The 127,244-nt window shown below is 38.4% G+C and overlaps 7 protein-coding genes, 1 long non-coding RNA gene and 1 other non-coding gene across 11 annotated transcripts; 3 read left to right on the forward strand and 6 right to left on the reverse strand.

Annotated features, from left to right (window-relative positions):
- The first annotated feature begins 14,112 nt into the window (after positions 1-14,112).
- Positions 14,113-25,613, forward strand: LOC117596116 (uncharacterized). The gene is made up of 3 exons (XR_008301061.1): positions 14,113-14,128; positions 21,586-21,792; positions 22,763-25,613. It is a non-coding gene; the product is annotated as an uncharacterized LOC117596116 (long non-coding RNA).
- Positions 25,614-26,152: 539 nt separating this feature from the next.
- LOC113537292 (coiled-coil domain-containing protein 81) lies at positions 26,153-49,117 on the reverse strand. Of its 2 annotated transcripts, none has more exons than XM_026931710.3 (14): positions 47,418-49,117; positions 45,349-45,410; positions 44,294-44,447; positions 42,243-42,502; positions 41,358-41,535; positions 41,018-41,126; positions 38,401-38,509; positions 37,678-37,824; positions 37,393-37,500; positions 36,073-36,242; positions 33,336-33,414; positions 32,591-32,817; positions 30,506-30,631; positions 26,153-29,886 (listed from the first exon to the last, which is right to left on the reverse strand). In XM_026931710.3, exons 1-14 carry the CDS (start codon positions 47,494-47,496, stop codon positions 29,748-29,750), a joined length of 1,947 nt encoding a protein of 648 aa, XP_026787511.2. In that variant the 5' UTR covers positions 47,497-49,117; the 3' UTR covers positions 26,153-29,747. The 2 variants fall into 2 exon arrangements, with proteins under 2 accessions (XP_026787511.2, XP_053086081.1); XM_053230106.1 differs by having other exon boundaries at positions 46,046-49,117.
- A 338-nt stretch (positions 49,118-49,455) lies between these two features.
- On the reverse strand, positions 49,456-54,517 carry hikeshi (heat shock protein nuclear import factor hikeshi). The gene is made up of 5 exons (XM_026932035.3): positions 54,214-54,517; positions 53,777-54,014; positions 51,302-51,453; positions 51,049-51,167; positions 49,456-49,799 (listed from the first exon to the last, which is right to left on the reverse strand). The coding sequence occupies exons 1-5, from the start codon at positions 54,241-54,243 to the stop codon at positions 49,745-49,747; spliced, it is 594 nt and encodes a 197-aa protein (XP_026787836.1). The 5' UTR covers positions 54,244-54,517; the 3' UTR covers positions 49,456-49,744.
- A 2,128-nt stretch (positions 54,518-56,645) lies between these two features.
- Positions 56,646-64,266, reverse strand: eed (embryonic ectoderm development). Of its 2 annotated transcripts, none has more exons than XM_034299930.2 (12): positions 63,889-64,266; positions 62,252-62,404; positions 61,939-62,031; positions 61,427-61,492; positions 59,935-60,060; positions 59,706-59,787; positions 59,540-59,631; positions 59,148-59,281; positions 58,584-58,689; positions 58,260-58,418; positions 57,084-57,157; positions 56,646-56,971 (listed from the first exon to the last, which is right to left on the reverse strand). In XM_034299930.2, the coding sequence occupies exons 1-12, from the start codon at positions 64,000-64,002 to the stop codon at positions 56,845-56,847; spliced, it is 1,326 nt and encodes a 441-aa protein (XP_034155821.1). In that variant the 5' UTR covers positions 64,003-64,266; the 3' UTR covers positions 56,646-56,844. The 2 variants fall into 2 exon arrangements, with proteins under 2 accessions (XP_034155821.1, XP_026787462.1); XM_026931661.3 differs by having other exon boundaries at positions 63,898-64,265.
- A 15,677-nt stretch (positions 64,267-79,943) lies between these two features.
- Positions 79,944-87,182, reverse strand: nfkbiz (nuclear factor of kappa light polypeptide gene enhancer in B-cells inhibitor, zeta). Its single transcript, XM_026932045.3, has 12 exons — positions 86,886-87,182; positions 86,142-86,248; positions 85,983-86,016; positions 85,779-85,876; positions 85,233-85,627; positions 84,621-84,726; positions 84,295-84,441; positions 82,835-82,898; positions 82,165-82,334; positions 81,971-82,081; positions 81,276-81,443; positions 79,944-81,103 (listed from the first exon to the last, which is right to left on the reverse strand). Exons 1-12 carry the CDS (start codon positions 87,103-87,105, stop codon positions 81,050-81,052), a joined length of 1,674 nt encoding a protein of 557 aa, XP_026787846.2. The 5' UTR covers positions 87,106-87,182; the 3' UTR covers positions 79,944-81,049.
- Positions 87,183-89,723: 2,541 nt separating this feature from the next.
- Positions 89,724-102,867, reverse strand: cep97 (centrosomal protein 97). The gene is made up of 11 exons (XM_026932032.3): positions 102,740-102,867; positions 102,167-102,309; positions 100,831-100,989; positions 100,644-100,745; positions 100,422-100,535; positions 100,165-100,331; positions 98,756-98,920; positions 97,212-97,366; positions 95,574-96,201; positions 94,334-94,409; positions 89,724-92,624 (listed from the first exon to the last, which is right to left on the reverse strand). Exons 1-11 carry the CDS (start codon positions 102,798-102,800, stop codon positions 92,166-92,168), a joined length of 2,229 nt encoding a protein of 742 aa, XP_026787833.3. The 5' UTR covers positions 102,801-102,867; the 3' UTR covers positions 89,724-92,165.
- A 98-nt stretch (positions 102,868-102,965) lies between these two features.
- On the forward strand, positions 102,966-107,414 carry rpl24 (ribosomal protein L24). The gene is made up of 6 exons (XM_026932033.3): positions 102,966-103,027; positions 103,154-103,229; positions 103,724-103,834; positions 104,805-104,941; positions 106,787-106,850; positions 107,290-107,414. The coding sequence occupies exons 1-6, from the start codon at positions 103,023-103,025 to the stop codon at positions 107,368-107,370; spliced, it is 474 nt and encodes a 157-aa protein (XP_026787834.1). The 5' UTR covers positions 102,966-103,022; the 3' UTR covers positions 107,371-107,414.
- LOC113537770 (small nucleolar RNA SNORA17) lies at positions 107,010-107,142 on the forward strand. The gene has a single exon (XR_003403794.1). It is a non-coding gene; the product is annotated as a small nucleolar RNA SNORA17 (small nucleolar RNA).
- A 2,240-nt stretch (positions 107,415-109,654) lies between the features above and the next one.
- Positions 109,655-121,677, reverse strand: LOC113537618 (interferon-induced GTP-binding protein Mx1). Its single transcript, XM_026932210.2, has 14 exons — positions 121,591-121,677; positions 121,421-121,476; positions 121,130-121,326; positions 120,755-120,892; positions 120,240-120,394; positions 120,006-120,144; positions 118,319-118,517; positions 118,156-118,234; positions 117,441-117,563; positions 117,224-117,356; positions 116,807-116,965; positions 115,536-115,612; positions 115,198-115,416; positions 109,655-110,004 (listed from the first exon to the last, which is right to left on the reverse strand). The coding sequence occupies exons 2-14, from the start codon at positions 121,474-121,476 to the stop codon at positions 109,780-109,782; spliced, it is 1,899 nt and encodes a 632-aa protein (XP_026788011.1). The 5' UTR covers positions 121,591-121,677; the 3' UTR covers positions 109,655-109,779.
- Between the last annotated feature and the right edge of the window lie 5,567 nt (positions 121,678-127,244).

Consider the following 127,244-nt stretch of genomic DNA (forward strand, 5'->3'; position numbering starts at 1 on the left):
TGCTCAAGGGCCAACAGTGGAAGCTTGGGAGACAGGATTCAAACTCAAACAACCTTCTGATTAAATTCTAATTTTGTTGGTCTCACACACACACACACACACACACAAACACACACACAGCCATACCCAGTACGCCTTGCATTGAAATGCTTTTTATGACTGTCTGGTAACATAAAAAACAGAATTTCCATAAAACAGAATTCACTAGCACAGAAGTTCAAAAAGAAAAATATGAAAATATAATATAAAGGATTTCATTTCACATATTCTTCACATTTCATGTCATCACATGTGAGAAACATAAAGATTCATTTCTACATGTTATACCCTGAAATTGCACGTGAACCTAAGGACACATGTGACATCATCTGAGTAATATGTGATCATGTGAAAAATTCATTCATTCATTCAGTAACCACTTTATCCTGATCCACATTTTGGATCCGGAGCCCGGGAATACTGAGAGTGAGGTGGGGAATACACCCTAGATAGGACATCAGTCCATATCAAGGCATTGATCAAGCATTCATTCACACCTAGGAGCAATTTAGCATAGCCAGTCCACCTACAGGCTGGTATGGTGGCACAGCAGGTAGCATTGCTGCCGCACAGCTCTGGAGTTCCTGGTTCAATCCTGAGCTCAGGCTACTCTCTGTTACATGCTTCTGTGCATGCTGTCTGTGTGGATTTTCTCTGGGTTCTCCTGTTTACTCCCAGATGAAATGGCTACAATAGCCTGTAGGTGTGAATGTGTGTAGATGGTATGCCATCCAGGGTTTATTTCCACCTCCCACTCAGTGGACCTGGGATAAGCTCTAAATTCACTGTGACCAGGATTAAAAGCCTACGGGAGATGAATGAATGAATCTGCCTACTGGTATGTTTTTGGGAGAACTAGAGGACCTGGGTGCCAATAATTCTGTACTGTTGACCATATAATCAGGATTCGCTTCCATTCCCACCACCAAAGCATTGGAATTATCACATTTCTTAGGCAAACATACAACATGAATAATTGTACAGAAAGAGAGGAGTTTTAATGATGCACATGAATATATTATACATTTAAATTTGGGATGTATACAAAGATATTATATGGCCATACTACAGTAATAATGCATTATGTCCATTAATATATTGAAATATTGCATATATTATGTCAAATGCTTATTGCACTTTGCACATAAAAGTAAGACAAGATATGTAAGACCTTGGAGAAAGAGACTTTACATACAGGCCAAGTTATATAATGCAAATATTAAATCACCGTATGTCCTCATAAAGTATTTGCTGAATATAGACTATTTTTAAACAAATCAGAAAAGAAATGGAGGTAAAATGAAAACTCATTACAAGTTTTGAACATACCACAAGTCTGGATTTGGGCAATGGCAAAGGTCAGAGAGTGATGTAAGAGAATACGGTTTTCCCACGGCCACAATTCTCCTTATTTATCTTGTGTTCTTGAGTCAAGGACGTGCAATATGTCCTTAGAGACTTTGCTTTGGGTCTTAGGGGAATCGTAAATATGTGCCCAAAACTGTAGTGACATGAAGTAACGAGGGGGAAACGTAATGACACAAAAATTTGGGGGGGAGGACAGTTCACTATGTCTTTTGCATTAGAAAATGTTCCTGATCCAGCCATCTAGTGACAGAAAGTAGAAATCAAAGGTGCAACACAAATCAGGGAAACAAGTTTCCTTTGTACAGATAAGGAGGGTGTTACACAGGAAAGAGATAGAAACAAGGAAGAGGATGAAGAGAATGAGATGGATTTCTGACCCCCGGTGGTGACCTTAACCCCAGCACAGTGGTGGGCGAAGCTGTGATCCCATGAAAGCCTGGTCTGTTTTGGGCTACTGGCTTAGTCACCATGGCAGCACTAAAGCCTGCACATTTGAATTGTCACCCTCCTACTCCATCCAGCCTCGGCATCTTGGCATGTTCTCCTGGCCTGAAAGTCCTAATGTTTGTGCAGTTCTGCCTCATCTCTCTGGCCTAACACTAGTTTGCTGTTTGCTTCTAAGGTTATTTGTGTTGTACATCCAGCTAGCTAATATCTAGATCAGGGTTATTCACCTTTTCCAAACAAGTGGGCAAAAACAAGACAATCATACAGAATATACGGATTGAGTCAGATATGATATATTATTTGTTCATTCGTTCATCTTTAGTAACCAGGTAGCAGTGGATCCCCTGCCTATCCTGGGAACACTGGGGGTGAGGTGGGAATACACCCTGGATGGGATGCTGGTTTATCTACACATACATGCAAAAACTCATTCACTTACAGGCAAATTAGAGTCACCAATCCATGGCATGTTTTAGAAGGAAACCATAGAATGTGGAGGAAACCCACACAGACACGGGGAGAACATGTGAAACTCCAGACAGTAACCTGAGCACAGGATCAAACCAGGGACTCTGGAGCTGTGAGATGGTAAAGCTACCTGAGTGCCACCATGCAACCCTTATTATAGATGATATATTAATATAACATTACTGGTCCTGTTATTACATGAACAAACCATGAATTAATTTTGTGAATTAATTTCTCTTTGTCATGACAAAACATGGTGAAAGTCACATGTTAGTTTTCACATCTGTTTGGGGATGGTGGTAATGTATTTTCATCAGTCCTAGCTTGTTGGAAAACAGCTTTCATTTTCATGAGGGTTTTTCATTTGTACTTGTTTGTCTGGATTTTTACTTTGGATTATGGACCCAGGCACGGTGTGTAGCGATGCCACCTTACAGCTCCAGGGTCCCTGCTTTGCACCTGAGCTTAGGTTACTGTCTGTGTGGAGTTTCTGTGCATGTTCTCCCTGTGTCTGTGCAGGTTTCCTCCGGGTTCCTCAGTTTCCGTCCACCATCCAAAAAAATGCTGGTACATGAATTGTCAATGCTAAATTGCCAAAAGACGTAAATGGGTGTGTGAATGGACTGCCATCCCATCCAGGGTGTATTCCTGCCTCAAGCCCAGTCTTACTAGTATTGGCTCTGGATCCATACAACCCTGACTAGCATAACTGAATATGAATGAATAAATTATGGATTTGCCCATGCTGACTGAGTTTCCCTGTGCCTTGACCCCTGCTACTGAATCTGGTAATGATTTTTGAAAAAGCATCAGCAAAGAGATGCATTTATTCGCCTATATAGCCTCCTTCCACTGTAAAAAGGCCTAGATATTATTTGTACTAATGAATGGAAAGCTTTATGCATTCCATTCAGAAACTGATCCAGGCTGAATCTGACCTCTAGGTTACTGGTTTAATAGGCCTGACCTAGAGGATTTGAATAGAAATCAGATCCTAGATTAATTTGAAGGAGCACATTCCCATGGTCTGAGAATTTGACAGAACATGGGCCAAAAACGTTTTTGGTCTTTTCCTATTTCACTGTAGTGTTTTTTCCGTGCCAAGCCCTGGACCATTTAACTGAGACTGTGCCAGTAATTGCTTTATCCTCATCAGGGTCACAGTGGATGCACCCATAATTAGACGCCAGTCCAACACAGGGCACCACACACAAACATTTATACACTCGTTCATACCTACAAGCAATTTATTATAGCTATATGCCATATTATGCAAAACAATATGTGATCACTTAAAAGGTTAATTAATTTATTACACACCAAGGTGCAATTTAGTGCAGAAAGTCCACCTGCTGGCATGTTTTTGGTGAGTGGAAGGAAACCAGAGAAACCAGAGGAAACCCACTTGGACATGGGAAGAAAAGGCACAGAAACTCTACAATTCAAACAATAACCCCAGCTCAGGATCAAACCCAAGACCCTGGACCCAGGAACCTGGGGCTGTGAGGCTGCAACGCTACCCCCGGGTGACCATGCTGCCCAATTTACATTTTCAGCCACTTTCTTTTGCCAATTTTTGCCTCTCCAACATTGAGGTTTATACAAATTTACATAAATACAGCACACACTGATTCAACTGTCTGCTGTACATACATTCACTCAGTTACCAAACCTACTGTATATCTACTGTAAGATATACAAATAATATACTTTTATGACTGCTGTTTCAGTAGCTTTTAGTGCACTTTAAGTGAAAAATTGTGTGCTACTTCCACCTCAGATAGAAATTACTTTCGAATATAGCTCATGGCAACTCATGTAGTTCCTTTGTTGACAATAGGAACAGTTTTGTAAGCTGGAAGGAAAAATACAAGGGTGTTGACCTCTTCAGTGTGAAAACACTCAAATATCTCACAGAACTGGACAACAGCCAGCTCTCTGTAAAATGTCCCATAAAACCAGTTGCCAAAAGAACTATGCTGGAGTGATGAACTTCTGTACATAAGAGAAATTGGACAAATCTCCAATAAAAGAGCACTCCTAAAGCTGTTAATCTTACAGCGTGGATTTTTTTTCTAGGGGACCAAAACGAGCATCTGCCCTTTCCTCACCCGAAAGCCAAGTAACACCATATGACCTCTGGCATCTACATAAAGGGAAGTGCCTTCCGCCACATGGACAGTGTCACTTCTGTCTCTCCAGATGATCCTGTTGAATGTCATGCTGGATGGAGGTGTGAATGGGTGGAGGGTGAGTAGGGGGGTACTCCAGAACTCATCAAGGTACTAGAAAAATTCCCCCCCACTTCTCCACATGAGTCATGTATGAGTCAGGGCCACCAGAGAGAGCATGAGAAAACTCTGGCAGCTTCACAAAGTGGCTTTGCAATGGAAGGCATTGGGGGAGGGTTGGGGGAGGTGGGTGAATCGTTTAAGAAGATGATCTGTGATTGCGTGCAACCAGGCAAGTGGTTAGGGTTTATGATTTTGGCCCAAGACAGTGTCCATTCTTCTCAAAAAGCACAGGGTGTTGCTTTCTCAAGGGTGCTTCAGACAGGAAAATGGGACAAACCCATTCTGCCAACAAATGCTAATACTGTTCCTAGTCTGGGCATCAAAGTTTGTAGAGACATGGTTAATTTATAGAAGGAAAGCCCATGCTTTCTTGGAAATAAGTTAAGCGTACACTTACATTTACACTAAATTGAGAGAATTGATGGCTCCAAAGCCTTGTATCTAAGGGATATCTAAGAGATATTTTGGACTTGCCCAAAGCTTGGATGGCCAAGCTCACCACCCTGTATTGCATATTTTCCTGTCCTCTAGCTCTTGTCTTGGATCAGGCCTCGTTGGCCATTATTTCACATAAAACATAACTTATGACAATGACAGAAAAACTATAAATTGCTAAAAATTACCCTTGTTTTAGACATTGATTGGGCAAAAGTGTGTATGTAGTTGCTTGTGCAGCCAATCACATTTTCAGTATAAAGCTGTGTCTGAGAGCATCTGAGAAACATAATGTAAAAAAAATTACTTCTGAATGCATTAGTGCCACACCACAGATGCAGCCTGTAGTGAGTTTGTTATGAAAGAATCCACTTGTTTGAGAGGAATAGTGGTTGTTGCCAAGGAACCAGACATTCCTCAGAGTGTTGCCTTAGACAATTTGAGGATATTTTGCATGCATTCTTCTTCAGACTTTTACGTTCAGCATTGCCATCTCTAATTGACTCTATCTGTGTCTGTCCTCAAGATCATTAATCCTGGGTTCCGAGTGATATTACAGCTGTCTCTGTGAAACTATATGAACCTATGAACCTATAGAAGGGGAAGCATGATGAAATTCAGAGGAATGCGGGCCAAGGAGGGAAAGTATGTCTGGGCCAAATTTCTATTCAAATGAAAACTCACAAAAAGCATTTGGGAGGGAATTGAAAACCACTGTATGGGGTTTCATATTTCCCCATACAGATATGCATGCCAGGGCAAAAGGAACTCAACAAGTAAGCCAGTATATCCTTGATTTTTTTTGGAAAAAAAAAATCAAGGATATACTTTTAAAAAAAATCTACACAAAGTCTGACTATTCAATACTCATCCATATAGACACATATGTCCATGCATATTTATGCGTTTAGTTGTTTCTTTTGTGTCTTTGTCTATCTTGTACAGCTAAATTGCTTTAAAGTATGGCCAGTGCAAATTATCTGCAGTTGTGCTCTGTGCATTTTGGAATCGGTGCATAGCATAATAGCCCATGGCCAGGCTTGAAATGAAATGAAATGTAATTTGAACCAAATAGCACATTGTTTATGGAAGCCATCCAGATCTGCAGATCAGTGTCACGACATCTGAATGCAAGCCTACTGATGCAGCTGGGACTTTCCGCCAAGAAATTTAAACAATGTGCTTTTTAGTGGGGAAAAAAACAAACAATTTCCTCAACATTTATCTTGACACCAGCATTTGTTACACCCTGAGTCCTGCTTTAGATTACCTCCTCAACACCCTTTTGTGGTTTTCAGATTGATTTACAAATGGCTATTGAAATAACAGATCTGGACTGATAACCATGAACATGAGAGCAAACATGATTTCTCTTGTCGGCCCTGTGGCGCTTCAAACAACATTGAAACTCTGCAGCTGTGTTCATGCTAAATTCGTGAGTACACATGCTATTGAATTCATTTAGCTAAAGGTGTTACTTGTAAATTTACGCATTACTTCATATGCACAGCTGTGCTCAGGCTCCACTTTGGCTTTTGGGATAGAGTCTTATTTGGGTGGGGTGGTGACTCATTTAAACTCTGGCCTGGAAACCAAGGAGTAGAAGGGTTGTGTGTTTGGATAATAGTCATAGCATGCACTGCTTTGTAATTGCTGTTTGTGTGGCTCACTTTTGGAAACGTGCTATGGAGAAGGCAGGTTAGGATCTGTGCAATGGTAATGCTAGTAATATCCAAATAAAGAAGTTTCCAGATGACCGAGAGTACCTCTTATCAATTTTCTGCAGTATTTCAGCTGCTTACCAAATCGCAGAAAATTCAATTCCTGAAGATGCTACTAAGGATGTAGTTTATTGGGATCCTATTGCTCTTTACTATAAGTAGCCACTATTTTGTAGTCCACTTTCATATGAGAGACTTTCCTGATATCATGGAAAACTCTTATCATATGTAAATAGTTCTCTTTTTTAATTTTAGTTATTTTTAATATATTTGTCCAGATAAATTAACCATATCTGACTTGTTTTGTCTCCAGCTGTGACTAATATTCATGGAACACCTGACACACCATGGGTTTTCCAAAGATATAAAAACAGGATGCATACCAAGATTCAGCGGATATTTAATGTTTTGACATTAAGGTTTTCCATCCTCTCTTGGTGCTAAAAATACATATCCACGTTTACCCTGGGAAACTTGACCAATGGAGCAGTTGGAATGGTATTTAGTCACTTATAAAGGTCAGATGTGATTGTATATGCAAGCAGAAAAAAGACAAGTGGAAAAAAGAGGAGGAGATTTAAAAAAAAATCAAGTAAAAGCGCTAAACATCTGGTATATTCTTATAAATGATGAACATATGCGTAGTGCTCAGTTGCTTATTTCAAATTGGCACACCACGCTTAACACCACAATTAAAAAAAAAAACGCAAACAAAAAGCACAATTCTCTATTCATCCTCACAAATCACAACAAAGCACAACTCTGTTCATCCTCTGTTTTTTTCTCTACTGAGAAGTTCAATAAAATAATGGAAAAGAAAATGATTCATACCTTTATCCAGTACAGCATGGCTGTGTTTTGTATGATTGCTTGTCAATTGAATGACAGCACTTTAACAGTGGGTTCTGTCCATATGTGTTTTATGTATAGTGCACTGCACACTAGTTATGTGTCTGTTAACACTGACTCATGAGGAAAAGTGCTACAGGATCAGCACCAATTAAAATGCTTTTGGGATTTGGTAGTGCTGAGTGATCTTCGCACCTGCCGGAAGCAGTAAGGTCAGAGTTCAAGACACTAGTCTTTTCATAACTACCAGTAAAACTAACTAACGTTTTATAGCAAAGTTTGTCCCTGTGAATAAATCCATACCTATATGAGAGATTTTTAGGGTTTATTCCTAAAAATATTACATAGAGAACAGAACACAAGGACCATATAAATGACATCTAAAAATTGGGATAGATGGCGGTTTAAGTGATACTGATAATTAAAAAAAAATACAGCCCAATGTTCCATTCTGTGACTTTTTTTAGGTAACAAATCACTGTGAAGCTGGCAATTTGGACAAAGTGAAAACAGTATAATCTAAATCACCAGTGACAACAACACCCAGTTCCACTTTCTAACAAAAGTAATAAATTAGATTGAATAAGAAAAATATGCACAGTATGAATGCTGTATGTATGGTGTGCTGAGCAGCATGATAGAAAGGTCTGTCATCACTGAACGGAGTGAAGTTTGATGCTGCATGACAGAGCACTGGAATAAACAGCATCATAGTTTTTCCCTAAATAATCACAGTAAGAAGTAGATTTGTTGCTTTTACATTACAGTTTGGTTTTATTCTATATAAAGTCAGCAGATGTCATGGCTGAAAGCTTATACAGAGTCTTGCATAGGCATACGTTTTGCACCTGAAGTTGACTTAATTGAAACTGTGCAGTTCAAGTGTCATATGATTTCAATATAAATGCACCTGATCCTGTAAGGCCACAGAGTTTGTTAGAGGACACACCTAAACAAAAAGCATTATGAAGACCAAGGAGCTATCAAAACAAGTCCAGGGCAAAGTTTTGGGTAAGTATCAATCATCATTTGGTTAAACAATATCCCAAACATCCTCCGGAGCATCATTAAATCCATTATATAAAAAAATTGAGGGAATATAGCAAAAACATGTTTATATGAGGCTGTCCACCAAAAGTCAGTGACCAGGTAAGGACATTACTCAGAGAAGCAACCGTGTATATAGATTATATCAGACAGATTGTATAATATATATCCTTAGCATCCATGGCTGGATTAAATGTATGGGATCTAGCCTAGGGCTTCATGAACACAGAGGCCTCACATCAGTAGGTTCAAATAAACAGTTTGAATCTTTAACCTACAAAATTTTTGGCCAGTTACCTTACCATATTCACGTCATCCTGCAAGATGAAGAGTGGGTGTGGAGTGAGAAAGGGTGTGCTATCAAACGTAACTTCATATTTGCCTATTTATTTTTATTTTATTATTTGTATGTCTTCTGATTATCTCATTATTATGATTTGTCTCCTAGCAAATTCGAGAGTAAGGCCAAAACTGCAGCAACAAGCTCAAACTAACAAGATAAGAGATAAAATTTCTAAATTTACCACATATTTCAGCGAGGGAAAAAGTGACTTAAGGTCAGCTAGCTGCCAGACACTTGCTACAGCAGAAGAAGAGAAGAAGAAAGTTATCTTCTGCTCCAGTAAAATCAGAGGCGAATTTCTTTTTCTTAATTTTCTGCATTTCGGAAACAAGCAACTATTGAATAAATACTTCATTTTCAATGACCATTTACTAGGCTATATATAGCCCTGTTCAGGTTGCGTGTCTATTCCAATTGCAGTGTAGTCATACTTCCTTACTGCTTCATACTGTCCTATTTATTATGATGTTCTCATTTTTATATAGCATATCCAAAATCTTCATTTTAGGGTGCCTCAGATTTTTCATAACCTAGTGCCACAAAATTGCTTAACCAGCCCTGTTGGCTTCTACTGCAGTGTTCCCTGTTCCCAACACATCTGATCCAACTCATCAGCTGATACTGTATTAATAGTCTGTAATAATAATATACCTCCACTGGTAGTAGGTTCAACTTCACTGTTTAAATATAGCCCTGTGAGAAAAGTCATCATCATGACACAGCAGAGTGTCCAAAACATGCTTCCATACTGTTTGCTCATATGCTAAGAGTACATGCTGAGGAAATGGAGATTGTGTGGGGGCTTGGAAAGCAGCCAAAGTAAATTCTCAGGATATGTGTCACACAATTAAACAGTTCATGCAAGGACACTTAGGTCATCATAGGCTATGGAGATTTCCATGTGTCTTTTCTTGCAATAGCACTGAAATTAGATGTCAGTACATATTTCAAACTCGATTTTTAGATTTAGATTTATTGATGGAACTCATTTCTCTGGTCCTAACTTACTTTAATTCAGTCTGTTACAGGTGTTATGAATGCTGTGCTTACTAAAAGTGCCCTATCATCATGCAGAGAGGTCTAAAATAGTGGCACAAAAATCCTCATCTGTCACCTGGAACTTAAAAAAATTACAGTAACAATATTTGCGTATTTGGAGGTGAACAAGATTTGTTATCCAAGGGCAACATTATCACCAAGAAACATGGCTCAGAAGAAATTCTGTATCTGTACAAGAGCCAAATTAAGCAGAATTTTTAGCATTTAGTTCTAAAATTTTACATAATTGTGTGGGGAAGTGTGTGTGTGTGTGTGTGTGTGTGTGTTGGGGTACATGTTAGTACATGTTAGAATACATGTTAGTAATTCTTAACATGTCCTTCAAGTCTAGAGCAGTGCAGAAGGATGGTCAAGCTGTTGCAATAAAACCAACTTGGATGTTTTTTTTTTGTTTTTTTGTTTACATGTTCTTGAAGTGGTGGTATATTTTGGTGAATTTCCTATCACAGCCATGAACAGCGTATCTGAGCTTGTCTAATGTCAACTTTCAGAAATAAAAGAGACACATTTCCAGAATATGTGGTAGAGATAAACAGGACTGTCGTGTCACATTCAGGGTCACTACTTGGGTAGATTCTAGGGATGTAACCAAATACATTATTGAAAATGAACAAATAATGTGATCTAAACAAATACTAATACAAACATGAGGCACACTATTCTGTTTTTTTTTTAAAGTTTGCAAGAAAGGTTCATAGGGCACCTGGTTGAGACTAGAGGTGTGCATCGATACTGATATCCCACTGGATGTGACAAAAAGTTGCGCTAGGCTCAAACAAGCTCACAGAAAAAAAAAGACTATGCTAATTAACATGAATGTTGGCACTGTGCGATGCATTTACAGCATCCTTAGTAACTGCCTGGTCAAGGTCATGGTAGTTTAAATTAGGTTTGCTTATATTTTGGGAAATAAAAACCAAATAAATTCTTTAGAATATATCAAACACAAACAAACAAAACAGATGCCATTTCTACCTCCAGGCTTTTCCAGTGTAGTGGTAGGGTTCAAATTTAATAATAATTTTTAAAAAGCCCTTCTGGTTTAGGCCACGCCCACTTTGTGTTTCATTCCGAACCCAGATCCAGATAATGGCATTGCTTTTCACCTGTAGTACATACTAATAAGTTTCTTCTCAGACTAGTACATTCTGTATACAACTTAAAACTGCAGAACTTTAACAATCTACAATCTATGCAAAATTGATTTATCTGACATCCAAAACTGACATTAAAACAAATAACAGTAGCAGGCTACACCACATCCTGTTCAAAATGTACTTGATGAAGAGATCAGCTTCAAGCCTGGAGACACACACAAACTGTGAAGTCTATGCTCTTTCACATATTTGGTTTGTGTTGGACCGGAGAGAGCTTTCCCTTGGCCTGACTCTGCAGAAGTCTCCGATGTGGGGAGAGGTGTGGGAGAGGAGATGAAGCTTGAGTCTCTGTGAGTCAGTGCTGGGGTGATGAGAAATTTATTCTTTGTACTTCCTGAGAGGATTTAGTGTCTGTGTAGAAACACATTGGACAAAAAAATAATCACATGCAGAGTGCTGGAAGCTGAGTTTGGGGTCGCATGCTTGAAGATCTTTTACCATCGGGTTTGGATCCTGGTTTGGGTAGGAAATGAGACTGCGGAAGATGGAAATGAGACTGCGGAAGATGGAAACGAGACTGCGGAAGATGATTAATCGGCAGCTGAGCCATAAAGGCAGCCATGGGCAAACTGACAAACAGCACATGGAGTGTTCTTTGTCTGCTAAGTGTACATGTACCCACTTGAGATGCTGTAAAACATGTAAGCACAGATGCTCTGTGATGAGGCCAGATCACACCCTGTCTCACATAAACACACCCTGTTGAGAAGCAGTAAAAAGAACAGAGGCATCAGCAGGGAACATAGATAAAGCCACAGAAAACTCAATATTCTCTTATGTCAACTGCTTTAGCTTCCAGAGAACATTTTATCACACGGATCTATTCTTCGTTTATTACCACACCCAAACACAGTACCACAAAGACAACAGTTTGATGTATTTGATTTCTTTTTGACTGCTTACTTGTCTCTTTGCACCGTGGATGTCTTTGTACACAATTTTCAATCTGTTGATTGCGTCAAAAGCTTAGTTCAACATTATGAATATTACAAACTAGGGGAAAATGCTGACCACAATTATGCTACCCGGCTTTAATTTTAGTAAGTGCTTGCTTTTATGAGTAACTATTTGCATTGTAAACTAGCTGTAAAAAAGTTCTCTGAGGTTTTGAGATTGCACTTTGCTTTGCTTAGGCACAGCACGTCTCTTATTTTTAAAATGACATACTATTAATTTAAATAGTCAATCCAAGAAAAGTAGCTTGTCCGAAACCACAGTATTCATCAGATGATGGTTGAAAATTCCTGGATGGCATTAATAATCTTGTCAACTCAATAACTATTGAATAACTATTATTGAAAACCCATTATACATTATAATAACACTATGTTTATACTGTAAATTTATCATGCAATAAAAGACATATTATTGCATTACATTTTTAAAATTGAAAATTCAAAGACTAGAGATCACAGGAACTACAAAAATGTAATATGCCTTAAAGGCGCATAATCACAAAATGAATCACGTCCTGCAAATATGTGTGTAGTTTTGGACACATCATTCCAAGGGAAGTGTGTGAGGTGGTTTACCAGGAGTGTGAGTTGGAGGTTAATGAGGCCCCTGGTGGGAAAGGCACGTTCATGACACGGTGCTCCTCCCAGACTGACGGGGTTTTCCCACTACTTGTACATTTCAAATAATGTTTTCACATGTTATTTCCATTTGAGTACAGTGTAATATTTGTGTTCTTTTTCCAGATCAACAGACAGGTCTTTCCTCTGATTGTGTGCACAGGACTTCTGGTACAGAAGTGTGATGATGTTGACCTCTGTTTCCAACCTATTAATGCATAGGTGCACACCCTATTGCTACACACACACTTTCAGAAGAAACTGTTTGATTTTTACGTTTGTTCCTTCCCAATTGCTCTCAACCTCCAGAGCATGCTGAATCTTTTCAACATTTATTCATCTTCATTTGTAAGAAGATAGTGTCTCATCTTTGAACTGGAGTAAAAATGTTTCCAATACTCCAACAAGTGTGCTTTCTGTAGGTCTGTATATTAAGGCAGTTGGACATTTTGCTTACCCAGAAACACTGATGTTATTAGTGAGTACAGTAAAAGTTGGCTATCTTTGGGAGAGGTGATGTTATTCCTGGAGCTACATACTGTACCTTACCTGCATTGTGTTACACACCTAAGGTACAGTATGCTGCTTCTGGAATAACATCTCTATCTGTATCTGTTTAGTGCTACAGATATCTGTATTCATATTTGAAGTAGAAGTGGACGTGGAAAGTTTTTAATAAATGGGAATCCTACCACTATTCTCCTGGAAACCCTGGGGAAAAAAAACCAGGGCTGCTGGAAAGAGAAGTCATTTTTCATTCTAATAAACAATGTTTTTCCAGAGTCAGGGCACTATTGTTTATAGTTGCCTAATAAAATTTGAACAGATTTCCTTTTCAATTTTGGGGTGTGTTACATTCCAGGAAACTCAGAAAAGTTGGCTGGACATGATCAGAGTCTACTACAAAGCTGTGACGCAGTGCTGCTGCTAGTCTAAATGGGGTCGTTTAAGTGGCATTTCATTCGAATGCCTGTATCATTTTACAGGAAGATTTTCATTTACGAATAATGAAGAAGGATGAAAAGCATATGTTCCCCTGTGCACAGGGCATGATCTGCATGCGCTATATGGAGCAGTGGCTCTATAAATAAAAGCCTATTACTTTTGTGAATTTCAGACCAGTTTGTATGGAAATATTGTAGAAATATGGGTGTAACATCAGCTTGTGTCATGACACCTCCACAACAGCAGAGGGCCCCTGACCCTGAGTACTAACTGCCACTTCCTGTTCCATGAGCATTTTCAGTTCTGATATCACTTCCTGTTTATGACTATATAAGGGCAGTCAAGTTTACACTCACATTGTGAGTTCTTGTGCATTGATGTGGTAAGTTCTGTGCCATTGTTTTCTGATCTGTGTTCGTGTATTGAGACTAGTCTTTGGATTTTCCCCTGGCCTTATTGCATTGTGGATGTTCTGTCTTCTGACTCTCTGCCTGTTTTTTTTTGACATTGCCTCTTTGGAATATGAGCATGTTTTTTTCCAGCATATGGGGCCTAAACCAGCTCTTGAGTCTGCGGTGTTACAGTGGGTTTATTTGGGAGCTCAGTAAGGCAATATTTAGTCCAGGCTACTGGAGCAAATCACTGGCAATAAACACAAGAAGAATAGGGTTTTGTGTTCGTATCTGTATTTGTATCTCTTTAGCAAATACTTTGTTAAACATCACTAAGTGACTAAGTTCTTGGCATGTTATCCAGGTCAATATCACTAGGCCTACTGTTAAGAGGGATGAAATAGAACAGTGTCCATTCTCCATTACTCCATTAGTCAAAGGTCCACAAAGGTCAATTTGTCACAGAATTAGGTAGGATTTCTGTGTTCTCAGCTGTGATCTAATGCTAGTGAATGCTTGCCAAAATTAGGGCTGGTACGTAATGAAAAATTAACTGGATTTTTATATGGTTTTCGGTCTATTGTGGAACGTCTGTATTTTCAGAAAGGATGACATTTAATGGCATATAACACTGCAGCACCAGTTAATGTATGTGGCTAAAGAAATTAATATATATGTATTAAAAAAAAAGACTCATTAAGAGGATGCTCTTAACTATCACTTTAACAGCTTAAAATGCTGGAGCTGTACTTCTTTCATGGGCAGAAACAATATGGGAGCAACACTGTTCAATTGAGTGCTCAATTATGATATGATTAAAAAAAAAAAAGAGATTTAAGATACTTGTTTCTGTCCTAAAGGCCTAATGTAACCAACTACAGTTGGGTGGACAGACTACAAGTTTTCAGTTTGTTCTCTGTTAGCTTTTGCATTGAAATGAAATTAAAATATCTTCATATTTAACTATATGAAGATATATTGTGCTTTGAACTGAATACATTTCTGTATAAAGCAGTGTGAAAGTGCATCACATTATCATTATCATAACCATTATGCCATTCTGTGATTTATGTCTACATCAAATTATACAACAGATAGTTATTGTCCTCTAATCTGATTGGTTAAGTGGTGTTCCAACACCTCCCTTTAACCAGCAATAAGCACAGTTTTCACAAAACTAGGATGTTTAAAAATATGTTGATTATGATCATGTTTCTTTATTGCGAAAAAATTTTACTGAACAGTAGGAGGGCTAACCTGTATTTGGATTTCAGTGCAGCTGCTTCTTTCATACATATAACTTGCCCAAACCTAGTACGACAGTGAACAGGCTCCTGTGTTGACATGCCACCTCAGGCTTTTGTTAATAAATACAGCTCACAGGCCAAAAATCTCTGTGAAAACACCATGTTTGTTTTGGCACATTGAAAGATCTGCTCTGTTCCTTTTAGGGCTAAATAAGTCCATCAGTAGTCAGTTCATTTTAAAATGGTATTTTATATAACTTGTAATTATTCCATTTTGCCATAAGAGGCAAATATATTTACAGCAGTATGATATAAAGACAAGGCACATAACAGGATACAATGGGAAGATTCTTCTCTGAATGGTTCAATCAGGAAGAAAAAAAGTGTAATTTTTCAGCCTTATGTCTAATCTATGTCTAATCCACTCCATGTGAAGTTATTTTCTCTATTTCTGATCAGTGGGCTGTATTTAACCCCTTAAATCTATTTGGCAGACCATTAATTTAGATTTGTTACTGAATAATATACTTTAAGGTAAATAATTAAATAATAAGAATAATAAGCTGAGACTTTAAGGGTTAAAATCTAACTCCTTACATTCTGGACAGCTAAGGTGGTTTCCTTCAGAAATGGAAATTCCTGTGTGCTCATTACTTTGCCAAGTACCAGTAGCAAAGTTCTCACCTTGTGACCATGACCTCATGGGGTATATTCCCTGGGTTCATTCCCTGGCCATACAGATGTGAAGTGTTGAATTGTCAAACCACTGGAAAGGAGAAATCTTTAATTCCGATAGTAAAAACATGTTCGGCAAAACAACTGGCTAGTCTCCTCTTGGTTTCTGTAGTGTAAGGCTGATTGTATCTCTTGCAAGAGAGACAAGAAACTGCTACAGTGATGCATGAGGAGTGGAGGCAGCCTGTGATTTTAGTTGCTATTTAAATTGTTTTACATATCAAACATCTAGAACTATTGCATGCAAAAGCGACACAGATTCTAACAGGCTAATAATTTAATTCACTCCTGACCAGCTCCTGAGATGTCTGTAGGAGATTATTTCTCCTTTTAGAAATAAAGGATTCCTGAAGTCCTGGTTTACCTCTTACAGCCTTAGAAGCTCTTTGCTTGGACATCTATCTAGAATTCATTCACATAGTGAGTTTCTAACTTATGGTAAACGGCCAAACTGACACACACACACACACACACACACACACACACACACACACACACACACACACACCTCCAGCTGAGTTTTGATTTGTAGGCCACATTAATGATCGCAGAGGAACCTTAAAACTAGGAAATGAGTATGTTGAAGAGAAACAGCACTCCAGCTTGGTGCCAAGCAATTGCTGAGGTCTTCAAATACAAACCATGCAATATTGCATATGATGTCCCATGTCAATGCCATTTACTTTCTCTAATCCGCTTCACAGAACTGTCATTACAAACTAATTAACGTCAGTGAAGTCATTAAGCTAAGCTCTGCCAATTTAGTCCCAGTACGCAATCATGCTTCAATAGACTGTTTGACTTAGATTATTCATAATGTGTGGGATCCAACTTGTGGTAATGAACTGTTGACATGGAAAACATTCTGTTAACCCAGCTGCCATAAGTCATTAACTATCGCCTTGCTATTACTTTCTCAGCTTCCAGTGTAATGCTGAAAAAATGAGTTTTTCTTAACCAGTATGTCAGGAGTGAGACAAATGTGCTGCAGCTTAAACATTCAGAAGTTCTTGGTTGAAAGGAAGGAGTTTACCAATGCAGTCAGAGTAGTACAATGGTTTTTGTGCTAATACAACTCTACCAATGCTTGCTTGAAGCTTGAAATGCTACAAGCTAACAGGATTACCAACTGGATTTTTGGTATAATAGGACAGCCAAAACGTGACTAATTTTCTAAGAAAACTAACAACTGGCTAGAATTTTTTTTTGGCCGAGTATTTGAGAAGGAGTCAGTGTTTTCACTAGAAAAGCAACTGCCCTTTATCTTCATCGAACCCAATAGAGTGTGTTTTGAATCCAGACACAGCATAGTTTAGTCCATGAACAGACAAGGTTTCAGCAATTGAGATGGAGAACACTGGGTGTGAAGCAGGATTTGAGGTTTAGGAGAAGGTTTCTAATAAAATAAAAGAACAAGGAACATCAGACTACTGGTACAACTTTATATTAAGGTTTGCTTAAGTGACATTATTTAACACATTAGTTAACATGAATGAAATATCTGAAATAATAACTTCACCACTGACACAACATAAGTAACATTAACAAAGTAACACTTGTATTAATTGATGTTAAAAAAAAAAAAAGCTAAAACTCCACCACAGCTAAATTTCTCTTATAGTATAATATATACTTTTGACCTTTTGATCTCATTTGTTTACAGTCTCGCTCGCTTTCTGTCTCTCCTGAATATCAGCCTGACTACCATGTCGTCACACTTCTTTCATGCCTTAAATTGGTGCCTGAAAATGTTTGATGTATCTGAGCTTGCTTATGCATGCAAATTTCTTCCAGACGCATCGCTGAATTGATATTACAACATTGTCCGAGTGATTTACAGCAGCATAGGAACATTGTGTTAGAGTTGTGTTGTGTTTTTTGTCCCCTGACTTTTGTTTTCATTTTAACAAGAAAATCATACACTATGTAATGTGTTTAATGTGAAACGGTCAGATAGAACCTAATAAAACCAAACAGCATTTATGCTTACAGAACAGTAAATTTGACCTGTGTCTGGCCAGTGGTCAAAAATCTTCTTTTATAATTGATTAAACCTTTTTAAAACTTTGATTTTGTAAATTTGAAGCAATCTCGAAGGTCATGCAGATTAGTAAATGTAGATTACAATGCAGGATTTATTAACTTTCAAGATTTGTAGTAATTCCCATAAATTTACAGTTAATTGACATAATTTACATTGGTTATTTAATGTCATTGTTATTTAGTATGTTATCATTAAAACCTTGTATTAACCTTTTATTTTTTTGTATGAAAAAGCGATTTTGAACTCAAAATGAATAATGCTATACATATGAGTAATTCTGTGATTGAGCTGCCATGTGTGTCCCATTGATATAACTTGACAAATGCATGTAAAGATAAATGTAAATGAAATTTTAAACATTGGAAAAATGTCCTCCACAACAACCTACAGTATGTATGCACATAAAAAGACAAAAAGCATTAAGTTCTGACTCACTATAACCACACTTTACCTTGAAATATAATCATTAAAATCCTTCAAACATCTTATTATTCTTGCATTCATGCATGAATCACTTTAACATCTCATGCTTAAAATATTCTTTTCCATTAGTCATCCATTATAAGTTCTGAAAAATGTACATTTTTGCTTAGTGTCCCACGACATTCAACCCTGCCACCTGAACACACACACCCCTATGAAATATTTGGAATATTCCACAAATCACATGTTTAAAAGGAAGTTGCATAGAACCTTATAATACTATGACTTTCTTTTTCGATCAAATGTGAATCAAGGATCATTTGAATATCATGGTATCAATATAATTTGAATTTGGAGCAGGGATGTGGTGAGGGGTCTGGGATGAATTATTAACATAATCCCTCTGGTAACAGTCAGGGCTTCACCGCTGACAGAAGGCCCTGAAGGCACATTAAGGAAATACGAGACAGAACTAAATTCTTAACATAAGATTTTTGGGAAGGGGCCTATACGGGGTCTTGATGTGTTTGTGAGGCTCTATATAAAACCATGTAAATTCTGATGCTGGTGAAAGAATGCTGGAAAAGAGCACTGAAACATGTGGTAAGAGCTGTAATAGTGGACAATTACTTCATGTGTCACAGATTCAAATCTCTACAGGCTTCACTGTAGTAACAGATTAAAGGAGCATACCATTCAAAACCCATAATGTCAGTCCCTACTGTAGGATCTGTTGGGAGGAATTTAAGTAACAGAGTCCAGATAGAAGTTAATGGTCATGTGACCTGATGGTATAGGAAAATAAGTCATAGTAAAAAGGTTGAACAGTGATTAAATTTAGGAAAAAGAAACAGATTTTATAAATCTTGGATATTCTTTCTCTTCAACAATTTTCCTTCATGATTAAGAGCAATCATCAGTCTACTGTAAGAACCCATGTTTGACACTTTTGGTGTTTTGACTAATAGCTAATATTTGCTCGGTGGTTTCCTGCTTTTCTTTGGCCATCATTTGGACAGACAGCAGGAACAGACTCCAGAGGGAAATGCTATGTACAAAAGCTTTCATGCCTCTTGTACATAAAATAATAATGAAGCAACAACAGCCGATCAGCTAAATGTTCAGTGAATTGTGGTCCCTCAAAATGATGGAACTGTTCAGCATATAACTGAGCCAAAATAGTTGTGAATATACTTTTAATTCAATTGAATTTAATTACAATTTGGCAGCACAGTGGGTCGCATTGCCACCTCCCAGCTCCAGCGTCAATGACCCTAAGCTTGGGTTGCTGTCTGTGTGGAGTTTCGCATGCTCTCTTGGTGTGAATGTGTGGGTGCATGTTGCCCTGGATGTCATCCAGCGTGTATTTCTGCCTCATGCCCAGTGTTACTGGGATAGACTCTGGATCCACTGTGACCCTGACCAGAACAAAGCAGTTACTGAAGTGAGTGAACTGATGAACTAATTAACTACAGTTTTACGAAACATATCCATGGTTTGAAAACCATAAATCTCAGTAGTGAGAGTATTTGAGGTTTTCAAGTTCATGGATCAACAATGAGTCATCAGGTCATCAAGATTCTTTGTGGCTTTTGTATTTAATGGCAGCTTACATAATGGCTTGGGGAAGTATCATTTTCCAGTAGTAGCAATAGGACTAGATGCTTAAGTCAGAAATGCTATTATCCTAAATTAAATGCCCACATAATTCTGCTATTATATATATATATATATATATATTCAGAGATTTATAAATATAGAAATTAATGTGGTAATGGGCAAATAGTCAAGATCAAGACAGATGGTTTAAAAGAGGCTTGACGACAATAGCAATACTCAAAGGAGTCCCAAAAGTAGCTTAATGGTGAAGTAACCATTTGCCCAAACATTATGAAATTTACAGTCCATTAGCCAAGATATGACATTCTCTAAAGTTTCCCCTCTTAAGTTTTGCACTGGAGCTGTGAAGCTGGTAGCTTTTCCTCAGCAAATCAAACCAACTTAGGGTAGGAGGTGTTGCTCAGAGTTTGAAAGTAAAATTGTCAAAGTATTTTGGATGAGAATGGATGAGATTTGATTTAGTTCCGAATTACTGATTTAAAAAAAACGAACATACTTTACCATTCTACTGTTATAGGGAACAGTTTATGTAAAAATAGTACTGATTTGCCACTGTTTTGAGGCAGGTGTGGAATGATTTATGCAGTTTATACTTTATTAAACTTGCGGTTATAGAGTTCCTTTACTTATTACTGACATTAGCCTCGTAGCTCCAGCACAAAACCTACGTAGCACACTTTGGACAGTAGATGTCTTAGCTGGTTACCTACATTAGAGAAAAGGGAAAATTGCATAGATTTAATTTTCAGCTGAAATATTCAGTTGTAAACAGAATCAAATGTAATCAAATGTAAACTGTAATCAGCTTGGTAATGTGAATATCAATGTACCCAACGTCCCATGATGCATCTAGATCAGGCTTTGCTTCAGTGTTCTGATTTATTATTTACTGTATTTGGCACTGATTTTCTTAACTACGCTGTCATCGATAACCTACGCAATACTGGAGGGAGCCAACTGTTAAGCAGCTAAATGAGTCAGATTTGGCATCTAGTCTGAAAATGACTGAATGGTGCAAACTGACAAAGTATTGAATTGTACATAATGCATGAAAAATATTTTTAGCAGTTATTTTCTCTTTTGTCATTCTGTTACCTGATGATTTATGACATGTTTTTCAAAGTTAATTAGTTCTCTACTGCAAGTTAGATTTTATTTCCTGTTACACTTGTATTTTGTGACAGCACTTCCTCATGTTAAGTCATGTCTCTCTGTGTATCTGTGCATGCGTTTAGTTATGGCTCTTCATTAACTATCCTGCGTTTTTGCTTATGGTCCCTGGTGGAAATTTAGGCTTTGGTTTAAAGAGTCTCTAAATGAACAAATGTAAATATAAATCTCTGTTGTCAAGTTGGTGTAAGACTAAGTGTGTTTGCAGTGCGGTTTTGTGGATACAGCTCTGGGTGCTTGGTTACTGGGAGAATGGACAGAGGCCCAGTGCCAGAACATCTGGAGACAGGAATCGAATTCGGCCAAGAGTTACTGGCCAGTGAATGGGGGATATCAATTTGATCTGGTGCCCTGGGAAAGTGGAACACCATGCTTCTCCTCTGCTACATGTAGCCATTGATCAATCTTTAAACATGTGGGTGTGTGTTTGTGTGTGTGTGTGTGTGTGTGTGTGTGTGTGTGTGTGTGTGTGTGTGTGTGTGTGTGTGTGTGTGTGTGTGTGTGTGTGTGCATGTGCATGTATCAGTTCTCTATGTTCATGCAACGTGATCAAGTTTGAGTGTTTTTCCCCTACTCTTATCCTCTTGGTGTCTGTCAGTAGGAGTTACCTCAGGATACGTCTCAGACAGAGACTGCAAATGAAAATCCTATCCTCTATAAACATGTAATTTTATTGCAGATGTCATATGACCCTATAAAAATACATTACAAGTGTGGTCTATTTGCAAATTGTTAACGTCATTCATGTACAAAGAGTACAGAAAATCTGGTCCAATGTTTTTTAGTCCAGTATATTTTATAAGGCTAACTTTTACATGAAAGACTTATTCAAACTTGATTAGTTTTACTGGGAGTGGTATTATATTTTAAGACCTTATAATTAACCACAAGGTCTGAGTTTTTAAAAGCATTAAAACTTGAAGATCATGGTTCAGTGATGCTCACAGTACCACACTGAACACACTCCTACCAGGTGGGATGATTTTCTTTTCTTGATCTTAATTGTAGTTCCAATATGAATAAGCAATGTCTGTAGGTTTTACAAGTCTGAAAAATAAATCTTACTGAAAAGGTCCCTCAGTAACACCAGAAACCAACAATGCTCCTTCAGTAATATCAGTCCTGTATCAGTTGACCTCATGGTAATGCAATAACTAAGCTAGCTAATAGACGAGGCTTTATTCTGTATTGTTGTTATTATTATTGTATGTTGTACAAGGAAATGTTAATTTGGGCTATCTGTGGTCATTTTGGCATATTATACTCACACCTCATACCTTCCAAAGTCCTTAAAAAGTGCATTGCCAAACCTCCTCTGGTAAAAGTAAAAATAAACTTGAACAGCACTTAAGAGTAATTGTTTCTCTCTGGTCCCTTCTCTGCAGTAAACTAATGTCCATGATGCACACTGGCAATTTAATGATCAAGATCCTCTGTGATGACATGATGCCATCAATCTTCACAAGACCTCCTGAACCACCAGCCACAAAATGGCCCCAAAACAGCAAAGATCCACCTCTACATTTTACAGTGGGGTATCATGCACTTTACCTTGTATGGAGTCCCCTTGTGTTACAAAACATGCTGATGGTGTGCATGACTAATAACTTTCAATTTAGTCTCATCTGACCACAACACACAACTGTAGTTCTAATGACACTTTGTAGTTCAGGCACAACAATTTTGGGAGATGGGAAAGGAAGAACTTTCTTGCAATAGATCCAAACAGCTTGTTGTTATGGAAGTGTTGTTTTACAGTTGACTCGGGGAAATAGTGAGGATCCATGCACAGAACTTTTATTACTAACACAATCTAGATTCCATGAAATTTTGTCATCAAGCAGTTCCAGGTCATATTTTGGGTGCAAGGAAGGTCCATTCGTATTATGGGTGCAAGGTCACAGGCAGAGATCGATACACGATGGTACAAACGAGAGAAATTGAGAAACTGGGGTGGTCTGTGTTTTCCTTGTGGAAGTCATTGATGAGAGCAGGGTCAAGAATGTCCCTGGCAGGACCTACCCTCTTGGCTATAGTCCTCCCAGTCCACCAGGTAGTACATTACATTGCCCCATTACTTGGAGTGATGTTGCTCGCGGACACTGTATGCAGGTGTTCCCTTGACCGTCACAGGCAGTGGTGGCTGAACTCCAGTTACCAGGTTTTGGGTAGATGGAAAATATGGTTTAAGCAGAGAGGCATTGTAGGTAGAGACAATTCTGTATGTAGGTGGCATATCAAGCATATAAGAAACTGGGTTTATTTGTCTAAGAATGAAAAAGGGAGCGATGAAATGCAGATTTAACTCTTGAGATGGGAGTTTCTGTTTCAGATCACGGATAGCCAGACCATCTGCTTGGGTTGTAGTGGTGGGTGTGGCTGATGATTTTAGTCTGCTTAATATTGAAAATACCTCTTTAAAGATGCCTTTGGAAAAGGGCCCAATCAACAAGCTTTAGAAAATTGGTCTACTATGGTTAGAATGGTGGTGTTACCTTGTGAGACCGGGAGCTCAATAATAATCAACTGCAATATGCGACCAGGGTCTTCACGGGATTGGCAGAAGTTCTAGGAGTTCCAGTGAATGACATTCCCTAGAATGGCCTCTGGTACATAAACATTCTCTGGTGGGCACTCAGATGGAGTAGGATCATTATTTTGGACTCCCCTGCCCTCCATGACACATGTTGTGCCACAGCAGTGACACATGTTTCTGGTAATATATAGGGTTTTCTGGATACAGCATTAGGATAGAGCATCTGCTTTTACATTGTTGTATCCAGGTCTATAGGTCAAGATGAAATTGAAACAAGTGAAAAAAACATGCCCATCTAGATTGATGTGGATTGAGGCACTTTGCAGACTTATTCAATATTTCATTGATTGGTCAGGATGAGAAATGTGTGTTCAGCTGCTTCTAGTCAGTGCCTCCATTCCTCCAAGGTGGCCTTTATGGTTAGCAGCTCATGGTTTCCTACATCGTAATTTTTTTCTGCTGGGGTTAGCTTAAGTGAGTAAAAGTTACAAGGATATAACTTGGCTGGATTACCATGACATTATGAGAAGACAGCTATGATGCCAGTTTCACATACATCAACTTTGACTACGAATGGGACTGAGGGGTTTGGGTGACAAAGAATGGGGAGCTGGTCAATTGTTGAATGGCTTGTTGGTGGCTTCACTGGACCACTTCATGGTTCTGGGTGACAGTAGAAATTCATGAATTTGCTGATTTAGGATGTAGCCTAAAAACATGAAAGATAGTTGGTGAAATGAACATTTTCCAGCTTTGTTTTCCAAGAGCATACTGAGGACCTGATATACATGCTGAATATGTTCTTTCACTTATGATAAGCTCAGTAACTTGTAAACGTACACAATGGAAATCTATTCAAGCACTCTCTCAGAATTTTATTAACAAAACCTTGGAATACTAAAGGAGTATTTCCTAGGCCATATGGCATCACAAGATATTCATAATGGCTGGAGGTGGTGATGAAGGTGATTTTCCGTTCATTGTCTTCTCTGATACGTATTAGCTTATGTGCACTTTGAAGTTCCAATTTGGGAAAAATTCTAGCTCCTCTTACCTGTTTGAGGGCAGAAGGGACAGGAGACAGTACTTGACAGTAACTGCAGTGAGACCTGGGTAATCAATACAAGGTTTTAGCTTGTCATCTTTCTTTTCCACAAAGAAGAAACCTGCCACTGTGGGAAACATGGATGGTCTAATACAGCTTTGGCTGATTGCTTCCTTGATGTACAGTAGTCATGAAAAGTCCACACACCTCTGTTGAAATTGCAGGTTTTTGTGATGAAAATGAAAAAAATTAAACCAACATAAATCATATCAAATTGTTTCCACCTTTAATGTGATCTAACAACCAACAAAATTCATGTGAAAAACAAATAGTAACATTTTAGGAGGGGGGAAAAAAGAAAAAAATGCACAATAACTTCATTGCATAAGTGTGCACTCCCTTTTATAATGGGGCATGTGACTGTGCTCAATCCAAAACAAGAGAAATTTAGAAACTAGGCAAGGTCATACATGGAATGGATGTCAAGCACAAAAGGCTCAGAGCTTACACAAGAGTAAACTGTTGGCAAGGCTTTGTGTCCATGTGGTTTAAATACTCTACAAGCAGGAAATAGAATGAACGAATGATGAGTTTTTAGGACCCAGGGGAGGTTGCCCTCTAGTGGCGTGGTGGAGAACTGACCGTGACGGATGTGGCGAGAGTTTTTTTTTTTTTTTTTTTAAGAACAAAAATTCTTCTTTTGACTGAATAGAAAATTTTTATTACTGTGTGTAATGCTTATTAAATGATATTTTATATTGTCACAGTTCTATATAGAACTACTGCCTTTACGAAAGAACGCTTGAAGAACTCCTTTTGTTTCTAATAGTTTAGAAGTATGGAACTGTTTAGGAGTTAAGGAAGTTAAGGTAGGTGTTGCTCTGTGCAGAGAGGGGTTTTAGGGTTTCAGGGGGTTGAAGGAGAATGAGGTTTGAAGGGAGTTATGGAAAATGGTCACATGTTCTGGGGTGTAACGCCATCTGTTCCCCATTTTTCCAGCACTATTCACTGCCCACGAAGCAAAAGGCACTTTTCATAAAGAGTTTATATACAGGACCCAAATCTTTGAAACTTAACTAATTATTTTGGGTTTTTCAACAAAACATCCTTGAAAAGGTGCTTGACCTTCAGAAAATGTCCTTTCCCACCTCAGGCTACACCAAATGAGCCATTTTATCCAATACACATTGGGTTTTTTGGTACCAGCTTTATTAACAATCACTGTAAATTGGCGTTTTACATAGAATGAAAATCTAATTGTCACTTTATGTTGGGACCAAACACATTAAGGCAGTTAAAAGTGAAAATTCAGTCAGAAGGACCAGCAAAACTGTGACTACTTGCAAGAATCGCAAAAACCATATGACAGTTTGTCATTCTAAGGTGTCAAACAACACAGCGGTAATAAATTTGCAGAAATCAATTTGGAGAGAGAAAGATTAAATGCACTATCCTAGTGGATAAAAGCACACAAGCTAACAACCTGGTCCACTTCAACAGAAACTGTGGTAGCTTTGTCTCCTTAATCAAGTTCTAATCCTTATTCTGAATACACGTTGTATGTTAACTAAGACTAGACGAATACCGATCAGGGCCTGGTTTCCCAAAAGCATTGTAAAGGTATGTTTTTATTAACTGACTACCTTTTAGCACTTTGTAGCACTCCTTTGCAAAGTAAATTAATTTAGTTTTTGAATCAAGTATAAAATTAAACTACCCTATTTTTAAAAATGCTGTAGCTTAGCAATAACAGTGTGTAATATTTTACCATACTTTCCACACACCTTTCACTCTCTGTCCTCCTGTTTTTAGGTGTCATGTGCTGAACTTCACTCTCCACAATGTAAATTGATTGGACACTCTCCTGGTCCATAATAGAGGATGTATTAATTTTGATATTAAAATATTTTATTAATAGTAATTATGTAAAGACAAAGAAGGTTTCACTAAAAAGGGTTGTGCAATCCTAAAATAGATAACAGGGTTGCAGGTTTGGTAACACAAGCTGTCATTCTTTAGGGATTAGCTACATTTAAATATTACAAATAAGTTGTTATTTATATTTACAATAAGCCTGACCAAGGCAGGTCAACATTAACCTCTCAAATGCAATGAGTGACAGTATTTGTTGGTCTCCCTGGAATGATAATACACCAATCCTGATGATGCAACGTCATGATTATATCATAAGATACTTTAAATGCTACGTTTAGTTCCACAGAGAGGACAGTTTACTGAGGATAATCCAGTTATCTATAATTGCACATACCATTCACACACACTCTCTCATTAGGTTTTTATTATCTAGCACACTCCTGCTGTCTCTGTCTCTCACACACACACACCCACACAAACTGAAAAATAAATCTGCAGCACTGGCAAACCCACAAACTGTGTATCATAATGTTGAAATAAAAATCCAACAGTGTTGTTGTTGTTGTTGTTGTTGTTAATCTCTGATTAGTGGAGAGAAAATATATTCAGCGCATACACTCGCTTCTCTCTCAAGCAAGCAGCTAAAGCACAAGAATGCACAAACACAAACACACAGACACACATGATAAGGGCCACATTCCACGGCAATTTATGCCTGCGCTGTGTAAGCACCAAATAAACCCTGCACGTTTGCTTGTCCAGGCCAGTGCCTGCTTTCTGTCTGCCATCTCCAATCTCCAAGGCTGTCTCTCTTTTATAATGCATTTGGGTCAAAAACAAACAGGGCTCTCCTAAAACACCAAAAGATTATAAGTGTAATATTCTTATAAATACAGGAAACACCTTTCCGTAGGGTCCACAAATAAGCATATATCACTTAACTAATGCCTTCATAATGATGAATTAATACATTCGCTAATCCTTAGCTCATAAGGAAATAATGAAGCATATGTTATACATTAGCAGCCTCTGAGTCATACTCAGTGTAAATAGCCATTATTAATGCTAAAGTATTACCATAATGTGAAGTCATTCTGTTAATTAATACCATGACTTGCAGTATTAATAAAGATCATTTACATTATGAAGGGTGTGTTTGGAAACAATGAAGGTTAACCCAAATTATATGCTATAATATAAAACAGATTGAGACTATTCTGTTTTACTTTAAAATACTTTTAGGGTATTTTTCCTTTCCAGTACCCTAGTTCTAAATGAAATCTTAACACTGTGTATATATACAGTATTTGGGCAAAAACTTGTGGACACCTGACCATCACACCCATATGGCTCTTCCTAAATCTGTTGCTACAAAGTTGGAAGGACGCAACTGTAACACATGTCTTTGTATACTGCAGCATTACAATTTCCCTTCACTGGAACTAAGAGGCCCAAACCTGTTCCAGCATGACAGTGCCCCTGTGCACAATTCAAGCTCCATGAAGGCATGGTTTGCCAAGATTGGAGTGGAAGAACTCGAGTGTCCTGCACAGACCCCTGACCTCAACCCCACTGAACACCTTTGGGATGAACTGTAATGCTGACTACATACTAGGCCTCCTTGCGTGATATCAGCGCCTGACCTAATACTCTTGTGGTTGAATGACCGTAAATCCCCGCAGCCATGTTCCAAAATCTAGTGGAAAACCTTCCCACAAGAGTGGAGGTTATTATAATAGTAGGGGACTAAATCTGGAATAGTGGGAGACTAAATCTGGAATGAGATGTTCAAAAAGCACATATAGGTGTGATGGTCAGGCAGAGCTTTCTCTTACAAAGTTCCCCCAGTTAAGGAACAGCCTATTAATTAGTGTTCGGGACTCAGACACAGTCTCAGTCTTTAAGTGTAAATTTAAGTTTAAATTTTCTCTTAAGTAAAGGTGCAGATCTGCAAAAGCATACCTCTTGTTCTCTTGTTGCTGCCTAATATATCCCACCCCTTGACAGGTGCCATTGTTAGGAGGTAATCAGTGTTATTCACTTCACCTGTCAGTGGTTTTAATGTTATGGCTGATTGGTATACATTTGTGGAAGAGTATTGACTCATAATCGCTCTGTCTGGTGTCACCCCGAAGAGGATTGGTTCTCTCTTCAGTCTTGTTTCTCTGAGGGTTTCTTCCTCATGTCATCTCAGGGAGTTTTTCCTTGCCACTGTCATCTCTTGCTCATTAGGGAGCTAAATCTATATCTGGATTTCGATAAAGCTGCTTTCCAACAATGTACATTGTTAAAAGAAAAGAAAATTTAATGGAATCACATACTATAAGTAAATAATAAAACATGACGTTGTAGAAAAATAATCAGTTTGATTATTTTTCCCTTTACAGCATGTCCTGTAGTGTTTTATTCCCCTTAAACTATAGCAATTTTCCAGGATTACATATGTTGTGTGCAAAAAGGCTGTAATTAAGGTAAATGACCTTTATTACTACTACTGCAAGTCATGATATTAATTAAGACAATGACTTAACATCATGTTAATACTTTAATAACAGTAATATTTATGTCTGAGGTATATGAGGTATAATGTATATGGTTCATTATTTCCTAATGCTCCAGGAATTGGTGTGTATTAATTCGTTATTAATAAATGTTAATTTGTAGTTCTTATAGTAAAGTGTTAACAAAATATGCCACAGATTTATTATTTTTTTTAAAACTTTGTGACTTTTTATGTTGGGCCATTAAAAGAATGACACACAGCAGGACATTTGTATCTTTATGACTTTTAGTGTGAAGAAATCCCTCAGCACAGGCTTCAGCATCCACACCAGATACCAAACAGATATAGCCACATTCAAGTGTGCCAGAACTTCAAGTATTTTAGTTTATTCTAGAGTAGTGTTAGAGGAGGCTACACCATCAGACGGGAGCCGGGGATGTAGTGGGACTCCTTCCAGATGTTGCTCTCACCACAGTTGGTGGTTTTTCTCTTGCACTGGAAACAGCGGCGGTACTGTTCACACTGATCTAACAGCAGCCTGCCGCCAGACCTGTGGATACAAACATATTCAAATAAAACTATAATGTGCAATAATAATGCAGATTAATTGACACTTACTCCACATGTACACTGAGAAGAGGCATATGTTCAACAGCAGTTGTCTGAGAAATTTATAATCTTATATGAAACCATTCTACTCTTACAGTATTTCTTTGCTGTCTCATACATTTTTAGGAAAACAGCATATTAAGTCCTGAAAGTCTCAGCTTATTGCTCTTTCATATAAAAGTATATTATTTAACAAATACTATGAATTATTCAGTAACTACAGTAAATTGAATAGGAAATGCCCAGTCACAGGTCCTTGGAGTTTAAGGTGCTTTAGAATATTAATCAATACCTTCTGAGCAATCAGATTTGAGAATTCAACAGCTGTTGTATAAAAGAGAAATAAAGTTTTCACAATAGCCAATATGACAATTTAAAAATTTAAATGAATAAATAAATAAATACAATGTAATGTCAGAAATAAAGTGCAAAATAATCTATGTGGTTGTTTGTGAAAACTTGTTTCGTCTCATACCTCCTTTTCTGTAAACCTTTCAAGGTTCTTTGTGTTTTTTTTTTTTTAAAAAAAAAAAAAAAAAAAAAACATCTTTTTGTCTCACCTAATGAAAGCGCTCTCCTCTAGTTCTCGGCAGTGTTTCAGGTCAGCGCTGCGAGACCATGTGTCTTCTAGTGCAGTCCTCAGGTTCTTCAGCCTCTCATAACTGGCGATCCGATCTGCTATCAGTCTGCCAAGCAGTGAAATATGAGATCAACAGAGTTTCACTGCAAATCTGTAGAAAATTGGGCCAGTCATTTCTTATGAAAAATGACAAATGGTTTTGGCTTTGGATGGGGCTTAACATTAAACCTAATAACTTTTGAAATCACTGTTGCTTGTTCTGATTTCTACAAAAACCTCTTCTTGCTAAATATTAAAAATAAACTCATTTATCTGACTGCAAAGAAAAGGCACAGTCCTCTGTGAGGAATAGTATAGACATCTGGCTCAAAACATATTCAAAAACACTATTTCCTCTTACATCTGGAACTGTATATGCCTATCAGTTATTGAACTAACAAAAAGCACGCTGCATGATGTCTTGATCTTTGACCTAAAACAAATGTGCATGTGCTGTTTCTTATGTTCATATGCAAGATCCCCTTCCAAGAATATATCAGCACTATCAGCTAATATATTCACTGTTACGAAATCAAAGAACTCAGTGTGGAGGAATTTTATTTTCACTAAGATCATATCTGAATCAATCTGGATATAATGTAAGTATCTTGGAAAGGAGCCTAGTCTGATCTGAGCACATTGCAAGCTGTATGTGCATTATGCAACTGTGTATTATGTTTATAAGGAATGACCTGACATTAGTGCACTAGTTCTCTATTAGAGTCCTGGTAACCAAATTCCCTGCAGCCTTTTGGTCTTTCCCTCACTTGAACACACCTGATTCAACCTATCAGCTCATTACTAAGAGGTCAGCCATGTGTGTTCAAGGAGGGAAAATGCAAACACTGTGGAGATCACGGCATCCTCAGGACTGGGACTGTATTAATACATGCTAATGATGTGCTGATATGACTGACAGTTCATACATAAAATGCAGGGGCTCTCAAACCTTTTACAGTCAGAGACCAATTTATCTGTTTAAAAATGCACCACCTCAGGCAGATTTATTTTACAAACAAACCATTAAAAAATTCAGCACACTATGTGAATCTATACAATAATAGTTTGGATATTTATTCGAGTTTTTTTTTTTTATTCTGACCTTTCCACCCATTGTCACTAGATTCCAGTTATTTCACATTATTTATAGGCATAAAAGCATATTAATAAAGGTGGGTTGTGATTTTTACCACTATTTTCAGAACTACCTTTTAGTTATTTTTGCCTGTGTTCATAAACAGAGCTCAGAATATTACAGACTATTACTATTTCTATTTTATTGTTTATATTATATTTTTAATATATTTGTTTAACCCTTATTTGATTGCAAGAAAGTTACATAACCTATAATAAAGGCTGATGGAAATATTTATGAATTGTTTATGAAAGTCTTTGTCAACTATCGCACTTGTGGTCTCTGAAGCCCTTTCAGATGTGTGGATGTCATGTTTGTTTTAAATCCATGTACTGAAGGATATGAATATGTCACTAAGCAGGACAATGTGGCCATAATAATAATAATAATAATAATAATAATAATAATAATAATAATGATGATGATAATAATAATAATAATAATGATGATGATGATGATGATGATGATGATGATGATGATAATAATAATAATAATAATAATAATAATAATAATAATAATAATAATAATAATAATAATAATAATAGTTGTGTTCAGTTTGCGTTAGAATGGCCCATTTTAAACCTTTCCTTTAATTTCAACAAAAAAAATGATGTTAATAAATAAAACACAAAGATGATTTTGTCCCTGTTGCTTTCTCATCTTTGCACACACCACACCCATTGGATCCATGTAGTGTGTCTGTAGCTGTTTTGTGTCAGTTCCCATAAACGTTTTTTACATTACTAATAATTGAGATAAAGATAAAGTCATGTAAGTATTTCAAAATATTATAACTGTGCTGCAGTGGGACATATCAACCAGAACGTGTGGTTGTAGCAAGTACTTTTGTTGTGCTGCTCTGGTTGTGCTTATTCACTCCTGTTCACTCACTCCTGGTGGTTGCGCTGCAGCATGTCTCTTTCCTTTCTCTGCTCACTCAGCCAGCTGCACAGTGCCTCCTTCCTCTTGCTGCATGCTGCCTTTATTTGCTCTTCACAAACTTTTTGTGCTCTCTCCTTTTGTTCAGCCAGAAAGGCTGGAGCACCATCCCTCACCCCAAACACAGGGCCGTCCGAGTCAGGCTGACGTGCAGGGAGGCCTGGATTCCGGCGTTCCAGCTGAGTGAGGAAAGACACACACACACACACATACACACACACACAGCTCTTTTCTTACACATACTGCGCTGGTCCTGTGCAAAGAACATCTATAGTGTTTTGCCTGTAATCCTGGAGGCTTGATATTTCATCTCTATATAAGAATGGACTACCAATAAAAATCACTTGACATGTTTACATTTGGCTTTTGAGTCATACAGTAAACTGCCCATCAGTCCTGATAATTATTAAGTAACTGCATTGAAGTCTATGCATATTAGATACATAATACATAACACGCTTTACTTTTTAACACTCTTTACTGTAAATGTGCAAAACCGCTCCTTATCCCTAAATTGACTTAAACCCTGCCTATACAGTACCAGTTGTGGACATATGCTGCAGCTGCTGTACAAGACATTTTATGTGTGCCAGTTAAATACTTCAGCTACTATTCAAAGCTTTAAAGCTTTAATTTACCTTAATTTAAACCTTCCAGCTTTATAAAACAGGATGCATATTCTAATTCATTCCCTTACTTGGATATCCAGGGCCTTTTGGAGCCTCTTGATTTTCTCCTTTTTCTGGACGTGTTCCTGAGCTTTCAGTTTAGCAAACCTGAGAAACACAACACCTCAATTATTAAACCACACATCCTCTTATTCTCTCTTAGAGCTTTTCCAATAGTGCGCTACAGAATAGTACTTTTACCAACCCCTGGTCGAGTACCTGTGTATGTTTAACATCCCATAATAGTACCTGTGAAAGTATGAGGTCTCTGGAAGAGATTATTTCCCACTGAGCCACCACATCTAGCGCAACCAGCTTGTGTTGATTCAGCCACTTCTACCACTGAATTGAATCAGTGCAAGCTGGTTGAGCTATTTGTGGTGGCTCAGGTATTAAAGCTTTTTTAGAAGGTAGTGTGTTCAAATCCCACCACGACCAGACTTCCATGGTTAGGTGGTTGTGAAACACCCTTAACCTTCAGCTCAGTCGTATCATGCATCATCCAAATGAGCAAATGTACTGGATTATGTGTTATTCTACTATGTACGATATTACAGTTATGGGAACCACCTTCACCAAAGCAACCACCTCTCTTTATAGTTCTAGGAGACTGAGGTGGTAAATTTGCAATGCCCTAACTCTTTCTGTTCATCTTACATCATAGTTGATGTCTCCCACTTGCCATGTGACCTCAAATGGCCCTTGCCCTCAAATGGCCCTCTCATAGTAACCAAGTGTTTTACAGTTGTTTACTGTAAATCTCACAGTAACCAAGTTGCCAGTAAATTACTTTAAAATCTACAGTAAATTTTTTACAGTGTACTTTTATGTCACACACTTTTCACGAATTGCACAAATTATTGGAGATTAAATCTAGTCTCACCAGTGTTTACCATCCGCAAACAGATTGCCTGGTCGAATGGTTTTATCAAACCTTAAAAATATGATTTCTCAGTTCGTTCGCAATGACATTTATAATTAGGATATGTGGCTCGTACGAGGGGTCCTGCAAGCCTCCACGGGTTTCTCCCCATTTGATTTCAAATATGGCCGAAGCCCATGTGGCGTCTTAGATGTCGTGCGGGAAAATTGAGAGGAGAGACCTTCACAAAGCAAGAATGAAATGCAATACGTTCTTGACCTGAGTGCAGTACTGCACACGTTGGGGCAATTAACACAGGAGAATTTGCACTAGGCTCTGGAACAGCAGTCCCAGCTGTATGACAGGGGAGCTTGATTATGTGAATTTTCCCAGGGAGATAAAGTGCTCTTATTACCCACGTCAAGCTCTAAATAACCTGCAAAGTGGCAAGGGCCATTTGAGGTCACAGGGCGAGTGGGAGACATCAACTATGAGGTATGACGAACAGAAAGAGTTAGGGCATTGCAAATTTACCACCTCAGTCTCCTAGAACTATAAAGAGAGGTGGTTGCTTTGGTGAAGGTGGTTCCCGTGAGGAAGGAGCCGAGACCCAAAGTGAATCTCAAAGGACAGAGTTTGCCGAGTTACAAACTGAGTTTTCTGATGTGTTTTTGCCTCTACCTGGTTGCACTAATATCATAGAGCACCACACTGAGACTCCTCCCAGGCTGATTGTGCACAGCCACGCCTGTCCTTTGCCCGAACCCCCAAAAGACAAACAAAAAAAAAGATAGTTTGGGACAAACTCCAGGCTATGCTCGATATGGGTGGAATTGAGGAGTCCCACAGTGAGAGGTCTAGCTTCGTCATCCTGGTTCCCAAGGCCAATGGTTCGGTCTAGTTCTATGTGGACTTTAGACATTGACTCCAATGTCCCATGAAACTGCCTTTTCTACTCCATTTAGTTTACACCAATTTGTCACCCTTCCTTTTGGGCTGTTCAGGGTCCCAGTCATGTTTCAATACCTCATGTATCCTCCACTCACATGCTGCCTATGCCAACATTTAACATCTCAGGGCTGTCTTGAGGTTGTGGAGATGGGTGGGACAAACAGCAAAGAAGTTCTTTGGTATTTGGGCTTCCACTTGGGCCATAGACAGGTGTGTCCCCAAATTGCTAAGACAGCAGCGATTGCGGTATGCCCAAGACTAAAAAAGAGGTGAGCCAGTTTCTGGGGGTGGCTGGCTGTTATCGTAGGTTTGTACCTAATTATTTGGAAGTCACCAGCCCTTTGACTGACCAAAAAACTCACTAAAAAGAGCGCACCACATCTACAAGTGGACAAAGCCATGTCAAAAGGCCTTTATTCAGGTAAAAGCTGGGTGGGGTGGTGGCGGCGAGGGTAGTCAGCAGCAGGCAGGAGGGACTCTGGTGGTGGGGGTATGTGGCGGTGGGGGCAGGAGCACTTTTTATAAATAAAAATATGAGCAGACTTGTATAGGTATCTACTACTAAATCATGACAGAACACATTTAAAAACATTACTAACATTGTCTTCTTTCAGTACAACAGCACTGCTGAATGCTTGATTCTGACTGATCAGAAGGTGCTGATCAATATATAACAGCAGTAACAGTATAACAGTATGCACAATCATGTATTCTTGCATATCTTGTGACAGTACCGCTAGCCTACATAAAACTGACTTGCCAATCTTCTATTCGATGGCAGGCCATGATGATGATGATGACGTGTTTCTGAATTGTACGTAAGTAAGTGCTGCTCAAAGTTGGTCTGGTGTCTCTGTTACTGCTGCTCTATTCAGAACAGTCTATATAGTGAACAGTGAATGAGTGAGAGAGGGAGAAATCTTAGACACAGCAACACACATTCATAGTCTTACTCATCAGCTAGCTGGATTTGGTGTAGCTGCTCAGAGAGCTCCTGGTCTTGGCATCTCTGTGAGTGGTTCAGCCTCCGCTGGGTCAGTTGCTCTGACAATTCCTGCATGTAGAACCTCTGCTTCAGAAGCCTGGGAGGAGTGACAGGCCGTCTACCCAAGACGTACGAGCCCTGAGACAGTGTGTTGTATTAGTGTAATAAAAAGTACTGAATGTGTTATCACCAAAATAGATGAAGTTACTGAAGGTGAAGCACAGAGTTAGGTTTAGATCAGGGGTGTCCAAAGTCAGGCCCCAGGGCCAAATGTGGCTGACGGACAGATGTTAATTGGCCCCCACAGCTTCTCTCTTAGGATGTATGATAGGTGGCCCACTGGCCAACACATTGCAATTCTTCCTTTCACCTCACAGTGGCAGCAGACTGTGTTAACTTTTTTCTCTTTTTTCCTCTGACTGCATCTGCTATACTGAAGGAAATTTAGCCATGGCTACAGACAAAAAGCACAACGTTAACAGTGAGAATTTCAAAAAAGCTGGAAACAAGAATACTTTTTTCATCAAAAGCCATAGCAAATGCGCGCACCTTGTATGTCAAGAAACTGTTGCGGTCATAAAAGAATTTAATATTATTACACATTATGAAACAAATCATGGTCAATGCAAAAAATATTCAGAGGATGAGAGGGCAGAGAAACTGAAGCAGCTGGAAGCTATCCTGTCAGAAGCAACTTTTTAATCAAACTTTTTTTATTTCTCAAACTAAGCATGGAAAACCTTTTGTGAATTCTTGAAAGACTCTGTAACTAAAGTGCATTTGCAACCAAATATTAAAAATGACAATTTAATTTATGATTAGGTTAGTCTGTCCAATTATTTTGGACCACATATAAAAACTGCTGTAATTCCGACATCGTTCACCCGTTTTGCACGTAAATACTCTGAAAGCTAAATCTCTGCATTTTTTCCCCCGGTGTCTGAGAAACTCAAACCAGACCATCTAGTACCAATAGCTATGCCACAATCAAAGTCACAGAGATCACACTTTTCCTTCATTGACCTGTACCTGCATAATTTTACGCACTGTGCTGCTGCCACATGATTGGCTGATTAGATAACTGCATGAATGTGCAGGTGTGCAGATGATCCTGATAAAGTGAACAGTGAGACAAGTCCTCAGGTATTTTGTATTGGGCCTCCTTTGAAAAAAGTTTGGACACCCCTGTACATGTATTGCATTATTACGTTAATGCTTAGAGCAATGGGAAATCTCCATAACGATAGCAATCTGAGTGTGTGAGTGTATTTACATTGCTGAGACACACCTCAAACTGGGACGACTTTGCTGACTTCTTTGCCTTCAGTGTTTCAGCGACCCCGAGATTAAATGCTGCCATCTTCTTATTGTCCTGCCGTTTCTGCTCTTGCTTGGCCTTAAAGTATCACATGACTGGAATTTGTATTGTGTGGTTTCTTTTGTGTGGATATAAGTGTATGGTATGTCATCTTTCTTCAATTATATAAAATTAGAAATATTTACCATGAAAATAGGAACAGTGTGTGCGTGTGTGCGTGTGGGGTTATGGGGGGTTGAGGTAGCTAATCCTCACTTGTTCTGTCTGTAAGAACTGCTCATCTTTGTGTTTCTGAGCGAGCAGCAGCAGTTTCTCCTCTTCCTTGTCCTGTCTGCGTCTCTCCTCTGTCAGATACAGTGGAACATTACGCTGGGCTCGCTGCATACACAGGTAGCATAGCTCCTACACACAAACACAGACACGTATGAGACCACATGCAATGATTGCCCTAGAATATGGATTTCCTAAAAATAATTTAAAACTCAGATATACACGACAAGCTGCTCTAGATGGACTTATGTGCTCTAAATCCATGGCTGTCAAAGTGGGGTGCAGGGACCTTTAATCTTTACTTTAATCTTCATCAAAGCTATAATATTTACTGACTTCTAGTTGTTATTTATGTATGTAATACATGTAGATAATATTTGAATCCAAACCTCAATAGCTCAACAATTAGGAGTCAAATAAGTTAATACACTTGAAGAATAAACATAATATTAGAATAGATGTATTATGCTCATGAAATAAAGCTGTACTGAGAGGAACCATGGAATAGTTTTTATAAATAATAATAATAATATTACTTTTAAAATATTATTTATTTGTTTATTTATTTATTACATTAAAGGGGTCCTTGGCTGCAAAACGTTTGAGAACCTCTGCTCTAAACAACATTCTGAGCATTTAAGATTCCTTGCATGGGGAAAGTTTGAAGAGTTGCATAGCTGAAGTAAAGAAATAAACAAGCTGACTCACCTGTCCAGCTCGGGTGTGGTCGAGGCATGACTGACTGGGGTAGGCAGCTTCTTGCTTCACTTCTACTTTTTCAGCAGTGCCATCTAGTGGCTGTGGGGCTTTAGCATGTCTAAAATTGAACAGGATTTCTGTCAGGTTGTGTAATGTTATTCATTCTGCATAATTTGAGAACTAATTTTATAACTAAATGTTCAAGTGCTGTGATCTGAGCAAGAAATTTAGTGTAATTCAGGCACAGAGGAAAAAGTCAAAGACGTCTTGAAGACTTTCCCATGTTGAAAAAACATAAAGACTGTTATAAAATGCTGACACTGGAGACTCCTTCAATAAATGTTAAACAAATGTCTCCAGAAAACATCAACAATTAAACATATCAATATTATCTTTTGTTAAGTAACAGCACTTTTTAAAAAAATCTGTTTATTATTAGCCTTAGATTATTGTGTCGGCATAAAAGTCTGTGAATCACCGGTTATTAAACATAATAATAAAACATAATAATAAATGTTATTAACAATAACACATTAGAGTGCATTTTTGTGTTTTGAATTACAGTTGGCACTACTATCAGAGCTGCTATTATAGAAAATTAATCAACACCTTTTAACTAATCAGATTTGAGAATTCAACAGCACTGTTAATGATAATTATTATTATTAATAATGATTAATATGTTTTTTTAATAAATGACAAATTCAAAACAGCTCTTGATGGTGGCTCTATAGCACAAACAGGTTTTGAAACTCATAGAAAGCATATGAATATTCCATGAGTTCCATGAAGCAGTGAATTAAAAATCGGTCTATCAGCACACCCCCCCACTGAGTGGTAATCTAAATCCATTCAATCAGCACACTCTGAGCGAACAGGTCGCTAAAGGCCAGCATGTAGACTGTCTGCTTCCTACTGTGATATGGAACAGTGCTGACAGATGGCAGCGTTCTCTGCAAGGTTTTGGGTTTCAGGGCCGGTAGAGGTTGCGCTTTTGACACTGCTCTCAGCTCGGAGATGCAGTTTCTCTTATAATCCTTTCTATTAGAATCTGGCAGTAGATAAGCTGCCAGAATAAGAGTGACTTTTACAGAGGGCTTCAATTACACTGAACTTGCAGGACTCATGCAGAGTCTAGCCATCATGATCTATTCAGTAATTAGCAATGGATTTTCCATTGACCTAGGACATATCATTTGAGGATATCAGTATAGATTTGCCACTTTTGTTCTATATACAGTTGGTGGCAAATTAAAGGGGGAAAATGGCTTGGGTCCAGTTTTCGCATTAGAGGTCAGGGTCCTGATTGATCACATTTATCCTATGATGAAATATTTTTATCCTGGGAGTGGTCTCTTTCAGGATAACTCTGCCTGAATGGTTTGATGAGTATGAAAATGATGTAAGTCATATGCTTTGGCCTTACAGTCACTGGATCTCAATCAAATTGAACACCTATGGAAGATTTTGTACCAATATCCACAATCAAAACACCAATATTGTTTGGGAAAAATAATGTACAGTTCAGTTCCAGAGATGTGTAGAATCCATGTCAAGGCTCATCGAAGCTGTTCTTGTGGCTCATGGTGGTCCAACACCTTCCTAAGACACTTTTTATTATTTTTTTTCCTTTAACCTGTCGCACATCTATATATACTACATGGCCAAAAGTTTGTGGACACTAGCCTATCACACCCATACAGTATGTGCTTTTTTTGAACACCCCATTCCAGATTTAGTCTCCTTTTGCTGTTATAATAACCTCCATTCTTCTGGGAAGGCTTTCCACTATATTTTTGAGTGTGGCTGTCAACATTTGGCCATTCAGCCACAACAGTATTAATGAGGTTGGGGACTGATGTTGGGCGCAGTTGGCGTTCCAATTCATTCCGAAGGTGTTCATTGGGGATGAGATCAGGGCTCTGTGCAGGCCACTTGAGTTCTTCCACTCCAACCTTGGCAAACCATGTCTTCACTTTGTTCACGGCGGCATTGTCATGCTGGAACTAGGCATGTTTGGGCCTCTTAGTTCTAGTGAAGGGAAACTGTAATTCTACAGCATACAAAGACATGCTATACAATTGTGTGCTTGCAACAGATTGTGTGCTTGGCAACAGTTTTGGTGTCCATGTACTTTTGGCCATATAGTGTAATCTTACTGTAATATAAACACTCTTTATAGAAATGGGTACAGCAATGCTTGGAGCTCATCCTGGTGGCAGTTGTGTGTGCACATGTGGGAGTGTAAATGAGAGACACAGAACAAAAGAGCACATGGACCAATCAAATTTAGCACTTTTACTTCACTCTCAGCTCAGACTTACTGGAAAATAAATCTGCCTAAAGTGTTCAGTAGAAAAACTGAATTAAGCACAGAACGTTTAATTTTTATCAATGGATCATTCTGACCTGAGTAGGACATGAGGGCTAGCTTATGAGGGGGATTTGATGTCAGGTGAACACCAGGCTCACACGCAGAATCAAGATGACTTATGGTTTGTAATATAAAGCCTGTAACTGATTGGATGGTTAGCCTGTTTATTTTGCGGGCTTAGAAATAGAAGTATATGCTTAAAAATATATGCTTTATACTGACTCTAACACTAACATATTCACTCTGACATACCTTTCCATCGTTTCTAATGGGAACTCAGTCTCTTGGTTATCACTTGAGATGTTTCCATTTGCTTTGGCTGTGGATGGCTTGAATTCAGGCTGTGCTGAAAGCCTGGACTCTGTATCACACACACACACACACACACACACACACACAAATTATGTGCTATGACAAATTTCATGCTATGACTTTCTTGAATGTATCAATGAATAATTCCTCCAGTCTGATGATGATGATGGTCAGTTAACGCTTTAGAATATAAAATTTTACTGTATTAATTTCACACACACAGATGATTTATGAAAGTGTTTAAACATTATGTAACTGAGGTTTGTGGGTATTAACTCACCTTTCCGATTCTCCTCTTGTCTATCATACAGCTTAGGCGCAGAACCTTCATTCTCCTCTTCCTCCTCTCTCAGTGCCTTTCCTGATGAGATTTTGGGGAATGTGATAGCATTGCAGCTCCCAGGGTGCTGGAGGCTTGAGAGTTTCCCAGAGACTACAGAGATGCTCGTTCCAGGTCTCTAAAATATAAGCTTGTGGCTTTACTCAGGATTGCTTGAGAACCCTGTGTCCATCATAATACACCATTTTACACTTGTTACTTATACGAACGGACATTTAACAGGCAATCAAGTAGCAGCACCCTCTTCTGTTTGAAAAAAATACACAATATGAAATAAAGTATGGCAGTATGGCAGCACTCAAGCTAAAAAAGGAAAGACTTATGGCTCATTTTAACTCTTTTAAAATAGAGAATTTTTAATTGTTTATTGGTTTGCTGTACTTTAAAATATGATGAAACGCCCAATAGCAAAATTCACATTTTTCTATGAACAACTAAAGCACCTCTTGGGAATACAAAGTTTAATCTACAAAAGATAACACTTGAAGTGCTTGGGCTAAATGACAGTGGGAAGATTTCAGAGATTAAAAGGATGAGGATAATGTTAAATGATAAGCATGCTAAAAGAGGTGATTTTGTAATTTCATCATGGAAAAATATCACTATATATACAGTAAATAATTTAGTTTTCCCCAGTAAATGTGAGGTAGTGGCATTCAGTAGGTTCCCAATATATATATAAATTGATTTGATTTTGGCTGCAATTGCTGCAGATGGTCAACATATTCTGTATTTTTCCCCACCTCTGGAACAGAAGAAAATAACCACAACGCACAGTGTCTGATTAAAACCCCAATCTATATATGTGTGTAAACTCAGACTCACATTGGTCAGAGCCCAGAGGAGTGTGCCTGAGCCATCCATGCTCGAGATGAAGTCGCGGTAGAACTTCATCTTGACATTGCTGTGTCGGATTGAGAGGATGCCAATGCCCCTGAAGATAAGGAAGACAGTGCGCTGGGCAGCCACAGCACGTAGCAGCAAGAGGAGCATCTCCCTCACACAGCCCTCCACCACGTCACGCTCGAACGGGCTGTCCATGCTCAGGGCGGTGAAATTGAGCTGCACCACTGGAATGTCCCCTGCTGTGTGCCATTAATGTTAGAAACCTCAATGAAACCTCTACTGGCTTCACGTAGTCAGCGTGTCTAATACAGTTAAACATGGATGTTCTGTTCAGGTCAAAATGAAATGGCCTATTTTAAAATATGTTTTTACACACAAAACTTTACATGCTTGACTACATTTCAATAATAATAATAATAATAATAATAATAATAATAAAACATGTAGGAGTTAGAACATGTAGTAAAACATTAAACACTGTGGGGCCTCCAGGGATGTAATTTATCACCACTGGATTAAATGCTGGACATATTCAAATGTTATTTCAACTGAATTTATATTTGTATAGAGCTTTTAGCAAAAGACATTGTCACATAGCAGCTTCACACAAATCCAGATGTAGATTTAGATCTGTAATGAAGAAACCAGATGTGAAAATGTCAAGTAGTGGTGGCTGCTTGGGGCTGTGAGGCAGAGCCCACCATATATATCAGCTGTTCAAGAGCACTGCCCCACGATTGCACAACATCAAGAAAGGCTAGGAAATCAATTAGCTCAATAGAGTTACAGTCCCCTCTATAAGTATTGGAATGGCAAAGCCAATTCTTTTGTTTTTGAGTTTGAGATCACTTGGGTTTGAGATCAAAAGATGAATATGAGATGATGGATTGGAGTTTCAGTTTTCATTTCCTGATATTTACTTCTAGATGTGTTAAACAGCTTAAAACATGGCACCTTTGGGGGTAGACCATCTATTTTTTAGATGAACAAAATATTGGATATTTTGTGTACTCCAAATTGTTGTCATGGCTATGCCCAATGTTTGTAAAGTGGCTCTGGTCGTTTTCCCCTCTTTTTTCAGCTTCAAAATGGCTTGCTTTTCTCCCATAGACAGCTCTCTGGTCTTTGCGTTGGTTTATCCTTTTTAACAACAAATGCGGTCTTCACAGGCGAAACCCAGGGTTCAAACCAGGACTAGCTATTCAGAGCAGTTAATTGTTTAAACAGTCAATCTAGCAGGGCAGACCTGGGCAACAAGAAACACCAGTCAGTTACATGCTCCAATATTTTTGCTCACTTGAAAAATGGGTGGGTTCCAACAACAGGTGCTAAGTTTAACACATTTAAATGTAAATATCAGGAAATAAAAGCTGAAATTCTTATCTATCATCTCATATTCATCTTTTGATCTCAAACCCAAATGTCTTCAGCATATAGCAAAAACAAAAGAATAGGCTTTGCATTTCCAATGGGAACTGCAGCAAATGTTAATAGAGGCTCACTGGGGAAAGACAAATGATGCCCTATAATCAGGGAGGAGCAGAAGACAGTTAATAACAGGGTTGCCAGTGTTTAATTTATTTATTTTTTGCCAGATAGTTTGCTGGACAGTTAGAGTAAAAATACTCTGCTTCCCCCAAGATCTTATTTTATAGCGGAAATATAAGAAGTGGAATTATATCTAATAAATTAATGAAAACAAAGGCAAAGTGTAGACAGTGTGCCTATGATGTACAGAACTAATTCTACTGTAAGATGTATTGCAATGATTGGGAAAGGCATGGCTGTTATGACAATATAATGTCTATCATTGGACCAGTCAAAAAAAACCCCAAAAAAAAAACCCCAAAAAAATGTATTTATGTATAACTTTCTATCCACTTCTACCCATTATCTATGATGTTAAAGTGTTAAAGTGTTTATCTTAAAATGATCTTAAAAAAAGAAAAGAAACGTCCTGGTCTAAAGAAGATGGATTAGAGAAAATCATTGTGTTAGCGGTTGGCCAGTGTGATGATGCATTTACTCACCTGCAGCGAGAGGTTTGGTCTGTTTAAGGCCGTGAGACTGGCAAAGTTTCTCAGTTAAGATGAAGACTGGTCTCTGATAAAGGACATACTTGTTGCCTACATCCAGCTTCTGCTGGGAGAAGGTGAACACTCCAAGGCCAGCAATGCACACTCCCTAAAGAATATCCATTTGACCACTTACATCCTGACCTCTGAAGAACACTAAGAACCTCACAGAAATGATATTCAAAACTGATATTTTAAGAACACTGTTGTCTAGAGCACAGGTTCCCAACCCTGGTCCTGAGGTACCCCCTGTCCTGCACATGCTCTGCTCTAACCTATCCACAAACTCAAGAAGGGCTATTAATTAGCTGAATAGTTGAGTCAGATACATAGGCTGCTACTCTTATGTTTACACTGTTGCAGCTACTTGTATTGTACTCTTGTACTCTTTGCACTGTTGTCACTAGGTTCACTTTTAAACAGAACTGTGTACTGGTCGGCGCTGCACTGGGACTTACTATGCCCATTGTCTGTCCCAGTAGTCATTGTACTGTCTTGTACTGTCTGCACATGTTTGCACTTGTGCAATTTATGTATAAATTATGGAGTCCCTTGTAGTTCTGTGTTTTTCTGTGTCGTCTTATGTAGCACCTTGGTCCCGGAGAAACGTTGTTTCGTTTCACTATGTACTTGTATATGGCTGAAATAACAATAAACTCCACTTGAACTTGAGCTTGAGACGTGTGAGAAGACACTAAAATGTGGAGGACTGGGGGTACTCCGGGACCAGGGTGGGGAACCTGTGGTGTAGACTTGTAAAAAGGTGTCAGTGCAAGTTTGCACTTCTTTATAGTGTGGAGGTTATAACTAGGATTGAGTGTTATGGACTACAAATAATCCCCTCATATGGATGGGATCACAATAAGCTTTCTTCGACTTGACTATTTCAGTGAACGTGTTCCGTAATTCAATTCAATTCAATTCCTGAACACTGAGCTTTCACTTTTCACAGAGTAGCATTTTTTACTATTCAAACTTGCGTATACTAGCAGGCTGTTTGTGTCACTTACCTTTTGCATAGACATTTGCTGTTCGATGAAAGCTGACACATTTGCCCAAATGTTATCCACATCTACACAGGAATAAATCACATGACATTTGCTTAGAACCATTTTCATTCCTTCTTCAAGATAATTTGCTTAAGTTTGGCATTTGAAAGAATGTCTCTATTGTAGCATTCATGTGTTTAAGGAGTGTGACAATGCTAAAAAACATCTTAAATTGTTATATTGCTATATCAGTAAAGATGAGGATGATGGAAAATGGAAAATGGAGACCTTACAAAATATTTATTCATTTTTAGACAAACATCTGAAAGTAAAGACTCTAATAAATATTCTGTTTCTCTAATCAATTTAATAATTGCCATGATAATGAAAATATACATACAGTAGATATACAAAAGTTTATACACCCCTGTTAAAATTGTAGGTTGCTTTGATGTAAACCAAGATAAATGATGGAAGATGATGGCTTTTTCCACCTTTAATGTGACACAGCAGCCAGCAAATAAGTTTACTTATTGTCCTTTTGGAGAAATGTCCTTTTCTTGCGAATGTCACTGTGGTGCCCCATTTTCTCCACTTGCTGATGGTGTTCCGTGGGACATCTAATGTTTTAAAAGTTATTTTGTCCTGGTCTAAAGAAGATGGATTTGAGAAAATCATTGTGTTAGCGGTTGGCCAGTGTGATGATGCATTTACTCACCTGCAGCGAGAGGTTTGGTCTGTTTAAGGCCGTGAGACTGGCAAAGTTTCTCAGTTAAGATGAAGACTGGTCTCTGATAAAGGACAAACTTGTTTTAAAAGTTATTTTGTACTCCTCTTCTGATCGATACTTTTTGCCAGTGAGATCCCGCACATGGTTTGTAAAGCTCTTTGAGGACCATGGCTTCAGCAGTAAGATGAAACCAAGAAGATGTCAAGAAAATCCTACAGAAACAGCTGATCTTTATTTGGGGTCAATCAGAATCACTTCACTGATGACGGATGTATGATAATTACTTCTGAACATGAGTTTGAATGTGACTGGTTCGTTCTCAGAACAGTCACACGTGCCATTATAAAAGGGTGTGTACACTTATGCAACCGAGTTATTGTATGTTTTTTCTCCGCCAAACCGTTTCTATTTGTTTTTTTTTTGTTTTTGTTTTTTTTAATTTTGTTGGTTGGTTACATTAAAGGTGGAAAATGATCTGTCATGATTGATCTTGGTTTAATTTTTTTTTTACCTCACTAAATCCACTGTATATTCTTGTGTTCATTTTTCTTATTCCTAATAAATAGCCATTAAATCATATTTTAATAATCATATAGGGCTGGAAAGGAATGGAAATACTTCACCATGTACTTAAAGATCTCATGGGGACCCATTCAAAGTATTTGCACCCACCTTAATTATGTATTCCTTTGTTTGTAACCTTTACTTTTCTTAGAAAAGTTTCTACTGAAAAACCCAGCTTGTTCTGACCATCTATCAGAAACACATCTCCAGCTGCTCAAACTAGTAGACCATTGTTCCAAGGAAACATTTGCTGAATTACGGCTACTACTGATGCAACATCGTAGAGATATTTTTAAAGAATATAACACAAAAGTAAGCTGAGAGACTCTCACACCATTATTAATCAATTTACACAAGTAATAAAGAAGCTGGAAAAGAGCTTATCAGCTGGTGATGATGGTCTTTTCATCAAGGCAGCTCTTATAAATAAATTATACTCCCAATATCTAACACTTCTAACACACTATTTACTTTAGTGAGTTCATGATCTGTGATTTTAGTTTATTTAAGGCAAGTATCAATTAACCTATTTACTTATTGAATCTTTTGAGACAAGGATATTTATAGATACTAATGACTTGTACTAACTGAAATATAAGTCACTCTGAATGTTTATATTACTCCTATATGGATACTTTGGTTATTTCCTTGGATATTCATTTGCCTCCAGGAGATTTTCAGCTGCTCAGCTTCCAGCTAAAGGAGTAATTTAGGCTTGTAATAACAGACTATAATAACAAACCCAACTACCTCTACTGTTAACTTGCTTGAGTGGTTCCTGCTGAGAGGACATTACCGTTCTCGCTCAGCTGAGACAGAGTTGGAAAGCTGTTGCGTTCTGCCTCCGACACCACGCCAAGCAAGCCGTCAGTCATGGCGTTAAAACTGCCTCCAAAATGAAAACAGCAGTACAGTTTATTATTTAAAGAAAATCCGTGTTTGCTCCGCGCGAGCTCTGCTGCAGTGCTCAGGAATCTTAGTGAGCTGAGCGCGTTGCCATGGGGAGATGACGCAATACACTGATGCGCCCAGAACCTCCCGCATTGTGACTTTAGACAATAGAAGAAGCCTTTATTTGTCACATATACTTCACAGTACAGTGACCTTCTTTCCCCAACATGCCGGGAAGTTAGGGTCTGAATGCAGGGTCAGTCATGATACGGCAGAAAGTGAGGTTTAAGGGCCTTGCTCAGGAGCCTAACTCTGGCAGTGCTGGGGTTTGAACCTCCGACCTTCTGCTCAGGAGCCCAGCGTCTTAACCACTAGACCACCACTGCCCCTACACACTGCAAGCGAGACCTGACAAATATATTTACAGCCTAATAATCAGCACATGGAGTTTCCCTGAATATTACAGCAGTGGTTTTTATTGCGCAGCAGAGACTCCATTTGTTTTAAACCTTGCATGGTTTGTGGACCATAAACCACAAACTTCTTCTGCATGAGTAGGCTCTTGGTCAAAAGTCCTTTTTTTTTTTTAAAAAGTACAAATGGTACTTAAATAGCTTTGGTTGACACACTGCAATCAGCACATATGCAGTTTTGCAACAGGTAGCCCTTTCTAGTTCAGTTCAATCAATTCCCAATAGACACTGTCACAAAGCATTCACTCATCTTCAGTATCTGCTTCACCTCCTCAGCACTCAGCTTTCCTCCATCATGACGATCTGGGAAAAAGGTACATGAGCAGCCGGCGGTGGAGGAAAAAGATTTCGCAGGGTATCAGTTACCTAATTTTTTCTTAAATTTGGGAAATTTTGTCTTAAATTTGGGAAATTTCCAGCATTATTACTCTGAGAACATTTAGCAATTCAGAAACAAACAGAATCAAAACACGAATCTAACCCTAATCCCAAATGATATACACATCAATCATCAGAATGGGGGAAAAATGTGATCTCAGTTACTTGTGGCATGGTCGCTGGTGCCAGACAGGCTGGTTTGAGAATTTCACACAAGTCTCCAGAGTTTGCACAGAATGGTGCCCAAAAAAAAAAAAAATAATAATAATAATAATAAAAAAATCGAGTAAGCAGCACCTCCTTGTAGATGAGAGAAGTCCGAAGAGAATGGACAGACTGGGTCATTCTGACAGGAAGGCTATAGTAGCTCAAATAACTACTCTGTACAACCATGGTGAGCAGAAAAGCATCACAGAACACACAACACATCAAAACGTAAGGCAGATGAGCTACAACAGCAGATCATCACATCGGGTTCCACTTCTGTCAGCAAAGAACACGAATCTCAGACTTATCGAAAGCAGACAACTGAAGATAGAAGAAAGACCAGGTGATGTTCTTCCAATCTTCAACTGTCCAGTTTGGGTGAGACTCTGAAGCAGTGCAATGAATAAAACCCTGCATGATTTTATTCACTGCACTGCTGCTACTTGATTGGCTGATTAGATTATCACATTTATAAGAAGCTGTTCCTAATAAAGTGGCCAATAAGTGTATAAGGGCTTTTCTCTTCCTTTAAGAAACTCTTATAAATGCTGTAAGAACATCCAAAATTATCAAATTATTTTTGGACAAATTGTTTTGTTTTTTCTTTGTTTCTTTTTATCTCACATTTTGCTGACATAACTTCATTATCGTGTTGGCTACATTAACAAATGATTAAAAAGACTGACTCGAAAAGAAAATCGTTCATTCATTTTCATTACTTCACTATTAAAGGTCATTAATCAGATAAACAAAAGCTGTTATTATCCAATTTCTTCTTCACCCAAAAAATTGATTCTTTTCTAAGCTTTATCACAGCTTATGAAGCAATTAAAAAAAAAATATTTTTTTTTAACCTAGAACACCAGATTACACAGAAGGTAGACATGTGAAAGACTGCATTTTTATAGCCACATTACAAATATCAATCATTCAATATGAAAATTCTGTAACTTATCCTCAGCTGGCAAACCCCAAAACAACCAGCCAGTGTCCACTGCATTAAAACTGTACTGTAATACTGTATTTACTTGTCTGCTGTTCCATAAGAGCTATAAAATACATAAGATTTACTGATGTTGGCATGAAATTCTTACATCCAAGGCAAGCCAAATGATAATATGAATTCACAATTTTCTGCTCCTGTGTTAATTAAGAGCTTAGTCAATAAAGCATGTCATGTCTTCCAGAAGTTTGGATTCTGCACCATTCGTCTCTGGAAGTTCTCATACCTGGACAGGGAGGACAAGAACACAAAAACTGAATCAAGGTTACTGAATTTTAACAATCTACACACTGAACAACTGGAGATGACACACCCACAAACTCAAACAAAAGCCTGTTTTGTACTAGGACACAGCAACAGCAAAACATTCATGAAGGTTTCACAAGACTGGTTTAACACCTCTGCAAATTCCAACTCAGCTCTTGCATTGGTCGTGGTATTTGTAAAAGCAAGTAAAGTAAAAGTAAACAAAAACCTAATGCAGTATGTCACTGCTCAAACTAAACATCATTACCAATAAAATAATTAGTACATGTTAGATTTGACACATTCTAGATTTACTCTACAAACATTTCTTCCATTTTCTGTTTCGTTGGCTGAAGTATGTTTATATGTATATGTTACATATAAACTTGTCTAACGTTAGCCAAGTCAAAAAAACATTGATAGATTTTATTTCTGAACTCAAAATACCCTCAGAAAAATCGAGTCGACACGAGAGCACCAACTCTCCATCCGTCCATTCTCTGTACCATTTATCCTACACAGGGTCGCAGGGAGCCTGGAGTCTATCCCAGGGGACTCGGGGCACAAGGCAGGGGACATCCTGGACGGGGTGCCAGTCCATCGCAGGGCACAATCACTCACACACACTCGCACACCCGTTCACACCCTACAGACAATTTGGAAATGCCAAATCAGTATGTCTTTGAACTGGGGGAGGAAACTGGAGTACCTGGAGGAAACCTCCGAAGCACGGGGAGAACATGCAAACTCCGTGCACACAGGGTGGAGGTAGGACCCGAACCCCCAATGAGGCAACAGTGCTAACCACTAAGCCACCATGCCCACGAGCACCAATCAAAATATTACTAATGTAAGATAGGAAGAAGGGGGCGGGGCTTCTAGGGGGGCAGTACATAACTGGAGATTTCAGAACACTTCTGTCAATCATTCCAAGCTCATATGTCAACTACCTCATGTGACGATTTGATGGGGAGGAGGGAAAGAAGACCCTTTGGTTTTTGCGTAAAACTGGTTCTGCGTATTGGTTAGTAATTAGTAAATTCTCAGTTTTTTGGGATAACAGTCAAAAGGTTACCTCTGATCAGAGCTATTATTGAGGTTAAGCTTTTGTAGTGAGACCTGGGCTTAAATTCTTTTAGAACTGTGCATAATACAAACCTTTCAGTCAGAAAAACATAAAAACCGTTTTTTTTAATGGGTGTGATGCTCAGTTTTACAAAACCGCTCACCATTTAAGGATGGAGCTGGCTGGAACATACATTTCCGAGGGGTTTGGTGTCATCTGAGCTTGTGACAGAGCGAAGGAGGAGGTGAAGTTGTACAGACTCTCCAACATCTTCTGGGTGAACTATCCAGAGTAGTACACAGAAGGTTAACATCAAGCCAAGACATTAGCAAGACAGTAAGATGCCTTACATTAACCATAGCAAATAACACAAATACATATGTAAAGGTTGTTCGACTCAAGATTCTGTTGGTCACCTGTGTGAAGGAATCCATGGTGGAGACGGTTGCATTGGAAACCGGTGTCTGTTGAGCGAGCTGGTCGAGGGGTTCAACGGAAACGCCGACCTGAGCCACTGAGGCGGCCTGTGGAGCAGCCATCATCCCGAACGGATGACTTCCACCTTCACCTTTAAAAGACAGGGATACACCATGAATGTACCATCAGTTGTATTTTAATTGTGATCTCTCTTTTTCTTTCACTTTCACAGTTAGTTAAATAAAATCATCAGCAATATTGGTGAGTATAGGCAAAGGTAGCTACCTGACTCTGGTATAAATCCTTTGCTCTATTTGGTTGCATACTGTGGTGACAAATTTAGCCATCTATTTATATCAGATCTAATTTTACTTATATTTAGTGTCCATGAAGTTCACTATATTAGGTGACTAATGATTATTCTCATTTTGATATTTGACCAGAAACAGCTTCAGATCAAAGCAAGATGTATTTACAGTATCAATGCAGAAAGTCACAAAATGCATGAATTTTACTGTTTGTGAAGAAACGTTCTTTGTCTGTGCCTAAATTCATTTGTTTAAATTGTTGTATAATTTAGATATCTGGTCAATTAATGAACACTGCTGGTGAGAAAACTTTTTATAGCTTAATAGTGCATAGTCTGGAATAGTGTGTAGTGTGTTAACCCTCCAGTTTGGAGAACCTCTTAAGCCCATTTTGCACTAAACCACAGCGGTGTTTCATCCAAAATAAATATATCGCTATGCAGCATGTCCAGTTTGGGTGAGCCTGTGCTCATGATAGCCTCAGATACCTGTTCTTGCCTGACAGGAGTGGAACTCAATGTGGTCTTCTGCTGTTGTAGCCCATCCGCCTCAATGTTATTATCCACCTCTATGTTTTGTACATGCTGAGATGCTTTTCTGCTCACCACAGTTGTAAAGAGTGATTATATGAGTTACTATATCCTTCCTGGCAGCTCGAACCAATCTGGCTATTTTCCTCTGACCTTTCTTATCAAAGCATTTCCATCCACAGAACTGTCGCTCACTCAATGTTTTTTGTTTTTCGCACCATTCTGTGACTCTGAAAATTCTGAAACTCTAGAGATTGTTGTGTGTGAAAATCATAGCACATCAGCAGTTTCTGAAATACTCAAATCAGCCCATCTGGCACCAACAGCCACACCACGATCAAAGTCACAGAGATCATATTTTTTCTTCATTTAAATGTTTAATGTGAACATTACCTGAAGCTCTTGATCTGGATCTGCCTGATTTTTTTGCATTGTGCTGCAGCCATGTGATTTGCTTATTAGATAACTGAATGAATGTGCAGTCGTACAGGTGTTCATAATAAAGTTGATGGTGGGTGTGGGGATTATATACAGAATATACACACACACACACACACACCTCTGAAAATACTGGAATGGACTGTTGTATTGGCTATGCCCAATGCTTGTGAAATTGCTCTGATTTTCCCTCTTTTCTCAACTTTAAAATGGCTTGCTTTTCTCCCATAGACAGCTCTCTGGTCTTCATGTTGGTTTATCCTTTTTAACAACACACGCAGTCTTCACAGGTGAAAGCCAAGAGTAGACATTCAGAGCTATTAATTGTTTAAACCTTCAATCTTACATGGCAGACCTGGGCAACAGTTGTTTAACACAAAACTTGTTTAACACTGTAAATATGTAAATATTAGGAAATGAAAGCTGAAATTCTGAGCTATCATCTCATATTCATCAACTTAAATGTCTTCGGTGTATAGCCAAAAAAAAAAAAAAAAAATTTAATTAGCCTTGCTGTTCCAATACTTTTAGAGCGGACTGTATACACACACACACACACACACACATACACACACACACACTATATGGCCAAAAGTATGTGGACATATATCTTTGGATGAATATCTTTGTATGCTATAGCAATAAGATTTCCCTTCACTGGATCTAAAGGCTGATTGTGGGAGCGTCGGCGCACAAGGTCCTGATGTTCTCGCAGAAGTATAAATCAACCTTGATTGGTCAGGTGTCCAACTTTTGGCCATATAGTGTGTGTTTGAGTGAGTGAGTGAGTGAGTGTGTGTGTGTGTGTATACGCACGCACACATTGGTATGTTTTGGTGTGTATTTTCTATATCAGTTCAGATCAGTTTTAATTTTTAAATAAGAAGGTTACCTATCATTATGTGGATTGTGCCTTTATTATAGCAATGCAACATAAATTTTTAAAATAGGCCTATCATTTCTACTAACTAGCCTATAGGAATTTTGGGAGATGTCGAGAGAATTTTGGGCCCTTAAATGACCCCAAAACGCCTTCCATTCTGCTTTAAGCTTATTATTCATGTAAATTATTTCAGTCTGTAGAGTTTTAGTGATATGTTAAAGAAATGGCTCTTGACGCCTGAGTGATGCCTTTCTTTGGTCAAAAGTTGATCGGGCTGAATGGTACTATAAGGGAATTGCTAAACAGTGAACTTACCAGCTTTTAGGCCCGAGATTTTAAAGATGGCACTTGGCTTTTCGTTGGTGATGAAGCCCAGCAGCTGCCACACCTGGCCCACACTGGGGTCGGGGAAGGAGAAGTAAACAGCACCTCCCATGCCAGCAGGGAAAGGCACTGTGCCCAGCATGAACACCACCACATGGTTCACATTCTCATAGTCCGGCAGGTTGAACACAAATTTATCACCAGCCACCTGCTGGGCGTCGGTCTGGACCTTCAGGACACAAGTGACTTCATTTTAATGATGGGAGATGACAGATCCACCACACAGCACTAGATCAGACTGGACTGGAGTGTATAGGCCAGCTGTACTCTTAACATCATAACTCTCAATATTCAATCATTTTATCCACATAAATACAATTTTAACTGTGAACTTCAGCTTCAGAATATCAGTCAACATCGATACTCACCAATCTGCCTGCAACTAGACACCCAAACATGATCAGCTGTCAGCCAGTGTAGTGCTAGTTTATTAAAGAATTCTTTTCCAACCAAGAAACACATAAAAAACCTCCTGAACCTCTGATCATGGCTTCATGAGCGCTCGTGCGTCCGCGAGCACACAAACATTACAAGCGCCCTGATGAGGCCACAAGCAAAGAGCCCATCAGACTGCAGATGATTTTCCTGCTGCTGCTGCTAGAAACTTCGAAAAGTAGGCAGTCCTCAACCAGCAGCTGAGAAGCTGAGACAACTGCTCCAACCTCCGACCCCGGAAATAAAATACAGAAAGGGCGTGGCTGTTGGTCACGTGCAGTGTTCGGCGAATACATACACGAGAGCACGAGGTGGAGTTTCAAAATCAAAACAAAATTATTCCTTTATATAAGTCCTTTATTGAAGATATTAATCAGAGAAGAGCCTGGCTTTTATTATCCCCAGTGAAAAAGAAATACAAAAAATTATTATTATCATTATTATTATTATTATTATTATTATTATTATTATTATTATTATTATTATTAACAACAACAATGATAAAAATAATAAAAATAATTATATTATGTTATATTATATTATAATAATTATTATTATTTTAAAATTATAATTATTATTATTAACATTATTATTATTATTATTATTATTATTATTATTATTATTATTATACACTAGCTATACCCACTGAATTTGCTTAGTTCCTGATTTGTGAACATGGACAGCTGCTGTGTTTTGTGCATGAGTTGATAAAATTCCTTTCTGTTTTTTCAAAGCTTCTTCAAAGCGGTCAAAGTTATGTAAAAAAAAAAAATCTGCTATTATTCTAACGATGCAAATGGGCACCTAGAAAGGTTATTATTATTATTATTATTATTATTATTATTATTATTCATAAACAACAACAAAGATTTAAACTGCTATTTACTGTGATTTATTTGGGATTGAGGTTCAATTCAAATCCTTTAACAATATATATATATATATGAGTAGATTTGTTAAACTATAAACTGTTGCATACTTTCAGTATATAACAGTATTTTTTACAAACACAAATCTATATTTTTGATTGGTTTAAAATGACATTTTTTAATGGTAAGTTCATTATTCACAGTAATCTGCTGCATAATTGATTACAGCATATGGATTCCAGTAAGGTCAAAAAATGTGTCCATTGTCTTTGTCAGTCACAAGAATTCTCAAGATGTAGAGAGGTTCTGGGTTAACTGTTTCCAGCCAACCAAAAACTCAGGGCTCTTCTGCAGCAGGATATAGTTTCTCTATCATGTTATCATATCGGAACAGTATAACACAAAATTATGGAAACAATACCTAATAATAGATCCTGCGGTTTATATATTTTATATATTGTAGCATTTTGTATAGTGCTTTTAACATCAGACAATGCAACAAAGCAGCTTTACTGAGATCGGCATGTAGGTTTAGATCCCTATTGAGTAATCCAAAGGCTACATTTGCAAGGAAAACCTCCCTGATATAGCATGAGGAAGAAAGCTTGAGAGAAACCAGACTAAAAGAGGAACCCATCCTCTTCTGGGTGACATTGGGCAGAAGGATTATTAATCATTACTCTTCTATTGTTTACTATAAAGCAAAACAGTACTGTGCTGAAAGAATATTCAGTATGAGCATCACAGTCTTTATGATTACAGCAGCAGTTCATAGGCATAAGGCTACAGTAAACAGGTGAGATTTACTACTGAAGCAAGAGAGGCACTTGGGAATAACCTGTTTTTGGGAAGGGAAAATCTTGGCAGTATTCACATGGGACCATCTCATCCCAGCTGTAGAAGGTGAATCACAAGTGCAGAAGCTTCAAGCAAAAGTAGAGCATCAGGGTGAATCAGGCAGGTCCAGAGGGTGAGGAGCCACGGTAGAAGAGGCACGTCAGGATCTGGCCCTGGCATCACATCTGGCAGCAGGAGTATACATCCAAGAATGTTCATTTTGCCAAGACAATTCTGAGTGGGTTTATATTCTCTGTGCAAGTGTCTGGTCTCATGTGCTTAATTTTATTTAAACTTGTTTGCAGTAAAGTTTCCCTTTGCTTTAAAGAGAGGTTTACACAGAACAGTACACAGATCTCCCTTTTGTACTCTACAAATACCAGTTATTTAAACTCTACTTGTTAATCTCATTTTAAATGTTTGTTCCTTAGTTTATTTACTCTACCTTTGGTTAGTCTTTGCTTCTTGAGGTGATTCTAATGTTTATTCACCACTGTGTAAGAATTACCACGCTCTAGATAAGAGTTTTTCAAAGATGTGATGCAAAGAAACATATCCTCTACACACTCAACACAACAGTGAAGTGAAAAACCTCACATATTATAAGCAGTTTTATAATCATTCAGACAGCCATTCTTGTCCTAAAAAAGCAAGGTAAACAAGTAAAAATAGCTTTTATTAAAGACAGAAAAGGTAACAAAAGAAGAACAAAAAAGCAGACACATCTGAGGTAAGCAACTTCCAAAGCTTAAGCTAATAAGCATCCATAGTCCAGGTTGCTCATCGAGGAACGTGTCCTGTGACGAGCGCTCATTTCTAGCGGTCCGAGGAAAGAAAGCATCAGGCTATGAAAGGTCATCAGCGTAGCCTGTCCCAGCGCCAGATAGACGCATCGTCACACACTGCTATGAGAATACTGCTGTCTCTGCTGAAGCTGGTCTGCCTGATGGCTGAGGTGCATTTAGGTAGCGTGAGAGTGGTGCACCTGCAGAATGAGCAAAGTGGCCATCAATCCTACAGTCAGATGATATTAAGAGTAGGGGCTTGCGTAAAAATGAACAGCTCTAGTATATGAAGTAGGCAGGGATTGATCTTACTTTGCTTTATGAGGATCTTCGACCTCCAGGTCCCACACGTACAGTTTTCCGACCTGATTTCCCAGAGCCAGCATCTGTAGCAATAGCAAATACAGCAGCAAACTGTCAGATTACATAAATATTTGTAAACATCTGCTCCCTTACTAACCTCACTTTTTTTTTTTTTTTTTTTTTTTTTTTTTTTTTAAGTAAATACTGGGGAAAAGTTCAGCTTGTCATGTTACTGAGAAACACAAAGCACAAAGTCCTCTGCTCCGAAAACTCTCTGGTACTCCTGTAACAGAAAACTTACTGACTGGAACAAAGCGCTGACACTGGAAACGTCACTATATCAATAATCATATATCTTTATTAAATAAAATATATATTTTTAAATATTTGTTTATTAGACATAGATTATCTAGATCACAAGTCCCTGTAAATGAGTTGTTTCTATAGAAACAATGTCATGTTAAAATTAGCTGATTAATACAAACTGGGGATTTGAACTACAGTCAGAGCTGATGTTATAGAAAATTAATCAATAATATTTGACCCATCAGATTAAAAAAATTCAACAGTGCTGGGGTATAAATCCTATTAGAATATTTTGTCCAAGATATTTTTAAGAACTTTTATATATTTTAATAATTGTAGACTAAACACTGCTATAGCCTCATACATTTTTCTAACTTCAACTTTTATACACTACAATTACTGGAATTTTCTTTACATTAAAAAAGTGCAGTGGCTCGGTTCATTCCCTATTTGCCACATAGTGCACTATTAGGGGTGCAGCCATTTTGTAGTACTGTCTGAATTCTCAGTGGAATTAGTTTACTGCATTATTACTCACAGTGCACTGTAAATCAGTCTACAACAGTGTACACCATATTAGTGGTGTATTTAATACAACTTTTGCCTTTTTTTAAATTGCTTTTGTATTTCTGTATTTTGTGGTCAGAAGTTGCCAGGTAATTTATAATCTTTAAATTGTTTACGTAATTGAGGGTCACAATGATGTTTCTCCAGAGCACTCAGCAGTAAATGTCTGAATTCAGTCTGGTGTCTCCATTACACCTGCCCCATGCAGCACTATACACTGTACGCTGCATAGTAAACAGTGAACGAGGGAGTGTGAGAGTGTTTTCAGACACAGCAGCAGTGGTGGTACTTCTCTGTGCATTTTGTAGGCACCTTCTGCCAGAAGTCCATCGAGAAGCGCATGTACCAGATGTCACACTGGCTGTAGTCGAATCGGCCCAGAATGGTCACGTTGGACTCACTGGGCTTGATGTGGTCAATATCATCCTCCATCTTCCCAGGTTTCCAGCACACGATGGCATTTTCACAGGACTAAGACACAGAAAGTGATCCAGTATAGAATGTTATTTGAACAATTAAACAAAAAGTGAAAAAGGATTGAGGATCAGCATAAAACAGAGCTACCAGACAGCCTTTCACAGATTTGTTTACTCATATTCAGTCCTGTGACCCCTGATGTAAATAATCAAATCTTACCTTTGAGAGAATTAAATCCCCAAGCCAGCGCACACAATCTACATAGTTTCTGTGAATGTCCCGTGTGGAGAAATCTGGGAAGTGAATCTTCTGAGACACAAAAGGCCTGAAATATGAAACAGCTATAAACAATAGGCCACATAATAATATGGATTTTTATGTCCTTAAGAAAAAAATCAGTGATTGCATTTTTAAATTAGGTTAATGCTGGTGTTACTGTCACACAATATGTACCTTCGCAGAATCGGGCAGAATAGGACTGAGCAATTCTTCTTGCTTTTACTGCCGTGTCTAGTTCTGATGTAGCAGGCTTAGACTAAGTGATGTCAATCAAGTGTAATTATTAAAAGTTAGAACCATGCCTGGACCTTTCTCAGTTCTGGTCTGATCAGCAATTAAGTTGCTGTGTAACGATATCTGTCTCGTATTTCACAACTTTCTTTAAGCTGCACTGCATGTTTCATATTTAACACTCACATTTGGTTTCATATAATTATTTTCACACAATACATTGCCTGGGACTTTAACAACACTAGCCATAGCCTATAGTCTAACTGTGCGTACCTGTTGGTCTTGCTGGGGTTGTACTCATAAGAGCCTCGTATTGCTTTTTGCATTCTCTCTGAGTTTATTCTCCACAGCTTCAGAGAGTGGTCCATTCCACAGGACATGATCTTCTCCCCGAGTAGATCAAAATCCTATAATCCACAGGATCATATAATAAGAGCTCCATTCCAATGGGAATTTAATTTTTAGATCTCAGAAACCCTTTTCCAGTTTATTCACCTTTAGTTTTTTGTAATATTTAATACTTTTTAATATTATTATAAATGGTAAATATGGCAGTGTTCATCGTTACTGATTTCACTGTTCCACTATATGTACCTTTAATTCACAGAGTTTAAAAACGTTTTATAAACACACATACTGTCAGTTGTTCCTATTTCCAAACCTACCGCACTCAAGACCTCATCTCGATGGCCCTCCACACCTCCAAATATGGCTACGAGCGTATCTGTCTGGATGTTCCATAGGCGTAACGCGTGGTCTGATCAGCGACAGTGGAAATGTTAGCCACATATTTGAGCGATAGCCTTGTTTAGCATTAAATATGTTCTTTACCTTTGCTCACAGACAGCAGTAAGTTGGGATCTCTTGGATGAAACTTAAGCTCATTGATCGCGTTTCCGTGTCCCACATAATGCTGCAAGTGGAAAATGATCAAAGATATCACATGATCTTCCCAGTACATGTTCTGGAGGCATGACATTTAGTTATGGATATGATAGTTATATGATATGATAGTGGACCTAGGGAGAGTGAAAATGATTACGTATCAATGTTAACTTACTTTGACACATTGCATAGTAATGTGGTTGATGATGCGGATGATGCCGCGGGAGCCAGCCACCGCTAACAGAGGGTGACTGGTGCTGGTGTCATACGTCCAAGCGCAGGTGTAGAAGTTCTCATCTGCCTGTGCAGTCGTTAAGAAGCAATAAAAATATTCAAATACTTTACAAATAACCGAGAACTGAACTATGAATTTATTTATTTATTTTTACACAATACCAGAGATGCACTCGGATATTTAAATAAGGCTGTGTAATATAGATTTAAAAACGGCAAAGAGTATATTGCAAAAACAATTTGCAAAATGTGTGGTAGCCTGGGAAAACCCTTATATATTAATGATACACTCTGGCCATGATTCGATTTGATTCAATTTGATTCCCAGAATATTCTGAACAAAATCCGAATGAAGAAAAATTATGACTCAAAAGAGACTCTTTTTCATTTATGAATCATGAACAATGCAAAACAATGAGCATTTCTGTCTACATAAAACTGAATAATAAGCTGCTACAAAAAGAGGTTTAATAATTGAAAACGAAATGCCCTAAAAGTTCACCAAAACTTTAAAAATAAATAAATAAATTTATAAATTCTCCCGAAAACTTGATTGAATAAACAAAGACTCTGACCTGGGGAAAATAATCTGAAACATTATGAACTCGGTTAAATTCATAATACAGTAGCAGCGCCTGTGGTGTCATTTTAATCGGAAATAGAGCTCCAAAGTCGGCTAAAATGCTTTTTTAATGGTTATAACATGGTTGTGTAACCAAATAACCTATAATGTGTGTCTGTCGATGCATACGTTTCTCTTTTGCAAGTATTTAAACCAAATTTAAACAAATTAAAAATTTTATTCTAACTCCAGTGTAGTGATTCACATACAGTTTGTCAGCTGGTACTTTAATTAGATTAATGCGCATTTTGCCACAGCATGTAAATATGCAACAACTTAAACAAGACCATGCATGAGGAAATCAGACTTAGTCTCTCTGAAGATGTCGAAAACCTTGCTAACTGACTTTTCTACTGCTGGGCCAGCGGGATATTTGCAGGAACATAGCTTTGGGAAAAGTTTAAAAAAGTAAAATTTCCACATTGTTTAGTTTATTTGTCAATGTATGTTTTGGCCAAAACCCCTTTTTTTTTTGTCTCAGAAGCATCTGGCAGGTTTGCTCAGACCACCACACATATATTAAAACACTGATGTTTCATGGTTAAATAGTGCTGCATAAAAGTACTTTTTTTTTCCACAACAATGCAGCAATTTATCAAAAATATCCTCAGCATATGTATACAGAATGTCTAAGTGGTCTGAACACTGTGATTTGTGGAAGTGCTCATTTGTATATTACAGGCTTCTCTGCTGTGATAACACTTAATGATATATTGTGCAGCCCTGTACTATATTTTACTGTTAGTGATTTAACCTAATGACAAAGGAACTGATAAGGAGATGAGGAATAGAGAGAGTAAGACAAGGATACATCTGCATCTACGTAAGACTGCAGGAGCCGGATCTCTCCTTGGGAATGACATTCATATAAGGTGACCTGTAGAGATTTTATTTAAAAAAAAAAAAAGGACAATTAATCATTCATTAATCATAAAGTTCATGACTTCAGAATGTTCCCACTAATTGAATTTTAAGCTGTGCATTTTTCTTTCATCTGAGAGATAAACATAGTAAGTTTCTTACAATCTGGTCAGCCATAGTATTTTAGAGGTGTACACATCAGCCGTCTGTGCACTGCATTTACCCATAAACCCCCCTCCCTGCAGTGCAATGTGAAGAGGCTAACATGCTTCAACATAGAATATAAACCATCCTTATTTGGCCTTTTTATAGGCAATAAGTTTGCTAGTTGATTCTGTTCAACATAAAAATGTCAGATATGGCAGTACTGGCTAGTGGCTAAACAATGACGCTTAATGATTCATCACATACTCATTTACACTCCTAACCTTTTATACCCAGTAGAGAGCTTGAGTCACTCACTCTGTTGCTTCCCACTGTTGCGAAGACGAGCGGGTCGCCCTCCTTACTGTGCCAATTGAACTGGACACCAAACAAAGGCTGGCCATGGTCCTCCTAAAAAAAGGCATTAAACAGAATGATCATAACAAACACAACACACGCCACTTTTAATTAAGCAGAGTTTCATCAAGATACTGGATCTCTCATTGAGGATATTTTAAATGCCTTGTAGTTTAATGTGTTGGTGACTGGACTCAGCAGAGGGGCTGATAAAGCCTATAAGAAAAGTAGTAAAAGATTAGATATTGGAAGTGACGTGTTGCTCCTTTCTTACCCTCAGGCTGTTAACACACTTGAAGGAGTATTTGCATTTCTTTGACTTCCACTTGCCCTTGCCCCAGCTCTTCCTGCCCGGGGCACTAGCCGTGTTTGTAGGGGTGTCGGGCCGCTCGGCGTTCGTTCCGCTCTCAATGCTGACAGCATCGTCCTGTAACACGACGGAATCTTAATGATTAGTGCTTCATCCAAAATGACTTCTCAAACTTCTCAAAGCCATGCTGATTAAATTCCCTAGTAGGGAAGCACCAATCCAATTGTGGCCTCAAACACTGAATCAAGGGCATTATTTGCCTTAAAGTATGCAGTGATTGTGCCTCTGATATTTCACGTAAATGGCAACAGAATCAGCCGTTAGTCTTCAATAGATTAGGGGTCATCAACTGGCAGTCTAGTTGTGGACACGTATTTCAGCCAAGTATTTCAGAGAAACCAAGTACTCTAAATATACTGTAGGAGAACTGATCATAAAAAAATTAAACGTAGTTCACAGACTTTTTTTTAAAACATGAACCATCACGCCTTCTGTAGCAGATCCTCTGATGCACCTTGTTGTGTCCAATCACATAGATTTATTCAAATTATTTAACTGAAGGCTGTTTAATGAGACAAGAATGTTTTCAGATTTGAACTAATCTGTGTGAATAGTGAAGTGAGCACATGGCTCATTTAAAAAAAAAAAAAAAGACAGCGAAAACGATATTTAAAGACGACAGGACAGAGATGTGTGTGTTTTTTTTCTGCTTTGAGTTAAAAGTGGTAACATGAAGTGAAAACCCAAAACACTTCTCCAAATTGTCTTATTTATAGCCATAAACTAAACTAGCATTATTCTTTATTAATTCTAAGTTTATGGCTGTAATACATTAAGCATTAAATGTTAGTTGTTGATTCAGACCTTTTAAGCAAGGAATTTTATGAAGTTGTACCTTATAATAATATTTTTATGTAGCTGTACCTAGATTATTAGCATGATCATGGAAACCAGTGGTGTAAGAGACCAGTGTCAGTCTTTCATACTGATTGATTTGCTTGCAGGCTCTTTAAAGCCAGTGCAGTTGCTCTTTATAACACTGTATATAATCTCTCAGAGCAGTGTTTCAGTTAGATGAGCATCTCTGCCTGTAAAACTAAAACAAACACACAAACACACACACACAAACACAAACACACACACACACCAAGGCAAGGCACTGCAGGTAGTCCAACCACAAAGCACATGAAGTAGACCCACTTATTTACACTTTTTTGTTAGGTTATTTAGTTATTAATAACAGAAATAATGTGAAATCTACATCCATTTCAGGAAACACCAAAACAACCCCAGACAATTGTCCACCATGTAAGCCAGCCTGTTAGCACGCTGCTAGCCAGTGAACATAAGGCACATTGGGCTCTCAGAGGAGACAAAAACAAACAGAGACAAAATGGAAAACAAAAATAAACATAAGGACAGAATAAACATATGGACATGCTGTAAGTCCTGCTCTTACACACACAGCGAAGTGAACTTACTACTAACGACAATGACAACTTCGCTAAGAGCTTCAACAACTACACACCAAAATCCAGCTTTACAAACACCTCCTTCACCTCATACAGCAATTACAGCTAGAAAATATGTCAAGTACACACTTCGCTTACATTTTCATCCCCGGAAAGGTCAGGGTTGCTGTTTTCATCGCTGCTCAGTTTCTGCTTTTTTGCCGGCATGATGTCGTTTCCCGCCTCGGACATCTTCCCCCTCATCCTCAGCGGCCTCACTGCCGGAAACCAGGCGCGCACTGCCGCAAAAACGACTCTCCGGCTAACTCCCAATCCTCTACGCGCTCCGCATACTAGAGCACTGCATAGGGCATGAAATGATGATTTCTACGTCTAAGATAGTGCACTAAGCTCGTAAAAAGCTGCGATTTAGGGTTCACGCGGTTAGAAATCCTCGTACACTAGATGGAGCTCTGTGCACGAGCAACGTTTAAAAGGGACGTGCTAAAAGGGATGTGTTCATGAAACTGGCACATGTGAGCACAACTTCCTTTAATACAGTGCTGAATTCTCGATTCTGATTGGTCAGAAGGTGTTGATTAATTTTCTATAACAGCAGCACTGACGTTAGTTCCGGCTGCAAGGGAAATTATTATTATTATTATTATTATTATTATTATTATTATTATTATTATTATTAGTTTTTGTAATAGTAGTAGTAGTAGTATTTATTTATTTATTTATTTATTTAAATGATACTTAATACATTTAAAAAGGATGAATATAGATTAATAGAGGGGTACTTTACATCATAATAAATAAAAGGAGCAAGATGGAAAGAATAAGAGTATAGTACACACATGTAATATAAATTTAATGTCTTAATAGCTTCCTTGTTTCTCAGTCCATACAGTGTCTTAAAATAAAGATCCATTTCCAGCTTAAATTTTTTTGCATCCTTGGGGTTTTCTTACCCCATTTACATTTATGGATATTTTCCATATAAAAAAAAAAAAAAAAAAAAAAAAAAAAAGATTAAAAACTTATTATTATCATCAACATCCTTTCCACAAAAATGGAAAATAATATCCTTTTTACTTAGTTGTACTTTAACCCCAGGAAGATTTTTAAAAATTTATTTCAATATCTAGCCAAAATATTTGGACATACATACAATCATAGAAGAGGTGAGAAACAAACTAAATTTACAGAATGTACAGTTTCAACATCCAGGTTAAACTGTAGCATCACCAGGTTTGCTGGGTGATGTGGTCATTCTAACGTTATCATTTCTATAACTTACACTCAGGCTTGTGTGGCAGAAGCATAATCTAAAGCTAATACTAAATGGATTAAAAAGTTAAGTAGTTATTTAGCAAAGAAAAGCATAGATTTATTGTATGATTTGCCATTCAGGGTGGATTAGTGGTTCACATGTTTGCCTTGTACCTCCGGGGTTGGGGGTTTGATTCCTGCCTCCGCCCTGTGTGTCTGGAGTTTGTATGTTCTCCCCGTTATTTTGGGGTTTCCTCTGGGTACTCCGGTTTCCTCCCCCAGTCCAAAGACATACATTGTAGGCTGATTGGCATCTCCAAATTGTCCATAGTGTGTGAATTAGTGTGTGATTGTGCCCTGTGATGGCTTGCACCCCGTCCAGGGTGTCCCCCACCTTGTGTCCTGAGTCCCCTGGGATAGGTTCCAGGCTCCCTTGCGTCCCTGTGTAGGATAAACAGTACAGAAAATGGATGGATGGATGGATGATTTGCCATTCATAATTAACTGACTTTGGGATATGCTGTTACATAGAAAAATAATTAACTACTGCATGGTAATGGCATCACACCACTCTATACGCCCCATTGTGCTTTATTCATTGTGTAAAAAAGAGTAGAAAGTTTTGTTGGTATGCTGTAATTAGCTTAGGCCATATCTAGTTTAGAATTAAGTCAGTTTCAGTTTCTAGTTAACTAGTTTGACTTGACTCATGCTGCTTTCCCATGCTTATCAGACATGCACTATCCCATGTATAGATAACATGTACAACATCAGAAATGTAACTGAACCATACCTTTAAACCCTTTTTACCCTATATATAAGAAAAAGGAATATTCCCATGATCCAACACTAAAACTGTTCTTTCCCACCTCTTGATGAAAGACATAAGAAGTCAGAAACTCAAGTATGAAAAATTGTTTACAAAGCTTCCTCTTGTGTTTAGGATTCGAAATGAAGTTCATGTATTCACCTATTAATTCAAAAACACTCATAAGTGGCAATTACCAGCTCACATAATGTATTCGCTCTATCTGTAGTATTAGTAGGAAATGGACAGTAATAATATATTAAACTGTGTACCAATCTATGTCATCATACCACAAAATTTATATTCCAGTGTGGCTGTGCTATTTGTTATGCTTCCTTATTTTTAATGTTTCATATGTTTTACTCGAATTGTAGGCTACACTCTTTAAAAAAGGTTCCAAGGAACCTATCAACAGAAAGCTATTCTGAAATGACTCCCTATTTGATATATAGAGCACTACATAAAGAAAAAAAACATGACCACAAGCCACGTAAAGTTTCCAGGTGGAACCTCTTTAGGAAAATAAGTAACCGTAACTAGTTAGAGAACTCCTGAGGACTGATATTTTTCTAAGGGTGTAAATAGAGGGAAGCATGCTTGTGGGCTCTATTTGCCTAAGTGTAAGTGTGATATTTAGTGCGACAGTATGTTTTTTGAACTTTGAAGTTCTACTTCTCCTTGTACTTCCTATTGCCATATTTGAGCATAAGGAAGTGACCTGGTTAAACTGGTACATTCATGGGAGGAAAAGAGTTCAAACTGAAAAAAAAGTCCATATTGTGAGCAAAGGCTGATTATGCACAACATAGGCTATGGGTTGCTCATAGGTAAAACTCATTTAACCTTTAACCTAAAGTTTAACTCGTTTAACCTTACATATTTTTTCACACCATATTCCCGGCTGCATCATACCGCACAGAGAGTGCAATTTCACAAGGGTATATCATATTCCATGATCTGGGAAACGAATCAGGGTAATGTGAGTGCATTTTGGTCTTTAAAAGTGTTGAACAAGGTGCGTGCCTGTGGGATATTACACAACCATTTGGAGTGAAGCAAGGTCTTTTGCTACAGGTCTCAACAGCTCAGAGCCTCCCAGATCATCTTACTTAAATCTTAGTTGACAACAAAAGCTGTTTTTCTGTTTACCTAGCTTCTCGGAAGGTTTGCAGGGATCCACATGAAGTGCATGTGGGTGGCTGCAGATTCAATCATGTTTGGCTAGGCATGAAATTAAACCTCAATAGGCAAGTGATTGTGTGTGACTATTTTATAATCACAGCCAGTTTACAGGGGTGTAATAGAGGAAATTATTGCAAAAGAAGGAAGTGCTAAGGTTTGTTGAAATTTAACCCTGACTTTTACCACTTTCCCTGTTGATTTACTCCTTAGATGGATTAAGTTCTATTTAAAGAATGAATTTTTCACATTGAATTCAATAATGTACAGAATACAAGTTAGAATACAGTTTCCTTTCGGTTGGCTAAAAGAAACAAAGAAAGAAACAAATATGTGTATGTTTTGTCCATTTGAGCACATTGTGACCATAGGACATTGAAAATGTGTTTACAATGCTTTCAGGTAAGGACAACACAACCTGAAATAACTTTACACTTACAGTACAATATTTAGAAATCATTCATTCATCAGTAACCACTTCGTCCTGGTCAGCACAGTGGTGGATCTGGAGTCTATCCCAGGAACACTGGATATGAGGTAGGAATACACCCTGGATGGGATACCAGTCCATCAGTGTCACCAGTCCACCTACCAGCATGTTTTTTGGAGGTGGGAGGAAACAGGAGAACCCAGAGGAAACTCCAACTGGAAGAACATGCAAAATTCACACAGACAGTAACTCGAGTTCAGGATCAAACCAGAGACCCTGGAGCTGTAAGGCAGTAACTCTTATTTATAAATAATTATAATTACAATTATTATACAATTATATTACAGATATGGTCTTAGGACAGTGACATGATTTTCTTAACTTTGCCTCTGTACACCACCACAATGTATTTGAAATGAACCAATCAAGATGTGATTGAAGTGTAGACTATCAGCTTTAATTCAAGGGTTTAACAAAAACATTGCATTAATCATTTAGGAATTACAGTCATTTTTTGCTGTAAATGGAGTGTCTCTATTTTCAAGGATGGTTGCTTTGCGGTATGTTTTAGGTCATTATCCATCTGTACTGTGAAGCACTGTCCTATCAGTTTTGCAGCATTTGACTGAATCTGAGTAGAAAGTATAGCTCTATAAGCTTCAGAATTCATCCTGCTACTTCTATCAGCAGTCACATCATCAATAAACACCAGTGACCCAGTTCCATTGGCAGCCATACATGCCCATGCCATAACGCTGCCTCCACCATGTTTGACAGGTGACGTGGTATGCTTTGGATCATAAGCCCTTCCTTTCCTTCTCCATACTTTTCTCTTCCCACCATTCTGGTACAAGTTAATCTTGCATCAGAACTGGTCAGGCTTTTTTAGAGGTTTGTTAGTAAAGTCTAATCCGTTCTTTCTATTCTTGAGTTTTACCAGTGGTTTGCACCTTGAGGTAAACCATCTATATTTATATTCATGAAGGCGTCTCTTGATTGTAGACTTTGAGAATGATACGCCTACCTCCTCCAGAGTGTTCTTGACTTGGCTAGATCTTGTGAAGGGATTTTCCTTCACCAAGGAAAGAATTGTGCGATCATCCACTTTAGTTGTCTTCTGTGGTCTTCCAGGCCTTTTGGTGTTATTTCTTGATTGCTTCATTTCAAATACTTTGTGGTGGTGTACAGAGGCATGATTACGAATATCGTGTCACTATCCAATACTTATGGACCTGACTGTGTGTGTATATGTATATATATGTGTGTATTGTATATATAAATATTCATTCAGCTAAAGTCTATTTTTTGCTGCATCATCAGTATTTAATTCCTTCTTCACTATCTTAAAATAAAACTGCAATTGCGTAATGTGCAATGGACTTCTTGTACTGGTATCGCTTCTGATGCAGCATTTCAACTCGATGTAAACCTGGACTTTTTACCCAGGCATTCCCAATATCTTTAGTTTTTCCTTATCTCTTGGTATTCTTTTAAATTAAGACAGTTGATTCATTTATATATAAGTTAATTGTGACAAGAGACATGCTGATGCTGGTGATCTTGTATCAAGTACACACGCTAACCGAAAATGTCCTTACCACTACTTTTTAACATAAGAGTTGGTGTCATTGTGTCAGCTTAAAAATGACAGGAAAAGGCTTGTACATGCTGACATTTCATGGAAAAGGGAGGCGCTCGCATTTGTTTTAACAGCCGCAGGCAAACCCCTCTCACTTTCACAACTTTTGACGTTCCTGCTGAGCAATGTTTCCCTTGAGCAATGCTCTCTGCCATGGAGTTTCCAGGCCTAATCCAATGAATATACAAGTAATTGTAAACACTAGTTTTCAATTGAGACTGGGTTCAATACTTGTACTGAACATTTGTGCAGTTCAAACCAGGACTATGTAAGCCTGAGCTAAGTCCAGTCTCTACACAAACTCACCATCTGGCATCTGTTGTTCCTTCATTTTAAAATAAGAATTGAACTGAAGTGGTGACATGGCTAAAAATGATCATACACCATGTCATCAAAATTGCCTGACCGTTTAAATACTTAGCCTAAAATGGTCCACAGGCTGCTTCCCATGTCCAACTTCCTCCTGGGGTCTTTGCATGGGAAAGTCAGAAATATTGTTGCACATAAAAAAAACAGAGGAATGAATTGTAGAACAAGATGAAGGGAGCGATGTGGAAGTTGGTAAAGACCCTAAGGGTGTGAGTGAAAGATGATATAAATCAGTTTTTTGTAAAGAGGAAATTTTCACATACATATAATGAAGTAGAGATCACAAAACACATTAAAGTGTGTAAAGTATGCACTAGACCATCACAGTTTCTGGGTGAGAGTGCAACTTCTGGGTAATGTCATTTCGCAGTGTCATATCATCTTTAAAAAAAGATTTTTCAGTGGACATCGCATCATTGCTAGGAACCTCCACAGGGACAGGAAGTGCTATTGCAAGAAGAAGTGGGAGTTCCCACACAATGTAACATTAATTCTGACCCATGTCAACCACCGAGATTACACGTGTGTCACTTTCGGCCATAAACTCGCTCAAGATGAAAGTTACTCTTTGAATGCTCATCCTCAGTCCTGGTTAATTTTTAGATAGAGAATTAAGAAATACAGGATAGAAACTGGCCCAAGATCAGTTCTGCATGCTACATAGAAGAGGGGGAAATACACACCTATCTGTACAACAGATCACAGATCACTTTGTGCTTTATTTTCGTTTTATCACTGTAGTAAACATCAGTCATTAAGAGTGATTAATATTTCTGCTTCTCTGTCTTTTTGCACTTCACTGTGATGATGATATATAGTGTAGCAAATGATTAACACAAAACTAACTGTAATCTCACGGCATTACTTCTACTTCTAAAAAAATCTCAAAAAAGAAAGATTTCGATTTTCAGTCTTGCTATTGTAGTGAAAGATTTGTGTTGGGAAAGTAAACATGCTCGTGACAGCTTTAAAATCTTAACATATTGAGTGTAACTAAGATAAGATAACAGCAACCCACAAATACCAATAAGATATGCAAGGGAGAGAAAAGAATAACTAACACTGAAGAGTATTTTTTGATATAGTATTTTTATACAGAACAAACTATATATGAATCATACGCTAAAACTGACACATGCGATGTAACACAAACAGCAGTCTCGTAATACAGCGCTTTAGTAGCCGTTATCTCTTTTGCTAGAAAATAACAGGAATGAACAAGATGACAAGCCTCCTATGGTGACATAACAGTTTTATAAGATTAAGAGTAAGCCTTATTAATAGATTTTCTGGTATTGATATATTTGCTGGTAATAACCATCATCTGGTTATTACAAGTATGACTTCCCAGGCAACTATGGCTTCTCAGGCTACTAGAAACGTCCCCTAGGACTCATAACCTTCAACTCTTCAGCTATTAAGATTGGTCTTTGTTCAGCCTTTTTCCTTTTGATAAGATCATCTGCCAATTAAATAAATGTAAATGATAATATTTTAAATGTATAATTTTAAAATTATTGTAAATGTTATTAGTTTATAAAAGGGATTGTTCTTTAAACCTTTTTTTTTTTTTTTTTGAAGGCGCAATGACTAGCAATGGTCAAGTGTATTACTCCATATATGTACAAATGATTTTGGTAAATGAGAACTTTCATATACCATTTCAGGATAGTTTCATTGCAGATGTCATCCCCTTTATCTTTCTTTCTGTTTCAGTTAAACTATCAGAACTTCCTCTTAATGTGCTTATGTGATATAGAACATGCACTGAAAAAAAAAAAAAAAAAAAAACTGTTGCATTATCAAATGGAAAATTTTTCTTGAGTCACCAGGGCTGGTGTAGTGTTTTTTTTTTTTCTATGCAAAGCAATGGTTAGAATATGTTGTTTAGTTTAAGGGAAACCCGCTGCTAAAAAAGGACCTTTTACTTCAGCTAGTGTGATTTACATACTACATACAATAATTATATACAGTATAAATGTGTGTGTGTGTGTGTGGGTGTGTGTGTGTGTGCGAAAATGTATGTACTACCAAACAAGAAAGAAAAAAGAGCCATTGACTGAAATGGATGCATGGACACTGAACACCTTTACTAAGGTTTAACCATAACGTGGAATGTCACACTGTTATTTGGATATTTTGACACGTGCCCTGGAGGATATAATAAAGATATCATCCTTTGGGTGTAAACATAAAATGCAATAAGATTTTAGAGATTTTAAGATTTTACAGAAGAGATAAAAACAAGTTTTTTTTTTTAGATAAAAAATTATATAAAAATGCAAAGGAGCCATGCATTTCAAAACTAATGCACTTTATAACTGTTCCAAACAATGCAATTGATAACATCAGTGGCTTTGAAAGGTTATGAGGTACAGTGTGTTAGCAATAGTGTTAAAATAGGTCCTTTATTTACAGTGAGTTACCAGTTTAATCAGCACACCTTTGCACAATGTGTACATTCCAGCAAGTCATATGTGACAGTGGAAGACCACCAGGGAGGTTTCCTCTGGGACTAGTCGTTTGGACTTTCCATGAGTTTGTTTCTCTGCCAGATAATAAAGTTGAGACCTAATGACATACCAGACGGGTAACAGATAAAAAAAAAAAAATCCCCCCTACATCATATTCGTCCTCTGGCCATTTTTGTCAACCCAAGTGAACAAGGTGTCCTCCACTTAGTTGTGGTGCCATGGTTACACAACTAATCCTTCATTCTACTTCTTTACTTTTCATTTCAGAACTGGTGGAAACCACATATCACAAATTGTGAGTCAATAACAAACAATACACATAAATAATGCAGATACTCTATTAAATATGAGAATCACTTACAGTGCTGATACTGTCCTCTGTTGAGGATAAGAATCATTTAATTGCACTATGGAGCACACAGGGTGTAATGAAGCAACATTCAATTCAATTTGATTTGTATTTTATCAATGGCCATTGTAACAAAGCAGCTTTATAGAAATATATAAATTCATTCAGTAAAGTCTGGCAAAGTTAAATGGTGACCTCCTTGCATAAGTCTGCAAGTGGCACTCTTCTTAGCAGGAGGCAGTTATAGTGCATTTCACATTAAATAATCACATTAAACAGAAGAAGGTGCTTTTTCGCCTGTGCTTGAATATCTGTGTAATCACTTCCTTTACCCAATGGCTAATCTGCCTTTAGATAGTGAAGCCCCTTTATGGTGCTCCCCAAAGCACACAAACGGCTGGTGAGTGACCCACCAGCTGGAGGTCACTTACACATGGCTATTGAGAGCCCTACTAGACACAGGTACAAGGCACAATAGGGCTGGTCCCAGGGGTAATGGAGAAGGAAGACCCGTCAGTAACATTACGTACAGGCATGATCATGGTTTGTATGACCAAAATGGGGCTATCAAAAACACTGGGGCAAAGTCTAATGGATACGCTGCACTGTCATTCTCAGCAGTGGCAGCATACAGCTGTACATGTGGCCAATCACGCACCAACTAATCCTGGCCCAAAGTCCAACCTGTCTGTGAACCACACTGAACTACCTCCTTGTGCATTTGCCAGTACAGTGGATTGTTGAAAGACTATCTGATTGCATCTGCCCAGTAGAAGGGCAGCTCTTAGGTGTGCACCTGCCCACTTCCAGAGCTTGCCCACCTCAACATTACTTTCATTTTACCTTGTTATGTAGAGGCCAATTTAACCAAATCAGTGATTTGATCAATGATTAAATAATCCTAATTAAACAAAACCCCCTTCATCCCTCCAAAGTCTGTCATGCTTACTGCTCACTCACCCAGATCGCCACCTATAAATGAGGAAGCATACAATTTCATAGTTAAAAATTAAACATCATCATCATTACTTTTTATGTAGTAGTGTTTCCTTTGAACCTGTTGAGGTAAGGGCATGGTTTTAAAGCCTTGATTATGTTACAGTGCTGTTCTCCACTTCCTAAAACATAAAATAAATAAATGAATAAAAGATTTGCCTTGTGCTGCAGAGATCAGTGTGCAGAAAATCTCAAGCTGTGTCAGGTACACTGGGGATTGTCATTGTACCTATTTTTTTTTTTCGGTCTCTCTAGAGATCAAGCAGGTTCAAGTCCAGGATCTAACTGGGTCACTCAAGGACATCCACAGACTTGTCCCTGCACTATCTTGCCTGTATGTTTTAGCCAAAAAGCTTAAACTTAGTTTTGTCAGACCAGATAATCTTGTTCTTCATGGCCTGAGAGCCCTTTAGGTGCCTTTTGGCAAACTTCAAGTGAGCAGTCATGTGCATCTCATTGAGGAGTGGCTTCTGTGTGGCCGCTCTACCATAAAGGCCTTTAGTGGAGCACTGCAGAGATGGCTGTAGTTTGGGAATGTTTTCCAGTCAAAACCTCTGGATTTCTGTCAGTGTGAACTTTGGGTTATTGGTCACCTCCCTGACTAAAGCACTCAGTTTGGATAAGCAACCAGTTCTAGGAAAAGTCTCAGGGGACAACAGACAATTCCTTTGACCTCATGGCATTTTTTTCTGTGAGGCTTTATATAGACAGAGCTGTGCTTTTTCCAACTCTGTCCTGTCTGAACATGCTACATATGAATAATCAGGTTGAAGAAGCATCTGAAGGATAAAAAATTGAAATGTGGTGTATCTGGGCTCAATTTGAGTGTCAGTGTAATGGGTCTAAATGTGTTTTTTAATGGGTTTATAAAACTTTGTAGAAGCCTGTTTATGTTCATATTTTAACATAAAATGCAGAAAAGGTTAATATGTTTTTTTCAATGCATTATATTAGTTTATTTGAAAACGAATACTCTTCCTGAGTAAAGACCTATAGGGTGTCCTTTCAACAATGCTGCTTTTCAGTAAACAATAAAGCTTGAAGAATCATGGTTCTACTTTAGTAAGATTAAAAAGAAGAAGAAAACAAAACACTGTCTCTTTAAAACCTTTTTATATAGCATATGTGTTACCATGGTGGCTTTAAAGTAAATTTAAAGCAAACACCTGAGCTGTGGAGTCTGTTTATAGTCCACATAGCCTTCCCTACCTTCTAATAAGTTAATCATTAATCATAAATTAACCAAGTTAATCTAATCTACTCCTAATGGCCAACGTTTGTATTAGTAAATGTACTGCTGGTATCTTTTGAATTAAAAGCTGGAAAAACACGTTGTTAATGTTAGGCCCTCTCCTGATTTTGCTAATCCAGTTATGGCACTTCATGAATTAAAGAACTACTAAAAATTACAGTGAAAGCATACATAATTGAGGTTTGCTTGATTTAACTTTTAGAATTTTATAATAAAAACTGTTTTATTGTCTGCTTTATTCCCATAATTATAATAATTATAACTATATATAGCAATGAGAGAATAAAACAATTAAAAATCAGTACAATCATACTGTCACAAGCCTCACAGGGACTTTTGTAGGATGCACAATGTTATTTGATCATTAACAGAAACATCAGGGATTGGAATTATATAATACAATTGTACAACTACACAACTACTATTGTACAATTTTATATATACTATACAGTATGTATAGTGGTCTAGGGAAACAGCTAAAATGAACAAAAAAAAAATCAGATTTTATCAAAATCTAAATTGAGTGTCTCTGGCATCTCTATTTTAAGAGAATATATATATATATATATATTACCAGACTAATGGAAATGGTTATATTCAAGATATATTCTAATCTTGCCTTGGCTGTCTGCCTAAAAAGCTCACGTCTCATCAAGTTAATTCAGGTCAGGTGGGTTTTTACTGTCATTCCTATATAGCTTGTATACAATGGAACAAATTGTCGTTTCTCCAGGACCATGGTGCAACACATAACAGTACACAAGACTACATAAAAAGCAAATACAAAACAGTGATGAGTGCAGGGCAATAAAATATACAGCACAATAAATACACAGAAGATGGACTGTAAACTGTAAACTATTTGGAAGTGTAGGAGTGTGGGAGTGTAACAATATGTTTAGTGTTCCATAAAGTGTCTGTAAAGTGGGGCGTGCAGTGGTACTGAGTCACACTGGGTTAGGTGTTCGACTAGTCCAGGTGAGCATTGGGAGGGTGTTGAGCAACAGGATGTTGAGTAATCTGACTGCCTCAGGGAAGATACTGTTTGTGGATTCTGCGGGTGGTGGCATGGATACTCCTGTACCTTCTGCAAGAAGGCAGAGCCCATGATATGGGTGAGAGGGGTCATCTGCAATGCTGGTGGCTTTGCGGATGCAGCAGTTGTTGTATGAGGTGTTGATGGTGGGTAGAGAGATCTTTTCAGCTGTTCTCACACTCTGGTGCAGGGTCTCGTGGTCAGCGACTGTGCAGTTCCTGTACCACATGGTGAGACAGCTGGTCAGGACGCTCTCTATTGTCCCTCTGTAGATGGAGGTGAGGATGCCTCTGCAGCCTCCACAGGAAGTGGAGGTGCTGCTGGGCCTTCTTGGCTAGGCAGGTAGTGAGAGTCCAGGACAGGTTCTCTGTCATGTGCACACCACGAAACGTGGAGCTTTTGGTGAGTGCTCTATTCAGGTCCTCCTGAAGTCGACAATCATCTCATTAGTCTTATTGACTTTAAGAGATAGATTGTTGTGTCTACACCATTCTGCCAGCTGGTTCACCTCCTCCCTGTATGCTGATTCATCATTGTTGCTGATAAACCCCACAAGTGTAGCGCCATCAGGAAACTTGATGATGTGATTTTAACTGCACTTGAACTGTAGCACAGTTACGTTAGGAGACAATTTAACAAACACAGCTATAAACGCAGTCAGCCTCCCTAATGATGTCTAAAACCTTGCTAGTTAAGTTGCTTTTTCTCACAATTTGAGCAAGGATGTGGATAGTTCCATACTATATAGTGATACAGACAAGCCTAATCAATTAGTTTGTGATCAGATACTGGCACCATCACCATCGCATCATCATCAAAACAGAGAAGAGCACTTACACAGTGTATACAAATGACAGCGGATTTTAAAACATTTAAATGATCTTACAAGAACATTAATAAATAGAAAGTTAGTCAACAGAACTGACTGAATTAATCAGTGATTATTTCCCCACCAATGTTATTGTGAACAGAGATCAGATAACTGAAGATCTAGTAATGAGGGACTTTTACCTCAGGTGATGAGACAGACACTGGATGATGCTGATAATCAAAGTGAGAACTCATTTCCAAGTGTAAACTTATCCTTTTACAATGTCATTTTTTCCATAAGTAGACAGAGCATCTTTCAGTGGAATTGGAAAGAAATTTTTAAATGCAATTTTCTCCCTTTTCAGATTTGTAGATAACCAGATTTTAAAATGCTTGAACTTTCCGTCTGTTTGAGATACCTGCAGAAGAGAAACATTTCAGCTCAGGAAAGCCTGTAGTTTTCAGAACTGCATATAGTATAAAATTTGACTGTGTGAAGGGTTTTCCCAGGCTGGCATATATGTTGAAAGGGGGAGCAGAAACTGAATTTACACTTCCTGACAGAAAGTCTCTTAATTTTCTTCATTTTGTATTCATAGGGCTAAAATAATCATGCATTCCTTGCAGGTTTTTCCTTTGTGTCTGTTGGGCAGGATGAAACTACTCCCTCACAAACAACGTCATACTGAGTTTTGGTTTTGCAAGCGTGATCTTACATAAGGAACCCATTTTAGTTCTGCCCTGTGCTGACATACAGACTAGTAATTAGCTTTCATTTGAGTCTCAGTCAACAAAAAAGTACAAAGAGCACAGGGTCTTCATTAATCGCCAGATGGAGGATCGAAAGATGGGACGTTTAATGCAGTAGTGGCTGTGTGAAATGTTTTAATGATCTGCTCTCAAGCTCAAGCTCAAGCTCAAGCTCTGCTTTTCCCCAAGGACTGAAAAGCAAATAAACTTCCTTTATTTGAAAGTCAGAAACTTTGTCACACTCTTTTATTCACACACTCTATTATGGGCAACCTTTATTAATAGGTATTATTTGTTATGCATTTTCCTCCCTCCTGTCTTCATGAAAAGGAGGATGTTGGCAGTAAGTTGAAACATTTTGTACTGTTTAAGTATTAAATTCCTAGATGGTCTGTTTTTAAATTTTTATTTAAGTAATACGTGTTAGCTTATTTGTATATAATGGTTTAATAGTTCTGTAATTTATGTATGCATCTGGAATTTTTTCTCTTTTTCTCTATTAATTTTATAATTTTCTAATAATTTTATAATTTTCAATTATATTCAACATGGCTCATACAATGAGTTTTGTGAAGGGTGTAGCCAAATATATATACACAGTTTAGTGTTTCCAGGGGCTACAGAAGCCATTTGACAAACTCTACTATGACGTTAGTTAGATTTACAAAACATAATTCATTGTCAAACATGACCGAAACACCCAGTAAACAAAATATTTTAGGGCCATTTTCCCATAACAGAATTAAATATTACATTCAGTAACGTATCATATAAAGGATAAGATTAACTGCAGAGATAATATTAGCTTCAGCAAAACTGACATAAATGTGGACATTTACACATGACAGATTTACACAATTGGTTTTTGTTTACAGATTTGATTACAGATTCCCAGCTCTGGTCCTGGAGTACCCCCTGTCCTGTATATCTTAGTGTTTTCCACCTCTCTTACTCACATGATTCCACTATTCAGTTAATTAATAGAGTTTGCTGAGTTGAAGTGGGTGTGTTACAACAGGGAAAACACTAAAATGTGCAGGACAGGGGGTACTCCAGGATTAGGGTTAGGTACCTGTCTCATATTCAGTACTGTGCAAGACAGAGTTGATGTGTATTTTATGTTTTCTGCGTTCTGCATCAATAAGAAACAGACACAGTTAAAGAACTATTTTGAGCAAACAGAAACCACAGGAGGAAAGTAACATGTGGTATGACCTCCCCAGAGCCCAGATCATGAGACTTCATGTCTGGGACCTGCAGATACAGTCAAAAATAAATGTTTGCAGAAGAATTGTGGCATGTTCTTCAGGTTTTGATAAGTCTATCCTTATCACTGTGCACAACAGTGTAACCAAGAGAACTGATCCTGTTTAAAGAGTGGTCCAAACAAATAATGATGTGTCCTTGATAGCATTTTTTTTTAAATTTAGAGAATTTTTAATGATTTTTAAGCATCTTGGTTTTCCATATTTTTCATAGATTTTTCATAAATTAATACATTTTGCATAGTATTGTATCTGTAATCTGTAATATATAAAATACAATGAAATATACCAAGTAACATACACACACATATACATAATGTTTCATATATATATATATATATATATATATATATATATATATATATATATATATATAAAACATAAAGTATACTGTATATTGAAAAGTCTAAATATTTGTCCCTTTGAACAAAAATGTAGCCTCCAGACAGATTTAATTTGATCTTTATTAGACATTTAGGATGGTCATAGTATCTTTTTTTATCCTTCATACAAGAATATAATAGCTGTTTTTTAATACAAGTTTGTAATGCAAATCTGATTATTTAATGAGCTGTTCACAATTTCCAGGTCAGTATTCAACATAGTTTGCCTCATAGACTCATGTTGCATGTCTGGCATCCAGAAGTGCTTATGGTATCTTTTAGGATCACGAAAACATTTGAATAAAAACAGGAGGAAGTTGGCACAGAGCTGAACGGTGATGACTGGCACAAAGGTACTGGGCAAAGGTTAGATGTGATCACTCTGATAAACAAGAACTTGTTTTTGTAACTTGTTGCTTATGTTCAGTTTGTTTTCACATTCCCTCTAAAAATAGATTAATTAATTAACAAATATTAAAAAAATACTAACACACATGCTAACTGAAAATAAGTATACATAACTTTATACTCATGGATTCAATCTGGAGTCTTTTTGCTATTCCTCTGGGGTAATGATTAAAGCTGTGGTTCTCAAAGTGGGGTCCAGGGATCCCCGGGGAACCAGGAAGCACAGCCAAAGGCTCTGTCTTTATATTGTTACAGTGCTGGAAATCACCAATCAATCTGATTTAAACTCATGATTGAGGTACTATAGTCTTTAGCTGACGTTATTCGTCACTTGAGTTAAATAGGTTTAATCCAAAACTCAATAACTAAATAACAAGTCATCCCATAAATAATATCAAGTTTGAGTGTAATATGTTTTTTCAGTGAAATGTTCAGGAATAAAAAAACTCTATGGCCCTAATAAACAGTCTAAAAAATATTATTGTACTTATTTAAATGAACCTAATATTTGAATAGTTGGTTAACATTCGTGAAATAATCTGTACTCTAAAATAAATCTGAATTCATTTCACAGTTAAAGGGATCTCTGGCTGCAGAAAGTTTGAGAAACCCTGGATTCAGGATGTTTTTTTAGAAAGCTATGAATCCTTAACTATGCAAAGAGTTCTTGCAGCTTTCTTTTTTTCCCAAGAGTGTAGATCTGATTGAGCCTAGTTCTAGCTCCCTTATTTCATTGCAGTGATTCTGTTCTCATAAACTAAAACAATATAGAAATTATGAGGTTTATATAATTAAATCTTTATTTATGATTCACCAACATGACTTATACATGTACACATGATGAGGTTTATATAATTAAATCTTTATTTATGATTCACCAACATGACTTATACATGTACACATGATGAGGTTTATATAATTAAATCTTTATTTATGATTCACCAACATGACTTATACATGTACACTTTGCAACCCCATCACCAGTGTAATCAAGATGTTTAGATTATTTATGCAAAAAACTAATACAGACACAGATATATACACATAAATGTAATAGAAATGTAATCCTTATAACTCGTGACATATTTAATATGTTGGCACGCTAAAGATAACAAAGATCATACGATAAGTGCAACCAAAAATATGGCATAGATAAAGTCATCATAAACGCCTTGAGTGTTATGTTTTGAACATTATTCATGCACTTTACACACAAAAATTAAATAGCTGTGTTTAAATAGGCATCTGCAAATCTGAATATATTCCAAGCTGCCCACATTTTCAAGGTCAGCATGCTGAAAGGTATTTTAGCTTATTTTATCGTTTCAGATCAAGAGAACATTAGAAAAATGAGGAAGCTGGCACAGAGCTGGAGTCTGATGACTAGGCAATGGTTAATCATTCTGATAACCATGAACTTTGTTTTTCCATACATAGCCTTCCACCAGCACTCTCTTGGAAAATGGATTAATTAAAATACAATAAAATAAAATAAAATAAAACCCAAACACCAGTACACATGCTGACTACATATATTATATATCACAATATATTAGAATTAACGATATAATGGAAAACCACCCTTTACACGCCAGAGCCCAGAGGTGTCACAGATGCAAATTTCACTGTAACTTTCATAAACTCTTAATTTTTTCCTGTTTGTTTTTCTTTTCATTTCATGTTTGTTAATTCCTAATTAAAAATCTTGTACCATGTACTCTGAGCTCAACTTCCCTTTCTCTTCTACTACACAGTAGTGAACAATGTTAACTTTGTTTCATAGAAACAACTGACATCTGCCTTATACCGGCAAATGAGACTGTACACAGATCGGACTGCCTGACTGACAGTGTTTCTGACGGACGGAGATCGGGCGAGATCGGTCTTACTACAGCAAGCAGGAACGAACCTGCGGGCCGCGGCCTTTCAGGATCCTTCTCACCTGAAGGAAATGGGGAAAAAAAGAAAATTAATAAATTGTCACAATAAATAATTGCAATAAGCTCTCCAATAAATAATGACCATGAAGCTCATGACAAGCTAAGATTCCAGTATCTGAATGATGCATTGTATTTTGTCAACGCTGTCAAACTCGGCTTGTATCTGATGCTCACCTGATCCCCGACATGCCCCTCAGGCACGAGCTGAATGGGCTGCTCGTTCTCCAGGTTCTTGGCACTAGGATCAGCTCCTCTCCTCATCAGCAGCTGTACGGCGTGTGCCTGCGCTTGACGGCCATTTTGCGCAGCAGCCATGTGCAGTGCTGTGTTGCCATTATATGCCTGTGCAGGACAGATTTGCTTTTAATTTGTAGGCTTTACACAACAGGTTAGGCCAAAAGACACAATATGGATGAACAAGTATCTTGTTACTTGATTCACTTTAATCAACGGTGTGAAGTATAAGATAGCTAATGCTAAACCAAGTTCTCAGATTGGTGGTTTTTTCTGCCTCGCAGCTCCATGGTTCCTGGTTTGAGTACTGTTTGTGTGGAGTTTTTCATGTTCCCCTGTGTCCATGTGGGTTTCCTCCGGGTTCTCCACATCCCAAAAACATGCCAATAGGTGGATTAGCTACTCTAAATTGCCCTTAGGTGAATGAGTGCAAACGTGTGTGTGTGTGTGCATGGTGCCCTGTGATGGACTGGCATCTCATGACTGACTGTTACTGAAGGTTACTGATGAAGAATTAATGAATCAATCAATAATTCTGATGATATTTGCCAGAATAAGGTGCGTCACATCAGAGAAGTACCGTGCTTAGCTGCTAGCATGTACAATTATTTGACATCATGATAATGGTGTCTCACCTTGGCATTGATCACAGAAAGAGAGTCCGGCTGGTCCAGGAAAAGACGCAAAAGCTCAACGTTGGCTTCCTCAGCAGCCATGTGCAAGGCAGTACGTCCACTTTTGCGATCCTGAAAGAATCAAAAGCGTGAAGATCTAGTACAGCACAGGATTTTTTTGAACTATTATGGAGCACTGAAATGGCAGCACTTACCTTTGTACCATAAGATGCACCCATAAGCAGGAGAGTGTTGATACATTCGCCGAGCATCTTCCTCTTCTGCATCAGAGCTGCGGTTTGGGGAGACTGAGGTGCTGCCACACGGCTCAGATCCTGCACCACTGCATTGTGGGTCAGGACAGCCATGTGTAGAGCGGTAAGACCTAACACAGGGGAGGAAAAAAAATGTTGAAAAAAAAATGTTGACACACAAATCTGCTTCACTGAGAGTGAACAAGAATGAGAATTTAATGCAGATTTGAGTCTATAAATGATATAATTGCAATCTTGGAAAACTGATCAAAACCTTAATTCTATCACAATCTTTATCCTATTATTATCATGAACATTTCAAAATATGCTGCATTGTATTCTGAAGACTGAAATATGGAAAAATCCATTTACAAATGTAAGATCATTGAAAGCTTTTATAAAAAGATAGATTTTGTTATTGTAGTTTTCCAGAATTCAGTCAAATTTAATTTCATAATGTTCAGACAGGTAGTTTTAGATAGCGTGTTCATCAGCTTCCACTTTAAAACAAGAACTAACTTTATTTCAAAACCTGCAGGCCATTGATACATATAAACAATCACGTAATGATATTATAATCTGTATATCCAGTTTTTTGGCCGAATTATGAAGGGGAAAAAGTGATACTCACCATCATAGTTGACTGCCTCGATGTTCACCTTCAGGCCATTATTCTGCATCGCTTTTTGGATGGCCTGCATGGACACACAATTATGATGGATTTTTTTTTTTTAAATATTTGTTTTTGTACCTATATGTTATACCAGTTGCATTGTAGGCAAAAGCAAGGCAGATTAATAGGGCAGCTTAGTATTTACTCTGCACCGTGCACAGTAAAACTTGTACTGCTGTGTTAATTTTAATGAGGCATTAAGGATTACGACCATGTTTGCGTGCCAAGTTGAGTTAATGGTTGACAGCACTGTGGAGATGTTTGTCTGTACATGAGCTATATAAAAAAGGGGTTGTGCTCTGGAACCTGTTTTGCAGGATCAGGGGAATTTTAGACTGCCTTGTCTGCTGCTAGTTTAAGGAAATGAAGATAAGTTATTAGGAGGAAGTTTTTTTAGTAACATTCTGACCCCCCCACACACACCCAAAACCAAAAAAAAAAAAAAAAAGAAGTGAATTAGGGCAGCAAAAGCAGAGAGGCCAAGTCAGTTCAGAACAAGGTTAATGCCTGAAGATTAATTTGCTCAAGATCACTTTGGGCGGGTCAGAAAGACTTCACTGTGTTTATTTAAATGTGTCAGGTGGAACAGTTGAAGCTACATTTTAAGCTGATCATTTTAGTGTTTTGTTGTTGAAATTTCTAACCGGTTTATGACTGAGGATAAGAGTCATGATCTACATGAACTATAATAGCTCAGAGGGTCAGAAAGAAAGTTGTGTAATTATTAAATGCTTAGTTAAACTCATTGTGTCATATACTAAAAAGGCAGTGTGTCAGAATGTGGTTTTGTCCCTCAAAGCAGTACGGTTTTAAGTCTTATATACAACATTAATCCTGTATTAATATCTAAATATGTAAAGAATTAAATCACACAATAATCTGTCGTTGATTATTTTCCAGTAACAGCACATCTCAATACAATCTCAGCACAGCAATAAACAAGTGGTTTATTCCACTGTAAATTGCCAATGTCACATTTTCTGAAACCTTTCTGTATGTTTTTAAACAGAGATGTTGATCATGTTGTATTCACTTGAGAAAGTACATTTGACCATTTGTTTTGTCTTGTTTGCTTAACAGTAATATATGGCAAGGTGAGTTTATTCAAGGCTTAGTGGATTATTTATTTGAAAATAAATACTTTTTGCTTTTTGGATTATTAATTTTTTTGTTAGTTTTAGCAAAAGAGAAAACATATACGTGCGTTATAGTCTTAAGGGCATATCTGTGGGTGTTCACACTAAATAGAAATGAGGAAATTAGAGATGACGGAGTGGAGTCATTAAAAATGACTCAGAATTAAAAACTTGACTCAGTTCACATAACTCAATAACGGGGTGAGTACATGTAATTTAGCGTCATTTCACTTATAATAAAGGGTGTAAAGGACTCCACATTTAGGGTGGAGCAGAGCTTACCTGTAGAATCAGAGTGTGTCCCTTTTCAGCACACACGTGAAGGGGGGAGCGGCCCCAGGAGTCTGTAGTGTTTACTAAGGCTCCCATTGAAAGGAGGTCTTGCGCAATGAGATGCTGGTTGGCTGCCACGCTTACTTGGAATGCACTCTGAAAAAACATTAGTATCAGATCTGACCAAGCCCTTTTTCTGTTTCACCTGATTTTACGTCAGACAAAATAAGGTATGGGAAGGATCGTGGCATTTTGATGATGCATTTACTGTCTTATATACAGGTTATATGAGTTTATAGATACTAGGAGTGATTTATGTGAAACTGAACTCCTACCTGGTTGTTATGCTCTTTGACATCGAGCATGCCAATATCATTCATTTTCCTGGCGAGCACGTAGGCCAGGGCTCGTCTACCCTGGGCCACCGCAATGTGGAGGAACCTGCCAAACAAACAGAACTGTCAAATACCAGCAAATATTCACTGACTCACAAAACTCACAAAAACTGTTTGCTAAATTAGTTCTCATTTCTTTTGGACAAACACTAGAATGTTTGATTGTCTTTAGTAGTGTTCCAAAATCTGAGTCTACTACCAACAACTGTCAAATCTTATGTTAAAAAAAAAAAGCTCATCTAAAAATGTATATATATATATATATATATATATATATATATATATATATATATATATATATATATACATATACATATATATACACACACACACCTCACATACATTAACATTTTTATAGATATTGTTATTTACTCAATAATAATATTTCCCTCTGGGCTTAAGAAATATATAATCTAGTTTGAAAAATATAAAAATATATGCATATAATTTATGGAATGAAACACTTCTTGGTTGTAGATTCAGATTTTCTTGTTGTTTTTTTTTGTGATTTCAGTTCTGTTCCCAAACTTTAGGAAAAGCTCCACCACTCACGTATCTCCATCTCCATCCCTAGAGATGAGATCCAGAGGGCTCAAACCAGCCACTTTCTCCTCCTCCTGCTGGATCTGCCACTGGAAAAAGGAAATTGGAGGAGCTGTATTCCCACTGGGCCCAAATCCATGCTGTGGGCTCAGGCTCTGGAATGGAGGTGTGTATGGGCTCTCTGTAACCTGAGGAGCCTGGCAGCTGTTATAAAGTGGGCTAGATGTGGTAGCATAGAGGGTAGGTAGTGCTTCGTGTGTCTCCTGAGGTGGGTGGCAGATTGAGATCAGGCTGCCCTGCACCTTCACCGACTCGATAGACAGCCCAGTGTTGCTGAAGATGTCACAGAGTCCCTCAGAGATGTTTTGCTCTTTCAGGATGTTCTCAGTTGAAAGATATGGAGACTGGGAGAAACAGCAAAACACTGCATTACAGATAATAAACAGCTATATGATTCTCGGACCTCACAAAATACTCATAGTGAATTGAAATGAATGTTTTGACATGAGCTAATAGGATGAATAGTGTTTAAAGGTATCAGGTAGAGATGATTACCAGGACATTGTTGTGTTCTGTGGCAGGTCTTTTAGTGACGCAGTGAGGTGAGGCACTCTCAGCTGCTCTTTTTCCACTCTGAAGCAAAGTAGTTATGACTAAAAATACACATAAATAAATCAAATTAATCCCGGTCACCATGGGTCGTTACCATTTCCTTTGGCTCTTCATAAATATTAGTTCTCTTTTTCTCATAATAATTACCTGGGAATTCAACTTCATTCTTATTTGGCTGCACCTGTAAAGACGCAAAACAATTCATTTTAGAAGATGAACATATTTTTCAAAAGAAACATATAAAGAACTGTCAAACAAGATTAAAACATCCGGAGTGAATTTTATAACCTATAATTAAATTCTTGCCTGTACTTCACTGTGCCGTTTCTGCATAATGAGCTCTTTTACTGTGTTTTTCACGCGCACACCCTGGTACTGTGGACTCAGCTGCCGTGAACCATCCTGAGCTTCAACTTTAAAACAAACAAACATAAATCAGTATGTTTAGCTGAAATAGCTTTTTTCCCCATGCATAAATGCTTCAAAATACGTGTTTTAGTATACACTGTTTTTTTTTTTTTTTAATCACAACAAAATACAATGATTTTGAATATTAATCAGTGGTGTTAGTAATAATAATAATAATAATAATAATAATAATAATAATAATTATTATTATTATTATTATTATTTATCACCATCAACATTATTATTATTATTATTATTGTTATTATTATTATGATAATAATAATAATTATTATTATTATCATCATCATCATCACTACAACAATAATAATAACAATCATCATCATCATCATCACTACAACAACAACAACAACAACAATAATAATAATAATAATAATAATAATAATAATAATTAACTGGACTGTCATGAATATCATCAATGGATTTTTTTTTTTTTTTTTTTTAATGTCTTTATTTAGTCCTAAACATAACTACTACAACTAAAGTCATTTACAGATGGCTCACTCCTGGTCGTGTAGTGCTCTACGCAGGGAGTAAAGGCCATTATTTAATAAGCAGTTCCTATGTAGAGGATGTGTGTATGGCTCAGAGAGCCGGTTGGGACAGGGCCGTGTCCAGGCGTACCGTAGCCGCTGCTGAAGCCGCTGTCAGGGCGCTGTGGACTCCCCGCGGTGCTTCCGCCTTCCTCACACTCCCTGCTCGCCTGCCACGGAGACGCGTGTCCCGGCTCCGCTCCGGGAGAACAGCATCCGTAAAACGACCACAGGTTCACCGGGCTCGTCATGACGTCCGCGTCGGTGTCCACGAACCCCGAATAGCCTTCACAAACTCGATCAATAATCATGGTGTTCAGATTTCTCAGTCTCGCTTCCTCTTTCTGTGTGTTATTACTCAACAGCTCCAGTAACTCTGATGGAGAAATGGACCGCGGTGCTTTTGTCAGGCTGGCTAGGTGGCCAAGCCCCGCCCCCTCTGAGCTGAGAGCCAATGGCGGAGCAGAAAGTCCCTGGGCTAAGACCAACGGCCCTGTCCCAAATGGCGGACCTGAGTTCCTCTAACAAATCCGCACTTTGGTGACGGAGCTATAGTGTGCGAGTGGTCGAGGGTTCAAGTGTCAAAGCGAGCATTTAGGACAGTCCATTAAATTAAATGAAACGCAGTGCTTTCCTCATGGCTCTGTGCTGAGCTGCAGGCCTTAGTCACTCCAGCTCATGTGCTGGGATAATGGTTATGACTCAAAATTCACATCTGAAGACAAATTAATTTCATAATCATTCTGTAAATCCCCCCTAAATAGCAAGTGCAGTGAGGAAAACAGCTCTTCCAAGGCACAGTAGCTCCATAATAAACTCCATATTAATCACGCTCTTAAATTAACAATGAATGAATTAAAAATTCATCAAATAAAATTAATAAAGGATGCCATTTTAGATTTTTATATCTCTTTGCCTTGTCTTGCTTTCAACAAACACATCCATTCGTCCATCCATCCATTCTCGGTACTGCTTATCCTACACGGGGTCGTGGGGAGCCTGGAGCCTATCCCAGGGGACTCGGGGCACAAGGTGGGGGACACCCTGGACAGGGTGCTATCCTATCACACGGCACAATCACACACACACTCACACACTACGGACAATTTGGAAATGCCAATCAGCCTACAGCACATGTCTTTGGACTGGGAGAGGAAACCAGAGCACCCAGAGGAAACCCCCGAGGCATGGGGAGAACATGCAAACTCCACACACATACAGCACCGGAGGTGTGAGGCAACAGTGCTAACCACTAAGCCGCTGTGCCCCCCACGGTATAGTCTAACAATAGAATTAGAATTGTTTTAGTCATTTGGGGAAATAATATTTTTGAATCAGTTATTCACACTAAGGACAACTGCTCAAATGTATCCTGCTAGAAAGTTATAGACTACTTTATGTCTCAAATAGGCGATTAATCCATTGTCAATCTAGATTAAGTCATTTCACTTATGTAGACATTTTTTAAATATAATATTTAATTAGGAGATTGTGTTATTATTGTATTATATAGGCTACTGAATCATTAAAGAACTAACACCAGTGATCACTTGCGTTTTTAATGTTTATGGTTTGGTTTCCAACTAAACCATGACATAAATAACAAGTGAAACGAGAAAGAAGAGTGTAAGCCTACCTGAATATGCCCTGGTTTCATCTCTGTGTAAGGGTGTTCACCGTGACTGAAACATATTTAACTGAAGTGAGCAGAAATGACATCATAATACTTGCGCTGAAGCACATCTACACTTCAGCAAGGGAAGTCCCTGGGTTCTGGTAAAAACAGGATAATTTAATGTGGAAAATATTGTCACCAGGATTAACTGTTATTAGCTCAAGGATCTACATCTATACTCACACTTTTCTCACAAACAAAATGTACATTCTGCTGATTTGAATGTGATTACCTACGAATTCCCTTTGCCAAACCTTTGTATTATATGAAAGTGTTGCTATTAAAAAAATCATATCTATATATTTTGAAATAAATTATTGTATCCAAAGCTTGTTTTCTCCATGACTGCCCACTGTTGTGAAAATGCCGTGCTTAATTTCCAAAATTCAGCTGGCCTGAATGACACATACCGTATGAGGAAGAAGGCGGGGGCAAAATATTTAACTGAAATATTTAGTTTATATGTTCTTTAAAACGTGATACGTTGTTGTATCACTCTTGCTTTCACTGGATAATCTCACTTGGATACTGTAGACCTGTACCTAAGAGCTGCTGCTGTAATCATAAAGACTGTCCTGTTGCTCAATCCAGGACTCTTATTCACCTCCTTCCAATGTACATACTACTGTTTGCCTTTACTCCTTTATACCTGTACACTGGAATGATTTTATAATCCCTCTATCTGGTGTCACACAGAAACACACCTTCAGGGTCTGGATCCTGTCAAGATTTCGGTATGTCATTTCAGGAAGTTTGTCCTTGTCACTGTTGCCTCTGATCTCGGGAAAGCTGCTTCGTGGCAATGCCTATTGTTGAAAGCACTATAGAAACAAAATTCAATTGACTTGAAAATAAAAGGTGATTGAGATCTTTGCTTTGTTCCATTAGGGGAACTCTTAAAGATTCAGAAAATTGTTTAGCAGAAAAGGTTCCAGATGTTATCTCTTTAGGAAACAAAAAGCAGATCATTATTTATAGAACAAAAAGAGCAAACAGAAAAAGAGTACTACAGTTTATCATCTAATTGTAGGACTTTTTTTTTTTTTTTTTTAATGGGGTTCTACTAACGCTAACTTACAAACAGTATAATGCATTATGGGTAATTTGTTCCAGCATGCATATATAATTTGACAGAATTATTATTGCGTATTGTACGATTTCATGATTAGCTATTCTTCTCTGTGCTCTCAACATGACAACAAAACGGCCAAATCTATACACACTATATAGCAAAAAAATGTGTTCAGACATAAAGTAAGACTTTTCAACATATTTTATTCTCAAAAGTGCATTCCTAAAACACAGTTAGAAAAATAAATAGTGTAAAATCAAGAGAAACTGATTTCAAATGGCACACAAAAATCTGATAGATGATATACTGTAGTAAACCTAATTTACACAAACAAGTATTTACAGCAAAGGCATTTCAACTGCCAGTGTGTTCAGTCTGCAAACATGCTGAATAATCTTAGGCTTGTAACATGTAAAAAATAAGAAGTAGCAGTTCTGTAGAGCACAGGTAAGTACAGAATCGGTCATTTCCATAAATAAACCACAGAAGCCTGAAACTTTCTGAATGATTGTTTTGAAGCTGTTATGCTATTTGCATGTATATGTACACTTGTTTATTAGAGAAAAGAGAGTAATAATGTATGCACTATGTGGCATTTCTAAACATACCGTACAAACATTACTTGCCTCAAACAGATTTAATTTCTAGGTTTCAACTAGAGAAAGACTTTCATAAGTTCAGACAGCTGAAAATATTTAAATGTGGTGGTGGTTTTCAAAACCAGAGCTGGGTATCATATAGAGCACGTGTAGGTGATTTCTCAGGTCTGAACACGTTTGTCATGATCAGCTGATTTAGCTGTGTTAGAGGAGGCTGTCCTCAGGGCTGGACTTGAAAACAACTGTTTAAAGGTCACAAATTAGGGGAAATTAGCTAGGACCTGTTTTTAGTCAACCCATGACACAAGTGAGTAAATCAGATCCTATATTTTTGTTTGGCATGGGAAATATGGCGAAGGTATCATTATAAAATACTGCAAAGACATTTTCATGACACACAGTATGTAACACAGTATATACACTGCCTGGCCAAAAAAAAGGTCGCTGTTTGGGTTTAAATAAGCAAATACTTAAGAGCCTATGATTGGATCATTACTGCAGTGATTAATATGTTTCAGCTGGCAACAATTCTTTTAACCTTAACTGATGCAGTGTGCAGCTTCTCATTTCTTAAACAACCATGGCAGATTACGTATCCCATGGTCGTGGAAAAGATGTTACTAAAGGGGAAAATTGTTGGCCTGCATCAAGCAAAGAAAACAACTAAGGAGATCACTGAAATCACTGGAACTGGGTTATGAAATGTCCAGTGCATTATTAAAGCCTGGAAGGATAGTGGTGAACCATCAACTTTACAGCAGAAATGTAGTCGGAAAAAAATCTTGAATGATCGTGATCGGAGATCTTTAAAACGCTTGGTGATGTCACATTGTAAAAAAATCCACAGGAGAGCTCACGGCTATGTTTAATAGTGAAAGTGAGAGCATTTCTACACGCACAATATGATGAGAACGTATGGGATTTGGACTAAACAGCTCTGTGGCCACAAGAAAGCCACTTGTTAGTGAGGATAATCGGAAAAAATGACTTCAATTTGCTAGGGAGCATAAAGATTGGACTGTGGAGCAATGGAAAAAGGTCATGTGGTCTGATAAAATCAGATTTACCCTATTCCAAAGCGATGGGTGTGTCAGGGTAAGAAGGGAAGCACATGAAGTGATTCACCCGTCATTCATAGTGCCTACTGTACAAAACTCTGGAGACAGTGTTATGATCTGGGGTTGCATCAGCTGGTCAGGTCTAGGCGCAGCCTCATTGTGTGGCAATAAAATGAAGTCAGCTGAGTACTGAATGTACTGAATGACCAGGTTATCCCGTCAATAGACTTTTTCTTCCCTGACGGCACAGGCATATTCCAGGATGAAAATGCTAAGATTCATCAGGCTTAACTTGTTAAAGAGTCGTTCAGGGAGCGTGAGGAATCATTTTCACACATGAATTGGCCACCAGAGAGTCCTGACCTTAACCCAATTGAAAGTCTTTGGGATGTGCTAGAGAAATCTTTACGGAGTGGTTAGACTCTCCTGTCCTCAATGCAAGATCTCAGCCAAAAATTAATGCAACTTTGGATGGAAATAAATGTTGTGAAGTTTCATAAGGTTGTTGAAACAATGCCACGACGAATGTGTGCCGTAATCAAAGCTAAATGCAGTGCAACAAAATATTAGATTGTACGACTTTTCTTTTGGCCAGGCAGTGTAGGTTTGCCAAGTGTCAGGCAAACAGTCATGATCCATTTAAATAAAAACCTACGAAAACCTATTCTTTCACTTATATTTTTATTTCATGTCTACAAAAATAAGGTTGGGAAAATTAAATATTCTGTACAAAAATACATTTTAATATCCGATTCAAAATCTTATGTGTTATTAGTAACACTGGTGTTGGTCAGTGTACAAGTACTGATGATATCCAGAATACTTTAGAAAAGTGTGTAACTGCTCATATCCTGAAATCCTTCGTGAACACAGATTCTGATGTAGTGCCAGAACACAATACTCAGCACCTCCCCATAAATGCTAATAATGAATAAAAAGACAAAAATAACTGTTCTAACAGTATTTTTCACAACTCTGCCTTCAACAGAGTGTTCTCTTGTCTTTCATCCACTCCATCAGGATAGGAAGATGCCTCTGACCCGTGAACTGGAGAGAGCAGTGAAGTGCACCTTTCTCCATCTTCCTCTTCTTCTTCCTGGCGCTGCACGGAAGAGAGGTACTGCTCCAGCAAGCTGCCATCCTGACTGTCCCCATCTGCCCCTGCTCCAGGTGAACTTGTAGGTTGCAAAGTCCGGACTGTTTCAGGGGAGTCTGCTGTAGCTGCGCTGCTCATACTGTCTTCCAGCGCCCCCTGCTGTTCACCAGGAGAATGAAAGCCTGATTCAGGGATTGAGACCTCACTCCGCATAGGGAGAGCTGTGATTTTAGGGCTGGCAGGAATGGGACCAGCAGCGATGCTCTGCGACGGGGATAAACAGCTGAGCTGCTCCTGCACTGAACACTGCCACTCCATCATGGCCTGAAGCTATAATGAGGAGAGAAAGAGATGTTATTTCTGCAAATTTTTTTCTTATCTTGATGATGACAATTCAGTTGAAAGGTGACAGTGAAGATACCAAAGACCTTAGGAAGGTCTTTTTTCAGTATTCAGATTGGGAAATCACTAGGGGTGTTACAAACAGATGATTTGAATTGCGGCATCGATATAAAATAACGACTGAAGTGAATCAATGCAACAATAATAAATCAATTATTCGTGATTATACAACAGTTATTCCTGGTCCACTAATTTGACTGAACAAGCAGCGTTCCAAGAGCGCTGATATTTATTATAACAGCACTGGTACATTTCACTGTTTGTAGTACTCTGCTTGTCTGTGTTTACTACATAAAATTCCAATTCTAGCAATAGTCAATTTTATTGAAACCATTACTACAATTACTGCCTAACCGTTACTACACTTACTACTGTTAGTCAGTGTGTGCTTTGTGCGGCATGACGCAATGCTCTTTCCAGCTATGGCTTCTTTAAGAACTTTTTTCTCTGATGGAGCAAATATACAAATACTGTGCCTGAAATGTCAATGACTCTTGTTTGAAATATCAATTACTTTCTTGTTTATGGAACTGTTGTATAGAAGCAATTTGGTGTTCAAAGAGTGCCTATATTTACTATAACTGTACTGGGATGTTCACTGTGTGTATCACTCTGCTTGTGTGTGTTTGCCACGTAAAATTCTGCTTCCTAGCATCAGTGGACATGGCACATGATGTCTGCGTGTGGCTAATATAACTTTTGACTTAAAATATGAAAGCTCGTTAGATGAAGATGAAAAGGAAGAAGGGACACCAATTTTACTGAAAGCACCTTTAATGGGAATGTACAGCTCAATGTGAGCTGGCGAGCCAGCTAGTCAACGGGCTATAAAGTGTTTGTGGCTTCTTCAGGACTGATTTCCACTAGCAGAACAAAAATAAACAGAACATCTGGCCATATTGTGTCTGAAATGTCACTTAGGCGATATTAAGTTCTATAAACAAGAAATTACTATCGCGTAAGTGACATTTCAGACACATTATGGCCACATACGAAACTAGCAATCATGCGGTTATACTGAACATCAGCACGGTTGTGATTTGTCCGTAAGCACAAGGCGGCAGGTAATCACAGCCATGCCGATATTCCGTATAACCGCATGATTGCTAGTGCAATATTGCTTTTATACAACTTAAATCACACTCGCAATCGTGCTGCTGTACTGAATATCAGCATGGCTGTGATTACCTCCGGCCTACGGCTGAATCACAGTGCTCATATTATTAGGCTACCAAGGTGATTTGCCCTTAACTGATAATTAAAATAGTCCTTCTCTACGTCATCATCATTCACAAATTATTGTAGACCTACCATAGATGCTGAACTAAGTTGGTCATATATCAATTAAAGGCTACTAAATCAAATCGTATCGTATTATATCAGATTCAGTGGTATTATCAAATATTGAATTGTTGCCTTAAAAGTCCACATCGTATTGTATTGTGTGGAAGCCTGAGGTTTACACCATTAGAAATCATGCTCTAGAGGCTAGTGACTAAAATGTATGATGGACTAAACTTCTTATTTTGGCCATACAGTCTCATTAAAAGTTACCTTTTAGTAGACAAAATGGTATCAAGCGAAGAATAAAATGTGTATGTGTGTAAAAGTGTGTAGAAGCAGAGATTAATGCTAACCTGCTTCCAGAGGAACTTCACAGCTTCTTCCTGGATCATCCTCTGCAACTTCTCTTCCTGTTGCTGCTTTTGCACCCTACAGACAAGAGAGACATGTACAGAAATGCAGAACAAGTATTTGAGATACATGTTTAATAAGCAAGGAATTAAACATGACAATAATCACAGAGGGGGGCTCTGATGCGGCCTGAAGCAGAGTTACTGTTACCACCCCAAAGTTGATTATTGTCCTCATAACAGCACTTCCCTGTTCCCTGTTCTCTTTTATTCCTATAACTCAGCAACACTGTGTTGCCAAAACCAACATTTTTTAATTCATTACAGAAGGACACATCATAGATTTTAAGCATTTACAGTGATGTTTAATGTTGTGGAATGCACTTAAAAGTAGTTAGTTCCTATTATCACTTATTCTCTTATCATCTTATAGCTATAAATAGTCATTCATTATCACCCTCTGTTTTTCCATCTGCCTTGAAGTTTATAATAAAATGCTGTTCGTCATATTACAAAAAACCTCAATGCCCTTCTGTCCAGAAAACTTTCCAGTGTTGGAAAAACCTAAAGTTACAGGTTTACCGCTGAAAGCTAAAAATTCCAAATAAATGTTTCCTCACACAAACCTTCACCATACCAACATTTACACCCCACAGTATTTGCTTACGTGAAGGATCTAGCATACAAGTGTCTGTATAAGTACTTGCTATATAAACAAAAAATATACACTAAATGGCCTAAAGTATGTGAACACCTGACCAATACACCCATATGTGCCCATTCCAAAACCATGGGCATAAACATGGAATTTGCCCCGCCCCTTCCACTCTTGTGGGAAGGGTTACCACTACATTTTGGAACACTGCTGTGGGAATTTGTGCCCATTCAGCCACAAGAGCATTAGTGAGGTTGGATACTGCTGTCAAGTGAGAAGGCCTGGTGCGCAGTCAGCGTACCAATTCACTACCTTTAGTTCCAGTGAAGGGAAATTGTAATGCTACAGCATACAAAGACATCCTATACTATTGTGCATTTAAAACTTTGCGGCAAGAGTTTGGGGTAGGACCACATATGGGTGTGATGGTCAGGTGTCCACATACCTTTGGCTAAGAGCATTATTATAAACCCGTGAGCAGTCAGAACTACTATCAGAGCTGCTTCTGATCGATCGCATTCGAGAATTCAGCAGTGCTGTGGTATAAGCAAAACTTCTATAAATCTATAAACGATTGTAGTTTTCTACCTCTCCAGCTCCGCTGTAAGGTAGACGATGTGATCCTGTAGTCGGCGTAGGCGAATCTCACAGCGCACCTCTTTGGCCTGTGGGTGCTTCTGTCGAGTCCAGTATCCCCTCCACCAGGCCTGAATCTTCACAGCTGCTTCACCTGAATGGCACTCTGCCACCTTAGCACTTGCTCTTCTCAGCTCAGCACCTGCCTCTGTGGCATTTGTGACCTTGTTGACTTGCAAATGAACCATTCTATCAGATAGCAAGTGCTCTCCTTCCTCTGTTGTGTGGTCTGTAATGTTTGTCTGCAAGTGATTTTGACTGAGAGGAAGATGAAAGCTTGTTGCCGTCTCCACCTTTTGAGGATGAGCTCGGGTTGGATTTGGAGGAGCCAGTGAATCAGGCTCGTCAAGCTCTTCCTCCTCACTGTCAGGGGGCGACGGTGAGTGCACGACAGAGCTCACAGGTAGGAAGGCGGACTCTGAGGAGAGCAGGCTGCCGTGCAGCTTCTCCTCATCCGTCTGCATGTCTTCCAGTACCAGACTGTCTTTGCCACGTGAAGGGGTGTGAACGGCACTTAGGATGTATGCTGATGATGTATTGGCCATCCAAGTATTCACCCGGACAGCTGGTTCAGAAGTTTCTATCATAATCAGCAATGAACAGAAAGAAAGAAAGTGTGTAGAGGACAGATGTAAGTGAAACAGACGTTGTATGGTTTTGTTTTGCATTTATTTCCCATGTACCTCCTTTTCAACAGTCCTTAACTATTTTAGTGAAAAATGAAAGAGGAAGCAGTGATCACCACTTTAGCACAGTTTACTGTAGATAATTATAAAGGACAGCAGATCTTAGTGTTGTCCATCAGTTAAATTAATAATCTAGTATCTTTCAACCCGTGTGCTTTACTACAGGCAATAATTTTCCTGTACTGAGGAAAAAAAACCCCAGAAAACCTGTTTCAGAGGTAGGAACACTGCTAACAAGAAAATCCTAGCGGATTTAGATTTTTAAAAAAATTCTGACAGTGCCAGGACTTTGTCATCTGGTGAGCATGTCACATTATGTGTTTTAAGCCAGGCACTCATGACAAAGAATTCTTTCAAGATATTTGATTTTCGTATGTGACATACAGTCACATACATACAGTGTAAAATCAGCTTAATTTGACCTTTCAAAAAGGGAACTGCACTTTCAAGGGACACATTTCTGTGTTAGCAGTGTAGTCGTGTCGGTATGATCACAAGCAGATACCTCAAACATTATGAATAGTGTAAGTAACTGGAAAGGCTTTTACTATATTGCTTATTTTTTTATTGTCTGACAGTGTATTTTATATGTTTATTAATAGAATTCTTTATTGTCCTAATTGTCAATTCATGTCCTTATGAGTTTTGAGTAAATGTGTTTGCCAGGCTTTTCTCACTACAGGGAAACGTCAACATTACTGTTTGTGGTAATAACACATACACTATGCAGTGAAAAGATTCAAAACCCATAAAACATTCCTTAATCACACCTGATAATTAATTATGAGACATTTCATGAGTGATAATGGTATGTTGAACAGGATAAATACCAAACAATGCAGTCCTCTTCATGTTATACATTTAACACCACTGGTATGTGTTAAACCCGAGACTGTGTACCAACCTGACTGACTGATGACATTAAGAACCTGGGTTGTGGCTGTGGCTGCTCCTTTTTGAGCTGGATCAGTCCAGTGCTGATCCACATCCAGCTGAGTCGGGTGAAGAGGACTTGGGGAATCGTACTGACCTTCCTGGAGCAGCTGTTTCTGGTGCTGCCTGCATGAACACATGGGGGAGGAAGAGTACTGCTTTAAAGTTACAGTATTAAAAACCTGAAAAAGAAGTTATAAAGTGGCTAAAGAATGAAAACTAGCAAGGCATCACAGCCAACCAAACAGCTTAAGTTTTTCTTTATTATGAAATTACACGTGAAATTCACATACACCTAAAGACATTGAAACTCAATTTTTCCACACATTTGACATTACTATATGTTTCCTGTGTTGTCAATCATCTACTTTAAAGGTATGTTGAGTATTTACATAAGAGGTAATTTCAAAATTATATCTAAGAGACAGCTTTATATCAGTTTTTATTTAACATATCAGATTTTCAGTTGGTCAAAATTTTACATGCACTTTGTTAGTATTTTTGGTGGCATTGCTTTTTAATTGCTTAACTTGAATCAATTGCTTGGGGCAGCCTTCCGCATTCTTGCCCATTCCTCCAGATAGGACTGGTGTAACTCAGTCAGGTTTGTGAGCCTCCTTTCACAGACACACTTTTTCAGTTCAGTCCACAAAGTTTCTACGGGACTCAGGTCAGGACTTTGTGATGGCCGCTCCTGTACTTTCACTTTGTTACATCGGAGGTATGCTTGGGCTCACTGTCTTGCTGGAAGACACAGTTACAACCAAGTTTTAATTTTCTGGCTAATGTCTTGAGGTGTTGTTTCAGCACCAGTCTCTTTTCCAGTAAAACACCCCTACGACATGATGCTGATGCCCCCATGCTTCACAGTTCACCTGCAAACTTCAGGCTTTTTTATGCTGGTCTTAGAATGAGGGCTTCTTCCTCTCACGTAGACTTTCAGGCCATGGCGATATAGATCTCTCTTAATGGTGGTTGTACATACTTTGGTACCTGATGCCTACAACTTCTACCTACCTTCACCAGTTCCTTTGTTGTTGTCTTGGGGTTCATTTGAACCTTTCGGACCAAAGTTTGTGCATCCCCGGGAGTTAATTTGTGCCTCTTGCCTGAACGAAGCAGTGACTGCGTGGTCCGAAGATTTTTATATTTGCATACAATTGTTGGTTTAGATGTTCACAGTATATTCAGTTGTTTGGAAATTACTCCTAAGGAGCAACCGGACTTGTGGATGTCCACAATTTTTTTTCGTAGGTCTTGGATGAATTGCTTGGATTTTCCCATGGTATCACTATGTCTAAAGTAACAGCCACAGGTGTGCTCCTAGTTAACTTCTGATTATGACAATTGGCCAATCAAAAGCTTCTAAAGGTCATTACACTAGTTCCTGGAATCTTCCAGACTGTTTAAAGAGACTGTCAACTTGGTGTATAAAAACTTTTGACCCACTGGAATTCAAATATAATTAATTAAAGTTGAAATACATCTCTAATAAGTCTCTAATCGATGTGGTACCTCTGTTTGCTGAGGATCCTCTCCAGCTTGGCATCCTCAGCCGACTGCAGTGAGGATGTGGAGGTCAAGGGGCACGTGGAAGCCAGGTACTGGACTAGCTGTATGTGTTGTCCAGGGCGAAACATACGGCCTTTGCCCTGGCTGTACAACCATTCTGCTTTAAGCCTGGAGTTATAAATAAGTCAAAGAAGTCACTTCATAGCCTCTTACAGCAAAACTTAATGTTTACAACAACAAAAACCTAATTATACAGCTTTTAAAAATGGTATAGTGTAATGGTGTACTTGGACTAAAAGGAATCTTAAGATTAAAGGAAAAGTCCACCCAGAAACACATTAAATGTGTTTGTATTGAAATATTTGTCGTGTGCTTAGTGATTCTAGTGCTTCTTAGTGATTCTTAGTTCTTAATTCTTAGTGATTCTTGGCTGGTGATGTCAAGAGGGCATTGGTTGTGCAGTTACAATAATGTTTAATAGGAAAAAAATGTTCAGTAATCTCTCACATAAAGGATAATGGCCAGGTTTCGCTGTTAGAGCTTATTTTCTTAGTCATCATTTTCCAGCAAAGTTCAATGTCATAATAATGAGAAATCCAATGCATAGTGGGGACTCAAAATGTTGGACTCAAAGTTCCAGAAAGCCATGCAGCTATGTGACACAGTTGCACTGCGTTATAGCAGAAACTCTGCTTGGATAGTTAGTAATCTATGCTGTTGGTGGCGGTATTAGCGTGAAAGTCAAAGCTTTGGTATTTGAGGAGGTGAGAGAGCTGGACATCCCAGGACATATTCATAATATGTTCATATTGAACATCCTTTCAACACAGTACTATTTACTCTTCTACACCTGTACACTGTAATTATTTATAATTACACTATCTGGTGTCACCCAGAAGAGCACTGGTTGTCTGTGGATTCGGGTTCCTCTCTAGGTTCCTCCTTCATGTTGTCTCAGGGAGCTTTTCCTTGTCAAGAACTTGCTTGCTGATTAGGGATCCAGATTTTTATCTGAATTTCTGTAAAGCTGCTTTGTGACAATATGTACTGTTAAAATTGCTATATAAATAGAATTCTATTGATTTGAATTGACTTGAAAAGGCTGTTGTATCGCTCTCTTTAGGTAGAGATGAAGCAAGGACTAAATTACACTGGCACCACTAACAGCAGGCTCTCGAACACCATTGTGAAAAATGAAGGAAACAGTTAACCAAAGTGAAAATAAACCAACATGCCAATTAAAGAGGTTTAAGCCAAGAATTTCATTAGCTAATAAATACTGGGTACTCTTGAAGATTAAGTACTAATTAGAAAGACTGATATGCAAGTCGCTCAGGGAGAATTTTCCCTTTAAATCCCATGCCACACAACGGTCAGATCTTAACAGCCTTCCGTATAAATAAATTACTCACCCTTCTTTTTGTGACACCACATATCCGTCAAGCACCTTCAAATTGAGGCACCAGCTCACAACATACGGACGATAATCACATCCAGGCAGTGAGGGCGTAGCCATCACACACGGGTTGTTCATGATCGACAGCTGCTCAAGGTTGTGGAGAGATGCTAAGTAGGACACCTGAACGAGACATTTTCAAAGTGACCATGGGTAACGCAAACTCTTCTACAAAATCTACGAGTTAATAAGAATGGATAACTTCATGACAACCTCACTGAGGTCCCGGATTTCATTTTCAGCCAATGAGAGAACAGTGAGGTTCGGAGGAAAATGGGCGGGGGAAGTACGCAGACTTGTGATAATGTTGCCATGGAGAAGAAGTGTCTGGGGAAAAATGAAACACTCTATTAACACACTGAATTATAAATGCTTTATAATTTGCCACATCAGTTTTGTACTGTTTAGCCATATTGTAAATATTCTGACACTCACCTTTAAGGCAGAGAGCTTTGAAAGGTCACCGGTGTGAGAAATGTTGTTGTCAGACAGATCCAGATGTTGCAGCGCTACACAGCTGTTCAACTGCTCTATGACCTGAAAGAATACAGAAGCCTGAAGATTTGAGGCCAAACACAGACAGCAGATTGCCTTTTCCTCAAATGGCTGTTACTGTGTGTACCTTGATGTTGTTTCCTGCTAAGTTTAGCCACTCGAGATGCACCAGGTCTTTCAGTCCCTCGATGTAGCCAATGCTATTGTTCGGGAGGTTCAAGACCCTCAGTTGTGTAAGTTTCGACACGCCCATCATGCGAACTAGCCGATTACAGGCAACAGACAGCTGTTCAGGGGGAGAAAGTGAAAACACAGTTGTTAATGAAGAAGGAAAGAGAACTGTGTACCATCAAAAAAATAATAAATTGCAGGTGTACATGGGGGCATTTCGGGTTTGAACCCTCCCTGAAATATATTACGAATGTTCCAAATGCATATTCGTGGGTCGTACACACATACACTCATTCAGCGCAGCTGAATATATGCATGTCAAATACGTGTTTGGTGCAGTAATTGCACTATAACGATATTTTTAAAAGGTCAACTAAACATCATCTTTATGATTCCTCCATATTTAACCTATTAAAGGCAGAAGGAGAAAAAAAATACCCTAGATCTGATGTTATAAAGGTAAGATGTCATTACCCCTATTAATAGCATGTTATTTTGATCGTTTTTATTAGACCTGCAATAAGGGTATTTTATTAACTATGCCTATTAATGCTATTAATATAGCAAGATCAGCTGATGGTACATCAAGCCTTAAATGATTAAATGGTCAATTCTGAACCATCATGGCTTCGACTATTGTCTGGCTTCCACCCAAATTGAATGAGTCCATCACACTTGTAAATTAAATAATAGAGATCTCACAGTGATGTTATTTAGCACATTTCCTAAATTTATTTTAACTTCCTTCCACATCCCTGTCTGAAATTAATTCCTAGCTACTGCAACCATCTTATTGCATTGCACTGGCTCCCTGTTAAACGTAGAATCGATTTTAAAATTCTACTCTATGTTTAAAAAGCACTCAACAATTTGGCCCCCCAAGTATCTGACAAATTTGCTCTATCCGTATACTCCCTCCAGAACTCTGAGATCTTGTGATCTTGGCTTACTTTCTGTTCCCAGATCGAGACTTAAAATACAAGGTGATCGCGCCTTTGTGATCCCCGGTCCGAAACTCTGGAACAGTCTACTTCTCCATATGAGATTAGCCCCTTCTATTTCAGTTTTTATTTTTTATTTTAACGTCCTTCTGCAACCATCGTTTGTATAGAACAACGAGAAACAAGGAACAACACAGGAAGTCAAGTGACATGAGCTGATTTGCATATAATGCACAATGCAGCAGTCAGATTTCAGTCCTTTAGACTAATTTTGATCAGGATCCAATTTCACACACAAGACACAGGAAGTGACCCGTGTGTAAACAGGGTGAAAACATTCTGTGTAGGTACCTGCTGCACAGCTGCATTCTTCTCCAGATGTTCCAGTTTGATGATATGGTTCTGGTCTAAGATGAGTGTGTGGGTGTCTGGTGAACAGAAGTTGGGATCCAGCTTGTGGAGGCTTTGACTTGAAAGGTCAACTAAACCAGGATCTTAAGATAAACACAAGTCAGAACATATGGCCAAAAGGTAGAAACGACTAGACCTGCTTCTACATGATCCCTCAGGCCACATGACTCAAACCAGCACAACTGAGCTAAAAGCCTAAGCTGATGTAGGTTTTAAATGGAAATGACTGTCTCGGGTCTGCAGCTGCATTGAATAACGTTTAACTGACATATAAAACGTCAAATGAACCACTAAAGCCACAGAATATTGTAGCTAACCGTCAGTTAGCGTTACAGGTGTTTACAATAACAGAGGCTAGTCAGTGAGATAACTAGCTACCGCGCGCTGATGACGATTTCCGCCGCAAAATTACACCCAAAAGCGTCGAACACAGCATTTAGTTTTAACCCAGCTTTACGAGAACCAGTATAGGAATCCTATGCTGAATTGCTGAAAGTAATACCACAAGCCTACCTTCGGATTTTGCCATTTGAGTGACAGGATGATTAACACTAGCTTCCTCCGTCGCCGCCATACTTCCCGCTTCAGTCAGCGTCACGGCAACCGATCACTACTTTGATTGGCTACATAAATAAAGGAATAAAATTATTTTTCGACAATTTTCCAAGATTGATATTGAACGTGCGATTTCAGATATGTCTATTATTAGCGAAAATATCACGCTTTTATTAAACGGCTATCTTTATAAACCGGCTACCCACAATTCCACTTCCTCTTTCCTGTCTCACTCGCCGCCATGAAGTACGTGTTCCCTGTTTTATCCATACCCATCTAAATTAAAATCTATAAAATACGGTCTTATTTAGGTTCGTGTGATAAATTAGAAGTGTATTGCTTCAATAACAGCGTATTATTTCTGACTTGCAGGGTTGAGTTGTGCAGTTTCAGTGGGTATAAAATTTATCCCGGCCATGGCCGGCGATATGCCCGAATCGACGGAAAGGTAAAGGCTGTTGGAGTAATGTTTTCTCAGCACAGCTTATTTAATTTAGACTTAAGAATAGCCTGTCCGTAGAGGATTTAAGCTGTTAGTTTGCTGTAGTGGTGTGAATTATTTTAAACAAACACTGGGTAATATTACTGTGGAGGCAGTTAGCATAGCAGCGGCCTGTTGGTTATTAAAAGCCTCCAGCTGCATCAATGACTTCTGCTTTAATACAGTTTTATAAAAAACAGACAGCATTTTTACTCAGTTATTTGGTTGTGTGCAGTGCAGAAAGTTTGTTTTTGGTTTTAAATGGCTGCCTAGGTAGCTACGTAGTTTTATGAACTTCTGTGTACGTTGTATGCCAAGTGCTTTACACAGTGTTTAGTGTTCAGTGTTCTGCTTGAGAAACTGGTCCATGCATCATCACTACTAATGTGTATTGTCAGTAATGTTGTGTATTATCAGTAACGTGTTGTCAACAGTGTTGCTTTTCCCCTCCACTTCTTCAGGTGTTCCAGTTTCTGAATGCCAAGTGTGAGTCTGCCTTCCTGACCAAGAGGAACCCCAGGCAGATCAACTGGACCGTTCTGTACAGGCGCAAACACAAGAAGGGCCAGTCTGTAAGTCCGACTCGTGTCCTGATCCTCACTTCTGGCAGGTGCATGTGAGAGTCACTCAGCATCATGGACTTGCTTATAGACCTTTTGAGTTGATATCCATGAGACATCCCTTGTGCTGCGAAGCATTCAGAGGTGTTTCATTTTCTTAAATAAATCTGCTATAAATAGGGTTTACACTGTACCTTTTTTTGGCTTGATGTTTCATCCTAAAACTCTTCCTTGGTTGCGAGTTTAGATTGGTGGTCTTAGAACCCATAATGTGACATGCTCACCGGCGGCCTTTGGATTTAGCGCGATCGTGATCAGATAGTTGATGACAAACTTCTGGTGGTGTCAGAAATTTTTTATTAAAATGAGCATGAACACTACTACTACAACTCGCATCTATAAAGGAGGACTCTAAGGATATATAGCTATAGGATATGCTAATCTCACAGGGAAGAGTATGCGAAACCTAAATGAAACATTTTCTGCACAAGACTGATTGATGTGAGCAGAACGTAGTTATTTCCTTTAATCGCAGCTCTACTGAATCTATAGAGCTATGAATTTAGAATCTTCATCATATAATCTGGCATGGAGAACAGTTACTGCACGGTCCATTATAGAATTTGGCCAAGATTTTCTTGGGCTCATCTCATACAGTGTGACGAGTAATAATCTGAAATCACGCAGTCTAAAACCAGCTTTAGTGTTACAAATACAATTAATGTCTTCAGATCAGGGATGGGCAATATGAGACACAGCACGATGCTTAAGATTTCACTTTTGGGTTTGTAGAACAATAGTGCTGCACTGCTGGGGTTGCTTTAGTTTGAACGTTGCATCTGTGGTAATACAGTATGTCAATGCAATATCAGCTATACAGAAGCAGTTTAAGCATGGCCAGTGTGTTGTCATATCACCTGCATCTAAGTGACTGAGTGATTGCTGCCTTCTGCTGATGACTCCTTGCATTTTGCTCTAACAGGAAGAGGTGACAAAAAAACGCACGAGGCGTGCTGTGAAGTTCCAGAGGGCCATCACTGGCGCCTCTCTCGCTGAGATCCTGGCCAAGAGGAACCAGAAGCCCGAGGTGCGCAAGGCCCAGAGAGAGCAGGCCATCAGGTCAGTGCTTGATATTTCTATGAATTGTGCACATGAAGACCTGAACGCAAGCTTTGTTCATGTTGCTGCCAAATTGGAAACAAAAAAAAAAAAATTTTTTTCCCCAAAACACATTAAAAAATAAAATGTGGGTTGTTTTTAAAATGGTACCATTTATACTGAGTTTCCACTTCTTTGCTGTTTCTTTGCTGTGCTGTGAATAATCCTAAACTGGCTGACGAGTCCTACTGAATTTGTAGCTCTCTGTCTACAGTGTGGTCTACCTTTCCTTAATGTTGCCTAACTAGATTTTTTTTTTTTTTCTTTCCCCCGTACTGAAAAAAAAGAAAAGGAAAAAAAAAAAGAAATGGAAGATGGTGGCTGAGTTTCAAAATACCATAGAAAATGGACGAGTGATTTATTTTTGCACCTTGATGTTACCTGCTAATTAAAGCTTTGTTGGCTGGTTACCTTACAGTTGTTGTAGCTGTGTACCTGAAGTTGTAAACTTGAAACTTTCAACTGGACCTGAATTTTGAATTACTGCTGAAGGCATCAGTCCATGTTATGATTCTGTTGTGTGGGTCATATGGAGGTTGGGAATTTGTCTCCCTGTGCTGCATGGTGATTGATCTGCCATTATATTAGTTACTTATTCACACACTGTGAAACAAGTTTGCACTGAGAGAGCTTATGGAGATTGATTTTGTTGTGCTTAGGTCTTGTCATGCTTAAACCTGAATCAAAAGGAGGTGGTGTTATATTTGCCAAATACACCAAACACCAATGTATAGATAAAATTAGTCTTGATGACTATGTGGAACTCCCAAATCCGTGATGTAATGATCTGGCTATGCTTATGTTTCTAAACATCTTCTCATATTTTGTGTGGCTTGAGTGCCTGTTCTTTTCAGCAATTTAAATTTAAAGCCACTTGAAGGTTATGAACATGTTACAAATGAACAAGTACAGTGTGTGCAGCTAGTATTAATCTCAGTGGCACATGCTCTCCACAGCGATTTTACTTTTCCCTACTGTTACTGACAATTAAAGTAAGCATGTTTAAACGTTAAATATAAATGTATTAATGTAAGAGTGCCGTGTTCTGTGTACATTTCCTACTCTGTACACTTCACCTGTTCCTGCTAATAAAATACGAACATGACGCTTGCTGGTTATGTATTTAAATGTAACCTGGTATTTAATTTTTTCTTTCTTTCAAAACTTTGAGACCAAACATGATTTACCCTTTAATCTCAGAGTAACAGCTCCTGTATGATGTGAAAATTACAGGTGGGGAAGTGTTAGACACCACTGCCATGGAGTGGGGAATACCCTTGGCTAATTAAGTATGCATATAATGTCACATATAAATTAATGTCACGTAACGCTTTCCCAGCTGCACAGAGAATTCAGGCTAGTTTTGTAATATCCACTGAAAGGCTGAAAATGCCAATATAATGCACATTCTATTGGAGGATCATCTCAGAGATGTTTGCATCACGTTCCCAAGCCCTGTTTGTATTAAAAGCTGAAGGAATGTGTTAAGTGTTCAGAAAGGGGTTGCTTTAAAGTCTTTTTGCATTAATCACGGATGAGGGTCTTGTTTTTCGCCAGTTACGTCGACAGGCTCTTGGTTAAATCTTTGACACTTCCATCTGGTGTTTTCAAGCAATGTGTGTAGTTTTATATAAACTGATTATTAGTTTGGAGTCACTTCAGCCATATTCTGGACAGCATTTGAACTGGAATTACTGAATTGTAATGATCACTGATCACTGTTTAAGATCTGTGCACTTGATTGTCAAACCAGGCGTGAAGTTGTCATGTATCTATTTATGTGAATCTTTTCTCTCTATTCCTTAGGGCTGCCAAGGAGGCCAAGAAGGCAAAGCAGGCAACCAAGAAATTGTCCACTCAGAGTACCAAGGTAAGGGGAAAATGTGCTGTATTTGGTTTTACTGGGAAATAGGATAAAATCTGACTGGAATTCTTAGCTTGGGGTGACTTATATTTATGCAAGCACAAAAGTATAATTTTTGTGTTGGATAGCTTGCTGATGAGGTAATGGCAAGTGTGGGTTTTTGTTTTTGCCCCTTGAGGCGTTGCAGTACGGCTCTGTGTCGTTTCTGTGTCATAAGGTGGCATAGAACAAAGGGCTATGTTTACGCCTAGTACCCGCCTCTGGCAATGGGTTCTCAGTGTCTTTTTAGCCCTACAAATCTTAAATATGTAGTAGCTGGTTAATTCCTGTTACAGATTGCTTGCATAATGTAGGTTTCTTACAATAATACACTTGCTTTATAGTTTGTTTTTTGGGAAGAATGTAACTTTAACCTGGAAGTCATGTTTTGTTTCTTTTCCCACAGGCCCCTGCCAAGGCTGCACCCAAACAGAAGATCGCTAAGCCCATGAAGGTCAGCGCTCCTCGTGTTGGTGGCAAACGTTAAATCTCTGGTATTTTGTGTACAAATAAAATTATCACAATACCCTCTTTTGGACTGTTGTCTTTTCCCCACTTCACTGTTTGCTACTGATGGTTTATAAAGACAAGGACATGCTGTATGCTCTATTAGATCATGTTTGTGGTCATGTAGGCAGGAGGCAAAAGAATCCCCTGAAATAGTAAAATTAATAAAAGTATGGTGGCATTTTGCTCTTTAAATCCACATTTCCTGATAAACTATATCAACTAAGTAGTAGGAATCTATAATTAAGAAAAAGAAACTATCCGGCATGTATTTGAATAACCATCTTGGATATACTGCCAATTACTGAGCACTTTAGTTGTGCAAGTGTTCCTAATATTCATTCATGCATTATATAATCAGCCAGCTGTGTGGCAGCAGTGCAATGCATAAGATCATGTAGATACAGGCCAGCAGTTTTGGGTAATGTTCACATCAGAATGGGTTGGGGGAAGATGTGATCTCAATGATTTTGACTGTGGTATGATTGTTGGTGCCAGACAGGTATTTCTGTAAATGCTGATCTGGAATTTTCATGCACAACAGTCTCTATAGTTTACTCATATTGGTGCAGTAAAGAAAAACATCCAGTGAGTGGCAGTTCTGTGGAAGGAAGCAGCTTCTTGTTGAGAGAGAGATCAACAGAGGATGGCTAGACTGGTTCAAGCTGACAAAGGCTACACAAACTCAGGTAACCACAATTGTGGTGAACAGAAAAGCATCTTAGATGGGCAGATGGGCTACAACATCAGGAGACCAGGTCGGGTTCCACTCCTGTCAGCCAAGAATAGAAAGCTAAGCCTGCTGTTGGCACAGGCTCACAAAAACTGGAAAAATGTAGCCTGGTTTGATGACACACTGGGCCTGTTAATACCAGTCATTGCTTGAATGCCACAGCGTCTGTGAGTATTGTTGCTGACCATGTGCATAATTTATGGTCATAATTTAGTGGCTGCTAATGGCTGCTTCCAGCATGATAATGCACCGTGTCACAAAGCAAAAGTCATCTCAAACTGGTTTCATGAACATGAAAATGAGTTTAATGTTCTTCAGTGCCCTTCCCAGTCACCGGATCTGAATCCAGTAGAACACCTTTGGGATGTGGTAGAACGTGAGACTTGCAGCATGAAAGTGCACCTGAAAAATATGCAGGAATTGTGCGATGCAATCATGTCAAGATGAACCAGAATCTCAAAGTAATGTTTCCAACATCTTGTGGAATCCATGCCATGAAGAATTGAAGCTATTTCAAGGCCCTACCCATATATAGTGTTCCTAAAAAAGTGCTCAGTGAGTGTATAATTAATTTTGTGTATGATTGATTAACATATGAGGTCAAAAGGTATTTAGATCCAAATCAAGTAACCGGTGTAGGAAATTACGGCACTTTTTATATCAAATACAAGGGAACCAGTTCCCCTGGCATCCATACATGCCCACACCATAGGATGAGTTGGTATGCTTCTGATCATGAGCAGTTCCTTCCTTGCCCAATACTCTTCCCATCATTCTGGTACAAGTTGATATTTATCTTATCTCTCTGTAAGATGTTTCAGAACTGCATGGGATTTTTTTTAAGTGAAATTTATTTTTTATTTTTTATTTTTTTATTTTTTTAGCTCTAATCTGGTCCTTCTTTGTTTGAGGCTTACCAGTGGTTTACATTTTGTGATAAACCTGTGATAAATCTGTATTTACTCTGGTGAAGTCTTACGCTTACCTCCTGGTCATCCACTTAGGCTAAATGTGAGTAAAAGTATCTTCTGCAAACCTCACTTTTTGTTGTATAGGTTATCAAGCATGTCATACGTTTTGAATTCTGCTGCTAGTGCACATAATTCTAATAAGCCTGACATGAACAAGATAAAACATGGATTATTATCAAAAAAAATTAATTAAAATAAAATAAAATAAAATAAAAATAAATAAACCCATACATTTGCATGTTGCAATTGCATACATTTTGAACTGCTATTGTGAACTGCTGCATATTTGGAATATTGGAATATTGAGAGTATTTTTAATATTATTTATCTATAATGTATCCATAATAAAATATACAGACAGCAAGTATTGATTTGCAATTATTTACATTAAATGAGACCTATCAGCCTACACTGTAGTTAAGTCATCACTTTTAACTGTGTTCACTGTGAATTAATTTGTGTTTTATGAGAGTTCTGCTGTACTGATCTACTATCTGTTAGAATTCAATAAGGCACAATTTGTATAGAGCAATTCACTAGTAGTTTAAAAGCAAGAAAAAGGTGTAGCAATGCCTTTTTAATAAATAAAATTATTTGTTAGTACAAACACAGGCATGTCTATTGTAAAGTAAATGATAAAAGTGTTTTATCATTTTATCAAGTGCTATGCAGTGGCCCCCTGGCTTCAAACAAAGTTGCTGAGTTTCTCTTGAGCAAGGGTAAGACGGTCTGTGCGGTTCTGCATGTCAATCCGATGTCTGCTGACATCTGACTCTTCACGCAAGGCATCGGCCACGTTGGCACCGTCCATTAAACCCAGCATCTCACTGCACAGCAGCTGAGCGGATTCCTTAAGCATGAAGTATCGGATCAGCATGGGCACCTGGTCAGCCAAGCGCTGCACCACGATCTGTCAGGGGAGGGAAAAATCTCTAACACAAACAGTTTCCAGGTTTTTCGGTAAATGTCTAATGGATGTGTATTTTTCTTATCTCTTGTACTTGTAAAACATTAAACATTTAGTAGATCAGTTTTGCCCACAGTGATGTACTACTAGCATAGCACCAAATACAGAGGCAAATTCTACATTTGGAGATAGAAAGCAATATAGTATAAAATCATATTAATACAAGAAGTAGTTGTCAGAACTTTTTTTTTTTAATAATTAAAAATATCTTAATACCAGAATCTTTTAGACAACATATTTAATTTGCGTATTATATATACCCTACTGGTTAAATATAGTCAGGTCCATAAGTATTTGGACAGTGACACTAATTTCATAATTTTCCCTCTGTACATCACAACAATGGATTTGAAGCAATCAAGATGTGACTGAAGTGTACACTTTCAGCTTTAATTCAAGGGGTTTAACAAAAATATTGCATTAATAGTTTAGGAATTACAGCCATCTTTGCAGAATCCCTCTCATTTTCACAGGCTCAAAAGTAATTGGACAAATGAACATAAGCAGAAATATTAGTATTACTTTTAATACTTGGATGCAAATCCTTTGCAGTCAATGACTGTCTGAAATCTGTAAACCATGGACATCACCAAATGCAGACTTCTGTTTCATCATCACGTATTCAAGATCCACCTATGGGAAGGGCATCCGTACCTGACCTCTGCAGAAGCTTCCAATTGCACCAAGTCTGGCTTTGATATACAGGAGCGTGTGGCCAGTGCCAGGTAGGGCCACGCCCCTTTCCTGAGTGTATAAAGGACCTGCACGCGCTACTCTTCCTCAGTTGACATTTCTTCTTGTGACCTCTGGTTTATTTTGTGCGCACAGCTCGCTGGATTACTGACTTGCACTTTTTTCTGCAGTACGACACAACCCTTGGATCAGCCTCCAATAGAAGTGTTTGTCTTGCTAGCCAGGTTAGCTGTGTTACCCAGTGCAAGCCATCCACACTCGCACTACTTATTAGGCTGCCTGCCTCCTCTCAAGCTTTTTCCCCTGTCCTACGGCTGCCCGCCTTATGGACTTGACTGAGCTCTGAGTTTCGCAGCCATGGTGCATTCTAAACTGGCTTCGGCTTCCACCGGGGATTCTCATCCCTTTTGTGTGGTTTGCATGGGCCTCAAACATGCGGAAGAAGCCCTCGACTTCCCCGAAAGCTATAGCCACTGCCTAGTGCTCCCCAAAACACTCCGGGACTGAAGGCTCAAAGTGGCTGTGGATTTTGAACAGTCTGACTCTGACAGGGGAAACGGTGATGACGGCAGTCCCCATGAGCTCAGGCTCTCTGAGCTGGGCCAACCAAAGCGACCTGACTCTCCTCAAGGACCATCTTACCAGGTGAACCCTCCTTCATTAATGAGCTGCCCGTCTCCAGGGACAAGGACGATGCAGGCCTTTTAGAGGGTTCAGAGGACGAGGACACCATCCCGTGTTCTTTAACCCTCTGCCTTACCTCAGTCCATACTCTTCGAATTTTGTGATTGAGCGGCCGCTCGCCTCAATATCGAATGTCCGGCTCTACAAAGTGCCACTGACCAAGAGAGGGATGTTTATGATGTGAAACTCCTGGGATCCCCTCTCGGCCCATGAAAACAGCTCCTCATGGTCTTCCCCACATGTACCAAGCACATGAAACACTGCTGGTGAGACCCACTTGACCTCAAACACATTCTAGCGGGTCTCAAGGTTAAGGATATGGTTAGAGCCCTCTATTGCCAGACACCTTAACCCCTCCCAAGGTGGCCGGCTTAGTGCACCCAAGCCCACTCACCCCAGCAAAATGGACCATTTTTCTGCGTTCATCCACAAGACCTCTTATAAGGCCTCGGCCTTGGCTGTCAGAGCCCTCAACGTCTCCTCGCTTCTTTCAGCTTACCAGGCTGAGCTCCTGGTCGACATGGGGCAGCAACTGGAAAAAGGGTGTCCCTCACCCTTGCTCTGGAAGGAGATTGTCACTATTAACGCTCTTGTCCTCTGTAATGCATGCTAAGCCGTCCAGGCGAGCGGGCGTTCTATGGCCCTCTCGATGATTGGAGAGTGCGGGCTCTGGCTTAATCTATTGGATCTCCCCAATAGACAGAAGCGGCGCATCGTGGGAGCACTGGTGGATCCTGGCCAGGACTTTTTTGTTCCTACTGTCTCTTTAATGCTGTGATGATAAAAAGAAAGAGGATGAGGCTTTCAGGTTGTGCTTACAGAGAAACTCTGTATCGTGCCAGGAACCCCCTGTGCAGCCACCTAATCCCCCTGCCATGGGACACCATTTTCAGAACGCCGGCAGAGCAAAGCCCCACAACAAGCCAGCTCAGCAGGGTAATCCCCCTTCTGCCAAGTCCTGGGGAGAATGTCCTTCACCATGGCCGCAGCCAAGAACCCCCATAACCCATTATACAAAGACCTCCTGTCTCAGTCTAACGGGGAAATCTATCACCCTCACCCAGACAGGGTGGCCCTTTGGGCTTGGCCTGTGAGAGGTCAAACCTGAACGCAATGGGGCTCCCTCCATGTGTGGTTGCCACCATACAGAGTGCTAGGGCCTCCTCCACACACTCCATATATGACTGTAAGTGGTGTGTGTTCGAGGAGTGTTGTGATGGGCGCCAGCTGATATCATATCAGTGTTTGGTTTTGGATGTTTTATGGTTTTTGCAAGACCTTATGGACAGTGGTAAATCCTTTTCCACTATTAAGGTCTACTTAGCGGCTATTGCTGCGTGCCATGTTGGGTTCGATGGCTCGACAGTGGGAAAACACCCCCTTCTTCGCGGGTTCATGAAGGGTGCTTGCTGTTCCAGCCACTAGAAGAGCTGTTCTGGAGTGGGACCTCTCCGTGGTGCTGGAGGCTCTGTCTCAACAGCCTTTTGAGCCCCTGGGAGACATTTCCCTAAAGCTTCTGTCCTTTAAGACTGCTTTGCTCCTGGCCCTGGCTTCAGCCAAACCTGTCAGTGATTTACACGCACTCTCTTCTCATCCCTCGTGCACTAAATTCTCTCTCACTGGAGATAAGATTTTCTTAGGCCCAACCCGGCCTTTATGCCTAAATGCTTCCCAGCATTCACCTGTGAGGTGACTGAGTTTTCCGCTGTTCACCCGCCTTCCTACTCCTCTGTGGAGGATCAGAGGTTGAATGCTCTGTGTCCTGTGCATGCACTTCGGGCCTACATGGATAGGACCAGCCTCTTTCATTGGCTTGTGGAAGCTATAACTTTGGCATATGAAGCAAAGGGAGTGCAGCCTCAGGGGCCTTCACCACTTTGTGGGCATTGCCAGGATTGTTTGCATATGTATGTCGCTACATGTCCTTCATGTTTCTGCCTGTCTACCACTATCATCTTTGTGCATGGTGTTACCAGGCGCGTTACTATGGGATGTGTCAAGCACCACCGTTCTAGGTGACTGTCCCCTGGCTTTCAGGGCCTCAATGTGAGTGTATTGGGCAACCGGGGAGTTGTCCATTTCTCCCATAGGCAGATCTCAAACACGAGTTGATGAAAGAGAGCAATAGGTTACTGTCCGTAACCCCGGTTCTCTGAAACATTGAGTGGAGAGATCCAGCAAGCTTGCCCCATTTGCCGCATGAGAAGCGAATATGCTCACTGAGGAAGAGTAGCGTGTGCAGGTCCTTTAAGCGAATATGCTCACTGAGGAAGAGTAGCGTGTGCAGGTCCTTTATGCACTCAGGTAAAGGGCGTGCCTCTACCTGGCATTGGACATGTGATCCTGTCTATCAAAGCCAGACTTAGCACAATTGGATGCTTCTGCAGAGGTCAAGTGGATCTCTACACACAATGTTTCAGAGAACCAGAGTTACGGACAGTTGTTTCCTCTCTTGAGAAGCTTTGCCAGGCCTTTACTGCAGCCGCCTTCAGTTTCTGCTTGTTTGTGGGTCTTTCTGCCTTCAGTTTTGTGGGTTGAGGTCACTGGACATTTAAGAACATTTCATTTCTTTGCCTTGCGAAGCTCTTGGGTTGCTTTCACGGTATGTTTTGCGTCATTATCCATTGCGTCATTATTATCTGTACTGTGAAGTGCTGTTCTATCAGTTTCGCAGTGTTTGACTGAATCTGAGCTGAAAGTATAGGTATATATGCTTCAGAATTAATCTTGCTACTTCTATCAGCAGTCACATCATCAATAAACACCAGAGACCCAGTTCCATTGGCAGCCAAACATGCCCATGCCGTAACACTGCCTCCACATTTTTGACAAATGATGTGGTATGCTTTAGAACATGAGCCCTTCCTTTCCTTCTCCATACTCTTTTCTTCCCATCATTTACGTACAAGTTAGTCTTGCATCAGAACTGATCAAGCTTTTTTTTTTTTAGAGGGTTTTTAGCAAAAAAACAACTCTAACAACCCTCTGTTGTTGAGTTTTAGCAGTGGTTTGCATCTGGCGGTAAACCGTCTGTATTTACATTAATGAAGGCTTCTCTTGATTGTAGACTTTGATAATGATACGCCTACCTCCTCCAGATGTTCTTGACTTGGCTAGATGTTATGAATGGGTTTTTGTTCACCAAGAAAAGAATTCTTTGATCATCCACTCTATTGTCTTCCATGGTGTTCCAGGCCTTTTGGTGCTGCTTTTTAAGAATGTACCAAATTGTTGATATGGCCACTCCTAAAGTTTCTGCTATCTCTCTGATAGGTCTGTTTTGTTTTTTCAGCCTAATGAATGATCCTTCATTTGCATCGACACCTCTTTGGACTGCATATTGAACAGCTACCACATGCAAATTCAACGCTTGGAGTCAACTCCAGACCTTTTATCTCCTTAATTTCTAATGAAATAAAGAGAAAAGAGGCCACACCTGGCCATGAAACTGTTTATAAGTCAATTGTCCAATTACTTTTTGCCTTTTTAGCCTATGTAACAAATGGCTGTAATTCCTAAACGGTTAAAGCAATATTTTTGTTAAACCCCTTGAATTAAAGCTGAAAGTCTACACTTCTGTCGCATCTTGATCGCTTGATTTCAAATCCATTGTGGTCGCGTACAGAGGAAAAATTATGAAAATTGTGTCACTCTCTAAATATGTATGAACCTGACTGTATATCTATAATAATAATAATTACAAATGAAGCCAAAATAAAATGTATTTAGTTAATTAACCACTTAACTACTAAAATATACCTCATAGTAAGCCTGCAGCATTTCAGGATATTTGTTTCTGTTGTCAAACCCAGCAAAGTTGTCTTCTGAAGCCTTTTGTCCCTCAGCAGAGTGAGTCACATTCAAAGTCTTGAAGTAGATGCCATCTTGAGTGTAGACCAGTTGCTCCATCTCAAACTGCTCCATGATCCTCTGCTCCACCTTGGCTTCCTGCTTTGACTGAATGTTGTCTATCTTGTTCTGGGATGTTGATTTTAAGCATGTGATTACAGAGCTTAACAGTGATTGAATTTAACTATTTCAGAAATATTTCACACTTTCAGGATACAAATGCTCTAAAACTTAAAAATAATATTTACCGTTGCAACACACTGGAGGAAAGGGTAGTTGAGGAAGCAGGTTTTGGAAACATCTGAAAACTGTTTCTGAATGGTGTCTGAAACACACAAGTTTATACAATATACTGTATACACTAACAGAATTACTATGTTCGCCAATGCCTTGTATTCTTGTGCCCTTTAAAAGCATTCTGCTTTTTTTTCTTATACATTGTTTTTTTCCTTATTCACTTCAAGAGAGAACAAAGAGAGGCTGGTGAGGCAAATTGCTGTGGTATCATAGTAATAAAACACTTTAGGTTGTGCTGTTATTGAAGACTTTTATTGGTAACAGTGGCTCTGCTTTGTGCCAGGCCACATCTCACCATCCCAGTGTTGATTATTTTCCTATAATAACATTTCCCAGTGTTTTATTCCTTAGGTAAAATACATTATTATGGTGAATTTCTATAAATAGGACTGTCTGATCTGATGTCATCTTGCCACATAGTGTTTAGAGCTGTTCAAAAATACACTGCAGAGAGAGTATAATTACTGAATCTTTGTTGTACATGCCAAAGTCTACATATGTCCTAGGAGTGATAGTACAGATAATATTCTAAATGTTATTTGGTCTTTAATCACATATTCCCATTCCCAAACTTGTCGTTGAAAGCTCTTGTTCCAGTATACTGTACTTTAGTCAAGTGCTAATTACCTGGTTCATGTAAATTGGAATCTGAGTCCTTATAAACTTAGAAGACAAAGACTGCATAGATCAGTGGTGTCAAAAATAATGGGATGCGGACCATCACTGGCCTGATAAAGGTTGTAATCCAGCAAATCAAATTAATTCAGAATCCATGCTGTAAACTGAAATTGTCTTGTGGACTGTAACTGAATTAAAAGATTAAAAAAAAGTCTCTGTTATTCCACTAGGAGGCAAAATAGAGCAATAAACTCAGGGCCATACAATCTACAGACAAACTATGATTTTAATGTCATTAGGAATTATGATAAAAAGGATTTACATGTAATCCCACAAGTATCCCATTTAATTCAATTTAGTTGCAGGTTGTAACATTATAAAATGTGAAGCAGGGGTTACAATTTATTACTGTACAATAAAGCCGTAATTTGGAAAAATGATTGTTCTGGGTAATGAATTGTCAGTGCATTTTTTGTAGGTGATATACTGTATATACCATGTACCTTTCAGAGAAATGCTGATAAATAAGCACATATAAATTGAGTTGTTTATGCTATTGGTCTTCTAAACTGAAAGCTAATGAATGAAAGTTGTAAAAACCTACCTCTGATGACCCTGAGTGTGTCAATGGCTGGTCCTGTTAGCTGGATCACAAGCTTCTGCACCACCATCTCAAACACCTTGTAGTCACTGAAACCAGGCAGCTCACGTCCTCTGTGCATCAGGTCATATTCATTCACCACGTCCTGGACCGTTTTGTGAACTGTATTGGGTTTAAAATTTGACCAAAAATCAACTTCCCCATCAGTTTCCATCAATAGGCCTTTAATTGGAGTTTCCACATGGCTTATTTTAGCAGCTCTAGATCAATACTAATACAACGTTTATTAGAAGTACTCATTCCTCTATCTCATAGCTCTCTCCATGGAGACAATGTGTTTTTTTTTAGGAAACATATTTGGGCCCTTGAAAACTATTAAAATCATTTGGCATTGATTCTGCATATAGACTGTGTACTCACATGATCCCTTTGTGTTGTCAAGATGGTCCTTCCACTTTTTGAATTCAGACCGAAGCAGTACAAACAAGTTGTCATTGTTGACCACTTCCCCAGATGCCAAGCGATTGATCTTATCATTAAATTTTGTCAAGGTCTGAAAGAACAAGCAACCATGAGCAAGATTTAGGAAGGGTGGTATTGGGCTCTGAATTAAAAAAAAAAAGAGAAAGTTACACACGTCAATAAAAAAGGTTTTCCTCTTCTGTGGGTCCAGTGGTGGGCCAGGTTCACACTGACCTAGCTCTTTCCTCAAGATCCACAGCTGCTTCTTTATCTCCTCTGAGATCAGAGGTAATGATCTCTGAAAAAAAAGCAAAATCAGATCAGAAAAACTACAATTAATGAGCTAATATTTTCTCACACAACCTTTAACAAGTATGCCCTTTGCAGTCACCATGTAGCTTTAGTGAATCCAGATCTGCATTTTTCCAGAAAACTGATTTCTATTTTAGCTCATACTGTAGTCATGCAGTGTCACGTGTTCATGTGTGTTAGATGATTACACAGAGTGAAACAACCCTCTACATTTGAGCTTCATTTGGGCTTATATTTTTCAGCCAGCTTCACTGACACATTCATAACATGCCATTAGTAGTGATTTAGATGCCACATGTGAACAGTCATGAGTGTAATGAACATGAATGAGGTAAATTAGTTAATCTATTATCCTAGCTATAGATATTAGATTTTAGCCCTACCATCTAATATAATGACCAGCTGTTACTGGTGCTTTTGTGTCATCCAGCAAAGCTCTCTAGTAATCAACCTTTCTGTGACAAATTCATGACTGCCTTTACTGATTTTCTGAACATAATGCCAAACTGGTCTTACTTACATTGAAACATAATTATAAATAATAGTATAAAAAAAGTGTAAAAAGAGTAGAAACATACTTTGATGTGATCAACCAGGTCTTGAGTCAGTTTGGTGGCAAGACACTGAATAGTTGCTTTCTCCTCATACAACAGGCAACTGGCAGTAAAAAAAAAATCACAGTAAGTTCCCAGTTATCACAAGTGGGTCAAATGTTATAAATAATGAATGAGTTCTTCATACCTGAAGAATTCATGACGTCTGAAGAATTCCCTCTCTACTCGAGTGGCCTCAGACAGAGAGATCTTATCATCAATTTGCTTTTGGCCACGGCACTTGACGATGACATATCCTTTGCTTAAGGGAATGACCTGATTTCGGACTATATCCAATACGTTCTTCTCTGTTCCCCTGTCTATAAGGTCTGGCTTTGTAAGAATAGCTGTTAGAATAAAAAAACAATATAATATAATATAGTATAACAATATAGTATAATATAGTATAATAATAATAATAATAATAATAATAATACTACTAATAATAATTTAAAAAATAATGTTGTTGTTCCTCTTTCGGCTGTTCCCATTAGGGATCACCACAGCGGATCGCTGGTCTGCGTATTTGATTTTGGCACAGTTTTTACGCCGGAGGCCCTTCCTGATGCAACCATCCCCAATTTTTATCTGGGCTTGGGACTGGCACTGAGAACACACTGTTGCACGCAACCCCAGGGGCTGGGGTTGGTTCCCTGGCCGGGAATGGAACCCTGGCCGCAGCAGTGAGAGCGCTGTGGCCTAACCACTAGTCCTCCAGGGACCAATAATAATAATAATAATAATAATAATAATAATAATAATAATAATGATGATGATGATGATGATGATGATGATGATGAATAGCCAGCTATTAAGGGGCCAAGGACTTTATGATGGAGGAAAAGAGATATATTAAATTTGATGGCTTTATGTCAAACCGTTGCTGAGATATGGCCTCACTTCCTGTCTGGTTACTTTGCAGTCAAATTTGTTTGTGGTGAATAACAAAAGTCCATTTTTGAGAATGCAATGGTTCAAATTTCACAAACATTAGACAAAGGTTCTAGGTGAAGAAGCAAAAAATCCCCAGTTTTTGTTAAAATTCAAAATGGCCGGCTTTCTGTTTTGCAAATCACAACTCAAGAACACTCAAGTTATATCATGAACATTCAGCACCTGATAAGGAATAATCAGAAAGAAGAATCATGATCTGTTTCTGTGTGGTTCAAAGGTTATGGCCAGATTTACTAATTTGTGATGTATAGTGTCCCTAGAGGTAAATTTAGAGAAAACTTCTTGGTATCCCTTAGGTCCTGGTTCTTCACTCACATACTAAGTTTGGTCTGAATACGTTAAACCCTTAACCATAAAGACATGCCCTTACTTCCTATTATGGGGACTTCACTGTCAAATTCTTTTGGGTATTCTGAACAAACTGTCCCACATAAGTTTTCTTCAGGTTGGTCACATGATGATGTTATGATTGAACAAAATTTGTAGGAGAAGAAGCAAAAACAAACAAACAAACAAACAAACAAAAAAATCCTGCTGGTGTTAAAAATGGTGGAAAATCCAACATGGTGGAAATTAACATCATGGTATCCATTGAACTGACCATGACCCAAAGAATTGGAGGAAAGTGTACATTACTACAAAGTTGCATGGCAGAATTATTATTGCAATCATTTTACTGTGTTGGTGGCTCAGATTGTCCTCTATCAGTGTGGCAAATTTTAGTGTACAAAACATTCTGTGGGCTGCCATAGACTCTGCCATAGACTATGTAGAAGGATTATTATTATTATTATTAATGATAATGATAATAATAATAATAATAATAATAATAATAATAATAATAATGCTGTTTTTGTTAAGTAGTTTGGTTGACACTTTACCCAATGTCCTTTTTCCTTCAGGATCCACTTCCTGTGCCATTTTCAGAGCTTCTGTTGTTGCAATGTCAACATTACATGGGACTACGACCAAATTTATAGTTTGATCCTTCTCTATATATTTCCGTATGAGATTTTTGATCTAGACAACAATAAGACAATAAATATATACAATTAAATAAAGGGGATCTTAATATTGTTAGCAAAAAAAAAGATCAAGTCACAGTTTGCACTAACTTGATGTCCAATGTCCTCAGGTTGACCTTTTACAGGAACTCGGGCAATCCCAGGGAGATCGATCAGTGTGAGGTCACACACATCAGGAGCCATGATCTCCAGAGTGATGAGTTCATCACAAATTCCAACGCCTTCTCCAGCCAGCTCATTCTGGGCTGTTAGATAGACGCAATAAATATGATTAAAAAGAATGAAACATATCATCTCTGTGAAGCTTTACTAGGCATTATTAGGGCTGTTAAATGTTCTGTTACAAGATTATAAAAAAATTATACACATAGTTCTAATGATTTATGATAATGAGCTTCACAGAGAGTTTTAGGTAAAAACTGTTGGCTAATGGACATTTATTTTTTAAATCTAATGGACAAGTCTTAGTTAAAAGACATTACCACGGAATAGAAATACTAAAGCAGAACCTTACAGCAAGGTTCCTCTTTCAGAACCATAAGAAAGGAATTTTTATCTGTTTATCTTTATCTGTTTATTTTATTATTCTCACTAATTTTACCAACCTGCCTCAACGTAACCCTCAACCAGTGTTGGGTCATCAAACTCAATGAACTGTTCTTTGTAAGAAATTACGGCTTGCCATTGAACACCACATTTAATCTTCCTCAGCTTTAGCTCCAGTGGACACCTTGTTACAATACCTAAAGTTGAAAAAGCACATTATACATTAGGTTTTGTTTTCCTACTTCTCCTAATGTCAAACAGACAAATCTCACCCACAATGTGTAAGTGTGAAAAAGAAGTGAGAATGTTGATTTTTTTTTTTTAACTGTCAAATCCTAGAAAATACTGACAACTCAAATGTAACAAGTGGTAATATCTATAATATATGCATTATATTTATTACTCTGTAAGAGAAATGGGGAAGAAAAACCCACCACTCCCTCTGGGCAATGCCACTCCAGATAGTGCTTCCAGCACAGAGCTTTTTCCAGAACTCTGATCTCCAATTACAGCTATAGTTGGCAAAGCCAAATCTTCTTCAACACCAATCAGCCTCAAAGAGTCAATCAGATCAATATAAGGCCGAACTCTCTCCTCTAAATGGCTATGGAAGACCCCCTCCATTGGCTTACTGTGAATAAGTAAATAAGTAATAAGCCTTCAAGTTTTACATACGACAATCACACAAGCTGATAACTGCTTGCTCACATTAAATTTATACTGACCTGTTTTCATCATTATAAGCAATGTCTTCATAAGTACCTTGTTCACTCTCCATCATCTAGGAAGCAAAATCCATATGTATAGCTGTTGTAGCTTTCCTTTAATTTTTTTACAAGTAGAAATATTAACTTTTAGTACCTTCACATCATAGAAATGAAGGTATTTTACTTACCTGGCTGTGTACAGCAACTTGATTTCACAAAGGATATGAATAACCTGGAAGTGATTCATGTGGGTCTATATATACATATGCACACACACACACACACACACACACACACACACAGAATCCACGTGGTTGTGGAGGGGGAACTGTAATAAAAACACCCACATTTGTACAACCAGTTAAGAAACCAAAAGTGAAACATCTGAATATCTGGGTTTTCCTATGTGTCCTGTTTGGACTTTCCAAGTTTTAATTAGACCTCTCTAAGTATCATGTTAATCTCAGCCAACACCTCAGCGAAAAGCCAATTTTGGTGAAGCTTTGGTCAATAATGAGTAACTTAATCATACAAACAATAAGACCCACTACAGAGAACTATCTCTGTTTCATAATTGATCAAAAACTAAAATAACATTTTATGCAATTTATACTTTTTTAGCTGTTTGGAAAATATTCTAACATTATTTTCACACACTGATTTCTTTGTTTCTTTAAACTCATTATGACAAGGTACATTGCAGTCAGTCAAATAGTAAAACATGCAGTCCTAACACTGTTAATGATCATGTCACATTATTGTTACCACTACAAAGTTGATGATTTTTCCAGTAAAGGAATGTCCTAAATTATGTATTTCTTTTTGCCCATTCTAACAAGTTAGTTCCCACTTTACAACAGTTATGACATTCTAAATAGTTGTTCCTGTATCAGTCTGTATTTTTTCTTTCCTTGAAATTAATAAGATAATGCTACACAGAAACCACAAACTTCCCTATCTAGATGATTTTCCTCTTTCAGAGAACTTAAAGTTACTGTTTTACCTCTGACTGACAACGTGCAGACACAGAGAGGCAAAAAATGCTAAATAAATGTCTCCTCAGAAAATTTCACATCAACAATTACACACATTTTTATTCAATGTCTGTAATACAAGTCCCAGTGTAAGCTGAACTATACTGGGACTTGTATTACAGACATTGTATTACAGACATTATAGTTGACTGCGTTACTATAAACCTGTGACATGAATTTACAGGCAGCACTACTGTCATCTGTTATAGAAAATTAATCAACACCTTCTGACCAATCAGATTGAAGAATTTAGCACTGTGGTATAATTAATAATAAGTTTCAGCTTGTAAAATATAGTAGTACAGAACTAAGAATTTTGTAACCTATGGTACAAACAGGATTGAAACTGGTAGAAAGTGAAACATTCCATGAGCTCTACCATTTCCATGAAGCAGTGAATTAAAAATTGGTCTGGCAGCACCCACCAACCATGAATTAGGAAATTTCTTTAAAGGTTCCAGGTTGTAACACTACAAAATGAGGAAAAGTACTTTTGCAAGGCATTGTGTGTATATATGGATAAGAACTGACATTATTTCTAACAGACATCAGAGTCTCTACAGCTGGTAGTCTGCGGTTGTGAAATCACTGAATGTTATCAGATATATTTGCACAATATCTGTAAAAAAAAAAAAAATTATAAAACAAACAAAAGGAGAAAAATGTTAATAAATCTATAATTGCATAATCACTTGATCACCACTATTCTTATTATAAAAGATGCTCCTGGTCTGACAGAGCTTGCTGATTTGGTCACTGAACTCCAGGATTCTCTGCTCACATAAAATAAGAGATGTTACAAGTCCTCTCAAGATAAATACCTGAAGGACTTATCTTACTCAGATAAGCTCCCATGGCTCTAGTGAAGGCCCTTGACCATAGTTCCTGAGTTCCACCCAAACAGAAGACAAGCAGATTTGAATCTGCTCTGTCAGGGACGGCAGTGATACCTGTGAATAAGGAAGAACATCTGATAAGAACTGGCCCACATTTTCATGTGATAGTGTATAAACATTGTACTGGGGTTTTAAAACCAGTTCTCTGGTGAGCCTGTTAGCAAAGCAGAATGTAGGGTCTTTCTGTTCTTCCAAAAGATAGCTGGAGGAGACGTAACGATTTTACCCATGTGTTATATTATGTGGTGTATGTTTTGTGTGATGGAAATCAGCTACCTGACTGTGTGACCTGAAGAACTCTGTCTCCAGTCTAGTGCCCTCTGTCAAAGAGATGTTCTCACTGATGTTGCTCTGGCCCCTACATCATATCATTATGCAACTTTTTTACCTGCAAAATGTCAGCCTCTACCCATTTATCTACCAAATCTGGCTTTGTTAGAATTGCCATGGAAATAAACAATAAAGAATAATGAAGAAATGCAAATAAAATGGTTCAATTCACAAAGTTCATTAAAATTAATTTGAACTTCAGTGATTTAAAAATTATGGTAAACCACAGTATGGTACTTTATGTATTTACTTTATTCTTATCAGGGTTGCAGTGGATCTGGATCCTGGGAACACTGGACAATTTAGCTCAGCCAATCAACCTACTAGCCTGTTTTTGGGAAGTGTGAGGAAACTGGAGAACCCAGAGACAATCCTGTGGAATTATTTAATTTTTCTTTACTTCCTCTTATGCTTAAAATCTGTTTCATTCTCTTGATGCTGATTCTTATTATTTGTGAGTATATTCTGTACCAGGGTGCTCTGGCCTGATATGTCTCACCATTTGATAAGTGGAATAAGTGGAATGTACGTAAGGAGATAAGTGGTACACATTGTCATGTGAAGACCCTTTTTATCATACAATGAGCTAAGCTTCTCTGAATATGTTATCACATAAATGACCCAAAAACTTGTTATATATTGGCTAGGCTTTCACACATTTAGTTACACAGGAAGGTAGACAAGTTGCGTGACAAAGCCGAAACAGAACTACAGCTGGTAGTCTGTGGTTGTGAAATCACTGAATGTTATCAGATATATTTGCACAATATCTGTAAAAAAAAAAAATTATAAAACAAACAAAAGGAGAAAAATGTTAATAAATCTATAATTGCATAATCACTTGATCACCACTATTCTTATTATAAAAGATGCTCCTGGTCTGACAGAGCTTGCTGATTTGGTCACTGAACTCCAGGATTCTCTGCTCACATAAAATAAGAGATGTTACAAGTCCTCTCAAGATAAATACCTGAAGGACTTATCTTACTCAGATAAGCTCCCATGGCTCTAGTGGAGGCCCTTGACCATAGTTCCTGAGTTCCACCCAAACAGAAGACAAGCAGATTTGAATCTGCTCTGTCAGGGACGACATTGATACCTGTGAATAAGGAAGAACATCTGATAAGAACTGGCCCACATTTTCATGTGATAGTGTATAAACATTGTACTGGGGTTTTAAAACCAGTCCTCTGGTGAGCCTGTTAGCAAAGCAGAATGTAGGGTCTTTCTGTTCTTCCAAAAGATAGCTGGAGGAGACATAACGATTTTACCCATGTGTTATATTATGTGGTGTATGTTTTGTGTGATGGAAATCAGCTACCTGACTGTGGGACCTGAAGAACTCTGTCTCCAGTCTAGTGCCCTCTGTCAACGAGATGTTCTCATTGATGTTGCTCTGGCCCCTACATCATATCATTATGCAACTTTTTTCAAACTTTTTTACCTGCAAAATGTCAGCCTCTACCCATTTATCTACCAAATCTGGCTTTGTTAGAATTGCCATGGAAATAAACAATAAAGAATAATGAAGAAATGCAAATAAAATGGTTCAATTCACAAAGTTCATTAAAATTAATTTGAACTTCAGTGAATTAAAAATTATGGTAAACCACAGTATGGTACTTTATGTATTTACTTTATTCTTATCAGGGTTGCAGTGGATCTGGATCCTGGGAACACTGGACAATTTAGCTCAGCCAATCAACCTACTAGCCTGTTTTTGGGAAGTGTGAGGAAACTGGAGAACCCAGAGATAATCCTGTGTAATTATTTAATTTTTCTTTACTTCCTCTTATGCTTAAAATCTGTTTCATTCTCTTGATGCTGATTCTTATTATTTGTGAGTATATTCTGTACCAGGGTGCTCTGGCCTGATATGTCTCACCATTTGATAAGTGGAATAAGTGGAATGTACATAAGGAGATAAGTGGTACACATTGTCATGTGAAGACCCTTTTTATCATACAATGAGCTAAGCTTCTCTGAATATGTTATCACATAAATGACCTAAAAACTTGTTATATATTGGCTAGGCTTTCACACATTTAGTTACACAGGAAGGTAGACAAGTTGCGTGACAAGGCCGAAACAGAACTACATTCTCGTGTTTCTCCATCTGAAGAAATTTCTGCAAATAAATTTCATCTACTGTGAAGATCCTTTCTCCAGATTTACCCTTCCAACCGTTCTGCGTGAGTTCTGCCTGTTAGTCTATCAAGGTTTTCACTTTTTCCCATCTTAAGCAGTCCATGGCATAGCCTGGTACAAACTAAATTTATTAGACAAACTTACTGCCTAGGCGATGGAATGTGTTTGTCCCCCTCTTATCCTGATAGTGATGTACACGCTATGCTCTAAGTCCTAGGACTTAAGACCATTTCATAACAATGCACTTGTTTTTCTCATGCTGCTCCTAGGGTGCTGTTCACCTCCCCCATTGCAGAGTGAGTCACACTGTGACCTGCTCTGTAAAGGAAAGGCAACAATTTCACTACTGGTACCACTTTCCCTGACAATACACTATGAAACAGGCCTGTTTGTTTGTCATAAACCACCCCCCTTTGTAGCCACATGGCTGGTTGACTGTTGTAGGTCAATTAAGCCTTGGATTGACAGGTCAGGGTAACTGGGTGGCGTCTGATTTTCAGTTCTTGCAACCATTTCAGGCACAGATTCATGTCTTTGTGGCTTGGTCCGCAGCAGAGTTACCTCTTGTGATAAAATCAGCTCCAGTCCTGTGTGTGGCAAATTTCACAATTGCTAACTGAGAAGGTTCATGAATTGCTGACAAGAGTTCTTGGTCTTCATTCAGATGCGGGCTTGTCATCAACCGTGCGGAAACCTCTCGAGGCCCATACGGCAGCATACATTTGGCACACATTGTAGGCATATGCAGAATTGGTGTAGATGGTACAAGTTTTCCCCCTTGCCAATCTGCAAGCAGCTGTAACTGCTGCAATTTCTGCGATCTGTGCCGAGGATGGTTGAGGAAACCCATATTTGTCTGGAGCAACCACTGCATACCATGCATATCTCTGGTTGCCATCCAGAAATGAAGAGCCATCCACAAAGAACACTTTCTCACTTCGCATTATTAGGTTGTAGAACAAGTCAGGTCACAATTTCAAAACTTTCTCAGTAGTCTCAATGCAGTCACTTCAGAAGGTGTCACCATACTTTCAGCAGGGTTGACAGAACTGCACCTTTCTATCATCAGCTCAGGTGTGCTCAATAGTAATTTTAGCCCGCCTTCCTGGCATTGGTAATTACGAATGATGAACTACTGAGCAGAGCATGTAGGCCATGGGTAGTGTACATGGTAGTAGGTGTGCCTATCATTATGGTTGAAGCTTTCTTGTAGGTGAACAATGCAGCTGCTAAAGAACTTACGCATGGGAGAAAGACTCTTTTGACACGTTCAAGCTGACAGCTAAAGTACACATACTTTTGGAGGAAGAGTCTTAATTAGGGACATTAAGATCAGTGCTCTCGTTGTGTTGCAATGGTCCCATGGCTCACCAGCCTCTTGCTTCCACGTACTTTGGAAATCTATAATGAACTTCACACAAACACACACAAACA

The sequence above is a fragment of the Pangasianodon hypophthalmus genome, chromosome 26 (assembly GCF_027358585.1).
Source record: "Pangasianodon hypophthalmus isolate fPanHyp1 chromosome 26, fPanHyp1.pri, whole genome shotgun sequence".
NCBI lineage: Eukaryota > Metazoa > Chordata > Actinopteri > Siluriformes > Pangasiidae > Pangasianodon > Pangasianodon hypophthalmus.

Bases quoted from the DNA above. Each gene is read 5' to 3' on its own strand.
- LOC113537292 (XM_026931710.3), bottom strand. From the start codon at position 47,496: ATGACTGACGGCTTGCTTGGCGTGGTGTCGGAGGCAGAACGCAACAGC. The intron at 42,503-44,293 runs GTGAGTAAATGC...AATGGCACACAG, and splicing joins GACCAAACCTCTCGCTGCAG to CAGGGGACATTCCAGTGGTG. The intron at 33,415-36,072 runs GTAAGACTATGA...TGTGTTTCTCAG, and splicing joins CAAATCCAGCTAGCTGATGA to GTTTGCTAAACTGAAAGCTC.
- hikeshi (XM_026932035.3), bottom strand. From the start codon at position 54,243: ATGTTTGGGTGTCTAGTTGCAGGCAGATTG. The intron at 54,015-54,213 runs GTGAGTATCGAT...TGTGTCCTGAAG, and splicing joins GTCTAGTTGCAGGCAGATTG to GTCCAGACCGACGCCCAGCA. The intron at 49,800-51,048 runs GTGAGCGGTTTT...CTCCCTGTCCAG, and splicing joins GCCAGCTCCATCCTTAAATG to GTATGAGAACTTCCAGAGAC.
- eed (XM_034299930.2), bottom strand. From the start codon at position 64,002: ATGAGGGGGAAGATGTCCGAGGCGGGAAACGACATCATGCCGGCAAAA. The intron at 62,405-63,888 runs GTGTGTACTTGA...GTCGTGTTACAG, and splicing joins GGGATGAAAATGTAAGCGAA to GACGATGCTGTCAGCATTGA. The intron at 58,690-59,147 runs GTACGCACAGTT...TTCATATTTCAG, and splicing joins AACCCCAGCAAGACCAACAG to GCCTTTTGTGTCTCAGAAGA.
- nfkbiz (XM_026932045.3), bottom strand. From the start codon at position 87,105: ATGATTATTGATCGAGTTTGTGAAGGCTATTCGGGGTTCGTGGACACC. The intron at 82,335-82,834 runs GTGAGTATCACT...CCCCTGTGTTAG, and splicing joins CGAGGCAGTCAACTATGATG to GTCTTACCGCTCTACACATG. The intron at 81,104-81,275 runs GTGAGCATCAGA...CATTTCCTTCAG, and splicing joins AGGGGCATGTCGGGGATCAG to GTGAGAAGGATCCTGAAAGG.
- cep97 (XM_026932032.3), bottom strand. From the start codon at position 102,800: ATGGCGGCGACGGAGGAAGCTAGTGTTAATCATCCTGTCACTCAAATG. The intron at 100,332-100,421 runs GTTGTCATGAAG...TGTCTCGTTCAG, and splicing joins AAATCCGGGACCTCAGTGAG to GTGTCCTACTTAGCATCTCT. The intron at 97,367-98,755 runs GTACCACATCGA...GTGTTCATGCAG, and splicing joins AGGATCCTCAGCAAACAGAG to GCAGCACCAGAAACAGCTGC.
- rpl24 (XM_026932033.3), top strand. The intron at 103,230-103,723 runs GTAAAGGCTGTT...CCACTTCTTCAG, and splicing joins ATGCCCGAATCGACGGAAAG to GTGTTCCAGTTTCTGAATGC. The intron at 103,835-104,804 runs GTAAGTCCGACT...TTGCTCTAACAG, and splicing joins AACACAAGAAGGGCCAGTCT to GAAGAGGTGACAAAAAAACG.
- LOC113537618 (XM_026932210.2), bottom strand. From the start codon at position 121,476: ATGATGGAGAGTGAACAAGGTACTTATGAAGACATTGCTTATAATGAT. The intron at 121,327-121,420 runs GTCAGTATAAAT...ACTTATTCACAG, and splicing joins GCTTATAATGATGAAAACAG to TAAGCCAATGGAGGGGGTCT. The intron at 117,564-118,155 runs GTATGTTTCTAC...CTTTTTTTTCAG, and splicing joins ACCTGGTTGATCACATCAAA to AGATCATTACCTCTGATCTC.